The 127,322-nt window shown below is 44.7% G+C and overlaps 3 protein-coding genes across 7 annotated transcripts in view; all 3 read right to left on the reverse strand.

The window, feature by feature from the left end:
• Positions 1-24,246, reverse strand: part of LOC127070382 (LIM domain only protein 3-like) — a 68,036-nt gene extending 43,790 nt beyond the window's left edge. Inside the window, exon 1 of one of the 3 annotated variants that reach the window (XM_051008249.1) lies at positions 23,847-24,246. Coding sequence is in view for 2 of the 3 variants with exons in the window: in XM_051008250.1 (XP_050864207.1) it covers positions 3,506-3,528 (23 nt within the window). In the remaining variant the exon portion in view is untranslated. Of the gene's footprint in view, positions 1-3,505; positions 3,638-23,846 lie in introns of those variants that run through there. The other 2 variants (XM_051008250.1, XM_051008248.1) reach the window with 2 other exon arrangements.
• Positions 24,247-53,215: 28,969 nt separating this feature from the next.
• LOC127070384 (uncharacterized) lies at positions 53,216-58,742 on the reverse strand. Its single transcript, XM_051008252.1, has 6 exons — positions 55,664-58,742; positions 55,400-55,586; positions 55,198-55,272; positions 54,952-55,118; positions 54,774-54,857; positions 53,216-54,705 (listed from the first exon to the last, which is right to left on the reverse strand). Exons 1-6 carry the CDS (start codon positions 55,759-55,761, stop codon positions 54,564-54,566), a joined length of 753 nt encoding a protein of 250 aa, XP_050864209.1. The 5' UTR covers positions 55,762-58,742; the 3' UTR covers positions 53,216-54,563.
• Positions 58,743-59,620: 878 nt separating this feature from the next.
• Positions 59,621-121,577, reverse strand: LOC127070381 (rhombotin-1-like). Of its 3 annotated transcripts, XM_051008245.1 has the most exons (6): positions 121,132-121,577; positions 101,581-101,642; positions 67,824-67,935; positions 66,380-66,643; positions 61,379-61,613; positions 59,621-61,178 (listed from the first exon to the last, which is right to left on the reverse strand). In XM_051008245.1, exons 3-6 carry the CDS (start codon positions 67,910-67,912, stop codon positions 61,017-61,019), a joined length of 750 nt encoding a protein of 249 aa, XP_050864202.1. In that variant the 5' UTR covers positions 67,913-67,935; positions 101,581-101,642; positions 121,132-121,577; the 3' UTR covers positions 59,621-61,016. The 3 variants fall into 3 exon arrangements, with proteins under 3 accessions (XP_050864202.1, XP_050864204.1, XP_050864203.1); XM_051008247.1 differs by lacking the exon at positions 101,581-101,642; XM_051008246.1 differs by lacking the exons at positions 101,581-101,642; positions 121,132-121,577 and adding an exon at positions 80,686-81,099.
• Positions 121,578-127,322: the final 5,745 nt, after the last annotated feature.

The raw sequence follows: 127,322 nt of genomic DNA on the forward strand, positions 1-127,322 counted from the left end.
TCGGTTTCACGCAGACGGCGACGATCGTGAACGTAAATCAGTTTTTAAAGTATACCTACACCCTTACACTCGACGAAGCTTTTCTTAATTATATCCAACGCGATAATGGTAAGGATAATTCGATATTATCTCGAGGTAGAAAGAAAGAGAGTCATTCGATTAGGTTAAAGCGTCGTAAAGGGCAGTCAAGCGTAACCTGCGAAAGCTATGTATATATCTTCTTCGAAGGTTGACAAGGAGTTCGACACGAAAAATTTCGTGTCGTTTGAAACGCGATAGATTGGTATCGGTCGTTAAGAACTTAACGACAATTCGTTATATCGTTCGAGACACCGTTCTTGTTTGACTACGATAATCATCTCTTTGTCTTTCTTTTTCCTCCTTTCTTTTTCCAAGAGAAAGAACAAAATTATCTTTCAACGTATTGTTTCATTATATATCACGGAAGAAAGTAATCTCTCTTAAAAATCACGCTAAGCGATACGTGACAGAGAACGAAAGCTATGGGAGTCTCGTGCGAGCGCTCGTAAACGATCCTATTGCACGATGGCTAAGTAAATGTAGGCGCGGTAAGTTAATTCCCGTGGTATTACTCGCTCGAAGTGGGCCGTTAACAGTAAATAATACTGCAACTATTACCGCCAAATGGCGCCCTTACCGAAGAAATATGGCACTCGTACAAATCGCACTTAAGAATCCACCCCTTCCTCGTGCAATCGTGTGCGAGCAGCTAAGAACAGGAACAAGAAGAAGAAGAAGAAGGAGGAGGAGGAGGAGGAGGAGGGTTTCTCTGCGTGGCAGTTACGTCGACACCCCCATCTCCTTCTCTACCGCTGCTTACCCTTGTGCTCTCTCTACTTCGGCGAATGTGTCGTTCGCAGACGATCGGTATCGACTACTGCTCGTTTATCTCACGACAAAATTGCACCGTCCAAGTGTTCCGAGAAATAAATAACGTAATCTTTACATACGATGCGCGTGATCAATGGAATATTATTGTCGCTCCACGAGCAATGTCCAGACGAGAAGAAACGTTCGATCAAGTAACTTTGCTTTCGAAAATCGACGCGTTGAAAACTATCGTGATATAATTTGAGATCGTAACTTTGAACTCGTAACGTAGCAGTTATAAAACGCTTCGTGTAATATTTAACATAGGTAATAGCCGGACATGAGGTTTAGGATTCCATTAATTATTAAACTCTCTTGCTCGTTAGGTCGGTTTAAACGAAGATTTAGGCTACGTCCGGAGCATTACCGGATAGGAGTTCGTAATCTATAGTCCCAACCAGTCGTATTAAATTTTACAAAAAGCGAAAAGACGATTCTCTCGACCACTGCACCGTTCGGTCGTTCCGATTCCTGCCGAAAGATCAGTGAAATCGGAGACGATCTATTTCATCCTTGGATTTTTCAATTATTAACGCGTATGATAAATTTTATTTGGAATTGGATACCTACTTATTTATATCCTTCGATCGTTGATTATTCAAGAAGGATTACGTTGACGGGGATACGTAGCTATTCGAGTAGGAGCTCGAAATAACGAAATTAATTCGTAGAATTAGAAATCAACGGAGAAGTCGTCGAGAAAGGGGTCGCTTTTAGAGACTTTAACGCTCGTCCTCGTGGTCCGAGCTTTGAATAATAGACGAAGAGACACTCAAAAAATAAGCTTCGGAGAGAGAGAGAGAGAGAGAGAGAGAACACCGGATCGGAGACTCGTCTTTTCGTTTATTCTTTTCCCGGAACTCGAGCCGGAAACGAGAACGGAGACGCTAACTCATTTGCGATTCGGTAGGGACTTCCGTCGCGTCGAGTACACAGCTTTGTTAAAATATTCACGCGACTTCCTTCTTCTTCTTCTTCTTCTTTTTTTTCTTCTTTTTTCTTATTTTCCTTCATCTTCTCTTCACCTTTCTTTTTGTCGTAAAATATATCTCGCGTTTCAATAAGTCGGAAGAAAATTCTTCCACGGTATAATTTCGATCGAGATCCTACGAACGACGATAATTATATCATTTTCCGACAGTAGAGATTCAAAGTATAATTTATCTATGATAATTTGCCGCCTAAACGGCGTAAAGTAAACAAGGCCGATCACACAAACGCCTACCCGTGCTTGCTTCCTTTGATGTTTTCTAATGTGCGTTGCTCATTTAACGCACGGATGCCTCGGTAAGCAAAATCATCCGTTATTTGCAGAGCCCGGAAGAGAGAGAGAGAACGAGAGAGAGAGAAAGAGAGAGAGAGAGAAAGAGAGAGAACGAGAGCTTCCACAAAGATTTTCCACGGCGGAGTGAATTTGCTCGTTACGCTATTGGTCGTGCGTGAAGATATTTTTGTGGTCTATTCGCGTGCGAGCCTTCAGACCGATAGGAAAGTTTAAAAGCGAATGGCAGGATTATGTTCGGAAAATATTTCCAATGTCACCGCAAGGATTGTTTTTCGTAAGAGTGGGGGGACAGACGTATATTTAGAATAAATACATGTATGTTTACGACGCGATCGACTCGAATCTCACGGAGATCTGAAAAAATTCTTTTTGTTTTTGTTTCTTGTTTTCAATATTATTAATATACTTTCGCACAAGTAGGTGTTATAATAAATAACAAGTGATTAAAATTAAATGTTACGCCTATAAAGATGTACGACCACGAGGTAGTGTTGTCGTTTAACGAAATGACATCGACGATTTCTCTCTCTCTCTCTCTCTCTCTCTCTCTCTCTCTCTCTCTCTGTCGGGGAAACGATTCAGCGGAGATTTAATCGAATTCTCTCGATTAAAAATCGCGAGTTGAAGATAGCCAGGGGTGTCTCACGAGGGCGAGCGAATCGTTGGCTATAAACGAGTTTCTCGTCGAGGAGAACCCTCCGCCTCGGTTGACCAAATTTCTCGAGCAGATAATTGCTTGGGGCTGATCGTACTCGAAAATCGAGTAAGAACTTCCGGGATGTTCCGGTAGAAGATGGATTTGGAGGAGGCCAAGTTGACCGTTCTTTAAAATTCCATCGGATTCGATTAAAATTCGCGTAAACCCACAAGTTGTATATATACCCTGCAGCTACTTAAGAAGGAAGGATATAACAAAGTTGGAGATAAACGCGATCGTAAGGTCGAAAACCGGCGTCTCTACAGGTAAGAACCACTGACGTCGGTTAGCATAAAATGTAAAGTAAGCGCCGGCCAGAGCATAAATCGTATTCCCATTAGGAGAGTACCGCTTGGCGGTGGATACGCTGCTACTACCAGCACCGTGGTTGCCTGAATTTGAATACAGCCGGATTAAAAATTAAATATTACTTGGGAAGGTGGAAGGAGAGAGATAGCTAAGTACGTATATAAGGTCCGGCGATTAGAGTCGAGCTATAACCAAGGAATGAAAAATAGTATGGATATTGATACGAAGGAGATAAAGAGGTTCAACGTTATACTTTGATAATCCCTTCGAGGTTGTTCCTTGAAAGGGGAGGAATAATACGAAGATATATGATAATTAAATACCGATCTTCCCCGTCGATACACATTTGTCGGCACTTTCTTCGAACGCACTCACTCACTCCCAACGAGAATATCGAACGGCTCCGATAGTCCGCTCGGACTAAACCTCTGTATAAGGGAGAAGGATCGTGGTGGTTTGATTTGCGAGCCGGAGAAGGATCGTCGCGCAGCCACTCGCACGCACGTTGCGTCCCATAACCATCCCTCGTGATATATTCAAGTTCATCGAGGCAACTCCTCTACCCAGTAGGCGATACGCGCGAGTATCGCGGCCGTTCTCGCGGCAACACGAGTCTAAAGTCGCGGAATCGCGTTACGTAGGAACGCTTAACCACGACATCCGTCATAATAATACGCGAGACAAGCGAGGCATAAAAGATCCCTCGTAACTTCTCGTTTGCGAACCTTTTGTTTCTGATATCGCCCTAGACCTTGCCACGTTCCTTCCTTTCTCGACCGCTCCTCCGCCTACTCGAATCCCAAGATCGTTTCGCGCAAACTGCCTTTATGTGTCTCGACGGAGATTCGTACATCAAAGTTTATGGTCTAGAGAAGGATGATTTCGCGGAGGACGCACGAGAACGACCGACGTTATTTTGCTTCGCAGAGCGTTCCGACCGTCCTTAACGTAGGTACGCTCGTACGCGTTACCTTTAATTTTCCAATTGGAAAGCGAGAAGTGTAACGTACGTGTAATGGAACGCGTCTAATTTCCAGGGACTGCTACGACCGTGTATTTACACCGAGAGCGTAAGACAGACAAATGCGTTCTGGTCAGTCTAGGGAGGCCTGGATCAAGAGAGAGAGAGAGAGAGAGAGAAAGAGAGAGATTTACAAGTTTAGTTAGCAGCGATCACACCCCCGGGACGTTGCTCGATGGGGGTGGACCGGACTTCGACACGAAGCTCGCGAGAGGGCACTCTCGTAGCTACGTTCGTTCTCGTCGAAATTTTCTGCGATCGTAGTAGTACCCTTCTTCTTCCATATCCGTTCGTCTCCCGAAGAAATTTCGCGATCCTCCGAATTATCGGAAATACTGATTAATGGGAGATAATTTATAGACATGCGACGGTAGTTGGTTCACGTACCTCGATAGAACGTTATCATCCTCGCGTCGTAGAAAATCCCTCTCCCGTCGTCGTTACGTACGACGCCAACAAATCTCTCCCACTTCCTAACCGTTACGAATAGCGAGCCGTTAGAGTGTCATTTTTTCCCTCGTTTATGAATGACCAGCCAACGGATAAGCCCAGCCCAGGATATATCGCGGCAGCTCGAACCTACCTCCTGCCTCTCCTCGTTCACGGCATTTGTTTGAATTATTTTATATCCCACGATTTTTTATTATCAGTATCTCCTTCGGCCAAGGCACGTGTACGAATCAAGAATCGCGAGTAGTTTCGCCTCGTATTAAAAAATAAATGTTACGGAGGAATTGATTCTGAATACATTCTGACGCTTTATTATTAAATAGTAATCCGTAGAATAAAACTCAAACGAGATAACTGAGGGAAAGAGAGAGAGAGAGAGAGAGAGAGAGATATGCACAAATCACCTAGATCGACCGCATCCGCCACAGTCGATGATTTTCAAAAGCTTTAAGCTCACCCTCTACGTCCGCCTCTCTCTCTCTCTCTCTCTATATCTATCTCGGAGCCCATCGACGCCGACGTCGACGTCGGTTTCGTCGTAGAAACGATGCCCCGTTTCGAGGCTCGGGATCGCCCCGTTTGGCGGTCCAAAACCGCGTCGCATAATGGGAAAATTTGCGTAAACGGCGGGGTCATTAAGCGCTCCCTCTTGCGTGCGAATGTGCGTGTGGCGGTCGCCGATGTGGAGACGGGGCTATAACTCGCGGTAATACCAACCTAACCGTGTACCCATGATTATAACGCTACCAATTAGTCAAGCCGGCTTAGGATGGCAGCTCTGCCCCAGGACAACCGTTTCTACCTACGTGCGTGGCGCTCTATACGCGTATCTATGCGTGAGTACGTGCGCACGAGCGCAATCTCTCCCGAACCTTCGAATCGTCCTTCCGTCCTTCTCTCCCTCTCTAACGCGAGACCTTGCTATTCCGACCTTGCTGATACTTCGATCGAATTGCTTCGAGTCTTGCTCGTATCTTCGGAACGATTATAATAATCGTGTATCGTCGTATACTTTATACTACGACTCGGATCGATTTTTTCGATCGATTTAATCGAAACCGTTAGAAGAGCAACGATCGAAGGAACGTGCTCCTCTTTAGATCTTAAATCTCCGATAAAAGCGAACGATCGTCGAAGAATTCTCTGGCGAGTTCCAACCTAGAGCTGTTAATCGTCCTTTGGCAATGCGTCGTCGGCCGCGAGTAGCAAGTTTAGTAATTATTTAGCTAAATTGCGAGACGGTTGTACGCCACGCCGTTCCTGCAACATGTGTTTGAAACTGGCGAAAAATTTTGGAATTAATGCCCCGCGCCATTAATTACGTTTATGAGTCGAAATTGTTCTCGGGCTGTCGTGAATTTATGTAAATGGAGATCTACGGATCTAGGCGACGAGGAGTAACGTCGTTCGGGGAAGGGAAAGAGCTCGTAGAAACAGCGAAGAACGCGAATCGAGGAGTCGAGCGATTTTTCTGACGAACGTAACGTCGAACCTTAACGCGATAATATCCTCGAGGCTTTATAGATACGTAAAAATCTCAGATCGATAGGGGCAAAGAGAGAGGGAGAACGAATTATTCCATCATTTTGAAAAGCACTCGTAGCGCATACACTCGTGCTTTATTTTCCTCGTTAGCTCGCAGCGTTTCGATATCGTCGTTGTATTAGAAACGTTTCGCGAGCTTTAAAGCGGCCCGCGTAAATTGAAAATCTCTGGTTTTCGTATCGCGAACGCGTGTCAGGATGGTAGCTTCGAAGCGGTTCCCGCGTTTGTTTTTCCGCTCTCTACCCTGGTCGCCTTCGCCTCGCGTTGCTAGCCTCGGGCAAGACGTACGTACGTACGTACATACGTATCTACGTTCGTACAACACGTTCGCGAACGTTTCAACGTATGCGTACGTACGTCCATACGTATAACGCCATACGTATACGTAGGTATCAGCTGTTTAATTAATTCTACGTCTCGCACAAATGAAACGGAGAAATATAATACGCGATCTGACAGGTGCGCACGAGAACGGAAGGCCCTCCTCTGCTTTTTAAAAAGCATCGCGAAAAGCCCTTCGAGCGTCGACAACGCGCCAGTTACGTTGCGAATCCGATGTTTTCCTTTTACTTCCACGTTCCACTTCCTCTCTCTTTCTCTCTTCCTTTCTCTCTCTCGCTCTCTCGCTCGCTCGCTTCTTTTTCCCGTCGACCATCCGTCCGAGCCGTCCACGTCGATCCCTTTTTACCCTCTTTTTCCCTGTCTTGCAAACTATTTTGCTTTTCGGAACTTTGTTCGAGCTTTCAACTCGAGAGGGAGAAAGAGAGAGAGAGAGAGAGAGAGGCAGACGAAATATTCTTCATCGTTTCCTCTTTATACAGATATCGCGCGTACATCTGTACGATTTAAAAAATAATCTATATTTAACGTTCGAACGAGTCGAGCGGAGAGACGCATAATTTTCTAGAAGCGAATCGCCCGATAAGAAGAAGAGGAACGGACAAGGTTAATTTATGCGATCGCTGTCCGACCAAGAGAGAAAGAGAGAGAGAGAGAGAGACGGAGAGAGGAATTAAATTTAGTATGCCGTTTCGCTCGGAACGTGGACGTTCGTTCCTTCCTCTTTTTTTCTCGCAGCTTTCCTCTCCCTCTCCATCTCTATTTCTCTTTCTCTCGCACGAGCCAGAGTTTAGCTTTCGATCCTTCCAATCGTGCTTTCCCTTCGGCCACCAATTTCCTTTTATCTCCGTTTACCTCGGACCAACACGTACTACGGATTGCATTTTTAATTCAGATCGCCGGTTTGCCTGCTACGAGACCGCAGACCGATCGCTGTTTCTTTTTTCTTCCACCTCTCTCTCTCTTCTTTTCTTTTTTTTTTCTTTTTTACGTCTCTCCTTTTTCTTCTCTCCTTTTACGATCCGTTCTCGTCTCCCGTTTGAAACGGTAAGGTTGCATCCTGATCGCTATTGCTAGCTTGTATCGCTTTCCGAGAGACTAATCTATCCGTTTACCCTTTGAATTAATAGCCTTCTCGCGACTACTCGTCTTGCGTTCGCTCGAATATCTCCATCTAACTGCTCTCGGTATTTCGAACGATCGTATAAAGCCCAAAGGATTACGATTCGCCTTTCTTTATCCTGCGTCAACGCGATGTCTTGATTAATTCTATTTTAAGATAGCATACCGACTAAGACCGATAATGTGAGATCAAACGGGAATCGTTCGACGTATTTATTTTTCTTCTATTTGATTCTTTTTCCACCGACAACGATATAATACCTACTTGGAAAGTATGAAATTTGGCCTAAACGATTCGTCCAACTCGCGAAACGACCTGCAGTTTGCATAGCTCTCGTTTTCTCGTTCGTTCGTTCGTTCGTTCGTTCGGTCGTTCGTTCGTTCGTAGAATATCCGCGGGCTATGCGAGCGAATATATCGCGATACACACCGGCTTTATTAGTGCGCGGCTATAAATCAGCGAACGGATCTATTTTGAACCGTTCCATGATTTTCGTGCCAGCTAAAGCGGATATAAATTTGCGGTCGGGACTGTGATATCGCGAACGATCCGATTTGGCAGGGAGCTTCGCGCGAGATAAAAGGCTCTCGCGTTTGAAGTGCCAACGAGACGAGAATATTGTTACGTTTTCTCAAAGAAATTTTACGCTAATCGAATATCGACGAATTCGCTTTTATCTCTTTATTTTATTATCATCCTTTTTTTCCCTTTTCATTTAATCGAATAAATCGATTCAAATTCTAACGAGCGATACGATCGCCAAAGAAAGTATCTCTAGGATTAAACGGTAACGAGAATTATCGATAACTATCGCAAAACGATAAGACGAAATTCGTCGAAATGAACGAAGAAAAAAAAAAGAGAGAGAACAGAGGTATTTTAACGTTATCCAAATATCTCGTTATCGTCCGAAATATCGTCCGATAGGGAGTAGAAAAATTACAGGCGTACGTAAAAGGAAGAAATGTGATAAAAAAAAAAAAAAAAAAACAAAAAAGTCAGAAAATAGACAAAGGTTTCTATTCATTGACGTTTTTCGATGGGGTAGTACGACACGTCCGGCACAGAAATTAGCGTTACCAGTCCGACGTTGGTTAACGATGGAGGGGCTCGCGTTCGCGAGGGTGACCAAGCGGATGGCTTCCATATACGTATATCGACGGGTTCGCATCGATTATATGCTCGATTAATTCGCGAGCGACCCTCTGCGTCGACCGCTCGCTCCGTTCGCTCGTTCGCATGGATTTGGCACACACGATCGATTCGATGTCTTCTAACGGGCTGTCCTACCGTTTACTTACACCTTAAATGCCGTCATAAACTTCCTCGTACTCTCATATATCGACGCGTCTAATAGGTACATTCGATACATTCGATATATTCGATAGATCACGATCTTCCACTCGGAAATCGTATCGATCGATTCTACCTTTCGAAAAATCGAATATATTTTTGTCTGTCGCTATCTATTTTTTTTTTTTTTATCATCACTCGAGACATTCAACCTATTTTCTATATTTTAAAAATACATACGAATGGAAGTAAAAGTAGGCCGCGAGACGCCAAGACGTCGGAAGGCAGAATTCGGTCGTTTTGAATTATTGAGAAAGCGGATTGCAAATATAAATAACTCGATCAACGCGTCGCGTCTTATCCAGCTAATTTTTGCTCTACGATCGATCTTCGTTTCCTTTCCTTCGGTAATAACGCAAAATCTCCACGGAAGAGTTCAAAAGTTTGTTCGACGTTTACGATTTATTCCAACGAATACGTTAGATATCGATAACTTTAATAATCGTTGGTTGTTATTAGGAGGAATAAAAGACGAACAGAGTATAATAGATATCGTAAAGCGAATCGGTAGATGGTCGACGATGGATCGATCAATCGTGATCAATGAGAAGCGTTTCGATTGGTGGTAGTAGGCATCTACTCTAAGTACGAGTTAGAGAGAGAGAGAGGAGCGAGGGAGCAGGAGAAATCTGATGTTCCTACCGATGGTCGATGTATGCCGGCTATTCCGAAGGGCCGAAGCAGTTCCGGGTGCCGTGCGTTACACGAAGGGATGGATTTGGATTTGAAGGGTGGCTGCCAGGTCGGCGAAGGACGCCGGGTGGCGAGGTGCCGTAGTGGGGTGGTTAAGGGGGGAGAGTGGAGAAGGCCAGGAGAGCCAGAGGATCGGAGGTTGGTTGAGCAATTAGCGAGCCGTCAGTGGCACAGTGGCTGACAGGGGCCATACAACCTACCTACCTCCGCAGTTATCCTCTCCCTCTGTTTCTCCCTCTCCCTCTCTCTCTCTCTCTCTCTCTCTGTTTCTCTCTCTCTCTTTCTCTTGCGTTCCAGAAACGCACGCCTTGCTCCGCACGGTCTGACTCGACTGGCTCGAAGGATCGCTTCGCGTTACCCATAATTAGAATGTTCACCGGCCACGGTTATGCCATTACTACTCGTTATTATCGGCTCTTCAAAAGCGCTTTGCCGTCAATCCAAAGCTCACCAGGTAGCCGATTGAAGCACCGTTCGTCGGCCCTTCGTGCGACCACCGTTACCAGTTCGAACGCATACGTAAAGCGTGCCTTTGCCTGATTTCTCTTCCCCCCATCTCTCTCTCTCTCTCTCTCTCTCTCTCTCTCTCGTTCTCTTTCCGTTCAATCGAACGGCTGACCAGTTAACAGGACTTCTACTTACACTTGCTCCTGTCGAGTCTTTAAATGGCCGAGTCGATCTTTTCGGTTTTATTAATACACGAAGGAATAAAGTCGAATGGCTTCAAAGAAGAGGAAAAATTCATTAAACCTATCGATATCGTTTTCGATGATCGACCTTGCGTTTAATTTAGCTTTGTTTTAGACAGAAACTCGAATGACAGGTATCGGTATCGCGTTATTTTAAAAAGTCCAGTGTCCCGTGACACCGGAAATTCGATTCGGCAGTAAACTTTGTAGACGAGGACGACGCGTTTAGATTTCACGACATTGTCTTGTCGTAAGTGTCACCGATCGCCGACACTCAATTTTTCGAACGGTTTTGTCGTATCGGATGCATTAAGTTTTTCTTTCGCTTCGTTTTCCCATCAAAGAGAGATCGCCTCTCGAACGGTTAAACACGGCATAAATATATATCTGGGTAACGAAACCGTAGAAACAAATCCACGAATATATCTCTCCTCTCTTTATTAAAACGATTCGTACGAGCGTGCGGGGATTCGCTAGGGAACGTATCGATCGGCGTTCGATAGTATTTTCGACGCGAGGTAATTTAGGGTGAGCCGAGCTTTCTACGTTTAGAGGAGGCTCGACGTAGTAGCTCGCTTCCGTAGGTAGGAGAGCTAGTATCGTTCGGTAGATGGTCAAGGGGTAGCAAATGCAATTATAATTTTAATTTCGAAGGTATTTAATAAAGGGATGGAGTCATGCATGCCGGCTGCAGAACCCTCCAGCTCTTCTCTTCGGCCTGCCATACGGCTCTTCGCGGAAGACTAATTAGAGCAGTTATCGTGCGTTGTCCCGTTCGCGTCGATCCACGGATATCCCCTCGGGACTAGACTCGAAAAGTTTACAAGACGAAATAAAAACGACGCGTCGAACGTTCGTACGATCGACGATTAAATAATGATACCGCGAAATTAACGAATTACGACGAGCGGTCGGTCGTGGGTCCATCGGTCGTCCTTGGTCAAAGTATATAGAGATCAGTCGATAACGGAGCGTATCGAACGAAACCAACGAAAACGTTGAAATGGTCGATGGTTCTGCGTTAGAAAGGTGGCAATGGTGGTAGTGCCATCGGTCTCTACAACCAGAGGGAATAATTAAGTTATCGTTTTATCTCCGTATCGGGGTCCACATACAGACCGAAAGCCGCATACAGGCCGTTCTAGCGACGATTCCCTCTGTCTCTCGTCCTCTCTCTCTCTCTCTCTCTCTCTGTGTCTGTCTCTCTCTTTTAAACCCCGCTCACCTCGCCATCATCTCGTTCTCTTTTTGCCATCGCGATCGGTCGACGTCACGGCGAGCCGCGCGTTTCGGTCAATTTGCGGCCGAGTTGGACGGACACTCGCGATTCAATTATATCGACAACGAAGTTTGCTCGGATGAAATGCCGAAAGGCTGAAAATCAATCCGGGGGTGCGATCGTTTTAATGGGGACACGCACCACGTGCCGTGGCCATTACATACACCCCTCCCGCCCCTCTCTATCTCTCTTTCTCTTCCTCTCTCTTCGGTCCCGTTTTCCACCCTCGAAGCGATCTCGCAGCCGTTGCCACGCGGTACTTATATGTACAGACCGTTCAAAAAGTAGCTGCGAGGTACGTCCCACGTCGTCCCGATTTAGTTTAATTCCGAAGGACGAACTCTACGCGGTGTGCTCGTGGAAGGATATAAATCGAAGGCGCGAGATCAAATAAAGGAAAACGAAAATGAGAGAATAGAGAACGGAGAGAGCGCTATTGCTTGTATTTTGTGGCGGAGCGATCACGGAGTCGCGGGTTGGCGGCTAGCCATGCAACGACCCTAATTGATCGCGGTGCCGGGCACACAACGTCAAAGAGGTGCCCCGTTTGAATCCGCTTTTACGGGCGACCATGTTAGCGCGGCCGTTGCGGCTTCCTGCCTGGGCAGTAACGGCTTCATATTTCCACGCTGGAAACAAGAACGGGCCGATCGAAAAGCCGAGAGCGCGGCAGGCAACCGAAAGAGAGAAAGAGCCAGAGAGAATGGCGTGGAAGAGAGGTGTGGTAGAGGGAAGGGGGGCGAGGGGGTAGGGGGCAGGGGGAAGGGGCGACGGGGGGACGGGGGTGCGAGCTAACATTTAACTCGATCTCTTCTCTTCTCCGGGAAATATACGCGCTTCCGAGAGTCGATCGATCGATAGTGGTCGAACGCGAGAGTGCCGTTGTGCGAGGCGTGCTGCGCTACGATCGGATTATCCATCATCAATCGGCACGTAATCGAGCTCTTTTAGCCCCTTTTCCGGATGTTTAATAACACGGGCCAGCTGGTTCGCACGTGGTGACGCCAACGCCGACGCCGACGACGGCGACGACTTCGACTTCGACTTCGACTTCGACCTCGACGACTTCGACGACGCCGCGAACGTGATCGTGATCGTGATCGTGAAAGCGAACGAGTCAGAGAATGTTGGTGGTGGTGGTGGTGATGGTGTATATAACGGGGTGAAGGGGTTCAACGAAGGGAGCAGGGAGGGGAAGTTGCATATGAGCGATTGCCACGCACACACACGGCTTGTAACGCCGGCCGTGGCGGCGGCATTTACGTTAATTAAATTTCCCCAGCCCGTAGGACCGATCCTCCACCTCTTCCTCCTCCTCCTCACTTTCAGTCCTCCCATATAGCCGCTACACTGGCCCCAGCATCAATCATTGCGCGCACCAGCCTCACTAGCCTGTGGACCCTCATACTCCCACTGTCTTCCTCTCTCTCTCTCTCTCTCTCTCTTTCTCTTTCTCTCTTCGGCATAGAGGAGTACGCTACGGAGGATCGAGTCACGAGGGACTGTTTAAAATTGCCATACCCCAGCAATCAGCCGCGAGACGAGCCACGACCGATTCGCCAACCAACACCTTCCACGCGTCTGTTCGTGACGTGTGTCGCTCAAAAGCAACCCCCATACCATCGTCATCCCGTTTCTTTCATTTTTATTTTTTCTGCCCCGTCTTCCTCTCTCTCTCCCTCTCTTTCTTTCTCTCTTTTTCTCTCCATCTTCTTCTCTTTTTTCGACCAACGAATTTCGGGTTAACTGCAGCCGTCTAACTTGCCAGCCACGCACCACCGGATATTACAGACTCTCGTTTGCTGCGGGATGCCTTGATTTCGATCCACGCTACTCTCAGATAAAAGGATCGCGACCGATTGAGAAAGAGCGTGATTGGATCGAACGAGGAGTGCTCCGTCCGAACTTTTCAACGTAATAGCACGGTACGCTCGCTAATTGCCGCGCGAACGAATTTAAAGCTTCGTCGCGTTTCCGCGCGAGAAGAAACGTTTACCCGTTCTCTCTCTCTCTCTCCCCTTTCGTCCTTTTTTTCTTTTTTCTTTACCCCTTCCCCAGAGCGATTTTATCGAAGCGACGTTTCCGAACAGGACGAACCGAGATGGATAGATTTCTTTCTTTATTTCTTTCTCGATGGGCCCGCGAGAGTTCGCTCTCGCAATCTCGTAATCGACTTTGCGAAACAATTCTATAATCCCTTAAACCTAATTAGGAGAGAGCGAGCCCACCCACCTTCTTCCCTTCCCTTGCCCTTCTCTTCTCCTCTCTCGAACTCGACTTAACTCCGAGCTACAAACAAGAACAATATCTTCCTTCGTGGAACGGCCAACTTCGTTACCCTGGCGTCTTCTCCTTTTCGACAGAGAAAGAGAGAGAGAGAGAGGGGGGGGGGGGGTGAAAGGAGAAGAGAGCCAGAACAGACTGTGCTCTCGTTATCGAAGACAGCCGTGGGAGGATAGGAAAACAAGATCTTTCCTCTTCCTTTTCCTTCTCCTTCTTCCTCTTCCTCTTCTTTTTCTTCTTATTTTTCTTCGAGAGAATCGCCAGAGGCTGCCCAATGTAATCGCTTGTAAAAATGTAATAAAGGATCAAAGCTCTACGAAAGAGAAACGGATATCGCGACGATTCTATCGAGATAAACGATTCGACGTCGTTACAGAGTCTTCTCCGTTTTGACTCAACGTTTCGTTTCATTTTTATTTCGTGTTTTCTTTCTTTCTTTCCTTTCCCTTCTTCTCTGTCCTTAAAGTCGTACATACGTTTTATATTACACCGCGACATTGGAAACGCTCTCTCTCTCTCTCTCTCTCTCTCTCTCTCGTCCGGCATTCGTAGCTCTCGAAGGAGAACTTTCGTTCTTTCGATCCCAAGAACGAGAGGGAGAGAGAGAGAGAGAGGGAGAGAGAGAATGAGATGGAAAGAGGGACAACGCACGGGGTTACGTGTCCAAAGGAAAGTATGAACTCAGGTATGCCGGGTATATGCACATATCTTCTCTCTCCCAACGACAAGCCGAGAAGTTGAAGACGCTCGAAGGCACTCTCGACCCTGAAGCAGCGTGTCCCCCGAAAGGGTGCTCGTCCGACCGGAATATTTCATATTTGCCTATCAAAGGTAGCGCTTTGTGTGCAGTTTATATTAAATCACATGGCATGACCATGGTACACGTCGATGAGACGGACAGATGTCTTTCTCCTCTTTTACCGTCGCCTCTTGAAACGAGTAAAAATCGTGCTTATTAAATTCGTCGAACCCGATCTTTCTCGACTCGCTTCGATTTTTCATATTTACTGGTATTCGTTTATTACTCGCGAATGTAAATTCGTGTATAAGTCGTTTGTACGGTGCACTCCGCACGACCGATTCGTTGGAAAATAATTACACCTACTACTTTCGTTTAGACGATTTCGTAGAGACGATTTAATCGGCGGGTCAATTTATTTTTAATTCGATTTAATCGTTCGTACCTCTATGAGACGGCAATAGTTTCTAAATCACAAACATTGCATATGTGATCGTTGGTGACGATAGTTTCTAGAGGTGGTCCGATGCAGAAGTGGAGTGCAATCAGGGCCGATTTATCGTATCACTTTATCACCGATTCGGTATTCCGAACGAAATGCTGTAACGCCGAGCGAAATAATCGCGTTACGATGTTAATGGCCCGATAATTGGAATTTATAAACTCACTTTTTCGCCTATCCACCGGTTCCCTCGCCGGCCCTCATTTTCTAATTTCGATGATATTACCGATAATTTCATTTATCGGCCAAACGGCCGCGAGAACTTCCGCCGATGTTATATTCGCGTCATTACCTACGTTATAACGTTAATTCGACGCGTTATAGTTTTAGAGATTCGTAAAGAGATTTTCGTTCGGCGCTTCTACGACGACTTTCTCTTTCCCCTTTCTTTCTTTTTCTTTTTCTCTTCTTCTTCTTCTTCTTCCTCTTTATCTTTTTTGTTCCCGCAGCATCTCGCAACAATATCCCTCTTTGGTATTCTCAGTTAAATTCAACAGCGGTCCTTCTCGATATACATATTACTCTAGCGAACAGTCGTGCGAGAGAAAATATAACGGAAATCAACTCGGACGAAGTCGCTTGGAATTAATGAATGAAATCAAATCAGTCCCGTTTGTTGATTCGCCATTGATGGCTCGACGGTGGTTCGAGAGGAAAGAGCGGCTGATGGCTGCTGAGAGAGAGAGAGAGAGAAGTAGAAAGAGAAAGAGATAGACAGATAGAAAAGGGAGAAGGGGGTGGTGGTGGTGGCGGCGGCGGCGGCGGCGGTGGTGATGGTGATGGTGGTGGTGGTGAAGGGTTGGAAACGAAGAGGGATCCGTCCGTTGGAAATTCCGGTCGATATGATGCACACACCCGGATCCCGACAGCGTTATTACGTCGAGTGCTATTAAGACTTCCAATTAGTTCGATGTACCGGCGTGCAAGCTCTCGGTACGTTTCGTTCGGGAAAATCGCCGGAAAATCGACCGATCATTTGTAATTTCACGAGGGAAAATTTGTATGGCCGGCATCGATGAGAATCCGTCACTCTTTTTGACTCTTTTTTCTCTATCCCTCTCTCACTTTCCACACGACCCTATTTTTTTCCAATATTTATTCAATTAGAGAAATCAAATAAGGCTCGTCAAAGTGGCCACTTTCATCTTCCTAGGTTAAAACGTATTCTGACGAAATTTTCAAGAGCGTTAAACCGCGATATGCGCGTTTGGATCTACGTATCATCGAATCGGTTGAAATTTATTCGAGCAGAATTTTTCCCAACGATTTTCGTTTCGCGATTAATAACGATAGAAAGAGGAAATACGTACGTAGATATTGTTCGATCGCTATTCCGTCGTTTTCTTATATCTCCCTTTCACCGCAGAAAGGAGGACAAGAAGGACTTATCTCGGGATCTTGAGGAAAACAAAGATCGTATCATGGAGGGGCGTCGTCGTCGTCTTCGTCGTCGTCGTCGTCGTCGTCGTCGTCGTCGTCGTCGTCGTCGCATCGAGCGAAGGCATCGAAGCGTGATGGCGTCGCGTCAGAAAGCAACACATCGATAATGCCCTTTACTCCCGTAGGAATCTATTCGAGAAGCTTATCTCATTTATTACCTGCCTTCCCCCTCTCCTCTTACATCTCCGACCATTTTGCTCTCGTTCGACGCTTATTTTATAACCCAATGACACGGCTCGAGACCAGATAAAGGACGGAGTAACGTCTTTGTTTTCGTTGCTACGTCTTATATACAAACTTTCCCTTCTCTTTTTCTTCTCTTTCTCTCTCTCTTCTCTTCTCTCCTCTTTTCCTCTTTCCGATTCTTTCGACGACCGCCGCGAAACGATGGCCAAGGGAATGGCTAAAGATAAGCGTCGTACTTTCCGATTCTCCTCGTATCGATCAACGTTTCAGATTTCATAGAGTTTAATAATAATTCAGATTTCTTTGTTATTTAAGATTGAATTTATAGAAGACGTTTCGCTTATCGATTATCTCGAGCAAGATAAATCGACCACTGTAAAATACGATAAGAAGAATATTTTCAATGAACGAACGTATCGATAATAGCGAGACAAAGATGAACCGATCTCGCGTCGTAGATAGATGAAAGTTCAAGGTCGTTTTGTATCCGAGAAAGGAGCTTGTGCCTTGGGAGAGAATAGGTAGTTGTTACCGAGCACGAAGCGCCGTCGGAGACTGCTGGCTAGATAAGGCGTGGGCATAAACGTCCGCAGATAACAGGGTAGTTTGCACCCCCGTTGTGGACAGTTAGCCTTAAACGAGAGACCGAGAAGAGAGGAGAGACGTTTCGGGCGAAAGCTGGGCGGGGAAGGATTGGAAGGAAGCAGGAATGTGTTAAGGGCCTTTTGTCGTGGCCCTCCCTTCTCTCTCCTCTCGTCTTCTTCCAACGATTCTCCCTTGGAAAATCAGTTTCACTTGGTAGCTCCTTTCGAGATATTTCTCAACCACGAATCTCCTTCCTCTTCCTCGTTTTCTTATTTATCCTATCTCGTTTCGAGTTATTACTCTTTTTTTTTTATTTTCCTTTCTCGTTCTTCTTCCCGAGAGAGATCATCTCGCAAAAAGTGATTCTTGACTACTTCGTGCGAATATCACGAGCTAAAAGAAAAAAAAGGAAAGGTAGAAAAGGGGAAATCGTAAAAATGGTCAACCGGCGAAAGTCGAAAGCATCGCAAAGCAATTTTTCAGAGGGCGTAGCGCGAAGCAGAAAAATTCCGTCGTGCCGTTCTAAATTCCGCTTATCTAACGGGTTTCGACAGTAATGTGCCGGCGTATTATGTAGAACCGAGCTGGCATAGCCATCCCTTTTACGTGGGAGGCCACGAGCAAGAGCGCTGCCGTTTAGCGTCAGATAGCGGAAACGTATGAGGGACGGGGCGAAGCCGTCCTTATCTTAAGGGTAGCTACTCAATAGCTAGGCACAAACGAAACTTCCCTCTCCTTCTATATTTTCCTACTATTCCCTTCCCCCGTTTTACTCGTTCTCATCATTTACTTCTCTATAAATCTATATACGATGTCGCGCGAAAGAAAATAACGAGCTAGCTCGCAAACGTTCCGATCGAATTTACTCGAGACGGAATACGAGTGTATTTATCGAAGTCGAATCGATCTATTTCTTTCTCTTTTTTTTCTTCATAGTCCCAAGACCGAGAGAGTAGATACAGCGATGTCGTTAATCGACGATAACCAGGATCGTTCGATACAAACCATTTTCATAATTAGTATCATCGTTGAAATCTTTCCAAGCGTACGTCGAGAAATTACGATCGAGTATGGGATATTTCGAAACACCTTGCGTATCGAGGAACACGCGCATAATTTAATACATAAGTCTGCTGCGGTATAGGAGAACACGGCAGGCAGAGAGAGAGAGAGAGAGAGAGAGAGAGAAAGGTCTATGGGGCGTTCAGGGTTACTTATACTTCAGCGAGAAGAGAAGGGGGATGTGTGTGTAATGTGCAGGAGTGCCTCGGGGTAGGTGCTTGCGGTAAATCTAATAACGTTGTAATGCTGTTACCGCCCCGACGACTCCTCTCCCTCTCACCACCCTTTCTCTGTCTCTCTGCCTCTCAAAGTTGTCCCGTAAGTTTCTGCCGTGTGCCTGTTGGCTCCGACTACCGTGCCAGGAATTCCTAACGTTTGTGTACTATTTCAGTTGGCGCACGATGCTACGTGGGACCGGTGGGAGTAAGAGAGTGTGCGTTCGCCAAGAAAAAATAAAACGTCGTTCGATGCGTCCTTCGAAAAAAATTTTCCATCGTCGTCGTTCGATCGTCTTTCCATCGTTATCGTTCTCGAGCGAGATAAAATATTACGACGAATACGATGCAAATCGAAATGACTCGCCGATGTTTAATCGCCATCGCCTGGAAAACTCATCGATGATAACTCATCTGATAATTAAAAATATCCGGTTGGAAATCGCGAAATCTTTCGACGAATCCTCGATATCCTCGATAGAGCGGGAAAAAGAGACGAGTACATCTCGACGAAAGTTTCGATGAAAAAGGAGAAAGAATCGATAGAATTTATAAATTTATCGTTATTACGGAATAAGCGTTTGTTTTCTCGCGATGAAACGTCTTGCCGATGGGTGGGCAACAGGTAGCAGCGGAGACCTAGCAGATCGATCGCCGCGATAAAAGAACGCGGCTCGAAATTTGGCTCCTCTTTCGTGCCGAACCATCGTCCCGCGCTTCCCTCTCTCGCTCTCCACAAATTTGACGCGATCCAAACTCTCCCCCTCTGTCTCTTTTACTCCTGCGTCGTTCCGGCACGTCGCACGTTGTTAGAGCCACGTAGATATATGTCACGAGCCAAGGTAAGCTCTCACAGTCACCCGAGGGTGTTCCGCAAACTATGCTCGCGAAAAGTTCAACACAACTTCATAACATCGGTTGTTCCGAGGGTGAATCGAGGGGAGGGAGAGAGAAGAGCGGAGACGGTTCGGTCGAAGGAGGAGAGGAGAAGGGGCAAATTTGTTCTAGCGTGAGCTTACATGGGTTTCGTTAAGTACATAGGTGTTTGGGGGTAGTTAGCTCTATCTACTCGGCTCGTGAAACGTTCCCTACGTACAGTATAACTAGAGACGTCCTATCGTACCCCCGCTTAAGGGTAGCATAAGAACTCGCTTCTCGGCTTAGCACGGCGATCGATTTTTACGTATTATCGTTAAAAACCGAATTTTACTCTTTCCTGATATTCGCTCGGAGGACGAAAATTACTTTCCCCCGCCCCCGCCTCCCCCTTTTCGTATTTATCGGCCCTCGATATATTTTTCCCGTCCGCGAAATCCATTCGACCCAAATGGGATAAAAATCCCATCCCTCGTCCCTCGTTCTCGCACTCTTCTCCCTATTCCTCTATTTTCCAAAGCCACCCATTCTCCTTTTTCCCTCCTCTCATCTATCTCGTTATTCTCGCGGTCGGTAGCGACTCGCGGAGATAAAAATCAGTAATTAGCCGGGACCATTATGGCGGACTGTTTGAAAAATTAGCGAGTACCGGGGTAACCGCCCCTCTGGGCATAATCCCGCATTGGTAGTGGCGCGTAGCCGGGGCTCGTTCAAACGCGTCTACCAACCTGTCTCTGATTTATACGGGTTTGCTATTAATTACCATCCGACTGTCCTATCGCGCTACCACAGAAACCAGGAACGCATAGCTTTATTTTCTCTCTTTACTCGGAACTCGGATTCCTTCCTCGAATTCGTCGCGGTTCCTTTCTCCGCGGAGTCATTTTTACGCGTCGTCCTCTCGAAACGACGAGATCTTTCCTTAGGTCTTTTAAGACGAGTGATAGTCCAGAGGTCGCTAAATCGGATTTTTGACAAAAGCAAAGATGGGAAGGAACGCGAGTCTCGGTTGAAAATTTGACGCAACTCGCTCGTTCGCGTGCCCCGTTTTATTTTACACGTAGCAAAAGAATTCGAGCCACTGCGCCCGAGTCGAAAATTCCGGACGGATTTTCCGTCGGTCGGTTCTGTTGTTTCGGTCTCCGGCTAACCCAGCCTCAGCGGACTGCAACGCAATTAAATTAAATGCTTCGGATTAATTGTTCGAAAGCAGTTAAATTAGTTGCGTTTGTTTTGCCCGATTTTTGCGCAATCTCGCTGCGGAATGTGCGAGACGCGCGCACCGAGGGAATTTCGTTACCCGTTGCACACCTCCCCTGCTCCTCTCTCTCTCTCTCTCTCTCTCTCGCGCGCGCTCTTCCACGCTTTTCCACGTCTCGCGGTATTACCGAATGCGTATAAAAGCGTTCGCGTTGTTTCCGCGCGATGAAAATACATTTGCGATCGCAAACCGTCTTTCTTTCAAATTGCGCGATGAAAATCCTTCGTTTCGTGGTAACGATTTATATTTCGAACTCGAGAGAAACCCATCTTGACGACGAAACGAAATTAGAAATACCTGTCGATAGTAGGATTTCAATATCTCTACAAAAATTAAAGCAATCCCTTTGAACCGTTGGTCGCGTCTGATCTAATATCAAAGAAAGAGAATCTAGCATTCGATATTGACGAGACATTCGTTCGCGTTGCCGCTAAACGTAGTAGTCGACGTTATTAGGACAACGTATCTCTCTAACGAAGAATACGCCTAGAATCCAAGACGTCGTCCAATCTCGAGGACGCGCATCCACGAGCCAATAGGAGGGAAGGGTAATCCGAGAGGCAATGCTCTAGGTGGGCGCATCCTGGAGCATCCTCCTGCATATTCGGCGCCGACGCCGAGCCACGACTCTTGAGTCGCATTGCTCGGATTCTATCCGGATGCTGGATGCATCTATGAGGAAACCTCGGCTGGCTGGCCTAGCTCTATCCGGGATACTACTAGACTACCTCGAGATTGCACGAGTAAACGTGCACGCTAGACATGGTTAGACTGGCATCCGGCCGCAACCTCTCGACCTCATCGCGAAGCACGCATTGCGAGCCACGGCTTTCCAACTCCTCCTACCATCCTCTCGTCGTCTCCGCCTCTCTCTCTCTCCTTCATTTCGCGAGACATTCGAGACATAACAGACTGAGAGATATGCATCATTAGCTTACTTGGATACCTCGATCAGAGATCGTTCTACCCTCGCACTCCGCGATCCCTATATGGATTGATCTTAACAAATCGATTCCCGTTGTATTGTTAAGGCATGGGGAAGTGCAAACACTTTTATGATACGGGAAACGATTTTTTTTTTGATCGTTATTATTACTACCGTTGCGCGAAGAACGAATATACGAGAGAGTAAGAATACTAAGGACTAAATTTGCATATATACGTATACATATATATATATATATATTTCTTCTGCGACGTAAGATAACCAAAAAGAACTCGGTACGAGCCTCTTTAAATTCACGACGAAAGAGAGATATGCCTGTTACTACTGTTGGAACGGTGCGTGTAAGATATATACATATATAGAGAGAGAGAGGGAGGGAGAGAAAGGAAAAGTGGAAGGGAAAAAAGAGAAAAGACTCGAGTAAGAGGTGGACGTCGCGAATAGGACGATATGCGTTCGTGCGGTCGTTCGTTCGGCCGCATTCCCGGCGCCGAAATTGCATACCTTCGCGTACGAGTATTCAAGCTATACGTATACGTAGAACACGTAGGTGGAAACAAACGAATAGGGTTGTCGAGTATCGTAGAGAGGATACGTAGGATGAGAGAGAGAAAGAGAGAGAGAGAGAGAGAGGAATCCTAGCCGGGTGTGTACGGAAAGAGGAAAAGAGAGAGAGAGAGAGAGAGAGAAGAGGGAGGTTCGAGGGTGGATGTAGTGGATCGCTCGGACGTCCGACGCCGAGGGTTTGGGAAGCGTAATCGCTTTGGCCCCTCCACCAACCCCCTCTCGCCCATACCCCAGCTCGCTCGCTATTTATTGCCCGCACTCGGCCGGTTCACAACATAAATATGTTACACCTATGGCCACACCTATGCCCGCTAGCCACCCGAAATTCTTCCTCTCTGTGCGAAACAAACGGACCGTGCAAAGATTCGCCCGATCGTGGAAGGGTTTAAACGGGCTCTCTCTCTCTCTCTCTCTCTCTCTCTCTTTCTTTCTTTCTCTCTCTCTCTCTCCTACGGTTTCTCCCCGGATATATTTCTTTTGGTATTTTTTTTTCCTTTTCTTTTTCCCTTTTTTTATTTATTTTTTCTTCCCTTTTATTTTCTTCTTCTTTCGTCCCTTTCCTTCCTCCCGTATTTTTTACCCTCACCCCCCTTCATCCAACATTCTCATTCTTAGAACATATCGAACGTTTCCTTAGCAGGAAAATGTATGATCTTTACCGTAGCAAAGTGTTACGACTATTGCAATGCAAATTAGATCGTATCATTTACGTTTCACCGGTAGGGAATGAAGTTATCGCGAGTTCTTGATTCGAGAAAGTTTTACTTTGCAACTCGACAAAGACACATCCTAGGAGTTTTCAGATTTCATCTCAAATAAGACGATTTATATTCCGAGAGAGAGAAAGAGAGAGAGACAGAGAGTGAGAGAGAAAATGTCTCGAGCGTTCGACTAGGTTATCTCTAAATGATATCGAGGTAGAGAGAAAATTGTACGTTCTTTAGATACATCTAATAATCGTATTATTATAATTAGAACAATTTAAGAAAGAATATTTATATATATATATATGTCGTATTATAAAACTACAAGAACAAGACATTACGAGATTGTTATAGAATCGACGTAATCGCGTAGGAACTTTTCACGCGGACGTAAACGATCGTAATAAAAAGGCAACGGTTCGTTCGAGGAAGCTTTTAAAGATCCATGACTGCGCGTTCGAGTTTAGCGAGATAAAAGAAGGACCAACTGTTGAATATCGTTCTCCCCCATGATGAGCGGAGCGACACGAGCGGAGGAAACACTTCGTATCGATCGTCGAATCCGCGTCTCTCTCTCTCTCTCTCTCTCTCTTTCTCTCTCTCCTCCATACGCGAGTGAAGTTTCGACAGTCGTCGTTGTCGTCGTCGTTCTCGTCGTATCACGGATATTATTTAAAACGGAGTTTTATTTTAAGCGATGACTAAATCGACGATTATTAAACACGTTGATCTATCGAGTATGAGGTAGTACGTCGCGACGAGTGCAAAAAAAGAAAGAGAGAGAAAGAGAGTGAAAAAAAACTCACGTCTCATTTGTCGATCTGGAGAAACGCCACCAACAGGTCGGTCAAGCTCTATCTTGTTCTCTCTCTAGTTTCGTTTTTCCAGGTAATCAGGATGATCCTCTCTTCTGACTGGAAGGATTAACTGTCGATCTTGTTGGTAACTGTTTTTGAAAAGAAAAATAAAAGTAAAGAAATAACGAACGAACGAACGTACGACGATAAAAAGGTAGAAATCTCGGGAGAGAACTCTCGGGTGCTTTGAAAAAGATCGATCAAACGCGCGCGAAATTTTCGTTAAATCGCGTTCCCCGAACGGGCTTTAAAGCTCGGCGTAGCCCCGCGACGTGCACGTGCAACTCGGACGCGTGGCACGTGGTGTTTGCCGGAGTGGCTCGACTCGAAAACCGCTGAGCAGAGCTTGCAAGCTCTCGTGCTTTCATTGGCCGATGGGAGGAAACTGCGCATGGTTGCGGGTGTGGCCAGAGCTTAAGGGGCGGAATAAGCTCCTGGTGGCGATAGGATACCCCCGAAGAGGGCACGTCTTGGGGGTGGTTACGATTCGACGCTCTACCCCACCGAACTGACTGACTCTCTCTCTCTCTCTTTCTCTCTCTCTCTCTCTCTCCTCTCTTTCTGCCAGAGCTTTTTCCTTAAGCTTCGAACGAGCGCGAGAACGGCTTTTGCTCTTTAGCCACGGCTTTGGAACTTGTGCGGCTCCGACTTCGAAGTTCTCTTCTAAGATAGATAGAGAGAGAGAGAGAGAGAGAGAGGACTTATATCTCCATTTCTACACGAACGATTTCCTGTAATTAGATAAAAACTGCAAATCCAAAGGGGTGGGAGAACATTTGCGAAAGTTTTTTTCTTTTTTTTTATAGCTTATCGTTTCCTCCAAGTACGATTCATTTCGTTTATTTCGTTGATCGTTTATCTCGTTAATCGACTTATTTACAATCCTCGTCGAAAAAATATATATCGTCCGAAGTAGGAGTAAAAATTTCGCGTTAACGAAAACACATCGTTTCCCGAATGGAAAATGGTCCGCGAGTATTTGCCATTTGTGATCTAATGATCGTGAAAGAAAAAAGAAACAAAAAAAAAAACTGTGCCAAGACGTTCTCGTAATGAACAAGGTGCGTTGAAATCGAAGAGTGACCTTACTCGGTGGAACTTGACGATCTCGGAGAAATCGGCATACGAATCGGCGTCATAATTACCATTCCATTTTTGTAGCAACAGGTGGGGAGCGGTGCGATAGCTCGATGTAGCAACTAAAAAAAAGAGAGAGAGAGAGAGAGAGAGAGAGAAGAGAAGAGGAGGCGTACGAAGGTAACAGGCCGCTAGCAAAATTCCACTGGAAATCGCGAGTTTTGGTATTTCGTTGGAGGTCCTGAAAACATTGAGAGAGACAGAGAGACAGAGACAGAGACAGAGAGAGAGAAGTGCGAGGGGTGAAGGGGGTAGGTTTGGGGACGGGTGGTACGTGGTATACGCACGGCCGTTTAACAAATCGGGCCAGCTCGTCAATGTTTGACGAGGTCGCATGTCGATGGTAAAACGAAAGTCTAATCACGGCTGGTCGATAAATAAATCGTACTAGCTAAACAGCCAAAGTCAGTTAGAACGAGATGGTTTGACCGAAACGCGAGTGGGCGAGCGTAGGGGTGGTAGTGGCTGGAGAATCGATGGGGTTGAAGGGGGTTAGAGGGTGACGAGGGAGAGAGAGAAAGGGGAACTTTCCATCACGTATTTACACGGTATGCCTACTGATTGGCGCACTCGCGTACGCCCGTTTTAATGATTTACCCTTGGAGAATGGCATTTGCGCTATAACGGCGTGACGTAATTTATTATCGATTATCGTTCGCGCCGAATAAACATCGCTTTAATTATTCACGGCGTCGAGTGCGCGGACCGCTTTCGTTCGCTTTCGGACGACGACGAGTTTTCCGATTATTTTTGAAGAAAGAAAACCAATCGACGATCGGACGTCATTGAAGAGAAGAATTGGGATTGGTCCGAGCTCGAAAATACTTTCCTCGAACGATAGGAGGGTTGAAACAAAAGAGACGATATATCGATTGCGAGATCGTTGAAACAAAAAGAAAAGAAAAGAAAAGAGGAAAAAGGAACAAGAAATATCGCAAAATATTTATAACCGATTTGAAATTCTTTCGCTGGTGATGTATTAACAAGTAGTAGATACCTATAATTATCTTGTAATAATTTGTCTATCTCCGTTCTCTTATCTTTTCCAAGGTAATGCAATTCTTTGATAATACGGATAAGGAAACTGGAATACTTTACGTAATAAGAAGATTTGCGAAATAGCAAGAGATCTAATTTGGTCTCGAAAGGAAAGCGACCGAGGAACGATCGGAGCCAAGATCGAAGAAAAGATTGATATCGCGAAGAAGGGGTGCATACCCTCGTCCTAATCGAATGATCGAGACGACGATCTCTATTTCCATAGCGACTATACGTCTTTTTGCTAGACGAGGAAAGCTTAATATTTAAGTGGTCTTCGTCTCGGCGGTCGCCAGTTATATGACGTTCATTATTGATTAATTGCAATTATGAGTTCCGTGCGCGGAAGAGAGATATAAATAGAAAGAGAGAACGCGCGAGAGAGAGAGAGATGAAGATAGAGTGGAAGGTTCGAAATGGATTTAACGATCGTCGTTTCATAAATTCGCAATGACGGACGAATCCGCCTCGCGAGTTCGCGCGAGCCGCCATGAGCGACGTGTCATTTATCGTATAACGGCTGAACATTTATGCGCGCGCTCGTGTCGCATAATTGCAATTAGAATGGAATTCATTTACATCGACCGACATTCGATTTGTTCCGGGGAGGAAAGCTTCGATTTACATGCGCTCGCATTCGACTACTATCGGTCCGGACGGCCGTCTGGATTTATTTCGATGAACGTCAATCCCGTGGCCGTAGCGCGATGTAAATGAGATTAGATTAGCCTCTGTCATATAACAAACCCCCTGGATGCTTCCGTTTAGTCGTTGCGGTTGAAGGATAACACCCTATTGAACTTTACGCCGTTTTAAATACGTTGCTTTCAGCTTTTTCATCGATTCTTCTATTCTCGTCGATCGATCGTTTCTTCCAATAAAAAACGCAGCCGATCGTTTCTATTCCAAAAGATTCGCTTTCCTCTCTTTTTTCTTTTTATTATTTTACTCCTTACCTTACAAGCGTGATTCATCCGTTCGCTTTAACTGATCAATCGTCTTCGTCGATAATTACGGAGCAACAAACGATAGTTTCTCTCTATCTTCGAACTGCGTTCGAACTCGCAGGAATAGTTGGACGAGAGAATGGAGCAGAGGGACGTTATTCGAGCCACGAAACAGAAATTTATTTTATTTCCTCTTACGCATACACGCGCGTATGGTAGCAAGCGAGCGCGTAAACGGAATCACGTTCCCTCGAATTCGACGTTATCCGAGACGATCCTCCGCGGCTCGAGTTCGAAGCGAAATTTCATTTTGATTTTTCGGGGACGGCTTGCGCGGGCTCGTGCTCGCGATAGCACCAACAGTGCGATGCGCTGGGATTAAAAGCTAATACGAGCGATCCAATTTAATTGAGCGATTAACAGCTAAATAGCCCGCCTGGTCGCTTTCTCTCGCGCTCTCTCTCTCTCTCTCTCTCTCTCTCTCTCGCGCGCGCTCTCTTTCTCTCTCTCTTTCATAAACGTATATATACATTTACATATATATATATGTATAAACACACGCGCGCACACACACATTCCTCTCCCCAATTTCACCGTTTCCCCAAACATGCTCGCGCACTACCTAGAGCAAATCGTCCGTGGTGCCGTCCAACTCGTTGGAAAATATAATTCAAAGATATTTATGGCTGGATTACCGCCGGAATTGGGTATCTAATATACATGACCGCTCCTGCGGTTTGGCTGGACACGAAATGTCCATCGGCCATATTCACGTTCCTACGAGAACAACCTATTTTTGACTGCTTAACCTAAGGCCCGAACGGGAAGGGACGATCTTAGATACTCTTAAAATAACAATGCGATTCTCGAATCGCATTTTATACTTACGAAGATCGAGGAGATGTCGTAGGATCGTTAGGAAAATGCGGAGACAACAGTTTCTCCGCTATCTCCACGAAGGATTAGCCGCAATTGATAGCCACGTTGGTAGAGGGACGTACGCAAAGCCGGCTTTACACGCGGAGAAAAGTTGTCTCGAAGTATCCGACTGCGTTCGTTTAAATCGTCATCTGGAATGGGAAGGTCGAAAAATACATACATACGTGCGCGTATTTATACGTACGATAAATACGAACTCGGAATAGGAAGGACGTATACAACGAGTAACCTTTCTTAGAATTTTGTATACAATATATACGATATATACAAACTATACAACGAGTAACCTTTCTCGGAATTTTCTATACAATATATACAACATATACAATGAGTAATCTTTCTTGGAATTCGTCTGACGCACGATTATTCGTAGTTTTGTAGCAGAGTAGTATCGTGTCGAATCTAGAGGTCGATGGATCGGGTGATACGTGTCAAAGGTAGAATTAATTGGAAGCAGCCGGTGTGCGGGCTCTCTCTCTCCTCTCTCTCTCTCTCTCTCTCTCTCTCGCTCTCTCTCGTAGGCTCTCGTACCTCCGGCAAGGGTAATTTTGATTCGGAGTTAGCGTTATAGGAGGGTAGTGTCCAGTGTCCTGCAGTGTCGTCCGGTGGTTAGTGCCGAGCCAGATGTCGCCGTGAGCGTGACGTCACTGGTTAACTACCCCCCCACCGTCGACTCCAACAGCATTGGCACGGTCCAGCAGTATCGTCGTCAGCACCACCACCATGACCGTCGTCACCACTACCACTGTCACTACCACTACCACTACCACTACCACCACTACCACCACCACCACCTCCACCACCACCACCACCACCACCACCACCACCATCAGCACCATCAGCGTCACCGTCACCGTCACCGCCATCGCAGTCTCCCACTACGGCAACGGATACGATATACGAGGATGATTCTGATTAATTACCGATAGTTACGCAAGCTGACGCCACTCCGTCGACAACCCTCGTTCGCTCACTCGGTCGCTAGCCAGTTTTGCCAGAGACTCTCGGAAACTTTACATCGGTGGTTTTTAAATCGTAAATAATTGCCCGTTACGCTTCGACCGGTTTTTTAATCGACGCTTCGTCACACTCACCCGGCGAGATATGTCTCTTTTTATTCTCTTTCTCTCTTCTCTCTTTTTTCTTTTTTTTTTGTTTTTTCATTTTTTTTACTTTTTATTTTTTTTTCATCCTAGAAAAAGGTAGGAAAAGGAAAGAACGAAAATTGATTTATAACGATCAGAATCCGTTCGCCAGGAGTAATTGGAAAGAAAAAAAAGAGGAAAAAGAAGGGAGAGAAAAAAGCACTTTATTATTCCTCGCGAATATGGAAAAATATTGAGATATTAATGGTTAAAATTAATGATCTGTTTGGAATGTAAGATAAAGGCGAGGGGATGGGAGAGGGAGTATCATCGATCTGGGATAATAATCGAAAGAACTATCGAGTCCCATTGTTCCTCGGGATCGCTTCTCGCACGGGCGCTTATCGATTCAACGTATGAGAGGGATGGGTCCGGGTTGAGAGTTTGGGGTTGGAGGTGGAGGTGAGGGTGGGGGTTGGGGTGGGATGGGGTGGGGGTGGTGGTGGTGAGCTTAATTCGTCGGAGGATTCGGTAGTGTGAGTGCGTGGAGCTCGCGTGGCTCGCCGTAGGGAAGGGCGAGGGAAGGGTGGAAGAGTGCAAGGGAAGGATTGTTATTTGAGAAGGGATGAAAAGCGCGTGCGAGCAAGCAAGAGCAGCAACAGCAACGGCAGTGGTGGACCCGTAGCATTCGCGAGGTGCATCGGGTCGCGGCCGATCGGACCGCCAATATTTGGCAATTACGAAATATGAGTTTACATTTAATAATTGCGGTAAACACCGGCGAACGTACGCGTACGCGCCTGGTGTCCACAGAGAAGCAGAGAGAGAGAGAGAGAGAGAGAGAGAGACTCGTGCTTGTCGAGGGTGAGAGGAGAACAACGAGATACGGTCGAGGGATGATTTTCGATTTACCCTCCACTATGCGCATTATTCCACGATGCGGCTCGCGATAAGCTTCACGTTCGATCCTCTCACCCCCTCGGACCGTATCGTTTTCTCGCTGTTTTCCTCTCTCTCTCTCTCTCTCTCCCCCTCCCTTTATCTTTGTTTTTTTTAACGAGCTAGTTGGACAGACGTATTTCCTAGCATCATTCATTCCCTATTACTTTGATTTATAATACTTTTTCGGTATTTCATACTGTTCCATTAAAAATATTCAACCATTTTTGTTTTGAAATCTCTTTACTTTCTCGCTTATATCTGTAATTTTTCTCCTTTTTTTTTCTCCCCACGATTCGAAAAAAATCGTAATCGACGAGTTTCGAGGAACGTATATGTCCGTGTCCGTGTACGCATTGTACAATGGACTTTTGTAAATTCGTTGAGCGTTAATTGAAATTTAAAATTACACATGTTTCTTCTTAATGAGTTACGTTTGATCCACGTCAGCGCGTAATAATTACGTATTGATTAAATATTCCTATTTCCTTCTTTATTTCTCCTCTTCCCTTTTTTATTATTTTCGGGAATAGTATACGCGCCGATATAATACGAATAATCGAAAAAGAAAGGAAGAGAGAAAGAACGAAAGAGAAAGAAAGAAATTTGCTCGAGTCACGATTAAGGGATGACGCGTTATAAACGATAGGGCTCTTGTCAACGGCACGCTTTCGAGATGCGCATCGGATGCTTCCCTTTCTGATGTTCGTAGATGAGCCGTGCCACCCTGTCCCCTCCAGTCATCGTTTCTCCGTACACCCACGTACTCGCTCGCTCACGCACGCACCCAAACAGAAACGATAGAACGCGCACGTCGATCCCCTCCCTACTAGTTTCTACTCCTACCCTTCCCGCGCTCGCCTCTCGTCTCGTGTCTACTCTCACAAAGCACCGGCCACAATTCGCCTAACCACTCGAAACAGACGTGTAGAAGAAGGGAGAGCGCGCAGGAACACGCGGGCGCAATTACCCGACATAATCGAGTCCCTATCGTTCCCCCTTAACCCCCATCCACCTTTCTCATCTCATCTCCCGTTTCTCTTTTTCTCTCTCTCTCTCTCTCTCTCTCTCTCTCTATCTCTCTGTCTCTCTCTTTCTCTCGTACGCATGGTCATACACACGTACGTACGTACATAGAGAAATGTTTCGATTTTTATTTAAATTCAATTTTTAGTTGAACGATCGCTTTGATGCTTACGTTCAAGATTTCAATGTTGGAAAAATGTAGAGAATATTTGTCCGATTTAGCGAGAAAACGAGAAAACTTGTCGACGCGTTATTAAAAATTTACGCCGCGTTTAAAACGCTCGTTTCATAGGGTGTACGAACGAAAAAGGGTGCGCGGCCAATTGATTCGCGGGTATAAACCGATCGATCAGAAAAATATTGAGAGAGAAAGAGATGAAGTTATTCGCGCGGGCACGCGTGTCGGAATAAAGTTTGGGTCAACATTTCGTTTTGAATTTAATTCCATTGTTTTCTCGCGCAAATCGTGCCTTCTATTATTACGCCGCCGGCGGGCTTGTACTTTGATTTAAATAAGTAATCGGAGAAGCTATTTCGATTAAATCGGCTCGACAAATACCGATAATAATACATTGAATTATCGAAAATCGCGATACCGTGCATAATGAACATCTACATATATACGCTACGCATACACATACGTTCGTATAGACGTACGAATCGTATGCAGAAAATGTCGATTGAAATAATAAAAATTCGAGATATGTATATATATATATATATATATATATATATATATATATATATATAAAAAGAGAAGGAGAGAGAGCGAGTTTACGAACTCGTCGTGTATTTTTGTTTCGTTCTGTTTTAATTCTATGTCGTTTTTCTTCTTTTTTCTTTTTTTCTCTTCGTGAGACGTTATTAAAAGACGTCGAATAAATGTAATAATTTTTCGCGGAATATTCGTTCGGAATAGGAAAAGTATGAGGTAAAGGAGGGAGAGAGGGAGAGAGAGAGAGAGACAGAGAGAGAGAGGCACATACTATTAATGACGATGTGATCGATATTAGCAAATATTTCCCGCGGGATGTTTACCGAGGTCGCCAGAATCGATAGCGTACTTGCGAGCGAAGCGTGTTATCGTCGCTGACATTTATTCAAATGTAATATCTTGTCTGCCGGCGAAGATTACCTGTTCGGGAAATGCGTCCCACCGGTACGCGACTTTCTTTTCCACTCTTTCCCACTTGTACTCGCTATACTCTACTCGTATATATAGATTTGGATCGCGGACGGGCCCTTTCCCTCCCTTCCCTCTCTTCGAGCGTTACGCATAGTATTTTTCGATTAATATCAACTTTCTCCGTGTTCAATCTCGAGCTCCGAGAACGCACACATCGATTTCTCTTCCTATCTCTCTCTCTTCGATATCATTTTTTTCTCAGTTTTTGACAAGCAAACGAGAGGGATTTAATTCGTCGAAAACCGTTCGCGCAAAGTATTACAAAACATTTAACGATAATATCAACTATATTTTCAATGGAAAATGAAAAAAATATATATCATTCACGCGTGATATTAATTAGAAAATAGAAAAAGCGAAAGGAGTCGAATCGTGTTAATGTTTGTGAAATATTTGACATCGATGTGATATTATCGATAAGGTAGGAGAAGAGGTGATGTGTTATTAAAAAACTGTTTAAGGTAGAAAGTCGAAGGGAGGGTCGGAAGAAAAAGAATCGGGAGAAGTAGGGAGTGAGAGAGGGGGAGGGAGAGGGAGAGGGAGAGGCTCTGCCAATGTACCAACGTAGTTGGAAAACTTTTCGAAGCACTCTCGGCGCAAGCTGTTTCTCCTCTAGGATTTCGCGCCTTTTTCCAATTTCTTAAAGAGCCGCGACAATTTATGTGAGGCGTGTTCATAAAGTACTGCACTCACCCTTCTCCACGTTTTACCTTTTCTTTTGCCAGCGAAACCTTCCCCTCCTCTCTCTCTTTCTCTCTCTCTCGCACGCACCATACTAGATATAGACTTTTTAAAAGTAACTTCGGTACGTCGTATTTCTCGATACTTATTAGCTTTTCGCGACACGACTTCGCGTACGTGCCCTTCCTATGTATGTATCTCGAAAGACGTGATAAACTTTTCTAATATACAGTTGCGTTCTCGAATGCCGCCTCTCCTCTTTTCCAAACGATTTTCACGATCGAGAGTAATCGTAAATTAATCCTCGAACGACAGGGATATAGGTGGCTTCGTTTCCTCTTTCTCTTTCCTTTCCTTCTTCTTTTTTTTTAATTTTCTTTCTTCTTTCCTTTTCCTCTTTCTTTTTCCTATTGCCTTTTTTCAATTCTTCCTTTTTTGGCTTCTTCCTTTCGTTTTTATTTCGTTTTGTTTTGCTTTGTTTCTTTTTTTTTTTCCTTTTTTCGTTTTTTCTTTTCATTTCATTTTAAAAGGCAAAGCACGAGCCTTCCTCGCTCTACTTATTTTCAATCGGGGGATAGGACAGCCTGGAGTAGGAGTAGGACGAAAAGTGTACATCGGAATAACCAAGAGCAACGACGTGATCGTATGTGGATACTTTAGGAAATTGATCAGGGGGGTAGTAAGGGGGTGGCTAGATGGTTAATGCTTTCTCCGCGACGTGGCAGCACCCGTGCCTCGTAAGGACGGAATTCGTTTGGCGACTCCTCGTCTCGTTTTCTTCTTCGTCGCGTTTTTTCGATACTTGGAATAAGCTTGGCGTTACAAAAAAAAAAAGAAAGAAAGAAAGAAAAGAAAAGAAAAGAACCTACGATTCGTGATTAAAAAAAAATTAGAAGGTAGTAATGTAAGGGGATTTGCAACGAAAACATCCGGAGTACGATGTGCGATATATTCGGTGAAGATTATATTTTAGTCGACAAAGCGATAGTAAAATACGTTTGTCAAGATTTTCGCGCTGCGATCATTTACATAATTACGAAGATACGAACGAACGTATGTTTCATATGTAATTCATAGTTGCAACTATAATAATGAATAGAGTTCTCGAACGCAGCTATATTCCTATCTGTGCTCGGAAAACGATGAAGTGGATCGAAAGGATGGTCGTGATACGAGCAATGCAGGATCACTGGCCAAGCTTCGTCCTTCTCCCTTTCACACGCACGCACACACGCATATACGTACGTGCAGACACACACGCGCGCGCAAACACACTTGGACTACCATATAACACGGTAAATCTCCGAAATGCGGCGAGCAACGTTAAACGGCGATGGTGATTCGTAACAGGACTCGGCTCTCGCGAAATTCCTGAATTAACAAATTCGATTCAAGCGGAGAACGGGCTTTTCGCGAGTCCTCGACGGACGGAAAATATCCTCGAGGTAATTACGTGGTGAATCGGAAGAGAGAGAGAGATAGAGAGAGAGAGAGAGAGAAAGTTACCCGCGACTCGGCTTCGCTAGCGGCGTTAATGAATCTCCATAGATTAATCCAATTAAAGGGAAGGATGGTCCGCTTATTGCGAAACTCAGTAGCGTCGATTCGAATAAGAGCTTTTATGCATACATTTAGTACGTGTATATATATATATATATATTTACATACATACATACGTACCTAACGCCTCGATAAACGCCATGTACCGCGTATATATATATATATATATATATATATATATATATATATATGTCTTCAAAGTACGCGTGAAAGTAAGAAGAGAAAGGAAAGAAGGAAGAAAGGAAAGTCGAAGAAACGAGATTGAAGTGGGCAGCGAGCTCGCGGTAGAACGCCCTTACCCTTCCAATAATCGCTTGGAATAGGGAATACGGCGATTTGCGTAAAAGATTCAGCAGATTACAATTAATTCGAGAAGCTAACGAGCCTAGAGCAAACCGAACTCCTCCTACCGCGTGTTGCGGATTTCGTTAAAAATTTATGAGAGCCCTATCGATCGATTTTTTCCCTTTATTAGTTACCAGAAATTTCTCTCTCTTTCTCTCTCTCTTTCTTTCTCTCTCTCCTCTCTTCCTCTATATGTTTTTCGAATAATACGTGCAGTATAGTTCGTCGATATGACACAGTCGATAGCTACCTACACGCTACGTACGACGAAAAAAAAAAAGAAAAGATAAAAAGAAAGAAAAAAAGAAGGAAAGAAAAAAGGAATAGATGGAGGTATAGAAAGGGCAGAAGCATATCTACGAGAGCGAGCGTGAGTATAGCTAGCGAGCTAGCGGCACTTATACTTACGGTCGAAACGAACAAGGCCGACTTGCAAGAAGGGTCTCTCTACTACTTTCTTCCTTTCCAATTAAAATTCAACGCCCGTCGGACGGCCCGTGTAATTGGCCGAGATCTCTTTAAGCGAGAAAATTAACCAGAAGGGGTTGTCGAGGTTGGCGAAGGTTTAACCGGCTGCCGTGGAGGAGGAAGGAGAAGAGTAAAAGGGGGGTGTCGGGAGAGGGGAGGGGGTTGAACGGGGTGGAAGCAGAAAGACGAAGAAAGCAGAGTCCATTCTACCCCTATTTTCCTTCCACTCGGTCCTTCCACCCCCTCCTCCTCCTCCTCCTCCTCCTCCTCTTCTACCACCTCTCAGTCCCATCACCGCGAGCTGCCGCGTAACGTCAGCCCCCTCCCCCCCTTTCTCTCTCTCTCTCTCTCTCTCTCTCTCTCTCTCTCTTTCCTCGAGGGCAAAAATCCTGCCAATAAATAAATTTAAATACATGAATATCTAAAGCCAGGCCCCTTCCGACGAATCTGATCGTGGCTTTGCGCTACTCGACGGATAGCGATGGTTCTATATATATATATGTATGTGTGTGTGTGTGTGTGTGTGCGTGCATATGTGTATGTATATCAACCAACCAACGCAGTCTCGTTTTCGTTCTCTCTTTTTCGGTCGCGCGTTAAGCCGATAATGTTTTTGAAAATGTCGAGAGACTGTTCGTCCGACGATGCTTTGACAGGATCCAGATATCCTAAAGCTTTTATGCTTTTCCCTTTCTACCGAGGATGTTAGAACGTGGCCTATCGTTTATACGCTTGTTCCGTTACGTCGTTTCGATCTTGGGAGATATATTCGGTGTTAAAGTTCTCCGAGGAATACGAAGGTTAACTCTACGAGTGGAGGACGTCGGTGTGTGATCGGACGAGGACGAGTTCGAACCTCATAATCGTCGAATTAAAAACGAATGATCCCTTTCTTCCTTTTTTCTTTTTTTTTCCATTTACAATTAAACGTTTTAAGAAGTGGATATAGATATATAGATCGCTACTTATCGTACTGTTCCCTCCGAACGCAAAGGTAGAAAAGATTCTATTGCCCACCCCTCGCTCCTCTACCATCCCTCACCCAGAAATTGAAAAAAAAAATGAAAGAGAAGCTCTCGTTTCGATCAGGACGAATCGTCGCAACGTCGGCGATAGAAATTTTTCAGAGTCTAATTAAACGTTTTTTGCGGCTTGGAAAAGAAAACGGATGGATGTAGCTTTCTATTTTTCTTTTTTTCTTTCGTGATCGCAGGGAAGTGAGGTTTCGCACAAGTAAGGGAACGTCGAAATTAGACGAGATAGGTAAGTAGGTAGATAGGTAGGTAGACAGGCAGGCAGGCAAGCAAGCAAGCAAGCAAGCAGGCAGGTATGTACATAGATAGAAGTAACTGTAGAAGGATGATAGCGACGTCGAAGGCAACGCGAGCGCACGACCCTATATCATCGAGCTGGAGAGTGAATCGTCGAGCTGAGCGCCCGTCAATGACGTCACGAGATTCTCATTGCGCTTCCATGCCGATCCGAGTCCTCTCTCGCTCCCCTCCGGAGGGCGGACGACATAAAACCATGTAATTAGCTATACAGCCCTTGTCCGTATTGCCCTGTCAGTGGTGCGGAGCACTTTAACGTTAGCGGTACGCGCGCGAGAGAGAGAGCGAGAGAGGATGAGGGTGAGGGTGAGAGTGAGGGTGAGTGGAGAAAGCAGGACGAAAGCATACCGACTGTGGTGGGGTGCCGCGTTTTCCTCTGGATAGTAGCCGTCACGCGGGGAAGAGGGTTAGAGCTTCGGCGAGGAGGAGGTATAGGTGGGGCTTCTGCTACTACTGCTGGAGGACGAGGAGGAGAGGAGGGAGGGGGCGGTGGAGGAGGAAGAAGAAGAGGAGAAGGGAGCTCTATGAAGTACCCGCTAATTAATACCCCTAATTGCACCGACCCCAGCCTATAGCGAGCTACGCCAGGGCCGTACGAAGCTACCGCTGCAGCTACTACTACACTAAACTACTACTACTACTACTACTGCTACTACTACTACTACTACTACTACTACTACTAGTATTACTATTACCGCATATTATACATACACCGTCGTGTCGTGCGGATTCATTTCGGTTTCCCTCGATCTTCTTTTCTCTTCTCGTCGGTGATCCCTTTGATCTCGTTCTTAAAACTATAAAACAAGTTCGCCCTCCTACCGATTTTATTTGCCAGGATAATCCATGTTTTGTCATGCTCTGTATTAATATTGTCGTTGGAAGCGTAAAACGACGCCGAAAGATTTATCGTAATCGATTAATCGATATCGTTTCGAGATCATCGTTATAACGAGTTTTCGATACGAAAGAACTTTTAAGGCGATCGGATCCACACGACCTTGAAATCTGAAAGGAAAGACGTCGAGAGATATTACCTATATATCCTTTCTTTTTTCCATCTAAGATTTTTACGAGCGAGCTACCATTCGCGCTACAAGTGCCGTAGTCGTGAGGCTTGTACCGTAAAGTCGGCACAAGCCTTCGAGTTTAAATCGTCGTAAGTACGGCTTGTAAAAGCTATGCGAAGAGCCAAACCCTCTCTCTCTCTCTCTGTCTCTGTCTCTGTCTCTCGGTTTCCATTTCTCCTCTCTTTTTCTTTCATATCGACACGAGCGTTAAGTTATGGCGCTATCCTCGCAACATGTCGCCGGGTCTTGTTCGACAAACTTTTCAATGCCGATATATATTTTCCTCGGGCCACCCTTTTATGAGCTGTTGAGCCAGTCCTTCGCGAGCGACTCAGCCGGCTCTGTAAGCCGATTCGATCGTATCGATTTTTTTGCCACTCGCCTCGCCTTCTGCCTCCACGCGTCCCTTTCTCCCTCTTTATTTTCCCTTCTCCGTCCTTGTCCGCCTCTCTCACTCCTCGTAAATCCTTGGAGAGATGGAAATACGAAAGGCAGCGGCAGATACGTCCGTTTGAAAAGAAATTATCCGCATTCGAAACTGAATAGCCGTTTAACCGGAAGAATAAAGATAAAATCTACGACCCGACGATGATCATCCGAAACGTCTAAAGCAAAAACTCGAACGAAGTGTAATGGAACGTCGTCCTCGATCGTAGATCGAGGAAGGAGAAAGGAAAAAAACAAGAAAAGATGGGAGATTGTTGTGCATTTGTTGTGTAGGCTCTCGAACGATAGATATATCATTATCATAAATTTTCGAATAAAGATAGAACGACTCGTGCGAACGAAGAGAGCGTAAATCGAGCGACGACGCAAAGATTTCGTGGAAAAGAAACAAAACGACAACGAAACATCGTTGTCGTAGGTGTAACTGCAAAAGTCACGAGTATGCTGGCATCGGCGCGCGCAAATTGCCGCGAGGTAACGCATTATGGGACGGTTAACGAGTGCGGTTAACCAGCTCGCCGGAAAACTGTGGTGTCGCTCTCTAATATATACGTCCCCATTTTCCGTGTTCTCCTTCTGTGTCTGAGCATATGTTGCCCAAATACCAACTAACCCGTACTCTCCGTAAACTCTTTGACGTCTATTCGTCTTACCAATCGTCTTCTCTTTCCTCTTCTCTTCCATCCTCGTCTCTTACAATTTTACTTCACGCGTTAGACGTCAACGATATTCGAAACATAAATATCTGCGTAGATGCATATCGAGCTGAGAAAGGGCATTGAACGAAACTTGATAATTTCTTTTTTCTTTTTGCTTTTTTTTTTATTTTTTTTATTTTTTATTTTTTTTATATACAGACAAAATGATTCTGGCACGTAGCTACGGAACGCGTACAAAATAATCAAACAAATGCGGTTAACAACGCGTTCGTTAGTTATCGTTTGCCAAATAACGAGGAGTATCGTATGAGCGATTGTACATGCCGCTTTAATTGAACTCGGATTCATTTTCAAGTGTTCCGATAATAGAATTCGATTCTCCTGCGATAAATGGTTCATGTTAACCGTGGCTTTGTAATAAAAATATCACGAAAAAAAGAAGAAAAAAAAAAAAAAGAAACGAAAGATTATAAAACGTCATATTTTATTCGGCTTTGTTTCTTTGTTACTTTGTTTCTTTTTTCCTTTTCTTCCTTTCTTTCTTTCTTTCTTTTTTTTTCTTCCTTTTCTTTTTTTTTATTCAGGATTCTTGCCTGTAATCAAACTTTTATCCGGGGAAAAGTATATAAAAGGGAATCATTTTAGAACGATCGCGAGGTATCGAGAAAACGTTTGTACCGTTTGATTGAAAGCCTGAGGTTTCTCCATAAAACAGAGATTCGTTTGAAAAAAAAAGGAAGAAAAAAAAAAGAAAAGAGCAGAAAAAAAAGGAAAATGAAAAAAGCGTGTTCCATTGTTTTTCGATAAAGTTAATACGTTTCGCAAGATCACCCTGTATATGAATAGAGCGTTAGAACGTATATAGGTACTTACGTATACCCGGGATCCATATATGCATAAATCATTCTCTCTGTGTATAATATTACAGTCACATGAATACATATTATATACCGGTATATAAGTGCATACACATATAGGTTGTCAGACATGCGAGTGTGGATGTATTTCATTGTACAAAGTCGCGTGAGCGGCGCAAGTTAATTAAGAGCCTCTAATGAACCAGCCGCACCGCAAACGACGGCAGCCCGACGCTGGCGTCTCGATCGATTAATTAAAAATCTTGCACGGCGGCGCCGCGACGCTTCGCCTCCGCTCGCTTTGCCTCCGCGAACTTTACCTCCTCGTTTCGCGTGAGACAAACGAGATGGGCTCTCTCTCTCTCTCTCTTTCTCTATCTCTCTTTCTCTATCTCTCTCTCTCTCTCTCTCTCTCTCTCTCTCTCTCTTTCGCTCGTACGCACGCTCAACTCTCCTATACTATCTCTCCCGATTTCACGATTACAAAGAAATCTTTTCATCGGCGATTAATCGTACTAGCATTCTATATTACTCATAGAATTATTCGTTCGAACGAACAATTTCCTTCCGTCTCGTTGTCGTCGTCGTCCTCGTCCTCATCGTCGTTGTCGTCGTCGTCGTCAAAGCTCTTAAGTGTTGGTTAGAATATTTAAAAAAGAAAATCGATATTGTCGGACATTAATAACATTCTCTTCGTCGTCGAAGAATTCATATTAATTATCTATTTTCCTCGAACGAGAGAACTGCAGCAACGTGGCTCGAGGCTGTATACTCTTACGAGATAATGAAAAAGCAAAAAACAAACAAAAAAGAGAAAGCAAAAGAAAAAATTAAAAAAAAAGAAAGATACAAAGAAAAAAAAGAAAGAAAGAAAAAGAAGAAAAAAAGATACAACGAAACGCGACGTATTCCTTACCATCGATCGTAACTTTTATTTCATTATTTTCATTATCCTTCCGCGAGCGTTTTCCTCGATTCCCTCGTTTTCACAGTTAGCTAGTTAGATAGCTACTGCCGCTACTGGTTGCTACTACTGCCGGTACTGCTGCTGCTACTACTGCTGGGTGCTGCTGCTGCTGCTGCTGCTGCTGCCGCTGCCGCTGCTACTATTACCACTACTGCCGCTGCTTCTTCTTTCCCCGGACGGGGAAGAGCCAATTTTACGAGATTAACTTTTATTACGATAGGTGTAATTAATTTCGAAACGGACCAACCTCCTCCTCCTCCTCCTTCTTCTCCTCCTCCTCGCGGATCCCCTTTTCAAACGATAGCCAATTGTATTATTCCAAGTTATATTCCTATCGGCGAGGGTGTTCTCCTTTTCGACTTTACCGATTCGTTAGATACATACCTACTTGTCCTCTTTCCTTTTTCCGTAAAGGCGAATTAAAAAAAAATATGGAGTAATTGAAAACGCTCGCGCGACGACCAACGATCTTTAACTTTCGAGTAATACCTTTAGTTATTAGTATATTTTTCTCGGTTTACGTGTGCATTTTTTTCTTCTTTTTTTTTTCTTTTCCTTTTTTTTTCTTTTATTCTCCTCGCCAAAACGGAACGAGCGAGCTAAGCAAGTAAATCGTAAAGAGAATCTCTACGGTTAGTCGTAGTAGTTGTAGTGGTAATACCAGTACGGAACCGACGCGAAAGTTTGTCGTGGGAAGTTTTATTAGCCGATCGTCGGTAGTTAAGTCTGTAAACTATTACGTTTTTACGTTCGCTTTTATCGTGGCAATCCGCGAAGCCTTACTCGCATAACTCTCAAATATCCTCCCAAATGCCGAGATTACGCGAGAATATACGTACGTAGACGTTAAATGTACATACATACCTATTACACGTACATCGACGTACGCGTAGACGTATCCGAGTATGTGTGCGTTCCCGATTACACGATATCGATCTTTAAATCATATCGTGGAATTACAAACGACTTACGTTCTCACGCGATTTCTCGATCGATCGTAAATCGAAGATTCTCATAAGAGCTTTAGAAATTCATTCGAGAAAACGCGAAGATGAAAAGTAATCGTCGATTGGACGAGCGTGCGACACTCGATGAAGTTCTTATCGACGCGACGAAAAAAGAAAAAGGAAAAGGAAGAAACAAAAAAAATGAGAGAGAGAGAGAGAGAGAGAGAGAGAAAGAGAACAAGAAAAAGAAAAGATGAAACGTTGGGATATAAAATAAAATAAAAATTAGACTAGAAGAAATAAGAGAAAATAGATTGGCGGGTATGGCAAATAATAAGGGAAAAAAGAACGTTTTAGAAGATAGACGTAAGGCAAATGAAACGAGGTAAATAGTCCGAATACCGTCTCTACTAATTAGTTATATAAAAGCTGCCTACAGGCTCGTGGCTCGAAAGGCTTATACCGTTAATTAACATACCGAGCAAGGGTGCCAGCGTTGGTAGTGCCAGGGTTGAGAGCCGGGGTTGTTCTTAGGCAGCTATGGGAAAGGAAGGAAACGGGTGGAACATTATCGGGACAACTTTGTCGTCGTTGTTACGACTCGTTTTCGCGAGGATCGAGAATAAGAATCTGGAACGAGGGTCTTCCCTTCTTCTTCCTCTTCCTTCTTCTTCTCTCCGGCTCTTCTTCCTCTTGTATGTTTCTTCTTTCAACGTCGAATAATCACCATTAAAGATGGAAGACCGACGATAGTAACGAAACGTATCGAATCGCGATAGATGTTTCACGTCTCTACGTTTGAAAATAATTTCAATGAAATTCTCTACCGTCGTATCTGATTAAAGAAAAGGGAGAGAGAGAGAGAGAGAGAGAGAGAGAGAGTCACGATTAACGCAAAAAACGTAAACTTTTGCGGTCGTCGCCGGTAAACGTTCCGGTGCCTTTACGGCGGTCCGTCCGCAAATTGTAACTCCCTCGAAAAGTCGGAACAATGCGAATAATACGTATTTCGCGGTAGTAGTCCCGAAGAAGAAGAAGAAGGCGCATCGTGGCCAGTTAAAGCGAGTTCTCGAGCTTCCGTGACTCGTGGAAGCTTTGAGACAATGGAAGCGAAGGAAGCGAGAGGGGTATTCAAGGGTTTATTAGTCGTCAAACTAGCTCTCCCTTTCCTCTCTCTCTCTCTCTCTCTCTCTCTCTCTCTCTTGTGTGTGCTCTGTCTTTCTCAACTAACGTCGCCGGTTCAGACGATCCTATCTCGAAGTCACGAGTCGAGTCATCTTTAAGTCGTTCCTCGAGCGGCTCACCCACGGATCCGCGTTATGCGTCGTAAAGACGATTTCGAATGCGGTCGTTAGAAATTCGATTCTCTCTCCTCCCGTTTTCTCTCTTAGCAGGACAGAGAGAAGGAGAGAGACAGATAGCTAGAGAAATCACGATCACTGTGCATTCGCAAAATAGACAATTGTGTCGTTTGGAAGCTACCCTCTTATACATTGAAATCCAATGGATCTTCCTCCCTTTCTAAAAATCCTATTTAGATATTTTTTACATATCTTTTTTTCTTTTAAACTCGTCGACCGCAGCCGAACCTCCCGAAAACTTTTAATCGCTCGCGAGTAACAAACGCGCAAGCCCTCGGTATTTGGTAAAGTCGTTCTCGTCTCCTCTCATCTGCTTCCGCGGCAAATCCGTTTAAAGCCGTTCGTAGCCGTCTTTATCCGAAAAATAAGGCTGTAAATTGTGATATTTCGCGTGTTTGAGAAAGGGATTTTTTTTGTATTTTCTTTCTTTTTTTTTCCTGCTTTTTCTCCTACCACCGTCCTCCTCCTCCTCCTCCTCGCTCGTGCGTCATGCCAGGGATATCCTGCGAGAAACGGCCGACGATATTTACGAGCCGGGCTATCAGAAGTTCGCCCGTTGGCTTCTAGGCATCGTTTCGTTTATTTTACTTCGTGGACGTTCTACGAACAAAACGAAAAAAAAAGAGAAGGAAAGCGAGAAAAGAAAAAAAAGAAGTACCATAGATATGTTTCGGTAAAAACACGACAACGAGAGAAAGTGAGGAGTAACACCGTAGTAACGAGCGTTATCGCTGCTGAAAGGATCATTGCACCCCTGCGAGCCTCTTCGGTGCAGTAAACGGTACTTCCAAGGGGGTTCTAGCCCTTCCTTGTTCCGTTCTCGCGCTACACTCTTGCACAGTGGTTCCGGCATAACGAAGGAGAGGACACGGTATTCTACGAGAACACGATCGAAGTCTCGTAACTCGTATACACGCGCGCGCACACGTACGGTCTCTCTCTTTTTCTCTCTCTCGCTCGCTCTTTAGTTGTCCTAGCAGGATAGGAGGTTTGTCTCTCATTGTTATCCAACAACCCCTGCGAGAGACACCGTCTCGTCTACTTCTGTGTCTGACGTTTATGGCACTGTCGCGAGTTAAGATCTCGTTAAGCAGCCTCGGAACTTCCGAAAGCGTGGCTCCAAGTATGTAAAAAGGATCTCTTCCCCCTTTTTATGACCCGAAGTAGCAGTAACGTTAGCGGTTCTTCCATTCCAACAGTTTTACTTTCCTTTCGTTGACTCGTTTCGTCTTCTTCTCTTTTTTTCTTCTTAAATTCTCTCCCTCTCTTCCTTTTTTTTCTCGTTCTATCTCTCTCCTGCTCTTGGTCATTCAGTCCTTCGCGAAACATATTAACATCGATATCATCGACGTCGCCGTTACCCATATGATACAAGCACTGCTAAGTTATTACTCGAGCCGTTACGCTAATGTTACACACGTTATGGCAAGAGGAGTCCCGCGTAATTCCGGGACGCGGCAACGTTCCGGCTGCCAATGCTGTTTGCCGCACCTGAACCTCGTCGGTGAAATTGACGACATAATCCGCCATAATTCAGGATTACCGTGTAAGCTTGGATACGCGTAGGCACGCTTCGAGACGATGGCTATATGACCTCCGACCTATCGCTCCTCTTCCCACAACGCGTCTTTCGCTTTTGTCAACATTACGAAACTTCTTCTACAAAAAGTCAACACTCCGAGTCTTTGTTCTTTGAAAATAGAAACGAGAGTTCGCGAGGAGCGTCACGAATCGTCTCATTCGGTTTCAGGACCTCTGCGTAAGAGTAGAATCGTCGAGAAAAAAAATAAAATGAAATGCAAAAAAAATACGAAATGTAAAAAAAGAAAGGATAAAAAAATAGCAGGCTTTCGGAGGGGGAGGGACGAGAAGAGAGGGGGTAGGTAGAGGAGGGAAATGATGTGTGTCCGGTGGACGTTTCCGTCCAGGTATCTCGGGGAATCACGCTTTCCCAGCAATGCCGCCAACGTTGAAAATATAAATCCGCTAAAATATCGAGAGATTAGCGTTTGGACACGTCGGCCGATAGCCTGTCGAGGCTCAGACCCCAAAGCCATGCTTTCTCTCTCTCTCTCTCTTTCTGCCTACCCTCGTCTCCTCACTTTCAACCACCCTCGATACTAGTCACCCCTCTAACACACCCGAACCTCCATATACGCGAACGTATATGGTGCGTGCAACCCTTTCGTTTGAAGAGAGAGAGAGAGAGTGTGTCGTTCTAGCACCATTTTTTCTCGTAACAATAATTTGTCGTTATCAAATAACGACGGTACTCTCTCGTATACGTAGTTACCGTGCGTCGCGAAGCCCAGGCGCGGCTTTGCCGGCGAGCCAATAAATGCTAGCGAAATAAAATTTTACTGCCGAATAATATCTGCAAAAAAGAAAGAACGAGAAGGAGAGAGAGAGAGAGAAAGATATCGGTGCTATTGAATTTCGTAGACCGTTTCGTATCTATATACTAGTTTTTTCTGTTTTTTTTTTCTTTATATATATATATGTGTGTGTGTTATAGTTAAAACACCAACTATCCAAAGTTCGAATAACTCCTCCTATTAAATGAATACACGATTCGATTTAGATATTGTTTAGACGTATTACGTGTTAAATAACGTATTCTTATCGTGTCGCAAAATCAATCCGTTATCTTGAACATATCGAATGCAAATCAAAGCAGACTTTCATCCTACGCTTTAAATAATTAAGAATATTTCCGTGGACCGTGCTAATCAAACATGATCTATCGTTACGAGCTACTATTGAACATTTCGATAGAATAAGGTTAAGAATTAACGCTATAAGAGAGAAAGAGAGATAGAGAGGAACACTCGTGGGTGAGTCCTCCTTCACGCTCGATAGTTCGGCGCGAGGATCAAGATCCTTTGCGTGGAAGAAGAGATTGAGAGAATGGTAGGGGAATGAAACGGGGAGTAAGTGGAGGGAGAGAGAGGGAGGGGAAAGAAGGGAGATTGTTGCCGTTGTAAGTTACCCCGTATAAGGGAGAAAGCTCTCTTACTCTCCCTCTCGTTATGTACGGCGGTGGGCCAAGTCTACCGCAGAGAATAATGTTAATGAAATACAGATAGCATCTCTATACAAGAACCCTTCGAGTAGAGAGAAAGAGAGAGAGAGAGAGGAAAAGAGAAAGAGAAATAGAGACCACGAGGACGAAGTATTGTCCGACTTCGTTGAGAGCTTCTGCGCTTTGAACTTTGGCGCGAGCCAGGATCATCCCACCCTCTTTCACTTTCCCTCTCTCTCTCTCTCTCTCTCTCTCTCTTTCTCTTTTTCTTTTTCTTTCTCTTTTACTCGCGAAGACAACGACGCTCGCGTAAACTTTCAAAGTATCGGTAAAAGATGAACGGAAAATAAAGAAAAGAAAAAAAGAAAGAGTTACGGAATAGAAAAGGTTCAGACACGCGGACAATAACTACGCCAGGCAAGGATTTCCGCGTACCGAAAAAGAAAGAGAGAGAGAGAGAGACAACATGGGAGGGAAAAGAACGCGTTAAATAACCTGTAAACCGTATACGACGCTCGATACTACGAGGAGAGCAGCACCGTTTGGATGATAAGGAGCACGAGCGAGTAAACTCGAATTTCGAAGCGCGGAAATTTAATGGCGTGTGACCAAGCTTCCTTCGCGTTTTCCACTTGAAATCTGAAGATAGAACACAGCGATGAAATATATAAAAAAAGAGAGAGAGAAAGAGAAAGGGAAAGAGAAACAGACATTGTCCTTTCATCGATCTTTACGATTTACATTTTACGATTTTTTCGGATAGAAGAGTGACATAATCGCGATAGATTTCTATCGAATAGAGTCTAAGAAGAATGGGAAGGAAAAAATGCACGCGATCGACGTCAGAGAGAGAAAGAGAGAGTCAGAGAGAGAGTGGGAGGAAAGGAAGAAGAGAGGGAGAGGGAAATCAAGCTCGTCTTTGCCGAGTGTTTTTAGGAGAGAAGAGAGGGCATGTTACAGAGGCGAGCTGACTCACTGACTGATTTTTTCAAAAGCAGACTAATTAAGGAGCGCCTGACAAAACGTTAATTAAAGCACTCGAAAACCGAGTGCCATTAAAAGAGGAAGGAAGGAAGGAAGGAAGGAAGGGGGTGGGAGGGGAGGGAGGACGGGTGTGGTGATGGAGGAGGAGAGGAATTACAAGCGCAGTTGCTGCGGTGGCGATGCCGTGGGGAGGAAGAGGCTGTCTCCTCTCTCTTTCTCCTTCTCTCTCTCTCTTTCTCCTTCTCTCTCTCTCTCTCTCTCTCTCTCTCTCTATGAGGCACAGAGGGGGTGGAGGGCTTAAAAGTTGGAGCGCGTTCGTGCCAGTGGGGTATGGCTTACTCTACCGGGCGAAAGCAGCCAGCAGGCAATTCCTAACGGCTGGAAAGATATGCAAATGCGCGAAAGGGAGAGCGCTGCTAATGCCTACCTACCTGAGCCGTGCCGGCACGCAATAATCATTAAAAAGTAAAACGTATACTCTCTCTTGATGTCTCTCTCTCTCTCTCTCTCTCTTTCTCATTCTGTCTCTCTCTATCTGTCTATCTATCTCTTTCTTTCTTCGTCCGACTTCGATATCGTCGGAAGAGTCCTCGAGAAGTAATCGCGATATCTTTCTAATTTGGTTTAGAAGAATTTTCGTTAGGATCGTTCGAACGTATATCTACGTATACGACATATATATATATATATATATATATATATATATATACACATATGTATATTCGACCGAATATAATCAATGTTCGATATTTTTCATCGAAGAGGATCGTTCTATAATAATCGCGCGTTATCCTGTATATTTTCTCTTCGACCACTATCCGAAGAAATTCGCTGAGAGAGCATACACGTATGATAAGAGTATAAATAAGGGGGTAGATAGGTCGCGAGGAGAGAGGGGGAGATCGTGCGGAGCACGCAGAGGAGAGAGATCATTAGCGAGAGACGAACGGATTTTCAAGGTTCGCGGAACAGGCGAACGCGACGCCCGGGCATTAAAGCGGCCGACTCCCGGGGAACTTCATTTAAGAGTCCTTGTTTATAAACTGAAACAGGACGCGGCAGAATATAATTCCGCTTCTAATTACCCGGAGTGCTTTGCTTCTTCTACGGAAAACGAGGAGCAGAGCTAACCGCCAGCGAAAATTTCGTCCTTCGACGTTCGCGGCCGTGCTCGATCGAATCATCGGCCAGCTTGGACGATTGTTCCACGGTCTGGTCCATAAGTAAAAACCTAATAAATAGCCGGAAGAGCGACGAAGAGGGGAGTGGGGAGTGGTAGCTAGGGAGGAGAGGGGAAGAGGGGACAGGAGAGGAGTCGCGAGAGGCCGCGAGCTCGCGCGAACGAGCCAGCGAACGGGACCGAGACTTCCCTGATAATTAAGTCCGTTCGAAAGAAAAGGAGCGAGCGATCGTTCTGTCTCTGTCTCTCTCTCTCTCTCTCTCTCTCTCTCTCTCTTCTTCTACGTCGGTACATCCTTGCATCCTCGAGATGGCTAATTAATTTAATTACCGCCTTCGCCAGATTTTCCCCTCTCCTTCCCCACTCCTTTCTTTTTCTCCCCAGCTCCCACCTTCTCTCCCCACTTTTCATCCACTTCGCTTCTTTCTCCTTCTATCGCACCCTCGTCGAAGACGAATCTGATTCGGCGATCACGGCGATGGTGCGCGTAGGATTTATTTATTTCCACTTCTCCTCGTTAAGCGAACGCGCCAGAGAGACGGCGATATCCGACGTGGCCAATGAATCGAGGTTGAAAGCGCATCTACGAGGACTTTTCTTGGAGTTCTCTTTAAACGTAATTATTTCTCTCTCCCTCTCTCCCTCTCTCTCTCTCTCTCTCTCTATACAACCACAGAGATACGATCTTCGAGCTCTTCGATAATTTACGAAATAATTTAATCGTCGATCGTGAATTCCGTTATCGTTTATCCCACGATAACTTGGCGCAACAACAACGACGAGCTTTCGCAGTAGCCGCTAAAAGAGCGATGGCGATCGCGCGACGTCGCGGCGAATACGAGCGAGCAGGTTCGAACCAACGAACGAACCAATGAACGAACGAACGAACGAACGAACGAACGAACGAACGTTCGCTAACGACCCGTTACGGGCACTGCCAGGACCGGCCCGTTAAATTTAACGTTTATCGCCGATAGCGAGCATAAAATTTAATTAATCTAAAAGTGATTATGAGCAAAAGCATGGCTGCCCAGGCAGAACGCTGATTCTATCAGCGACGATCGGGACCATAAGCCTCTGGATGGCCGGCTATAACCCTTCGAGTCCATTTTACTTCACTCCGCGGACCTGACATAGCAGCCAGTCAGCCAGCCAGCCAGCCAGCCAGCCAGCCAACCAGTCGCAGTAGTAACACTTTCATCGGTCTCCCTCGTCGTCACCCTCGAGGCCTATACCCGAGAACAAACGCAAACTCTTTCATCGAGATCGAAAATCTTTCTTTTTTTTCTTTCTTTTCTCTCTCTCTCTCTCTCTCTTCACTTCCATCGGACTTATTATTACTATATATATATATGTATATGTATGCATTATTTGATTGTTTTTATGTTGGTATCAAAGGAATCTCGATAATACGCAGCATTACCTATTCCAGTATCAAGCCGTAAAAGCTTCTTTAAGTTAACCGATTATAGGCATCGAGATCGTGAAAGTTTGGTAAATCGCGAGGGACGAAAGGTATATTCCGTGCTTAGCTCGCTTCCCTCATATTAATTCGGCGACTCTCTCTCTCTCAAGCTATAGGCTCATCGAGTAGCAGAAAAGCGGCGCCGTGTTATGTGTCTCTCTATCGCGTCGTCCCAAGGGTGGCGTCAAGGCATTCCCTTTAACGACGACCAATCGAGTCGTAAGATAGGCGATCATCTTGCCGATTACACCAAGGACAACGAGCGATTACGCGTTCGCGACTCGATTTTCTGTTGGTCTCTTCGTCTGATCGATGTCTTTCTCTCTCTCTCTCTCTCTCTCTCTCTCTCTTTGTTTGCGAGTAGAAAAATTCGAAGAAGAAAGAAGGTAAAGAAAAGGAAAAAAAGAAGAAAAGGAAAAAACGCGGAAAAGAGAACTCGAGTTTCTTCGGTTTCCAATGAACGTGAATTTAACGCTCGACTTTAGTACAGGGACCGAGGACGAGAACAAAAAATAAAAAAAAAAAAAGAAAGGGAAAGAAAGGGAAAAAAGTTGAAAAAAAATCGGTGGCACGTAGCGAGCGTTAAAATTAACGGCGTAGTAAGAAAGTATCGTAAGGAGTCGAGAGAAAACTGCGTGCGCAGGTAATTCCACGTATGTACGGTCAGCGTCAGTCGGTACCGATTCGACGTTAAGACGCGTTATACCTCTTCTTACGAGCTAGGTCGTAATCAAATACTTAAAACTCCTACTCCTGACGGTAGAACGGGCGAGAAGAGTGGGGGTTAAGGGCTAAAGAGTAGAAGGAGTAACTTCTTTCTACACGACCGTGAAAAATCGTGCCCTTTTCGTGCTCCCTTCGGACGATCGTAAAATTCTCTTTCTTCTCTCTCTCTCTCTTTCTTTCTCTGTCCTTTCTATCTCGTCTTCCCGCTCTTAAATAGTCGCCTGCGAAATCTTTTCGCAGTCTCGTTCTTTATACTCTACCTCTCTTTGAGCCTGTAGCAAAACGATGGAAAAAATAAATTATATTCCGACTCGTGTCCCCGTGATTTTTTTTCAGCGAGGATTTCGTTTGGTCGCTATTAATCGAATCGCGAGCACGTAAGAAACGTCCTGGAACACATTGCTACTCTACTGTGAAAAGGGGGAATGAAAAGAAGAAGAAGAGGAAGAAGAGGAAGAAGAAGAAGAAGAAGTGGGGGATGTTAGGAAAAAGTTGGAGCGACCGTTAAGATCGTAATACGGCAGTAATGCCCCCGTACTTAGCGGAGTATAAATAAGCGTTAAATCCGTGCTTAGGAGCTTTAATCTGTATTTTTCTCGAGATGCTCGCCGGAATACATTATCACCGAAGATAGAGAGAGAGAGAGAGAGAACAGTGGGAGACTTTATCGCGGTTGGCGATAATGCCCAGCCGAAAGGTCTAATATACTCGAACGAACCTTTTCTTCGAAGGGGTGTCGCCGCATTCCCGACCTTACCCTTACCCTTACCCTAAAATTCTATGAAATCTCGTTGAATCGAGTAGAGCGTATCAATAATTACGTAGACGTTGCTAACCGAAGGATAAACCACAAATTGGAGGGCCGATTCGATCCGATCTTTCGCTCTAACGTCGTACAAATGAATGTTACGACTTTTATTAGCCATCGACTGCTCGTTTCGTGGTAGCTTCTCTTATCCATTTTGGTTTTCCACCCTCTTCCTACGTGGAGAGAAGTAATTGGGTGTTAGAAGAGACGATTGGATTTCTAACAATAAGACACGGACTGTATTCTAGTTTTCGAGAGTACTTTTGTAAGGGGAGGGACGCTTCGCTTTTCGTCGATTTTAACTTTTGTATTCGGATACAAGAGGGAATGGTTAGGGGTGGAAAGAGGGATGGAAAAGGTGGAGGCGAAGGAGGGAGGTCGCTAACGACCGTCGTCGGAGCAGGATTGTTAACTGCTGCTGGATCTCTCGGTAGATGTTGCGACTTTGGTCCTTCCATGTGGGTAGCGAAGAGAATCTAGGAAGATGGTTGAGAGGGTAGAAAAGGCCGACGTCGAGGGAGAATGGTTAAGCTATTCGGAACAATGTCTTGTTAGGTGGTTTGCTTTGAGGTAATCGTCGAGAAGACCCAGCCAGTCGTTAGACTTACCCTGTCAGACCTGTTTGTTTCGCGAATAATTCTATTCGATACTCCGTTCCGAGTTTCTTCTTTGAAACGTATTATTCTTTATTGTCGAACGTCCAAATACCTTTTTTTTCTCTTTTATTGATCGGACGGTCAATCTCCTTATCTTAAAAGCCGAGCAAGAACACAGAGTTTTTTTCTCTCCTTTGATCCGTTCTTCGATTCCACTAATACGTATCGCTGCCACGTTAGCATGTATTCCCTAAGGTAATATTCTTAGTTCTCTCTGTCTCTCTGTCTCTCTCGAGCCATTTCCACTAGTCCGTGCGACTCGAAAGTTCCTCAGAGGGTGCTGGGATGGAAGGGAGTGATACGGAGAAGGTAGAAGAAAAGGTCGAAGGAGGGAAGAAGAGGAGAAGGTTGTAAGGTAGTACTATCCGTGGAATAGTTACGCCGACAAACTAAAGGAGCACCGTACCGACTATTATATGGGAGTTGCTGTTACTTCGTAGAAGCAACTAACTTGGCCCTAATGCCCTGCTTATGCGCGATTATTGTCCTCCTCGAGTTCAGAGCCAGGACCATTACGATCCTGTGCTAAACCGCACGGTATCTTCGTTAACGCGAAAATTACTACGGATCTCTGACCGGGTGTAATAAATCAAGAGAAAAAGAAAGAAAGGAATATATAATATCCCTGTTACCAATGTCGTAATATATACGCGCGATTTGTAAACGTTAGCAGTTATTGAAAGAGATGAGATAGAATAGCACGGAGGTGTAATAACGTCTCGACGTTTACGGAAAGAACCCGACAGAAAGGAGACCCCAACTGCGGATAGGAGACGGATCGTAAGTAATCTCTCTTCTTAACCTTCTTTCTTCCTAACGTACGTATAAAATCTCCGACAATGTAAAGAAAATCAAATCAAACGACGGCCGTTCGTGGTAAGCCTTTTCACGAGCCTCGAGATGTATTATCGTTGCAATACGTTTCGTCGTTTTCCGATCGAACGAACCATTGTTGTGGACGTTACCACCGATTTCTTCGGTTAGCAAAAGAAATATCGTGTATATATATATATATACATATCCTTTCGAGTATCAATAATTATTATCGACTGTTGTTTAGTCCGGGCTTTGGATATTTCGAAGGGTCGACGAAATCGATCATCTATCGAATACGAACGAGTAATTTTGGAAGCGGACGTTGGAGACGTGATTCCTAGCCGAACGTGAAAGCAAATTTGCTAAATAATTGAAGAACTCGTTGCGAATTCGTTTTCCAAGCGACACGCAAAACGTTTATGACACGGATAACGCTGAGAGTTAAAATAGGAAAAGATAGAAGAGACAAGGCGAACTGATAAAAGGCGAAAGGGTATCATCGGAGCTGGTAAAAGGAGAGAGGTAAAAAGAGGAACGTTGGATGGCCATTAATAGAACGCGAACTCCGGCGGTCATGCGCCAATCAGTTGTAGTGACAGTCGCCAGGAAACAAGTATTTCCCATCAGTGCATTCGGCATGCAAGAACCGATAGTCGGATCTGAGCCGAAGATGAACTTACCGCTGGCTTTCTTTTCTGCTTTCTCTCTCTCTATCTCTCTCTGTCTCTCTTGAATTATCAGTATAATATCCTCGATGCATCCTTCGTCATTCCATACTGGATGTTAGACGTCCTACCTACCTATCCACCGTTTCTTTAAATTTTTATCGATTTTTCATTCTATACGATATACATATATATGTATATGGCTGACCAAGTATATCCATACTCTTGCTACTCGAATAGAAAAGACCAATAAATAAAAGAATTCTAGGGGAAGTGTAAAAAGTTATAGCGTTTTATACAAATAGTTCGATGTAACGACGCTGTCCATAAACTTTCTCCTCCCTTTCGGTCCTATCATTTTCTATCCTCGTATTCGAGAGGTCCCCTCTCTCGCGCGTATACGCACGCGCGCACGAGACTATAACACGCGCGAAATACCATCGGTGACATGAAAAGAAAGAGAGAGAGAGAGAGAGAGAGAGAGAGAGAGAGAGAAGAGAGTGAGAAAGAGAGGGAGGAGGAAAGAGAGAGGAAGGTAGATTTTTCCGCGCCTCGATATGATTAATACTCTCGCGATATCAAGGGCGCTGGTAAAGAGGAAAAGCGTGGAGCGACAAAGAGCGGAAGGGGTGCAAAAAGAGACAGAGAGATATAGATAGGCCGAAACACGGGAAAGAGAAAGTCTGTTACTCGAAAACGGGAGTCCGTCGTAGTCGTGTGTGTCGCGTTTCGTCGGTAGAGGAAAGTACGGAGGGTGCCAAGAGAAAGAGAGAAGAAAAGAGGAGAACGAACGGGGAGAAGAAGAGGGTTGGGTAAGGAGGAGCAAGGAGGGAACGGTTATAGCGCGACGTTGCTGGTATTAGTGGTGGTCGCTCGCGTCCTACAGCAAATCCCCGTCAACCGCATTCAATTACGATGTTATCGCGAATACAGATGACGGTTATTTCCTTCGGTACACCCTATACATAACGGCGCTCGCGGAGAGCTCCTGCGTGAGCAAAGTTAAGGCCGTATAATGGCGTGCCGGCCGGCCGTGTGATTGTTTTAGGATGTACGCCGCCGATGCTTTGGGATAAAGCGGATCCGATTTCGACGAACCAGTCTATCCTATTCGTTCGTTCGTTCGTTCGTTCGTTCGTTCGTCCGTTCGTTCGTTCGTTCGTTCGTCCGTTCGTTCGTTCGTTTGGTGGATAAGAAGATTCGAAAAAATGATTGAAATCGACATTTTTTTACCTATCTTTATTCTTCCCCGTTTGTTCGTTCGTTCGTTTATTTTTGCTTGGTTTTTTTCTATTTTCTTTCTTCTCTCTTTCTCTCTCTCTCTCTCCTCTCTATCTTTCTTTTTTGTTAACGATTACTTGGCAGTAGTTTCAATGACCTCACCCGTCACAGCGATATAACAAAAAGCACCTTCCTCCGTAGTCGGTTGCTGAATGATAAAGGAATCTGCTTCCTGAGAAAAGGGTGACGTCAAGGGATGCTTCTTCGCGGCTTGCCTATAAATTTCTTTCTTTACTCCGAATCCTATTATCGCCGAATTAACATCGAACCATGGTTAATTTACCTTGCTGCTTCTGGTAACGATTCAAGATATTTCACAGGCGGGTAATCTTCGAACGGCCCGGCTATTCGCAAATCCCTTACGTATCTTTGAAAATTAAGATCGAGAAAAATTCGTAAGTACACACCACGTGTCCTCCATCCCATCGAACGTCTCTTATTCGATCGATAATAGAAATTACCCGTAAAGGGCGTAAGCGTAATCGTTTCGAAGTCCTTTCATCTTACTACACTTGTTACAACTCAATCTACAAAGCGTTTGAATCCAAGCGGTGACAATGGTTCTGGCGTTGGGAGATGGGATCAGCGCGGCGTACGGTCTGATTTGATAAAGCAAGAACCAAAATTCCTACGATGGATACTACGTTGTTATTATCGAGTAGTAAAGATCGATAGAGGATCGGCCTTTGAAAATAATACCATCTTACGTTATCCATTTGTTCGTCCATCTCGAACGAGTCCTGTTCGCAGATCGAAGTCTCGTCGTGAAAGCTACACAATATCTAGAATGATTTTTATTCTTATTATTTTGTTGTTTGAATATAAAGCAAGAGAAAAAAGAAACGGAGAAAAAGAGAGAGAGAGACAGAGAGAAAGGAAAAAAAAGAACAGACGACGACGACGACGAACTTCTTCGTAATGATCCGGCAAGGATGCAACGAATTCGCTCCAGGTTGTGTCCAATTCCCATTCCGCTGGTGGAGCTTTGATTATCGGCTGACAAGACAAATCTTTGAGCGAACCACTCGGTGGATCCTCGGCGAATACGCCTCGCAACTCGTCGTTCAGCATGTTCATGGTTAAAGATGACAAATACCTTGATAAAAAAAAAAAAAAAGAAATAAAGGAAAGGAAAGCGTAAAATCGGAAGGATTAATAACCATCGAGGATTACCTGTTACGTTTGTCACGTAAAATTTCTACGTGATATTCCGGGGCAAAGAGTTTATTCGCCCAAGGGATTATCCTACCTTTGTCCTCGACGGACGACATCGCCGGTGCCAAATTTCTAATAGCCGCACTGTGTTTTAACGATACATCCAATTAAATACAAAAAGTAACATCGCGATCAGGGGTCAAAAGGATTTTTTCTTTTTTTCTTTTTTTTTACCCGTAATATTGAAATTCCGTTGCGAGTGCATCGAATTTTGATTTTGTGTTTGGATTGGATTTGCTCGAATCCTCGTCGTTTTGTCTTTTTGTATCCGTCAACGACATAATTCTCCTGCGTTAGCCAACAAGAAATTTAATTGAAGGTTAAACTGTGACGTGCGATTCGAGAAAGACGTCGTTTAAAAAATAGGAAAAAAAAAAAGAAAAACAGAGAAAAGGGAAACATTGATAAGTTCAAATAGATGAACGCTCTTTCGTTTCGCTCGTAGCCTCGTTGCAAACTCGACGACGTTCTAGAAGTCGGAGTCGGAGGTAGGAAAACAGTTCTTCTCGATACTTTCGAGCGATAAAACATGAAATATGAAGGTTGCCAAGGTTCCGTTCGGTGTAGCCAGTCCGAGTAGAAGAGGATGTGCAGATCATAACGCGGCCGGGTTTTATACACCCCTGCTGTCTGCTTGAGTTACTTCGCTTGGCTATTTCAAAGGAAATTCTTTCTTTCTTTCTTTCTTTGTACACTCTATACGTCTCTATCAAAGACCCTATGAGAAAGTGCGTTTCCTTCTCCACTAGAACGTTGCTATACCAGCTCCTCTCTTCGCTTCGTGGCGTTTCCTTCTTAAGAAGAAGAAGAAGTAGAAGAAGAAAAAGAAAAGATAAAAAAAAAAGAAAGAATTCAGGGAAAAGGAAACGATTTGTAATTCTTCTTCGAGAAGACAATAATTCCGAAAAACGAAGTACCGTATTTCCTTCCTGTATATCGTTCAGGAAAATATCTCTCGATCATTGATCGACGATCTCTTACGATATCGTTTTCGGAAAAAATAAACGATTACGATAAGCAACGGTTAAGGTATGTCGTGCGTTAAACGAAAGAGAGGAAACAGGGAGAGAAACGAAGGTGGGGAGAGAGAAAGAAAGAGAGAGAAAGAGAGAGAGAGGGGATAAGGAACAAGTACGGCGATATTTTTTTTCCTGGGAAAAAGTAGGGAAAGATTAATTGGAAGCTTCCTGGAGGATGAGAGAGAGAGAGAGAAAGAGAGAGAAGAGAGGCTGAACAGTAGGAGCAGAGCCGGGGGCGAGCTTTTTGCCGAACACATAATGCATAGCAAAGCATGACACCCTTATCTCGGGATCTTTAATTCCGAGAGCTGCCGCGAGGGGGTTGGACCAACGTCATTTGTCGGTTGCATCGCGTCGGGCCACAGGCGGTCAGAGTGCCTGGATAACGCGCCACGGCATCCTCGTATAGGGGCTGGAAATTGCCTTGGCTGATTTCATTTCGGGACCAGATTATTTTAAGGGGACCTCATCCTCTTTCTCTCTCTCTCTCTCTCTATCTATCTATCTATCTATCCATCTCTAACTCTGTCTTTCCCTTGTTAGCTCTTTCTCTCTCTTTCATCCTCTTCTATATCTATATTGCGTGATTAATGCGATACGCACCGAGTTAGGGAGGAACGTCTTCGAAGGTCGACCGCGGAAAATCCGATTAATTTACAAGCTCGCGTACGAGAAGAGTTTAAACGATCGAAAACGTCCTTCGCGTATAATTGTGTTTCGGATATATAAGAAGAGTTCTTTCCTTTCGTACTCTTTTTTTCTTTCTAATTATTTTTGAAGGATTTTATAAAAGATCTACGAAAGATATCGTAAGATTTGTCGCTTCTTCTTGGTCGTTCGCAATTTTTAAAGATAATTCGATCGCACGGATATGTCGTAAAAATCTTTACGTAAAAATTGTTGATCGATGTTACGTCGATAGATGTATGTAGAAAATTGCGATAAGAAGAGCGTAGAAAATGTGAAAGTAGAAAGATATATTAGAATACCCACCTTTCTTCTCGTATCAGCAAATCATTATCCCCGAAGTACGAAGGTGTTTATATTAAAAGCCATTAAACTACGTAGCCGTAACGCGCACGCTACGTATTCGCGTACGTATGCGTGTTTCAGCGACGCACGAATATATGTAAATCCCTGAAGAATCTATCGTTTGCGTAAAATCTCATCAAAATTCCGCCTCCCTGATTAAGGCTTAATTTCCGGCTTTGGAACTGAACGTACGTACGTACGAACGAACGAACGAATGTATGTACGTGCGTACGTACGTACGAAGGAGGGAACGAGAACAGAAGGTGGGATCGTAACGATATCGTGTAGAAACCGGTCGATAAAGAGATACCGAATTAATACTAAACTCATCGAGAGATACGAGAGACATATACACGTTTTCTCATACACATAGGTACGCGATACTTTTCAAAAGAAAGGGGGGTATATATATCGTCAAAAAACCACGAAATTTAATAAATCGAATATCCCTTCGACGTCGTTCGATGAAGCAAAGTCTTTCACAAAAATGTTCGTTATCTTTTTATGAGAAGAAGAAAAAAAAGAAGCAAAAGAAAAAAAAGAGAAATAATCTAGAGAAAGAGGGAGAGAAAGAGAAAGGTACAAGCAACGTGCACCACGTAGTTTTAAGAAGTTTTTCAACGTGTCCCCATTATAAAGTCTTCACCGAGCATAATAACGTTTGACTCCGTGGGTCTTGGAAAGCATTAGGGAAATCGCATTTGTTCTCTCTCTCTCTCTCTCCCCCAATCTTATCCCCTTTCTTTCTTTTCTCTCTCTTTCTCTCTCTCTCTCTCTCTCTCTCTCTCTCTCTCCTTCTCCTCCTCGTTCCACGAGTCGTAACTCAGCGACGACCAATACGGTCCCGTACGGAAGGTAAACCGAACTCGAATACCGCACGCGGTATTTTCCCTTCGTTTCGCGATTTCGATGGTAGTTCGATTGCGAGGAGGGCCGCTCTGGCCTCTCGCGTTCTTCGAAAGACCATAAATAGCCCGAACGGAATAGTAGGAGGGCTGGTAGATGGGGGAAGAATAGGTAGTATACGTGGTCTGGGCGGAACGAAATTCGCTTTGGTGATAGCTCTTTCTCTTTCTCTCCTCTACGTAGCTCTCTAATGTTCTGGAAGTGAAATAAAAATGCTCCTCGAATGTATCAGATTGTATTTATAAGAATGTTATATTTCCTCGGTAGTAATGGGAGCCCCTACAGAGCCGATCGTAAATATATCGGTAATGCGCTAGTAAACGATATTATATACAGATGAATAACAAAAACGTTCTTGCGCTTGCTGGTGAGAGACGTTGGCGAGTGTGGGAAGGAAAGGACGAAAAATTGGGACGTGGAAGGGTTTCGAAGGACAGCGATTTGTGTTTTTTGTTAGAAAGATTCTCGAAATAGGCTGGGGATTGGGGGAGGAGGGAGGGTAAAGTTCTTTTTTTTTTCTTCGAGTGTTCATTGTTATTTTCTCGTGTTGTTGTTTTTGTTGTTCTTGTTGTTGTTGTTGTTGCTTTTTTTGTTTTGTTTTTGTTTTTTTTTTTATTTGTTGCTTCTAATCTACGAGTACGACGACGGTAAGAAGTGCGCGTTGCGTTTATTTCGCGGTGCTTACTCTGTGAGAACATATTCTCTCGTATCTTTCTTTTGTACTTCATCGATACGCGGCCTCTCTCTCTTTCTCTCTCTCCCTCTCTCTCTCTCTCTCTCTCGAGCAGCAGCAGCAGTTGTTTCTCTTTTTATTTTTTTTTTGTTTTTTAATGTTTTTTATTTGTTAGCTCTCTTTTTCGATAATGTCGATCGACGGATTTGCGATTTGCTCGATCTTCATCTTTCGATATCGTCGTTCGAGATGACGATTTATTTCATTCTGCTTTTTTTCTTTTCCTTTTCTTTTCATTTTTTTTTTTTCTTAAATAAGAACAAAAAAGAAATAATATTGTCGCACTTTGCTTCTTCAATTATACGTAGTATATTTACAGGTACGAGCGCGTCGGTCCTCCTCGATCGTCACTGTTAAAGCGGATCACCTTTTTGATCCTTTGGCGTGGATGCGTACTGCTCTCTCATCTCCTTCGTCTTCGTTTCTTTTTCCGTCTTTGGTTTGAAAATTTAAAGCTCCGACCGGAGGTTAACAAAAAAAAAAAGGGGAAAGAAAAGAAAGAAAAAAAAAAGAAAATACACGGGAACATTCGAAAATCGTGCGACTCGTTTCCGCTTCCTTTTTTTTTCCTTTTGTTTTCCTTTCCATAATTAATCATACGTCGTTAATCTTTGGTATCGGCTGTATGGAACTCGAGTTCGCGAACTCCCTTTAAAGGCATTATCAATTATAATACTCTTCCTGCGTTCTCTGTCTGGGGAGGAAAAAAAAGAAAAGAAAAGAAAAAAAAAAAGAATAAAAAATAAAAAACGTCGAGAACGTGAGAAAGTCCTCGCGTACTAAAATGGCAAGATTCCCTAAATTTATTCAACGAGACGTAAAGACGAAGAAGAAGAAGAAGAAGAAGAAGAAGAAGAAGGAAATGTGAGAGGACGAAAAAGAACACAGGAATCGTTTGACTTTATCTACTTCTGTACTCTTCCTACTTTTTCTTCTTCTTCTTCTCGTTCTTCTTCTTTCTCTCCCTCTTCTTTATTATCATCCCTCTACCTCAATGTCGCCGTCTCTTTCTCGCTCGAACAATCGGCTAATTGGAAGGATAAAAAACAACGAGAGCGAATTACGTTAACCGGTTTAACGAAGTAATAATAATCATAGAAAGACCTTAATCGTTAGACGTATACTCGTATAACCTCAGGCGTCCACTCGTGGAGTCGATATATTAGTGAGGATATTTACAGGTCGACTCCACCATTCTCTCTCTCTCTCTCTCTCTCTCTCTCTTTCTTTCGCACATATCACTCATTCCTTCTTCTTTTTTCTTTACTTATCATTAGAAACATATCTTACACAGACTGTCCGTTTATGGTGTACCACGAGCACCGTTAATTTACAATATGATTCCCAAGAATCATCTTTGTCATCGTCATTGTCACACTTCGATTTTCTCCCTCTCTCTTTCTCCCTCTCTCTCTCTCTCTCTCTCTCGTAATTTTTGTCGTCGAGTTCCTTTACGTGACAAAAGAAAAATCATCCCTCCGTCCGGTTTAGATATTTTTCCCCGTTTCAATTGACGGAAGTTTTAGCCAACGAAGTTTAGCCGCGCAACACTCGACACGATTTCGGCCGATTAATAACCGCTGAGACATCTGAGCTTCTTCAGGGGTGGCAAGGCCTCGTCTCAGCTCGTCGGTGCCTGCATCGTCATCGGCAATGGTTTCACCGAGCCCAAACCGCCTGGCCCAGAGAGGCCGTTGTTATTCATGTCACCGGGTGCACGAGGCCCACCTACGCCTATGGCAGTTCCGTTCACCGTAGGACCTCCTCCACCTGACATCTGACCCTGAAGTCAGAAAACGTAATCGTTCGCTGAACACTCTCCAATAAACTAATGCATTTGCTTCTTTCGTGGTATTCAATTCTTATATAAATCTGTTCTTATATAATCTTCAAAATGAACGTCCTTTAGGCGAATCAAACTTTTCCGATTAATCGAACACCTTCCTTCGTCGGAAATTTCAACTCGTCGTTGATAAGACTTACGTTCGTCGCGTGATTATGAGGGCCCACCATCTGTCCTATTCCCTGGTGTCCCTGTAGAGGATTGTGACCAGGATGAACGTTCTGTCCAGGTGGCGTCGCCGTTGGTGGTAGTTGCCTTTTTATATAAGCGAGGGATGCTGGCGACTGCGGCGCCATATTGGCGAACCTCGCTTCGTAATCGTACTCGCAAAGGATTTTATTCTCGCACAGGTAAAACCGATCGCCGACGCAAAACCTGCAATCATAAATGAAACAACCCTTGTCCATCTCGTTATAACAAAATGAATGATAAATCAAGTTACACGTACATCGTTTACCGCTACGAAAGATCTTTTATGATTAATCGATCAAATGATTATTAGAAATTTATGGAAATGTATTTATAAGAAAAAATTCCTATAAAAAAGAAGGAATCATAAAGAGTAAATATGCTAACAAGGAAACACCTGTTGATGTTCTGGCTTTAGTCAAGGTAGTGGGGTATGCGAAGGAAGCTGGAAGAATAAAGAAAGAAAGAGAAAAAGAAAGAGAAAGAGAGAAAGAAAGAGAGAGAGAGAGTCTATCAAAAGATGAACGGATACGTGTTAGAATTTATGGAAAGTATCTACCGAACGCAATTTCCGAGGAAACGTAATTGACCCCGGTCATAGTAGGAGGGGAAGGAATATTTTTATCCTGTTCTTTTTTTCCTTTTTTTTCGACTTTTTTTTCCTTTCCTTTTTTCCTTCTTTTTTTTTTTAATCCGAAAATGGTCGAACGTCAAAACGCGAAGAGTTTGATGGACGCTTGGAAATTTGTACCGATTGACAGTCGCAGAATTATCTCGCGCGATGTATCTGTCTCTCGTATTTCCATCTTCGTTCATATTTTTTTTTTGGAGAGAGATAGAGTGGGGGGAGAAAGAGAAATATAAATCGATAGTAGGAAGAGGGGAGGGAAGGGGGGAAAGGAGAAGTAGTAGTAATAGTACTAGTAGTAGTAATATTAGTAGTAGAGTAGTAGTAATAATAGCAGTAGTAATAGTAATAGTAGTAGTGTAGTAGTAGGAAGAGGAGAACGAGGAAGAGGAGGAGGAGGAGGAAGAGTAGGGAAAAAGGACGACGTTGGTCGATAACGAGCGCATCGCGACGTGCCGGACAAATAATTATTATCGGCCTTCTCTGTCCGCGAGCGGTGTCGTATCCGCTTTGATCCCGGCAGGAAATACGAGAGCGAAATACGAGAGCGCGCCGAGTCTGGCTCGTGGTAGATACTCTCGTAATCGCACAGCAAATAGAATTAGCGCCCATCGTGCACGCGGCCTCGCTGCTCTACCATAGCTTATACGAGCTTTCCCTCGTTTTCAAGCTGGCCCATAGCTCCTCCTCTTCCTCCTCCTCTTCCCATACTCCCACCACCTTTTCTCTCTCTCTCTCTCTCTCTCTCTTTCTCTTTTTTTCTCTTTCCTTTTCTCTTTTTTCCTCTCTCGCACATCATACGACTGACACGTCTGTGTTAAATGACGCCGCCGAGTAGTAGTCGACACTGTCGCAATCCGAACTTTTTGTTTTCTTGAAAAAAGAAACGGAAAGATACTTGGGTATTGTTATAGGTATCGGTCTTACTCGAAACGAAGTTAACTTTTCACTTCGTTAGCGCGTGCTACGACGGAACTCGATTGAAACAGTTTTTTTAAAGATTTCTTTATTTAACATATAAAGAAAAAAAGAAACTGTAAGAATACGCTGTATTCCTGATAAACAATAAAAGGTTAATGTACGTTAATACGCTACGACGATGACGAATGCATCGGTTTCTCTAGAGATTGCTTTGACGACGAATGCGTTAAAAGTATTTTGCGTCTAGCTGCGACGATACAACTACTAACTACGCTCGAACGCGGAAGTGTTTTCAAAGCCTTTTCGGTATGCCCGTCTGGACTAGAGATAGAGATATTATCATAACTGCGCAGTCATTGGAATTATCGCAGAGCAGTACGAGCACACTCATTGCGTTGGATTTTCCATTATTATGCTCTCTCGCGAATAATGCCACCGCGCGAAAGGCTATCCTTTAATTCTCGCGGAAACGTTTCCCGTGCACGTTCACGATGATACCAAATGCGAGTTTACCTCTCTCTCTCTCTCTCTTTCTCTCTCTGTCAGTGTCTCTCGTGTGACTAACACGATTTTCATTCGAGCGAACGAACTAATTAGATAGACGTTTTCAAGCTTGGTACGATTTTTCTAATAGGCCAGTCGTTTAATCGCGTTACCGCCCGAAAGAATTCCTTTATCAAAGGCCGGGGGCTTCGAAAGGTATCCCTCGCAGGAAAATCTTATTAACAAAAATGTTGGGCCGGTAGAAGATCGTAGAAACCGTTTTCTCAAATCGAAACGTAAATCTTTCCATTTCTAAAGCTTCCTAAAAAAGTAGGAAGTTGGGATGGACGCACGTGTACGGTAACGCGAGTGCAAGAGAGTTTGAAATATTAATCGGCCGCTAGCACGAGCGAGAGCTGCTTCCTAAAGGATGTAAGAGTACAGTGTGCTAAGAGAGAGAAGGAGAGAGAATAAGGGAGAAGTTAAAATCACAAGAGAGAAAAAAGAGAATGGAGGTAGAGTGGGGGGAGAGAGAGAGAGAGAGAGAGAAGGCGCGTCGTCGTCTCGCCCTCGAGTTTGCATGGAAAATTTCAATCTGGGTGTACTCGGATAACTTGGCTGAATCTTTAACGAGGGTCACCGGGCTTTGCGAAACACCAACCGAGAGTCGTCCATAGAACGGCTGACTACGTAGGAAAGGGAAATAGAGACGCTACTATCGAGACGTAGAAAGAAAAGAGAACTGCGTATAAGTGGAAAAGGAAAAAAAAAAAGAAAGAAAGAGAGAGAGAGACAGAGAGTGTACTGCAGTTTGAATAAATAAATGTGATAGTCGGTGCCAATGTGTGACCCCATTAGGACCGCTTTACTGCCGACCCCAGTGGTGCCAGCATGCCCATAGCCCTCCAAGAGTAATACCTATGGTGCTTCGACGAATGCGAAATACCTAAAATGTAGCTGGTGTTTCTCGAACGTCTCTGAAATAGTTTCTGCTGAATCGAGAAAGTCCACGACGATTTTCTTGGTAAGCTTAACGGTTGGAAAAATATCCGTTCGATCGAGAGGAGTCAAGGATTTGTTTCTATCGTTTGTATACGATTCGACAGCGATAAAAAGAATACAAAAGTAAGAACATAAAAAACGGAATACTAATCGATATCAATTTTGTCATTCGCATCGATCATCCGTAGCCGGCAGGTGCGACGGAACAAGAATGCGAATGGTTGAGTACTGGTAAACGAGTGCGCGAGAAAGAGAGACAACGACGAAGAGAGAGAGAGAAAGAGGGAGAGAGAGAGAGAGAGAGAGATGTAGCTAATTGGATCGGTAAATCATCCCTCTGTCTAGGAGGGTGGCAACATAGTCACTGCCACCGGCAACCCTTTATTCCGTGTTATTACAGTCTAAAGTTACCCCGCGCGTAATTGTTGCTGTTTAATTGCAAGCTCTAAGTCGTCGTGTTACGCGACACAGCCATTGCTGCTCCCGCCATTGCCGCCTTCGTGCGCATATAATTGCCTTCTTCTAGTTTGCCGCGACGGAAGCTCTCTGACATTGCGCTAGAAAAATAATTGGACGTCGTTTTCTGCCACGGAATATGTTTACGATCTTCTTCGAAGGGTAATCCTAAAGAATATGAAACAGGGACAAAATCGTGAATATATATATATATATTTTTTTTCAGACATCGCAAAGAGGGAATCCGTATAGATATTCTTCGTTGCATAGAATATAGCGTAGTAGGAATCCTTGGAAGGTATTAAGGAGAAAAAAGTCGGACGTGCCAGTGAGTTGTTTCTGGCGGGTGCCCGTCGAAGACGGTTAAGTTATCATCGCGTCGCATCGTCGAAAAGAGGCCTGGAAGCCGACAGAGAATAGCCCTGCCGACGAGGGTATTGTCAAAGATAGACAATGCCCGACGATAAAAACGTAAAATTGATGCTCTTTTGTTCGCATTGTTTGAGAAGCTGTACAACGTTTGTCGCACGCCTGGCCGAGCCATTACTATTGGCTTGAAACTACAACCCTTCCTCCTCCGTTCTGTCTCTTTCTCTCCGTTCACTTCTCTCCTCCTCTTTCTCCTCCTCCACCTCCTCCTCCTCCTCCTCCTCCTCCACCTCTACCTCCCTTCTTCGAAACAGCACCGACAGCACGCTCCGCTCGCTCCTGACCAATGGCAATCCTCTCTCGCTCCTACCCTCCTCCTCCCCCTCACTTTCCCCGCCGTATCTCGCTTCCTCAATTCCAACGAGCCGTCAATAAGCCAGCTCACATTGTTGCGCGTTCCCGAGCTTTGTAGTTTCGCTATTTTACGTTCGTCCCCGCAACGCGATTCTTCTCTTGCTACGGTACACCACGGAAACCACGAGAGCAAGTTTTCCTACCTAGCAGAACGAAAATTCACCGTGGCTTTATGCCCGGCGAAACGTAAGCTTCAATAATCTCCAAACAAAATTTCTATTGCGTCGTGACGAAAAAAAGCGTGAATCTTTTTGTTCCCCATTGACTTTTAGAGAGTGAAGAAGAATATGAAAGGGGGGAAAAGAGTTAAGAGAGAAAGAGAGAGACGACCGAATAAAATGAAAAGTGGAATACGAATATAGCAAGGTACGACGATACAGTCGAGGGCGGAGGAGAGAGGGAGGAGGGTCAGAGCAAAGGGTGATTTCCCAGCTGGCCTGTAAAGCAATCCCCCGAGTCGACTTCTGTCTCGTTCAACTCATTCCCCGTCTTCTCTGGCTTTCCTCGAGTAGAGCTAGTACCTTACTTCGGGTATTGTAATTATCTTTGAAACTTGCATCGCGCATTCCTAATTCAAAATGCAAGATATGTGTGTGTGTGTGTGTGTGCGTGTGTGTGTACACATTATATGTGTATATATATATATATATATCGTTGAAACGCCTAGAATATTACTTACCGGTGCGTACACTGTTGACAGGCGAAACAATCAAGATGATAGACGTTCGTCCTGGCTCGCATGACCATTTCGAAGGCCGGTATAGACTTGTTGCAGGCCGCGCAATATCCTGTATTCCCGAAGAGCCTGAGGTAGTCCCTCTTGCAGAGGATAAGGTTGGCCTTCGTATAGAGCGTAGAACCGACCTCGCCTAACCTACAGTCGCAGCATGCGCACTTGAGACAGTCCTCGTGCCAGTAAAGGTCCAGGGCTTTCAGAAGATACCTGTAAAACCGACCGTAGTTTCTCTTCTTACCGACCGTTCGCTTTAAGATACACATCGGTTAGCCATTGCCCTTCTTATTTCAACTCCGCCGATGGTTGGAAAATATATTCGGCGGAATAATTCGGTAAATTAAATTCGAAATTCTAAAAGCAATGCCCCGTTGTTCTCGACCGTTACTCTAAACGCGTTTCCTTGACACGATCGATCGATCGATAGATCGATGAATCGATGGATCGATCGATGGATCGATGGACCACCGACCACCAGACCAATCGACTGCGGCCGATCGATCGATCGACCGTTCGTCGCTCGCGTAAAAAATTCAAAAGACGAACGATTCGGAATTAATTAACGCTACCCATTAATTCTATGCAATTAAATCGCGAAATGAAGAGAGAGTGAATGAAAGAGAGAAAGAGAGAGAGAGAGAGAGAGAGAGAGAGAAAACGAATCGTTAGTAGTCGATATGTGTTGATTTTTAAAAGGGTCGGGATACTAATGAAGCGACTACGCGGCGGGGGTTGCGCGAATAAAACGACTACTGCGAGGTAGAAACACAACTGAGATGATCGTTTATTGATCTACGTTTCGCATCAAAGAGCTAAATACATGCGGATTCGAATTCATATTCGTTTCGCTCGCTATCTCGGCGCTGCACGAACAATTTCACTCCCGACCGCTACCAATGGGTTAATAAGGATGTGTATTGTGTACTCGTTATCCACGTGTGCAAAAAAATTGCTCGGATACATAGGTATACTTTTTCCTTCCATCTGCCTTTTTTTCCTTTCTTTTTTTTTTTTTTTTTTAATCTACACACAGATAGATAGATATATACATAAAATTCCCAGCACGTATATCCGACAGTTTAGAACAATTCGAAATTTTCCCGTCGGTCAGTTAAATCGAAACAAACGCGATGGCTCTGATTGGAGGCTTTCAGAGCGGATACTGGATAACCGATCGAAATAAAAAAGTCGAGCGCTAGGAGCGATGTGCCTCGAATGCTTCTCGTTAAAAACGCTAATAGCCACGATCGAAAGTGGAGAGCACGAAATAATGGATACGGCTGCAGCTGATGGGGAGACGGAGGGGAGGGAGGAGAAGGTGGAGGGGAGGGGGTGGGGAAACGATCGAAAAATCGTGTTTTCAAGTCGAAACTCCATTTGCCTGACCCACCTTTCCGTGATGGTTTTCCCACAACCGGCGCATTCCTGCTGCGTCGAACCGTTTTTATTCGTTTCCGACTTACTCACGTCCATAGTCATCCTGATCCCAGCTATAACGCCTCCTGCAACATGAACCAGGGAGGATCCTTAAAATAGATGTTTCATTTTTCTCTCTCTTTCCGCGTAATCGTAAAGACTCGAGAACTCGAGACGACGAACGTCTCTCGTTCCATTTCCTTTACCACGAATGAGTTTGAACGAGCGCATGGATCAAAATCGATACGTCGTTTCGATATACATACATGCATACATATAATTTTTCGATATAACGCGCGTACACTAATTTTCTATTTCGTCTGTCCTAACCGGTAGTAAAGCGTTAGATTTGGAGAAGTGCGATTCGAGTGCGATTCGAACGAACACATTTGTTGAAGCGTGAGCACACGTCTGTACCGCCGAAGCGATTCGGCGGGTGGAGAGCGCGAGAGGGTGGTTTGGCGGGTGGTGGACCGTTGAGAGGTGCGCGCGCGGCGAACCTCGGGAGGAGTGAAGGAGATTCGAGCGAAGGGGAGAAGAGGAGGGTAGGGTGGGGGACGAGGGGTGGCGGTGGGGGTAGAGGGAACAGCGCGCGCGACGCCAGAGGAAGGATTCCCGAGAGTGGAATGGGGAAAGGGTACACGGCGAGGCGCGGGGCTTAATTAATTAGCCGGATACTTTGAGTAACAATCCATTATTACATACAAACATCCTCGGCCCCGGGGCCAAGCTGCAGCTTTATGCTGCTAATTGGCCTTCTCAAAGCTGGGAGACCCGGGCACGAGTTATAAACGCTACTCCTCTCGCTCTCTCTCTCACTCTCTCTCTCTCTCTCTCTCTCTCTCTCTCTCTCTCTCTCTCTCTCTCTCTCTCTCTCTCTCTCTCGTTCTCGTTCTCTATCTTCCTCGCTCACGTTGCCGTCGTATATACGTATGTATACCTTCGTTCTATCCTTCTCTCTTTCTCTTTTGCATATACACATACATGAAGACACGCGTACAAGTAAAGTACATACAATTGCATAGAGATCTATGGAAAGAGTGGAAGAGAGAGAGAGAGAGATAGAGAGCAGCATGCGCGCGCCTACACATGCGCGCCAAACGAAGAAGAAAGAAGGAGAAAGAACGAGGAGAGACGGAGAGAGAGCGATCGTGGCTCGAAGAGAGAGAGGGAAAGAGAGAGAGAGAGAGAGAGAGAACGGATAGCGCTAATAACGCGCTCGTGGCGCAAAAAAAGGAAGAAGTATAATTGCCAGCCCTCGTGGCAGGTATTTTTCAAATAGGACCCCGTCCGTTAATTGGAGGGCAAATTAAAGAGGAGCCGCGGAGGAAAAAACATCGTTCCTCCATCGTGCACCCCCGCGTGCTCTCTCTCTTTCTCTCTCTCTCTCTCTCTCTCTCTCTCTCTCTCTGATCACCCCTCCTCCCACCCACTTCCTCTCTTCTCATAGCTTCACCACCGAGGCTCCGGCTCGACGAGATATCTGCTAGGCGCCTCGCGACTCGTCAAAACGAAGCGCGTCGCTTTTCCTCCACCCGTCTTTTGCATTTTCCTTTTATTTTTATTTTATCTTTTTTATCGTGCCTTTTCTTTGCCCAACCGATCGCCACAATCGGTTGGATCTACTTCCAACGACTATGAAACTACTTTGTAAACTCCGATAAAGTTGCTCTATGTACGATTATAATATATGTATACATATATATATGTGTATATATCTACCTAAGTAAATTCGTCGATCGTTAAAAGAAAAAGCAAACAAAAATCGAGGGAAATATAGAAGCGTCGTGGATGCCAGACTCGAGGCGATTAAATCGCACAAATTGGATACGCGAACCGGTCTGTAATTTAATCTTTCAGCGCGTCACGGACCAGTATAAACTTGAGAGCTCGCGAGACACAAATAACAGACGGTGCAACGCATAGGTACATGTATCTATGATCCTCGCGTACATCTCCGCGAATACACGAAATCCACAAAAGACGTTCTTGCGATCGGATTGCGTTGGGAGGAAGATGAGAGAGCGAGAGAGAGAGAAAGAGAAAGAGAGAGATAGTCGGCTCGAATGATAAATACGGTCGAGACCGCAATATCCTGATCCGTGGTAAGCGTACACCTACGTGGCCGTGGCCGTTCAACAACTCGATATTGTAGCATTGCCGCGTATCGACTGCATTCCTGTTACGTCCGACCGTTCTCGTCCTCCTCCTCCTCCTCCTTTCCTCCCTTCCTCTTATCCATCTTCTCCCTCTTCTCCTCGTCTCCTCGGCTTCGCGCACGTTTCATTACGCGTCACTAGCATTGAATTTTTCCTCCCCCTTTCCTCTTTCGATTCCTATCGGCCCTTTGAATCCCTTTTTCCCCGAATGGCTAATCAACTTTAGCTACAACAATATCGTATCGCTTACCATCGTTGTTTTTACCATCGGTGTAGAGCAAGTATTAATTGCAACGAAAGCTGTAACACCGAGGATCGATAGATAAAGTTCTATGTAACTAAAATCGTTCAAAGTAATAAAAAGAAACGAGAGGAAATTCGAAACAATACACCATGAAAGTCCTGGATAGTGGGAAAAGTACGATATCCGATCGGCAACGTATAGGACTTTTTATTCGGTCAATATAAGAGAGGAGAGGCACCCTTCTGAGATTACGAAACTGCCCTAACAGCAATATGGGAGCACCTATAGCCACCCCGTCTTCTTTCCCTCCTCCTCCTCCTCCTCCTCGACCACCCTTACCTTCCCATTCGCCACTCGGCCAAAACTCCGGACTATCCGTCGCGAGATATCCTGTCCAGCCGGACAGGGCTGGCGGGTGGTTTAATAAAAATGTCAAATATAAAGTAGCCGGCGGGGTCGGACATTTAGGAAATAAATAAATGTAAAAGAAGAGAGTGGGAGGGGCGACGAAGGAGGGAGGAAGGAAGAAGAAGAAGAAGACCGAGATGGAGTGGAATCCGAAGTAATACGCGACTGCAGAGAGGAAGGAGAGAGAAAGAAAAAGACAAAAAGAGGGTTTGACGGAATCTCTCTCTCTCTCTCTCTCTCTCTCTCTCTCTCTCTCTCTCACTCCTTATAAGTCTCGTGCAAGTGGACGAGGTCCCACGTATAATATTTCTATCGAGGGAAAGAGAAGACAAAGGGAAAGAGAGAGAGAGAGAGAGAAGTTAGTATATCCCACCCTCCAACACGCGTATACTGAAATGCACTCTACGGTTTTCAATTTCATGGACATTTTTTCGAGCGTTCTCGCGGGCGTTACCTTTTCCACTCGGAAATCGAGGGTGGACCGGACGAGGGGATGAAACGAAGAAGGGTTCGCAGTCTGATGTCTAGGATACCAGTAGTGTGGGTCCAAGTACCCGTAGAGATTTGAAAAAAAGAATGAATACGTATCTATAAAAAGGGAAAGGAATATAATATATTTCTTTTTTTCGAGTAACAAAAAGGTAATAGAAAATAAAAAAGATTTAATTCGACGATCGAAATCTTTCGCTGGCAAGACGACGAAATAATCGAGAAAGAGAGAGAGAGAGAGAGAGAGAGATAGGTGCTGGGACAGCGAGCACCATTGCAATTTCGGGGTTTAATAATGATCCCAGCCGACGACTCGAGACTGCCTCCCGTGTCATTATACTATGAAGTGGAGAGGTTGCTAATTAGTCATTAGCGGAGGAAAAAGACAGCAAGCAACGGGTGCTGTAGGACGGGCAGCAACCCCATCCAACGCGGCCGCATCGTCGTCGTCGTCGTCGTCGTCGTCGTCGTCGTCGTCGTCGTCGACGGAGCACAGGTACGGGCAAACTCGAGCAAACAGGGTGTAGCTTCTAGCCTACGTCTAATTGGACCCCGGCGACGTAAGTTCTACTAATTGAGACCAGGCCTGTAACTATCAGCGGCCACGAGAGGGTCCTTTGGAATTTCTCATCCGGAAATCAACGATTTATTCTTTTCGGTTAATGATTCCTATTTTTTATTCCTCTTTATATGTATTTATTTATGATCGTTATTTAATTACGTACTCGTTACGTTATCGAATCGATATTTATCGAAATATGAAATCTATAGATATATCGTCTAACATCGGTCCCGTTTCAATCGAAATGAGAATGCACGCGATAAAGCTTTACGTCGCAGAGCCAAGAAAGCTCCAGTTATAAAGCTCCCCGCCGACGTTACTTACAAATGTATGCAGTTTCTATGGTCGGTAGAGGGGGATGGAAAGGGGGATATCAGCGTGTATACCTTGCGGTCGAAAAGTTATTAGTTTCACTCGAGTAAGCGTGGAGCAGTTTACAAGCTATGACTAATTGGACCTCGGTAACGTACCTGCAAGTTCCGCTAATTGAGGCGGCCAGTTCGCTAACTACCAGAAGGGCTTTCGAAAATATAGGTATTCACGAGAAGAATACGGATTCAGAAATCAATAGGTACGGTACGATCCGTCGATTATAATTCACGAAATTCCTGAAATCCGATAAACTTCGTCGGCATTAATTAGACCCTGCTCTATTCATTAATGTCGCGTGTAAGACGTTTCGTTCGCGAAATTATTCTTTTTTTTTCGCAAAAAAAAAGAAGAGAAAAAGAAATCGGTGAGATCGTCAGGAAACGCGAAACCTGTCCCGCAATTAACTCTCCTCGATAACGAAATTGCTACAGTCCTATATCTCTGCATGTATGTATGTACGTATGTACGGTATCTATGTATCTATGTAGGTACGTGTGTAAGAACCTTTAGTTGGAAGAAACATACAAGTTTGAACGGACGCATAACGAGCCCACCAGGGAACGACGAAGAAGAGAGTAAAGAGGAGAGCAAAGAGGAAGGATGGAGGAAGATAGGGTATAAGATGAGAAGAAAAGGGAGAAGGAAAGAGATAGACATACATACATACATATATATATATATATATATATATATATATATAGAAAGAGAGGGAGAGAGAGAGAGAGAGGATAGGCAGCGCCAAATTTTAATTTCACCCCTAACAAGGCAAGGCACGGAGGAGGGTGCTCCTCGGCCCCTTCAGGACCACGGGATTCCATCCTTCAGGATCATTATATCGCCAATTAGAAGATAGCGGAGCTCGCCGGCGCCTAACAAGCTTCCTGGGGAGACAGACCTTCTCCCGATTCGAGGCAAGTGCTATATACGCGCACGACGTATACATCTTTGTGAGCCGGTAACACCGCCTTCAGCCAGTGCAAAATGTAACAGCTGGAACTCCTTGACTTTTCGAAGTCATTCGTTCGCTTCTCTGCCAAACGAAAGGGACGAAAAGAGAGAAGAGAGAAGAGAAATAGAGAGAAAGAAGGAGAAAACGCTTGACGCAGTTCAGACTGCACGAAATATTTTAGCGATAATTAAAAATATATAAGAGCTAAGATTTTTCGACTTTCTATTTTCTCGACACGAGCGAGATTATTACGTCGGTCGTTAGACGTTCAGAGAATCGGATCCGAGTTCCTCTTCTTCCGTTGGTGCCGCAAAGCGAGAACATGCGCGCGAGAGAGAGAGAGAGACAGAGAAAGAGAGAGAGAGAGGGCTCCTTCATCTGGGATCCAATTAACGATAGGCGAACCAAACTCCGAGCGAGCAGCCAGTTAAAAATTAGCTCCGCGCTCCTACCGCCATCTTGGTGATCTCTCTCTCTCTCTCTTTCTCTCTGTTGCCTTCCTTCTCCTCTCCTTCATCCCCTTTTACTTCAAGAAGGGTGAACGGGCATGTTATGTCCAGCACGCGGATATTACAACCACCCACACCAACCCTTATCCACTAGGCAACTCTCCACCTCCTCGCACTATTACCTACTAATACTACTACTACTACTACTACTATTACTACCACTATCAACGTCCAGATACTTATGGGTGCATAGCAAAGGATATACGATGGGTTTCAATTTAAACTTATTTTTGTAGCTCGCGTGTTGTAGCTCCCGATCGGAATCCTTTGGAAAATAACGACACCTATCTTCGTCACTGGGTTAAGGAGAAAAGGACGATCGCTGATAGACCAAGAAAACTTACTTTCTAATTAATGACTTATCGTATCGATAATAGATCGAGGATTACGACGAGATCGAAAAAAAAAATGGAAAAGCATATAATGCCTATATATGCACAAAGGAAAAAAAGTGGGGCTGACGGAATTCAATTTAAACTTATTTTTGTTCTTACAATATCTGAAATGGTGAATCTAAATACGAGAATAAAATATAAAATTGCTTCTGCCAAGCGAGAAGACCCGGACTACACTTCCCTCCTATCTTTTCCCAATTTTTATATATGCTGAAGAAGGAAAGAGAGAGAAAGAGAGCGTATCCGTATACGTGTGTCTGCGTGTATATAGGGATCGAGTATTGCTTACACGAAATAAAGAAGGGGAACGCGTGCGCGCGTGACCCGTGCTACATATCCTCTACAGGGTGGTCATTGAAAATTGGAAAATGCTCTTGGTCATAAATTAAGTCTGACGGTTTGGCGATACTCGCACATATCCGTACAGAGAGCTCTCCCTCTTTGTCCATTTCGTTTGTACTTTTTCAAGCTTGTTCTTTTCTCCGGACAAACGACGTATTACTATCCGTGAAAGATTAGTCTTCCCACATTGTGATAGTATTTGAACATAAAATTGTATGGGCGGTAGAGCTTTCTCAATAGGAAGAAGAAGAAGAAGAAAAAAAGAAAGAAAAAAAAAACAAGAAAAAAGATCCGAAACATTTCTATTAGAAACCACAAGTATATTTATCGTAGAGCAAAGAGAAGAAAAATAAGGGGGGAAAGAAAGAGAGAGAGAGAGAGAGAGTGTGTCTGTGTGTGTGAGAGAGAGAGAGAGAAGTAGAAAAGGGAATTCTTTGTTCGAGGAAGAAAAAAAAATTATTCCTACATCGGTTAGTACGTGGCCTCGAAAATTCGTGGGTTCGGCGGGGGTGGGAAGGGTAGAAGAGTCGACGGTGCGCATTAATGGAAGGAAAACGGAAAACAATTTTAGTCGGTGTAATATACTTCCTTGTGCAAACAAGACTCGGTAAATCGAGCAAATAAGGCTGTAAACCGTGGTCATTATAGCTTTATGCAGGCGCCCGTTGCAAAAACACGAAAAATTAACGAGACCAGTTCTCCCTTTCCCTCTCTCTCTCTTTCTCTCTTTCTCTCTCTCTTTTTCTTTCGTCGTTTTCTCTGTCACGAAGTAGTGGCGTTGTAGACGTAGTTAGCGGAAGGAAAGGGCTGATGTTACCTTAGGCGAAGCGTCTTATGGGTCGTCGCCGATCATAGCAAAGAAAGAAACGCGAAAGGAGAAATAGAGGAATAGAGAAGTGAAGAAGAAAAGCAAGAAAAAAAAGAAAGAGAAAAAAAAGAAAAGACTTCAAAAGAAATTTTTGCGCTTTTCCGTTCCGACGTCGTCGTCATCGTCGTCGTCGTCGTCGTCGTCGTCGAGTAGAATCGACGCAACCGGCCGCGATACACTTTTCCTGCTAGGCAATATTCATAAATCACCCTCCAGCAGCCTCGACCCCTCGCGCCTCGTGTCTAACCTCCCCTTTTCCTCTTTCTCCCCACCTCTCTCTTTATATAGGTATATATATATATACACACGCTTAGAATAAGCATCCCTCCTCTTCCCGCAGGAGGGATGCAGCGACGAGGTCAACTTCCTTCTTCCTTCCTTTTCTTTTTCTTCTCCCTCCCCCGAGGAGAAGGAAAGAGAGGGGAAGAATGAAGGAGGAGGAGGAGGAGGAAGAGGAAGGGAAAACGAAGGCCAAGGAGGAGGCAAAGCCGAAGAGAATCCGTGGTATGGGGTAGCAAACGGGGGTGGTGGTCTCAGATTCTATTAAGATCTCAGTAAGTCTTGTTACACGGAGAGGCCATGCCGCAAATCTCGCAATAAAACAGCCACCGGTATAACACAGATTCGACCATCCACCAACTACCACCACAGGCGTCCTCCTCTTATATTCCTCTTTTCCCTCTCTCTCTCTCTCGCTCATACAACTCCAGTAGTACTGAAAAGACATCCACGTCGACGCGACTTTTCGCTTTTCCGAATTCTCTCCCCTCCCGGTATTCTTATTTTTCCATAGCGATTTACAAGCTTTCGTTGCCCTTCCAAAAGGAATAATCCGGTTTCCCGAATAAATTTATGGAATAACAAGAAGGAGGGTTTCTTTTTTCGTTTCGTTTTAACGAAGCACGGGATGAGCGTAAAGGACTAATGATTATCGTGAATGGTGTACTAAACATTAAGGTACATCGGGTAATATCGATATCGCGTATCGTGCAGATTTTAAAGTGTCTGAGTGGAACGACGACGAAGACGACGATATCGGCGCGTCATAAAACGAGTCGTAAGCGTCTCGAACCAACAGACACCTGACGCAGCAACGTGCGTAAGTGATAAAAGGGTAAATCTAATATCCCCGATTCTCGATGTCTCTATTTCTCTTCTTAGAAGCCGAAAAGGAATTAGAATTCGAAGGATCTTTTATTTCATCTTACTCCTAAAGAAAAGAGAGACGATCTACCATCTTAAAAGGTTCGACTATCTAGGCGACGTGGCATACAACTTTGAACAAAATAAAGAAAGGAAAAGGAATGATAGAAGTAGTAGAGGGATGAGGGTGAAAGCGAGATATAGAGGAGAAGGAAACGGACGAGATGGGGTAGGTCGACGTAAGAACGATCTCGCAATCGAGGGGCCAAAATCAATCAAAACATTAATTGAAAGAGCCCGGGAGACAATGGAGCCCAGCCAGCTAAGGCGGTAGGTAGGTATGGATGGTCTGATAATCGAAAGATATCTCAGTGGCCAATAGCCGATGCCTCTGGTACCTACCTAGCTACCTAGCTACCTAGCTACCTACCTACGCTGCGAGAAACGACTAAGCGGAAAAAGGAACTTTTCACTGAAAGAAAGATGGCGTCGTCCTGGTTGCGAGATCGCTTCAAATCGGGCGAATCAACCTGAGCGTGAACGAAACACGTTCGAAAACTATTCGAAACGTTTTTCTTCTTTCAACGTGGATATAAAGGAAGTAACATTGCGGTCTCCGTTTCTCGATAGACGATACCACCCTCTGATCATTTTAAAAGATCGAAGATATATCGACTCGAGTCGATGCTATTCTTTCCTATGCGCATACCACGACGAATACTAAATTACTCGTTCGAAAGACCCTACGCAATTATGAATGATTACTCGGTATTAAAACGGCTTATTAAAACGAGCCGGAACAATTTGATTTCACTTTATTCGAGAATTTCCAGAGTTTCTTAAATTATTTCATCGGCAATAATTCGATTATAGCAGCAAAGTGACATGCTTGAAATATAATATCATATAATATAATATAATATAATATGATATGACATTATAATATAATATAATACAATACAATATAATATAATATTTGAAGAACGCCGGAAAGCGAGGACAATCGAAGAAACTTCAACGCTACATTCTAATTATTCCTTCAAGATAAATAATGAAATTATAAATTCCGAGGGGGAAAATTCTAAGGGGGAAGGGTTATGCCGGTAGGGGCACAACGGTGAAAATGATTTCTGGGGCCGACGCCCAGAAAGCTGTACACTGCCACCTGGCGGAATGCCCAAGAACTTTGGGGGGGATGATCGAGGGACTATATCATCGTCGTAAAAGCAATGCCCGAAAGAGAAGAGAAGGTGACCGAACGAAAGTTTTAGACCCTCCTACTACCTTATACATGGATACGTACGTACATACATGCACGTGCTTTCGAACAGACGACTTTTCGCAGGGATATCGGCGGCTATATGGTGACTCCGTGGAGGGTGACTTAGGGAGAGGGGTGGGGATGGAGGAGAAGGTGGAAGAAAATGGTGGGAAGGGTCAATTCGTAAGGCACGCATTCTGCAGCTACGATCAACGTAAGAGGATTATATTTGACGTTTTTCGATCAGGCAAAGTGCCTCTTTTATTGAAGCGTTCGCCATGGAATTACGAGTAATACTCGCTCTGTCTGGGTGTACGGTCTTATTAAATCGTTTGCCGTGGAAGTAGTAAGAGGCAACCGGTGCTCGTTGAAAGACGACGAAGAGAAGGACTGTGAAAGCCTTCGAGATATCAACTCTCGATAGTATCGTTACTGAATCGATTTCGAAGAAAGAAGAACGAGAATATAGAATAGTTCAGCGAGAGTAATTAATCCGATCGGTAAGATACTCCTTTTTTTTCTTCCTTTTTTTTTTATCGATTGCATTGGGAACGAACAAGAAAAAAAAGAAACACACCGACGAACGAAGAGAGGAGTTGGAATCGGTAATTTTTTTCTTCCTCCTATTTTTCCCTCTTTTTCTTTTTTTTTTATATTGCGAACGTACGTCTTTCTTTTTCCCGTCTTTTGTCTCTCTCCGGACGACAGAGATTTCCATTCCTTTGATTTCGTCGAATCGCGGAACTTACGATAAAGACTGAGAGAGCGCGCGCACGCTCCCACCAAGAGTCACGGTCATACTTCCGCTTTTAACCGGGAGTTAATTAACCGCACCGAATTGTGTCGGTATAAAATAAACGTTTGGCTCGCTAGCGAGCCTGCTCTCTCTCTCTCTCTCTCTCTCTCTCTCTCTCTCTCTCTCTGGGTCGCCCTCGCTCTCGCGCGCATAGTCAATTTATTTGAGAGCTTCGGTAGGACAGTGATAGCCGTGCTATATACATGTACTTCCTGCGTATCTTAAAGCCATCCCCTCTCCCACCCCTCGTCTCTCTCTCTCTCTCTCTCTCTCTCTCTCTCTCTCTCTCCCCTTTCTCCTATACCCCCGGCCCTCTTTCTCTCCGAAGCCGACGACGGGCCGCCTCTCTCCGACTTCAAACGAAATAATTAAGCCATTCTCTTTAGGCGAACGGCTAACGAGCCCGCCAGTGCTGAAGCTAGTGCCAATTATCGAAATCCAAACGGACGGATACACTCGCATCCATTCTGCAGGGACGCTCGAACCCCTCGAAATAGGGATCTCTTCCTGCTGGCTCGCTCCTCTTCCACCTTCTCCTCCTGTTTTCTCTCTTTCTCTTACTCCCGTCTCCACCCACTCTGATCGGCCTGCTGATTGGGACAGTCGAGGGAAGAAAAAGATGCCCGTTGAAGTCTCGATATTCCGCGTCGTAGATATATTGCACGATCGCGTTTATCGTCGTATCGTTACGTATATACAAAAAAAAATAATAATAATAATTAAGAAAAAAAAGGACGAGAGTCTCGTCCGATTAATAAAAAGGCGTACCTTTTTTTCTTGGAATTATTCAGATCTGTCCGTCCGAATTTCGACGCCCGTAGTTTATCTCGAATATATTCGTTCCCATTCGAATATATTCGTTTGGTTACGTCGACGTAACCGAAGAACGCTTATCGTCGCGCGAAACAACGAAGAAACGACGATATACGAAGGAGAAATAAAAATTTATCGGAAGTCGAGAATAGGCGCGAGGTAGAAAAGCGAAACTCGACAGCATTACGTGTAAGAAAATGCGAGTCTGGCAAGCTGATACGTGGCATTCTACGGGGTGCGGGATTAACGTCGCTTCTAAGGAATCCGTATCTGTAACGGCAACCGTACGAACGCGAACGTCTTAAGTGGAAGCTGTAATTGGAGCGAGCGCTGACTGAGTCGCGCTGGAGGAGACGTCGAGTGAGAGAAAGACACAGCTAGCGAAGAGAGAGAGAGAAAGAGAGAGAAAACGAGAGGATGGGAGGGATGAAGGTAGGAAGAGAGAGGGAGAAAGAGAGAGAGAGAGAGAGAGAGAGAGGACTTCCACAATCACGAAATCGCTGTAAAAGGCGAAGCACGTCGAAGACTCGTAGTTGGTTAAACTCAACTTGACGTTTCGATGGTCGATGAAGTCACGAAAGGCTCGTTCCTCCTAGTCTTCGTCGTAGTTCCTGGTCCACCCTCCCTCCCACCCTCTCATCCACCCTCTCGCTCTCTCGCTATCTCGCTATCTCGCTATTTCTCTCTCTCTCTCTCTCTCTCTCTCTCTCTCTGTCTCTTTCTCTTCGTTGCCGGTTCTACCGGCCCTCGACATATCCTCGTAAACAGTCGTTTCTCCGGTTACCGGCATGCGCGCGTCGCTAATGAAATTACTCCGCGCGATACATTACCCGTGGACGCTTAATTACTTTCAGAGAAATCCAGTCGACGAAGGGAGAACGAAGTAACGCAACTTTCGTCGTTACGGCTCCTCTCTCCCACCCCTCTTTTCGTTTCCTAGTCCCCTTCTCTTCTTTAACCTCTCTCAGCCCACAGATTCTCCTACCTACCTACCTACCTACCTACCTACCTACCTAGCTACCTACCTATCTACCTATCTACCTCTTATTCCTCATCCTTATCCTCCTCCTCTTCCTCCTCCTCGGCACCGCCGATACGATCGCGCGACATAATTGCTTTTCTTTCTTCGTTATTCGATTAAAGTCCTTCCTTATACCCCTCCCTCCGTCCCAACCCTCGATTAAACGATAATTAAATATACAAACGACAGCAATTAAATTCACCGCCATTGAAAGAGAGACAGAGAGAGAGAGAGATAACTCGCCACAGGATTCTAAGGGTTCTCGACCTCGAGAGATATAACGTCGCGGACGGCACGCCGTGGTCTTATCGCAAAAAAATATGCAAACGAGAGGATATGACCGGAAGGAACCGATACGATCGGCAAGTAAGTACTTAAGTACTTACAATCGACTTCGTAGAAAGAAATTCTATATGTTCAAAACGATCTACCGAACGTCGATCTTCCGAAATATATTCCCTTTATTCAGACAAACGGATAGATGATACAAAACAGGCAACGTTACCTTGCAACGATCGCACGAAAGTTAAGCGGACGTTAACGACGAGAATCCTCTGGATCTCTCGTCTTTATTCTCCTTCCGCCACGTGCCACTGCATCTTGAGAAGGACGAGTTGTTCTCTTTAAAGCACCACCCCCGGGAAATTTTGCGAGTGTCGTTGAAAGAAAGGAGGAGAAAAGAGAAAATGTCTCTAATTGAAAAGACGATTATTTTATATGCGTCGAGCAACGGAACTCGAGATTTCACACAAAAGCGAGATTCGATGTGCGACTAACGATATAGAATCTTTTTTTTTTATAGAAACTCGCGCTCGAGATCAAATGACTCGTGTGCCAGCAACGAGACGTCGTTCGAGATTGAACCAAGCCGAAAAAGCGCGAACCTCCTACCAGTAGGATGGTCGGTTGTAAACTGCCGGAGTACCGCGTGCGGCCACGGCACGCCACCGACGGTGATAAATCCCCACCACTCTGAACTATCTCTCTCTCTCTCTCTCTCTCTTTCTCTTTCTCCCTCTCTCGGCTTCCTCCACCGATTCGGAAGACAACCCCTCCACCATCGACGATTCTACGTCGTTATCCCTCCGTTACTCCGACAAAAACGAGCCGTACTTGCCCCCACTCTACAAGATTTTCACCCACCACATCTATTTCGCTCCCTCCACGTGCTCGCTTTGTCCCTCCATTCACCCCACTATATTCTCTATCGTTTCTCTCTCTCTTTGTCTTTTTGACTACCTCTCGCTCTTTCTCTCTCTCTCTCTCTCTCTCTTCTTTCTCTTTCCCGTCCACTATCTTTGCCGCACGATTTACCTCCCGTTCGAGCGAACGAGTTTTCGTGATACGGGATAACGTCGGTACTCTTACCGATTAACAGCGACGCGCCTTTCAAGTGTTCCTTCCTGTCTCTCTCTCTCTCTCTCTCTCTCTCTGTCTCTTTTTTCTAAATAGAATGTATAAGAAAATATTTATATCGATGATACGTACCATCTCACGAACGTTTTCCGACTTAATAGAGAAATATCGATTAAATTTCGATAGGATCGAGTACGCTATTTTAATTGAGATCACCTTGATCGTGATAGAGATAAGTAGAGATCCATTTGTACATCGATCATAGGAGAATGTTTCGCGAGAGTCAGAGTCGCGCGTCGTGCTACGGAAAGATCAAGTTCGCGACTAACGTCGAGCTATGCGAGTAAAAGGCTACCCTATCGCACGCGTGCAGGAACGGAGGTAGGGAGAGTATCGTGCTCGAAAGGGGTGGTTATCCCCACTTTCATCGAAAGCTTCCCACCTAGCTACTATACTCCCCATCGGCTTTCCCGCAAGGCCACACCTCCCATTACAAAAATTACACTGCTCGCTGATTTAGTGTTGTGCGACGTTCCGTCGAGAGGGGAGGAACGCGGAGGGTTGTACTGTTCGAGTGAGAGAGAGAGGGAGAGAGAGAGATAGATAGATAGATAGAGGGTGGCGTGGCGGTCCGGCGCAAGGATAGGAACCTAAGTAATGAAAGGGTTGCTCTCTCTACCGGCTTCGAGAATCACGGAATCATTCGCCAGATTAAATTAGAAAGGCTACGATCTTTTCTCTCTCTCTCTCTCTCTCTCTTTCTCTCTCTCTCTCTTTCTTTTACCTTTAACGCGGCCGAATTCGTTCGAGAAAATGGATTAGACCGCGTTTATACTTAACGGCACCTACCACTACGTTCCCGATATGCTTTCTTTTAATTACTCAGTGATTTACGGCAATGAGCTGATTAAATCGAGAACTCAAAAGGTGGATCATCATGTGCGAAATAACGGGGCTCGAAGGAACAAGCCCCTCTACTATCTTTCTATCTATCTGTCTATCTATCTATCTATCTATCTATCTATCTATCTATCTATCTATGTATCTATCTATCTTTCTCCCACCCCTTACGCTCAAACTCTCCCTCTCTCTCTCTCTCTCTCTTCAGCCTCCACGGCCTTCTTATTGGATTGCCTTGTCACATTTTTATTTCATAGCCGCTCGCTTTCCGCATCGCGTTCTCGACGTTAATATCGACGAAACTTTCATTTCGCGGAAGTGCAACGTTATAAATTTCGAATGCGCTTTAATGTAAGTGGACTGCTCCAACGGTGGCGGTGGCGCTGGCGGTGGAGGTGGAAAAGGAAGAGAAGGAGGAGGACGAGGAGGTGGAGGAGGAGGTGGAGGAGGATGAGGAGGTAGGGTAGGTTGCGAAATAGAGAGCGTCGCGTTTGCCGCTAGTCGAGTGAATAGAAGCAAGTACCAAGGGGCGTCTCGCCGACGCGGCCAACTTTTTAAACGCACCAACTTCGACTCTGTTTCACGAATTCGTTCGACCGTCGAGACTTTGCCCTGGATATAACGTTAATGCGATCGCGTCCTGCCGGGCCGAACTTTGCCGATTATACTCGATCCCTTTCCTCCGGTCTCTTTGAAAAAGTATTATCGACGTCGGATCGACGTCAAAACTCGACAAAAAATGAACCGTTAGCGTTCGAGAGAGAGGTTGAGGAGGTGCGGGCATGTATGGGTGATAACGTATAGAAAGCATCGAGAGAAGAGAAGGGGAAAAAATGAAGAGGCACTGATAAAACGATTCGATCGACAAAGTAGATAAATAATCAGCTAGAGATGGGTAAACACTGAAGTGAGATGGACGAAAATAAAGAGAAATAATGGAAAGGGATGGGAGGGAGAGAGAATGAGCGAGGGATGTGTAAGAGAGAGAGAGAGAGAGTGGGAGGGAGAAAGAAAGCGTGGGGACTGAAAGAGTAGAAAGTAAAGCGAGCGAAAGAGGGGAAGAGAGGACTAATCACTTCTAGGGACTTTAATGGAGGTTTTCTGTACGCCGTCTACTTTGTCCACGACTTATACTACTATGGACCGCTCGGAAGGAGATTGTGCCGTGGAAAAAGCAGGCAAAGAGAGTAGCGTTACGTGCATTAAACTAAACGGCACTTCGGCTCCTTTCTCTCTCTCTCTCTCTCTCTCTCTCTCTCTCTCTCTCTCTTTCTCCCTCTCCCTCTCTATTCTTCTCCTTTATCCACTAGCAAGAAGTTCCTGAGCTACTACTCGATCGATACCGATCGAAACGGATATCGAAATAAATTCTAGGCATCCTCGGACGACTGTCCTCCGTCGTTCGTTGCCGATTTTACGACAGCCGGATGCCGTTCTTCCTTCTTTTTCGCGAACTCTCGCGCTTTGACGTCCCATCGATTTTGATTTCTTTTTTCTCTCTTTCTCTTTTTGTTCAGCGATTAAACGAATAACGAAATAATCTCAGCGATAACGTACGAGTCGATCCTCCAAATCTATCCTGATTCGATCTCATCTAACAAATATATTTCGATATAGAAAAATATTTGCAATGTGTGCGTTTCGCGTGTTTTTTCCGTCGCAAAAGACGAAGGGAAAAGAAAAGAAAAGAAAAAAGAATGAAAAGGAAGAAGATAACGTTGCTAAATGTTGCCAGGGAAACGCGGATTTATTATTCACCGAGTTGATGTATCGGACAACATCGACTAGGAGAACAGGTAGCAGTAAAGTTTGGCGATGCCCGAGGCATCTTTCGAGGCTGTTGCTTGTCCCGGAGTAAGGTAGCTCGATCTTACTTTTTCTCTTTCTGGATAATACTGGACCAGGAAAAGATGACTATGAAGGATAAGAGAAAGATGGCTCGTCGTATATATGTGTATATACATGCACTATATCTATATGGGGTATATACACGTGTATACGCATCAAATATATATATCGTGTGTGTATGTGTATATATATATATATATATATATATATATATAGTCACTCACTGTGGCCGTCCTACCCTACTCCGGCAAGCACCCCTATTTCTCTCCTCCCGGTGCTAAACATCCACCGTTTTCCTATAGCGAGCTACGTTTCAACCGCATTCAACCCCACACCCCACCCACCCTCCTCCCTTCTCCATGAGTCCATTCCTGCCTGCCTGCCAAGCTGCCTGCCTGTCTGTCTGCCTGCCTGTCTTTCTGTATGTCCGTCTGTCTGCTTGCTTGCTTGCTTGCTTGCTTGCTTACCTACTTGCCTCTCTCTCTCTCTCTTCTTTTCTCTTTAGAACGCACATATAAAAAGATGAAGGTACGATATAGTCAAGTATATTCTTCCATCTCCTGATCTTCGAAGTGTTACATTTTATATTATACAAGGGATGATTTAGAAGTCGCAAACTCTTTTTATCTCCTTTTTTCTTCCTTCTCATTTTTCTTTTGTATATCCTTTCAATAAATAATAATATAAATGACTAGAGAGAGGGAGAGAGAGAGAGAGAGAGAGAGATCGTTGGAGGATTTATCAGATGTCCTTCCACAGAGAAAAGATGCAAAGAGGAGAGAGTAATGGAGTCTTCGAGCTTTTCTCGATAGGTAGGTATACAGAAAAGACAGCTAGTGAAACGCTAAGAGATTCGTATGAAAGGAGTCTCGTTGGTCTCGTTCGATGGTAGTTTCCGAATCGAAGTAAGTATCGTTCTTGTATCTTCTTCTGCATGCACGCGAGCGCGCACAGCATCGACGAAGAAGTACCGCCATGACATTTTGTGGATTTTGAAAGGACGCGGCACGATGCTATCGATATTAGCAGCATGGCACAGATACTAAGAGCTTTTCTGGTAGAGCTGGGATCCATTAGCCGACTCGACTGTCTTCCGAGTCCATTACAAGATGAGCCGCCATCCTCCTCAGTGACCTACCCTCCTTTCCCAACTTACCCAACGATACATTACGATCTATCTATGTACGTAGTAGAACGAACACACACCTACGGTACTTCCATACACGCGCGTTTACTGCACGATTTTCCCTCTCTCTCTCTCTCTCTTTCTCTCTTTCTCTCCCTCTATCTATCTCTCTATCTCTCTATCTATCTATCTTTCTCTCTCCCTCCCTCTCCTTTCACATTTCTTGCTCGATACGTGTTACCACGTTTTAAAGGCTCCTTCGCGAAAATTACCTCCAGAAATAACGAGCACGTCCGATCCGATCAGTGTCACAAATTATGAGACGATATCGTCGTTAAAAGACGAACAAATCATAAAAGAACGATGTCTTCCAACGAAACGTATCTCTCCTACCTTATCCGCTACGTAATGCAATTACGAAGCACTCGCAATTTCTTTTGGGTTAGCGGAAAACAAGTGACCGATCCGATCTCTTGAAAGTTACGAGAAATCATAGACACATTTCGTCTACTCTTTGTGTATGTGTGTGTGTGTGTGTGTGTCTATATATATATATAGAGAGAGAGAGAGAAAGAGAGAGAGAGAGAGAGAGAGAGAGAGAGAAAGGGACAAAGAAAAGAGAATAGTAAAAACGTCAGAGACTTTAGATCGGATAAGATGGTCGAAAACGATTGTAAGAAATTGTGAAAATAGTTCTCTCTCTTTCTTTCTTTCTTTTTTGTTTTTTGTTTTTTGTTCTTCTCTCTTTTCGTTCAAACTCGACTTCGGTAGATCGATCGATGCAAAGACTACCGGAGCCTAGCCGATGGAGAGTGCTGCTGTAAGGAAAATCTCATTGAATGTTCGAGCACGCGTGCTAAGAATTTTTGTCGCGAGACGTCCTCCGGTTGCGAAAAAAAAGAAAAGGAAAAAGAAGAATAAAAGGGAAAAAACGCTAGCGAAGTGTCACAGAGAGAGAGAGAGAGAGAGGGGGGGTAACTGAAACGAAAGATGAAAAAAGGAAGGAAGGAAGGAAGGAAGGAAGGAAGGAAGGAAAAAGTCCAGGACAGGAAGGAGCTACATTCGAATACTTAAACTAAGAGCACGGCTAGTGCGACGTTCCTTGATTTATTCACTTCGTGAATCTTTTACCTTCTTGCCTCCTTCGTTCGAGCTGCGTCCTTCGAAACCAATGTATAGATACTTTCTCTCTCTCTTCTCTCTCTCCCTTTCCAAAGCTATCTTTTCATTCGACACACCCTCGTATTTTCCCATTCGATCTTCCGACTCCGTTTCTTACGTGCGATCGAGATACAGTAACAAAGTGATCAAAATTGCAAGAAACGATCGCCGGTAGAGTCGATTGCTCTAACGAAAAGAAAAGTAGGAAGGAAAAATTTTCGTGGAGTTCGATCAATGAAGGTGGCCGCCGATAAGGTATGATAATGAATAAATTGCTCGCGCGAGAAAGACGGAACGATATAGTTGGAGATAGAGAAAGAGACAAAGAGAGAGAGAGAGAGAGAGAGAGAGAGAGAGAGGGAGGGAGAGAGAAAGAGAGATTGTACGCAGAGAACGATAACTCGGAGGAGAGGAGTAAGCAGGAACGTGGGGTGGATGGATATTGCTCGACGACGAAGCTCCGAGAAACCCCTCCGTTCCTATATTATTGTCCCCAAACCCTTTGGATCTCGACTAGCGAGTGCCTCGAGTGACTCGCGAACCCTCGACCGATGAAAAGAGGGAAAATCGGTTCGCAGAACTGACTACTACTAACGCTACTACCGTTACTACTACTTTTTTTCGTTTATACTTTTATATTATTGCAATTGTCGATCAAATACGATACTTTGCGATTTTTCTTTTTCTCGCTACCTCTTTTATCTCTTCTTTCTTTTTTCTTTCATTCATGTTTCTTTTTTTTTTCTTGTTTATCGTAGTATATTGTGATACATCGCCGTAACGATTTAAAAGAATAACTTTTGTTAGAGCGCGAACAACTCGTTATGGGATCGTTTGTCTTCTTCCTATCGTTAATAGGAAACTCGCTCGTTGAAAGGTATTTCGGTTTGTTCGGTAGAGCTTTCGTGAGTTCATAGCCATCGTCTCATTCGAAGACCACTCGGAAAGGATATGAGCGAAATGCCTACCCGCGCCATTCGTTGCCGATAATTGCCTTATTGACATTAATAAAACGAGCCGGATACCGAGGGGTTTGTCATCCGCTACGCGGTCTATGCCGTTTCTCTCTCTCTTTCTCTCTCTCTCTCTAATACAAGCTGCTTTATAATTCTCCAACGATCCCAATATGGTTCAGTTAAATTAAATTATGAAAATACGAATTCGCTTTAGCGATCGAACAGCCTTCCTCGTTCATGTTTCAATCATTTAAGAAACGTAAAAGCACGCAAAAAGTTTTCTAAAAAAAAGAATAGAAAAAAAAAACTCGTGGTTTTAGAATCGTTTTATTACAGAATGAAACGAGATATGGATTCGAAATACCATGAAAAATTCAATGGGACGGTGTTGTCGTTAATCTAAAAATTTAACGAATAATAAAAATAAGAGAATTTTTTTGGAAATGGAACGGTTAAAGTTGTTTACTCATTTTGCTTGGAACGACACAACTGTAAAAGGATTCGAGGATCAATGAACGAGCGGGAGGACGTAAGGTCCTGGTCAATGATATATATCTACTACCTATCCCGGGCGTGACTATTTTGCGCCTGAACAAACTTTCACGAAATCGGTGTATGGATAACGACGTCGTTTAACGGATGTGACGTAACGAGACTGGCCCTGCTAGAGGCATCGGGTACGGACAGATAAATCATTGGCTTATCATCGATACGTATCCGTTGTTTATACGAGACTGCTTATCCGAAATAACACGTTTTTCGAATCAACAAGAAATTTTTACTTCTCTGTTTGCTGCTGCGACAATCGTCGATCAAATCTCATACGCTTTTTATACGTAACCTATCGTTTTACAAATCTATCGAAATGTATTTGAACGAGAAAAAATGAAAAATAATTTTCTTTTCCTTTCGAAAAAAGGAAAAGAAAAGAAAAAAAAACGGGGATCAAAATCGTGTACATAAAAAAAAAAAAAAAAGCAGACGTTTTAAACGATGATAGCAATCATTTCGAGATACGCGATCGGAATCACGTGTATGAAAGTTAGCCTTGGAATATTACGTATCTACTGAAAGAGAGAGAGAAGGGTCGTATCTCTCTACACGGAGGCATATACACACATACATATAACTACATGTTTCTATGGTATATTTGCTTCCAGATGGTTGGGCTCGTTGAGCAAGGTGGATAATAAAGATTCCTTGCGAGGGCTAGAAGAGAAGAGCTAGCAACGATTTCATCGGTAATGAAATTCGAGGGAGGTCCCTCGAACGTATCCGAAATTGAGTTAAAACGAATAAACCTGTATCTGATAGATCGATTTAATATACAATTTTGTATGATGTTTGAGAGGTTGCAAAAAATCTCTAAACAATCGTAAATTATCGTCGGGGCGTTCTGTACGCGTAAACACACCTGTCGCTTTTACGAGTACAGGAACGAAAAAGAATCAGCGCAGGAAGAAGAAAACTAAATGAAATAAAATGAAAGGTGGAGCGTGGGTGGGAAGGAAAGAGAAGAGGAGAAAGGAAAAAAGAGAAAAAGAAAGAAGGAAAGAAAGAATAGGAGAGAAGAATAGAGAAGAGAAGCTATAAAATCATAGGGATAGTCTTCCAAAAAGGACACATAGAAGGTACGTGTATGTATGTAGTCGAATAAGGGTGAGTTTTCTCGTAACGTATCGCGAGGCACGATCTCGATCGCGCTTGAAAGGATCTCCCTGGTGATCGGTTTGCTGGCCCGCTTCCTTCCCTTACAACGAAAACGATCTCCCGAGCGTTTCGCATTACTCCTCGATCGCGCGCTCGCTTCCAGACGGTTTCCCCGCGTCGAATAAGGCAGATAATAAAGGTCCCTCGCAAGCAAGCAAGCAAGCAGGCAGGCAAGCGAGCGAGCGAGCGAGCGAGCGAGCGAACGAACGAACGAGCAGACAGGCAGGCAGGCAGGCAGGCAAGCAAGCAAGGAAGCAAGGAGAAGCAAGGGCTAGGATGGAAGGCGCGGAAGGGAAGCGTAGTTCGAGGATGGAAAAGCGTAGAAAGCGAGAACGAGAGATAAAGAGAGAGAGAGCGAGAAAGAGATAGAGAGATAGATAGATGGAGAGAGAGAGAGAGAGATGGCGAAGTGGAAAGAGAAACGAAGCCGGAGGAGAAGGAAAAGAGGAGTGGGAAGCTTTCGAGGAAGAGGGAGTAGCGATATTTCACGGGTTTCGCGTGCGGGCGAACTTTAATAATATTCGTTCCATCGGGTATGGCCGAGCCTCATATTAAGTCGGTCCGTCGTAGAAGAGGAGAGAGAAAGAGGGAGTAGGACGCGCGGTCCGGATGTGACGAGAGAGTGAGAGAGAAGGAGAGGAAAAGCGTAACCGGGGAAAGCAGAATGAGACGTGTAATAAAGTGAGTTTTTAATTTCCACCGGTGCCGGCGGTTGGCCCCGAAGGGGTAGAAGGCTCGGCCCCGTGGCCGTCGCTCCCTCCCCCTCCCGCCGAGAGCTCGTGGCCTGTCGGCTAGTATTACTAGATAAATCACCCAACAGGCAATAACCTCCCTCCCCTCCTCCTCCACCACCTCCTGCTTCTACTCCTTCTCCTCTTCCTCCTCCTCCTCCTCCTCCTCCGCCTCTTCTCTTCGCCCAACGCTCGTTCGCAGCCTCGTCCAACTCTCTTCCACCTTTGCTCTCGACGTTCTGCCTGGCCATCCTCGGATCCCACCCCTCCCTCTCGTCTCCGCGTTCGCGGTAAAAAGTTTGCGTCCAGCTTGGGAAAGGCGGTGCGGGGGCGAGCTCTAGGAGCGAGTGGGACGGCCGGGATGGCTCGACTCTACCGTAAACTCGTGAACGCTCGAGATTGAATTCGAGTAGGATATAAGAAAAAACCCTCCGGGTGGATACTTTGGCTAGGCTCCCGCTCCTCTCCTCTTCCTCCCCGCTCTCACGTATCCATATACATATTTTAATATTGTCCCGATGATTTTTTTATATCCTACCTTATGGATCGCGCTACGTACGGATCAGGCTGCGTAACGTAACGCGAAGAACGTATAGATATAGAACGCACATATCTAACGGGCTCGAGCGCTGCCGGTACCATTGGAGAGAGCCTAAAAGGAAGAGACTCCGTGGGTCCATTCACGTCGGCCGAGGCGAAGCCGTTCGTTTAAGCCAAGCTCAATGAACGACTACAACGCCAAAATCTACGAGCCAATATTTGTACGCTACGGGCGAACACGTGTTTCTCGTGCCCGGAGGCTCTTTAAGAGACGGGGAAAGGGGAGCGAGAAAAGAGCTGGTGGAGGAGGAACAAGAACGAAGAGAACTGGTCGTGGTCGTCCTGGTCGACGGGTCTTCGGGATACGTCGGCATACGGGATACCGTGTACCGTAAAATTTCGACCAGGATATCCGAGAAAACCCGGCTCTACCCCCCTCTAGCCTCTCCCCTTTCCCCTTTCCCCCTTCCCCCTTCTCCTGAAGGGAAATCCCTCGAGGATAACCTAAGAAAATACAAGGATCCCTTTCGAGAGAACGAGTCTCGCAAGTACGAACGTTGGTACCACCGAATTAATGTCCTCGGATTACGGAACCGAACCACTGGGAAAAATTTCGGTGTCGGGCCTGGGCCCCTCCCCCTCTCCCTTTACCCATATCCCTTTTCTCGATGTTTATAACGGAAAAGAGAATCAACATTTCCTTTTTTCTTTTTCTTTTTCTTCTTCGTTCGAAGGACCTTCTTTCTCTATCCCCGTTTTCACTCTCCCCTGCTCCGCCTCGCTGACTTTCGAGTCGGATTACCGTAGAGCTGTGCAAACACAAACGACGAGACGTCAAAGAGCGTAACGTTTGCTTTAACGTAGAGTCTTAATCGTCAAACGTGGAACCGTCCATTTCCAATTCCTCGGAGCTCTGCGAGATGTAATAAATCGTAGCCGATTTTTCTGAAAGAAGGGGCAAAGGTGGACAGGGTGTGTAAGATAAGTACGCGCGTTAGATGTTCCGGTATTTACCGGATTACTGCACGAGCTCTCGGGGTAAGAAAACGTTTGGACCGGGCGAAACCGGCGTTACGGTTGGGACGAGGAAGGAAGAGAACGCCGAAAGGAACGAACAAGAAAAAGGGAGAGAGAGAAGAGATCGAAAAACGGTCCAATTTTTAGGATATTTTCATTCGCACAATCGCTCATTAACACATTTTTTTCGCGAACACCGGGTTAAATTGCATTGACTGCGACGAGCATTCAGCGAGGGGGTGCATTTAAATAAAAAGACGCAGTGGCCTGTTCGAGGGGTGATATATCTGGCGCGCGGTGTCGGCAAGAGACGTACTACTACTACCCGATGTGACGGGAGAAAAGTGTGCGAGCGAGCGAGAGAGAGAGAGAGAGAGAGAGAAGAGAGGAGAGGAGAGGGTTGGCTGCGGGCTAGGCGAAAGCGATGGGGAGGGGCTCGAGGGGGAATCGAGGGGTCAAATGGCGGGCAGAATGCGCGGTGATTGCTGGAGGGCCGCATAATTGCACCCTTTGTGGTGCAATCAGCGCCGCAACTTGGCTGGCGCCTAGTTCTAGCGCAACCCCTCCACTACCTCCCTTCGTCGCGGCATCACGTACCTGCCACCCTCTCTTTCTCTCTCTCTCTCTCTCTCTCTCTCTCTCTCTCTCTCTCTCCGTCTCTCTCCCTTCCTTCCTATCTCTTCCACGTTCTTCTACGCTCGACAACGTCGACGACGACGTGGCACCCTTCGACATTGTCCCCCTTAAATATCTCCACCTCCAGGTCGAATCCTTCGATCCTAAGGACTTACGGTTTCTAAAATTTTCAAACGCCCGTGGCTATGACATTTTACGTCGTTGGTCCTCTCTGGACTTCGATGCTTTTAGGAAATAGGTTTCACACGTGCTTGTCTTTCAATCTTCTTGTTTGCGTTACACCGGCAGGAAGTATTCCACATTGTTTTCTCAGGTTATTCCTTTCGAAACGCTTGTCACTCAAAAACGAAGCTATCGTTTCGTTAGTTCCCCGAATATTTCCAGATAAAACGACGAGATAGAGGACAATGTCTATCTTCGTTTGGAAAAATTATCGCCGAACGGGTGAGATCGATTTGAGAAACACTGCCGAAACGCACACCACATCCCGTGAAATTGACGCTTCTTCTGGACCGCCTAGCGCGTTGACAATAGCGTACGATCGAGACCGTGTTTCTACGTCGTTGTCGAGTCATTAAACTCAGACATTCGCAATTAAGTGCTCTCGCGATATCATCAAGAACGTACGGCGCACGCCGTGTACTCTTTATACAACACGTTGGTTGGTAACTCGGTATGAAAGATCCAATTCGATAAAGTTACGTGGCTAACGAGTGTGGCTTTAGCAAAAATAAAAATGTGTCTCGATCTTCGCTCTCTCTCTCTCTCCCTCCATCTCTATCTATCTTTATCTCTTTATCTCTTTATCTCTCTCGATCCATCCTGTAGTTAGCCCTCGAGTAATATTAATTAGAAATTTATCTCCGATCTCGATATAATTGATTCGTAATTTCCGTTTATCGCGAATTAAATCGAGACACGATGCAGGCCATGCCTACTTTATTTCTCGACACTTTATCGAATCCGCGTTTGCGAAGAGGCTCGCGAACTCGTAAAACGAGAGAGACGTTTCTCGAGTTTACGAGGACGATCGCAAAAATAACAATCGCGTTGACGAGAATGAGATAAGGAACACGAGAGAGAGAGAGAGAGAGAGAGAGAGAGAGAGAGAGAGACGGTCATCGAAAATATCTCGTTGCCTACTGTCGATGAGAAAAGAGAAAATAAAAAAGAGATGATACAACGGATAGGCTCGGACGATTGAGAATCACTGAAGCTTGCAGCTTGCGACACGACGATGCCATTACCGTGTCGACCTTTCTCTTTCCCTCATTCCCCTCTCACAGCTCGCACACAATCACGCACGAGTATCTCTCTCTCTCTCTCTCTCTCGCTTCATTCTGAATGCCCTTCCTTTCCCTCCCACGTTCTGTCTGCGCGCCTTAAGTCTTGAATTATACAGACAGCGCCACTTAAAATAATACACCCGGTATAAACTGTGCATCAACGCTAAAAGCTGTCATTTTCTGTAAGCCGGAATTATGGAGATTCCACGGCCCGTCGATGTACCTCCTGCGGCGCGTTCTTATCGTTAGCGCGTGAAAGGGTGTAAGAGAGAAAAGAGAGAGAGAGAGAGAAGGTAAAAAAGAAAAAAAACCGCTCAAGGAGCGAAAGAAGAAGCGAGGAGGTGAAGGAGGAGGAGGAGGAGGAGGAGGAGGAGGAGGAGCAGGCTGAGCGGGAAAGAGAACGCAAGAGTGTGGGTAGAGGAGAAGATAACGAAAGGATGTCATTACCTCGACGCGTTGGAAAAAAAAAGAAAGAAAAAAAAAGAAAACGTGACCGGCCGATTAAAAGGAAGGAAGGAAGGAAGGAAGGAAACAATGTTTTCAAAGATTACCTATCGACGTTGACAACTAATCTGGCACATTTTATAAACAAAAGGAACATTGACCTGCGTTCCGTACGATTTATTCGATCAAGTTTCAAGGAGATAATATACGAGTACGTATGTACGTAATTGTAATGCAGCAAAAAAGACGTATAGTTCGATCATATTCAAAGCCTCTTATTATCCCGTATCCGTGTCCTTCTTATAAAGGAAAAAGAAAGACAAGGAAAAAAAATAAAAAGGAGAATAATAAAAAATTAGAATAGAAAAGGAAGAAGAAGAAGAAAAAGAAGAAGAAGAAGAAGGACAGACCGAGTCCATTATTCGGCGGCAGTCTCGTTACTTTTGAATAAACTGTTGTCTGCAGATAAAAAAATAATCCATCGCGGTCCAGCTGTCGGAGACATATTCCAGAAGTCGCGTTTTAATGGGGGCTCATTATAACCGTTGCTCTTAACGTAACTAACAGCCGGGGCCGCATCGTTGGTAGAACATGTTTTGCGACTGTGTGTCGGAGCTGATGCATACGTGCGCGAACGTGTGCGCGTGGTCGAGCCGAGGAGACATGTAGGGAGCTAGAAGGGGATAGAGAGAGAGAAAGAGAGAAAGAGAGAGAGGTATAGGAGGGGCGAGAGAGAGAGAGAGAGAAAGAGGATTTAGAGGGACGGAAGGAAAGAGACGAAGACGGCAAAGGAGAGAGAGAGAGAGAGAGAAAAGAGGCGAGGTGGGGATTAAATTCATTACTCAACCTGTTTGCTCGGTTCGCTCTTTCGCTCGACGCGTCCGCCTAATGCCACGAGTGCGAATGCGTGAGAGAGTGTATGGACGAGTTTTTAACTCTTACGTGTATAACGTGTATAACGCGAGCCTGCAGCATTAACGTCTTTGCTACGTAATGAAAGTGCTACGGTCATTACTTTTTCCCTCCCGCTCTAACTCTAACTATTTCTCTCTCTCTCTCTCTTTCTTTCGCTCTCTCGCTCTTTTTCCTCGCCTTGTTTCTCGTCTCTCATATTAAAGAACGTTACCACTAGCCTCTTCGATAGCCTAAGCCCGATTATGCGTCGAGCAAAGGTCGAGAAGACCGATCGATGATCCCTCCTTCCTATACACGGATTCTCCGATTCAGAGCTTTATTTCTTTTGTTTGCAAAGAAACGCAACGAGTGGGATAATTAAAGGATTTTAAAAGAGTCTTTGCTTCTCCAAAAACAAAACTCCGCGTACACGACTGTCTAAGAATATTCAACGATATAAACACGCACACGCGCACATGCACGGACGGACGGACGGACGGACATACGCATGCGTTTAGAGATTATTCGTTTACGTGCTTAAAGGATTTAATATTAAATATTCAGAGGGTTTTTCATCCGTCGCGAATTTATTCAGCTGTCATTGAGAATCGCTTGCGACCATCTGGCCCTAGTTAAACGTACCCCTAGATCTAATTAAGGAATTGAGAGACTCGTAAACGAAACGAGACGAAGGTGGTAGAGGAAGATAATAAGGCTGGTTTTGGCAGTCATCGATATCTCCTCGCGAAGAACAGAAAGACGAGCGAAATGTAGAGAGAATCGGAACGGAAGGAGGAGGAGGAAGAGGAGGGGGAGGAGGACGGAGGACGGAGGACGGGGGTTGATAGCGTTCGAGGTAGATGGATTAAGTACGTTCGCCCCGTGTAACCTCGGCAGCATCCCTCGAATATATAGCAGACGGTGGCGCGCGCATGGATACCGGATACGTGCCCTCGTCGATTAATTGTACTCATCTAATTGGGATCTCACCCTTCTCCCTTCTTCAGCCACTCCTCTCGTCCCTATTACTCGACCTATCTCCAACGTCTCGCCACTGGCTGAGAAGTGGCGTTCGATCTAAAGCGTCTAATAATGAGAGGGAGAAAGAGAGAGAGAGAGAGAGAGAGAGAGAGAGAGAATCTTCGACGAAATGAATAAAAATGAAGAAAAAGTTGAAGGACTATGAACGATCGAACGATCGTCGAAATTAGCCGCTCGTGACTCGCCGTGTTCGTCGGCTGGTATGAAAATCGAGAAAGGTAGTAGCGTAAGGTTGAACAGCAAGGGTGGCGATGGTGATGGTGGTAGTGGTGGTGGTGGTGGTGGTGGTGGTGGTGGTGGTGGTGGTGGTGGTGGTGGTGGTGGTAGTAGTAGTGGTGTTCGAGGATGGTAACGGAGGAAAAGGAGGTGGTGGGATAAGGAGAAGGAGAAGGTGGAGGTTGAGAAGGGGTGGCGGGAAGAAGGTTGACGGTGGAAGGCTCGCTTAATTAGAATCTTCGTTAAGGGAGCGTACAGGCTGAGCGCCGCTTCCGAGAGCGTCGCGTAAAAACGTAAGAACTATTTTCATTAAACTCACGTTGCCTCGAAAGTCTTCCACTTTTGTGCGCGCGCGAGAACGCGACGAACGACCAGCCAAGCAGCAACCAACCAACCAACCAACCAACCAACCAACCAGGCTGGCTGGCTGGCTGGCTGGCTGGCTGGCTGGCTGGATAGCTAGCCTTGCCTAGCTAGCTAGCTAATTCGCGTTCTCTGTCCAAAGCAAGAAGAAAAGAGAAAACGACTCGGTTGTCGTTATGAAATAGGAGCTCTGGGATTTTTTACGACGACCATTTCATTCGCGAACGTTTAACGAGCCACGATGATTAATCGCCGCGAACGAAACTAGCTAAAGAATCCTCGAGAGTTTCTCGATTCGATGAAAAAAATCGATCGAGTTTCCGCGATCCCTGGTTGCACGTATACCTATGTATCTACCTACCTAACACCACGTGTTACGATCCCCTTAACCAGCAACGCGTTTCACGCGGGAACACGAGGCATCGTTTGTCGCTCGCGTACTTTTTACCGAGCACAAGCTTCGGCACTTCGGTTAATCCGAATGCCAGATTATACCGGGTGTTCCTAGAGTCCTTTCGTTTCGCGACATTTCGTTTCGTCGATATAAACTACGAACTGAAATGTAGCAGGAGCTCGTTGAAATAAATTACGTGATTCCAAGCGAAATTGTCAAAAATGTCTCTGAATGTCGCGTATAATCGGGTAAGACATATCGAAGATTTTCGAGATGGGACACCCGGTATAGTCGTGGTAACGATAGCTGCGACACTCGAAACACGCGGCCTATTCCCTGCTCGAGCGAGGGAAATACGCGTACAACGGGGGTTTATCAGGGTGAGGATAGAAGTGGCTCCCTCTGTGGAAGTCTCGGAGGTTTCCAGGAGGAAAAGGGAGGAGAGACATAGGAGAGAGGTGTAGTACCTACACGACGACAGTGCCTACGCATGCACGAGAGTTATAAGCAAGTGCCAAGGAATGGGTGGAGGGTGTGTACGGAGAAGAGAAGAAAGAGGGAAGAGGGAAGAGGAAAGAGGGGAGGAGAGAAGGTGCTTGGAAACAGTGTGCGCTTGAGAAAAGGAAGTAAGGGTAGGGATCGCGAAGGGAAGATATAAGCGTAATAGAAAACAGAGAAACGCGGCAATGCCATTAGTAAAATTACCGCTTACAATATTACCGATGCGAGCTGGCAGTAGGTATTTACGAAGCCAGTGGCCCTTCCGCACCCCTTTGCGATTCCCCGAGATGGCGCCAAAGGCGCACCGTGCCCGTTAAAACCACCCCTGCGATCATCGAGGAAGCTTTAAAACCTAAACCACGGGAATACCTCTTAATAATACCTTCCTATCATTCTTTCACGGATTCTTCCGTACCAGTAAAGGTTAATAATTAATGTTTTCTTTCGATAATTTTCCGATCATCGATCCATCGATCGATCGATCGATCGATAGAGGCAAAAGAGGATCCGTTCTTTGTTTCTCTTTTTCTTTTCTTCTGAAAACCTACTGTTCACTTTTGCCTCGTCCAAGTTAGTTGAAAAAAGTGGAGAAGGGGAAAGAAAAAAATCATGCGAGCGATCGTTTAAAAGACGTGGAAATTTTTTGCACTGATAATTAAACGCGTACTCAATACGGTAAATAATTAACGAGGTAAAGAGAGAGAGAGAAAGAGAGAGTTCGACTTTCGTCACGCCAAAAACTGTCTCTCTTCCTCTCGTTTTTATTATTTTTTTTTTCTTCTATACGTTTCACTGAACGACGAAGAGTCGATCGATTTTTCGTGCGCACTGCGACCAAGTTATTCGAACGAATCGCGTCGGAGAAGTAACGGATGGATAGGCACATAACGGAGGATCGGCGGGAGAGCGCGGTCACTGATTTAACGCGGCACAATTGAATCCAATTACAACTGCCGCACGGCGCACCACCGACCGATGGTTCTCAGTTAACGCGCTTCGTTTTATACATACGTACATACGTACATACGTACATATGTACCTTGAGATTTACCGTGAAAAAAAAAAAAAAAGGAAAAAAATATCCTCATTTTCTGCCTTACTTGAAAGCACGTAACTCTATCTATGTATATAATTAATGCAAGTAAAGGAAAAAAAAAAGAAAAGGGAAAAAATGGAAGGAAAAAATAATAAAAACAGGAAAAAAATCGATCGAACGATAAATAATTAAGTACGACACGCTTATTATTTCTAATTTGTACTTACTGCGTGCAACAAACCAACCGATTCCCCGTTCGAGTTTCTCTTACGGTATACGCTAAAACGAGCTCGCTGAATGATGAAAAGCCAGTGGGTCTCGAATTATTGATGTGTCTCAACAAGCACCGTAGCGATCATTAATTAAATGAAAGCAGCGTACGGTTAGGTATGTGTACGTTTCATTCATTAGCAATTTCGATCCTTTTCTTTCTCGTAACTAAAGTCACGCAGAGGAGACCGATAGATTCGTAAAACGTGCTGCGCCACTACGGAGAATATGTATCGTTAATAAATTTACTTCGAAGAGAGAGAAAGAGAAAGAGAGAAGAAGAAGTTCGAACGAGGAAAAAGAAAAAAAATAGAAGCAAAAGAGAGAGAGAGAGAGAAGGCCGAGGTAAAATAGCTAATAAAGAAGTCATTTAATTTTCCATCCTTTTCTTCCCATTCGATCGAGCAAAGTTCCGTCGTTATCTTAATTAAGTTTCAAGCCGACGAGCACACGTGATCGCCGCATAATCGCTTCGAAGTCCATTAAATGGAAGGAGAAGAAGAAAGTAAGAGAGATAGAGAGAGAGAGAGAGAGAGAGAGAGAGAGAGAGAGAGAGAGAAGAAGAAAGAAAAGGAAAGGGAAAAGAAAGAAAAGAAAAAATCCAAAGAAACGCTGAACGGACATCGAAAGAACACGTTTATCCGAGAGAGCTGCCCTATCGTCGAACTTTTCAAATTATCATATCGAATTCGATGAGAAAATCTCTATCTCTAGGAATTCATCGTTTCCGCATCGATGAAAGTGTCCTTGATAAGATCGCTGGTGTTAACGTACGGCGAAGGATCCGAAGAGGTGAGAGATCGAGAGAGAGTGAGAGAAGGATAAAACAAAAAAGGAAAGGAAACAGAGGAGAAAGGACAGAAGATCAAAGAAAAAAGAACAACAATGAAGAAGAAGAAGAAGAAAATAAAGAAAAGCTACGGTTGTCCAAGTATGCATCGTCTTTGATCGATTTCTGCTCGGTCTGCGGTCCTCTTAAGCGGCTCGCCGGAACGGTTGCCGAGCCGAAGCAACGTAATCCGTCTGTCTCGTACTAGATGGCGTGCTCCAGTAGCTGGTCTGCCAGGCGCCCCTGGCTGTTCATTAGGGGCCGCATTGTCCGCTAACTAAGTACGCCCGACCCGACCCTTCTTCCTCGCCACCCCTCTCTTACCTACTATTACTACTACTACTACTACTACTACTACTACTACTACTACTACTACTACTACTACTACTACTACTACTACTACTACTACTACTACTACTACTACTACTACTATTACTACTGCTACTACTACTACTACTATTACTACACTACTGCTACTACTACTGTTACTACTACTACTACTACTATTACTACTACTACTACTACTACTCTTCCTCCCACCCCCAGCCTGTTACGCAGCTCTTCGTTTTCCTACCCTCTCTCTACTCTCTCTCTCTCCTTCTCTTCTCTCTCTATCTCTGACGTCTCCTCTCGTTTGGCCGATACCCAACGACAGCCAGGATTCACTGGCCATCAGCCCTCTTCGCGATTCCTCCCTAGTCTCCTGCCCTACACATGCCCTGACACTTGACGATTTTACCTATTAAAGGGGTTCCAACTAACGCTGATTAGAACCTAACTATCAAGTGTACTTCGTGTTTCATCGGCATTCGCATGACTATTGGAAAAAATCCAATTACTAATAACGTAGTCTGATATATCAATGGTTCAACGGTTACTGGTTATTTACGTCTTTTCTTAATGATATTGTTTGTAAGATCGTTCAAGATTTGCGCTGCTACTTCTACTTCTCTTTTTCCTCTCTCTCTCTCTCTCTCTCTCTCTCTCGTCTCCTATCCAATGCGCTCTCAAGTCAGGTCGCGCAATGTATAGTCCATTGTGTCCACGATAGAATCCAATCAAGGGGCTGGCAAGCCACTTTAAAGCATCGACGTCACGGCCAATCAAACGTCTTCCTTGCACATGCAAATACATGTCGACATGTGTATACATATATATAAAATATATACAATATATACATATACGGCAGTGGTATTTGCGTCTACGTTCTCTTATTTAGTTCGACGCCTTCATTGTTTTAACCTTTAACCCATTGTGTTCCCTGACAATTAAGAGAATAGGGCAATCCGAATAAGAAATAGCTTCTTATAACGAGTCCGACAAAGTTTAACGATCAAATAATAATATTGATTAGTTGGAACGAACGCGTTAGAAATAAGTTTAAATACAACGAATATAAGTTTCACCGTATAAAGTATAAATATAATAAAAAATATAAGTTAGCGGAGAGTAGTCGTGCGTTAATTCCATTCGTTCTCGTTGCCGACTAACGAATGTGCATTACAATTACCGAGCTATGGAAATTCAGTTACGCCTACCACCCGTACAGTGGAGCGCGTGGTTTGAGTTATATACCAAGAGAGAAGGAGGAGGAGAAGGGGAAGAGAGAGAGAGAGAGAGAGACAGAGGAGAATGAAAGAGATGGAAAGAGAGGGAGAAAGCGGGCACGAACGAACGGATAGACGTGCGGACGGACAGACGGACGTATGGCTAACTTGGCCGCCCCTCGATGAACCAACCGAGGTCGCCGGGTCCGTATTATTCGCTCGGTATAACTAACCGTATAAATACGAGCCACCGGAAATTAGTCTTTGCCGACTGGATCGCGAGCCGCGCCATCGCGTCGCACCATGATTCCCATCTCCCGACTCCGTCATTACACTCCTCATCATCGTTCTTAGTTAGGCTTAGCACTGGCTTTTACTGCTAAGCCTCTCGATGCGCTTTATCAGTCTCCTCTATCCTGATCTAACTCGAGACGGATAAATTTCTTGCTCGAGGAAACGAAGATTTTTTTTTTATTTTTTCTATTTTTTTTTCCTGTTCCTTTTTTTTTATTCTCGCGAAAGATATATGGAATAGAAGAAAGAAGAAAAAAGGAAAGAGTAAATAAGAAGAAAAAATTCGTCCATTTCTTCCACTCACCTCTCGCTGGCCCTTCGGAACGACCTTGGAACGACGTCAGCGGGGAAACGATTTAACATAACCTGCGACAGAGAATTAAAGGGGGAAAAAATTAGAATGGCTGAGTCTCGCGATACCAATTGGAACGGAGGAGGAGGGAAGGGGATCGGTAGTTAACGAGGCCGAGGAAGTTCCTTATCGAGAGCCTGCATAAAAGCGCTCGGACACGCGCATCGACGTACGCGGTACATAGTAGTAGGTGCCACTTAAGGGACCCGCATAAAAGAAAAAAAAGAAAGAAAGAAAAAAAAAAAGGAAAAAGTTCCTTCTCGCTTCGATAAGCTCGGTCGAAAGAGGAAAGATAGTAGTCGGGATGTGAAAAGGTGCTTTCGAAATGAGGAGTCAAGCCTCTCGCGGTGTCTTTTAAACTTCTTCCCTCTCCCTCTCTCTCTCTCTCGTTCTAACGAGCCGCTTTTAATTCGACTCGATCGTAATGACGATTCGTTAGCTACCATTCCATCTCGGAATATATCGAGTTAATATCGTTTTTTAAAGCGAGTAAAGCGAGCATCGGGATCGGGTACTACGATCGTCTCCTATCACGACGTGTTTGATCCCGTAGGAAAGAGATATGAAATATTTCGTTCTGTATGAAAGGAAAACAAACGGCAAAACAACCGCGAGAGCTGACTTTTCCCGCGCAATTTGATCGATGCCATTTTCCGCAGTGACCGATCGGTATAGACGACGAGTATAGAGAGAACCCCGGCAACAGAAGAGCGAACGGAGATAGATAGTGAGCGAGCGAGCGAAAGATAGAAAGAGAGACGAAGAGGGCCGACCGTCTCGCAATCTCCTTTCGATCCAATATCCGAGTTTTTTGACAGCAATTTCGGTCACGTCCGATAATATATCTGGATCATTAATATAAAGCTCGGCCCACACACCGCGCGTCCCTCACGGGGAAATTGCTTTTCAATCCCCTGCAGCGGCCTCCGCTCCGCCAGATCTACCACCACCACTGACACAACCTCTGTGCCTCTACTACACCTCCCCAAACACCCAACCTCCTTCTCCTCCACCCCACTCTTTTTTTCTCCTTCCTTCTCGCACGACTTCATCCGTCTCTCTCTCTCTCTCTCTCTCTCTATTCGTCTTTGTTTCTCTCGCATCTTCGTCCTTCTTTACACGAATAGACGCGCGCGACCGACTTATTTGGAGGGTGAGGAAAAAAGAACAGGAAAAGGGGAAAGAAACTAAATCGAAACGGTAGCTAGTAGTCGGAATGACGCTAGGCAAATTTTCCGATTAAAAAAAGAAATAAGAAAAATAAAGAGTAGAAAAAACGATCGATGTGGTATCATCGAATGCCTGTCTATCGTTCTCTCACGTTTAACCATCGTTTTCTCTTTCTCTTTTAAGAATAGGACGAAACAACAGATCGTTCGGATAGCTCGCCTTTTTATTATTTAACTCGCTCTCTATCGGCTCTAACGAGCCGTACAACGAACACAACGGATGCGGGTGCGCAACGCGTTTAAAACGTACGTTCTCTCGCGTCGAAGAGCACTGTTTGCTTTTAAGCACGGACGTGCTAATCGATCGTGCATATTTGATTGCCATTTACCAAATGCAACCCAGCGTTCCTATATGCGGGTCGTAGCTTTCGAGTTAAGGCGAGTGTTTAAGGCACGTTTTTTTTTCTTCTTTTCTTTCTTTCTTTCTTTCCTTTTCCTCGTTGAAAAAGAGAGAGAGAGAGAGAGAGAGAAAGAAAAAATATTCGTCGACGTCAGCAATGACGACAAGGATACGACGTTATTCGTTAACATAAACATAACGAAGCGTTCGGTAGATGCACGGTTGCTGGATTTGTTCGGTGAAATAAAGGGAATACCGTCGGGAAAGACGAACGAGTACTTCCAAGCTGAAAGAGCTTTATAAATTGGCAGCCGATCGCATTGAATGCATTTTAATATCCTTTACCCGCACGATCTCCAATATGGCCATTTTCTAGATTCCCGTGGAATCAATAAAAGTCCTGCATCATGCACGACGCGATACTCGTACGTTATTCCACGAGAAACTGAGGAATAAAAATCTAATAACAACCGAGTTTACATCCTCTCCTCTAAACTTGTTACAGTTAGGTGCATTAAGGATTCAGTATATTCCATCAAAATTAAATGAATTCCGTCTCGATGCATGAAGAATAAGCCTGGCATATATTTGCAAAGATATATCGACTTATTATAACTTCGAATTAAGTTTCCTCGATGAAGAAAAAAAAAAAAAAAAAAAAAGAAAAAGAAAAAAAGAAGAAAAAAGAAAAAGAAAGAGCAGACGAAAAAAAAGGAAAAAATAAGAATCTCTATTCTCACAGAACGCGCAAAAAAAAATATATATTCCCCGTCGTCCCCGTTCTATCTCCTAACATTTTATTATATGCAATAAAAATGTGACAATAATAAATTATTAAAAACCACGATATCTTTTTGCACCAAGCAACGGCACCCCCTTTGCGGCAATGGTGTCACGAGTATCGGCCGATGCGGAAAACGCAGGGAAAGAAAAAAGGCGCGTTTTCTCTCTCTCTCTCTCTCTCTCTCTCTCGAAATACAGGCACGCGCGTTTCCCTACCGCTTCTCTTCTCCCCCATCTAACGACAAAATCGACGACGATGGCCGAAAGTGAAAAAGAGAGAAAGAAAGGGAGACAACGTTCACGTATATATACACGGCTCCGCGAGAGCTCCAACTCAAAGCTGTGTGTACGGAACACCCTCCATAAAGGAGATCCCCTCAATCAGATAAAAAATGTATTATAGCCGCCATGATACAGGACTCAATACTTCGACGGGGCTTCGAAGGGAAAGGACGGCGTATCCTCCTGTAGGATCCACCCCCTCCTACCCTATCCCTTCTCTCTCTCTTTCTCTCTCTCTCTCGATACTTATCCCCTCTCTTCTTCCTTCTCTCTCTCTCTTTTTCTCTTTCTTCTACATTTACGTACGTGATACACGCGTTTACATTCACCTATATCGGTCCATCTCTTCTCTTTCTCTTTTTCTATCTCTTTCTCTTTCTCTTTCTTTATCTGTCTGTCTCCCTCCCCCCTCTCTCTCTTTCTTTCTTTCTTTTCCCCTCTCTCTCTCTTTCTTTCTCGTGCACACGTCGAGTCTCGTACTCTCCTTTCCTGGAAATTGCTATCGAGCGATTCAACCTCGAATGCAGATCGCTGCACTCTCCGACTCTCCGGGATGACATTCGACGAAATTAGATTCCAAGGAAAGGAGAGGAGACGACACGCGCGCGCGCGCGCGCCCTCCCGCACACGCTCGAGATGTTGCTATCCTTTCCGATTTTCCTTCTACATTCTACCAATGCTCATTCTCCTCCTCCTCCTCCTCCTCCTCCTCGTCGATCGGTTTGTCTTCCGGACCGACACAACCCTCTTTCGACGACGTTCGAAATACTCTTCTTGTTTTGATGATCCTTTATTTATCAACGTACTTAATATTCCCCTGTCTAACTTATAAACGATAAGAAAACTAAGAGGAAAAGTATGGAACGAGTTTCGTGATTCATTGGAATCATACGGTAGTTTAACGCGCATCGCATTGTAAGAATTGCTAAGATGTTGGGAAGAACAATAATAATAAAAGACATCAAAGTTTGGATGTTTTTAAAAGATGTTGTGGAAAACGACGCGAGTTGAGAACCACCGTTGGCAAACGTAGCGACCAACGGACGCATCTAAGTTATTTACTCGAGAAGGATAGAGAGAGAGAGAGAGAGAGAGAGAGAGAGAGATAGAGAGAGAGGGAGGGGGAAGGAAGAGACGAGTGGAACGAACGGCCAGATATCCAGGGAGTCTGCCGGTGGAGGCATCGAGGGGTAATTTTATCCGCACTTAGCAGATGGATTCACCCTCGTGCCATCACACGATACCCTTCTTCTTTCCTTCCTCTCTTTCTTCCTCGTCTTCGTCTTCGTCTTCGTCTTGTTCATTCGTCGAATCGCTCGATAAAATTCCGTATTCGTATTCGACGTTTTACATAAATTACCGAATAACATCGGATAATAACCTTGATCGCGATTAAAACTCGAAAAGAATCCTTAGAATTTAAGCAGGCTTTCTCGCACCGATCTGATCTCGAAACGTTCTCATAACTCAAACGCAGTAAGCCAACGACGAGTCCGATGTGTGTGCATCACGAGATAATGAGTCTCATCCGGGACTGGCTGGCAAAAAGTTGCCACGAAATTGGCGACACGTGTGTTGCACCGAGCTAACAACCAAAGACGAATGGGAGTAAAGGAAATAATAATAATAATGATGATGATGATGATGATGATGATGATGATGATGATACTTGAAAGACAAGGGAGATCGTTTCTCAAAGAGAAAATTCACGAAACTTGCTCAACCTATTAAAAAAAAAAAAAAAGATAAATAAAATAAAATAAATCGTAAACCGATTCGAAATGAATTATTTTAATGTATTCCACCCGCTGGAAAGTTATATCCATTACAGTAATTGAATATATATCGGGCTGATCGATCTAGCCAAATGTATTCGAAATAATTCTCTAATACCTCTAATATGTCTTTATAACGTATACGTTAATAATAATTTGGAATACGTCGAGTTAGAAATTTTTCATTAGACCACCGACGAGATTACGGGAAATATCAGAAGGAAACAATGGTAATTTGTATTGGATCACTCGACGTGGAAGGACCCTCGAAGAAAAATGAGAAGGGATGGAAGGGAGTCGTGGAAAACGAAGTGGTACGCCTCGAGCATTATCGCGCCGCGCGCATTTTTCACGGAAGGAGGATATAAAACGTTGTAAAGGGAACGTTGTGCGGATGGTTGCGTTATAACCGCACCGCAGGAGCTGCGTGTCGCAGGGTTTATTTCGTCGTCCCGTAGCGTAGAGGTGGTTGAAACTACAAGGGAACGAGTGCACCGCAAACACGACGCGTCGTTCGTCGGGTTAAAGTTTTCTGCGTACGAAGAGAGAACGATGAAAGAGAGAAAAAGAAATAAGTAGTATTACGGAGTTTTGTACGGTCGACAAAGTCGATGCGGAATAAATGCGACGTATGGCTAGGCTCGTGCTAAAATGACGAACGCGGTAAAAACGCGGTAAAAGCCGGAGTTAGCTAGCTACCGTTCTCCGATTCTCTCTAGACAACCCCTTCTCGTACGGCCACAGCGTTAATAACATCAGCGCGAGTAATGTAATCGAGTACGAGCTGGCCACGAACTCACCAAAGTGCACGACGAGTATACTTTCTCCACCTCCTGCTCGCAGTTACTCTCGATCTCTTTCCCATTATTTCTCTCAAAATTCTAGTATCGTTCGAGACTACGGATATGTCTCCGCGATAGTCTTATACCAAAGTAATTAGAATCGCGTCGCTATCTCTCGGTAACCTTTTAAAACTACGATCGTATGTTATTTTCTCTTGGAGTATCTTAATACGTCTGATACGTATGCAAGAGGTATTATCAAAATTTTTGCGTGGCACGTAGTACTGGGGATAGTAGGACTTTTTACTCGATCCTCTTTTTCTTAGACAGTTACCAACAGGGATCAAAGGAGCCGAACAAGAGCAAGAGAACGGATGTCGCCGCGCCTTAAAGGCTTCCTTAAACGAGAGAGAGAGAGAGAGAGAGAGAGAGAGAGAGAGAGAGAAAGAAAACGCGAAAAAAAGGAAAAGGACGAGGGAAAGAGAAACGGAAGACAGCTTTAAAGTCCGAGCTACCAATGAAACGCGATCGTTTTAACGCGCGATAAACTTTTAAAAGGAGCCGCGCGAAAAGAACGGAAACGAGCGGAGACCACCCGCGATGTCTGCAGCCTTCCTTAAGAAGTGCAGAAGGAAGAGGAGGAGGAGAGGAGGAGAGGAGGATCTCACGATCCTCCACGGCTAAAACGATTCGAACGAAAACTGAATTTTACATTCGCTCTGGATACTCGTCGATACATACATACATACATACATACATATATATGTATATATATATATATATCGGCGTTCCTTGGGAAAATAGAAACTACTAAGACGTCCTTTACAATGAACTCTCGTTACGTCTTGCATCTTGTGTGTAGATTTCACCTCTGGGAACCCCAAAAGGATTTCATTTTTTAAATACCAGCGATTGACGAAAGGTACTTTCATTTATTAAAAGAAACAAAGACTCGCTTTTCCCTCTAATAAATAAAAAGAGAAAGACGAACGAAGGAACAAGAGAAAAAGAGGTAGGGAGTAGAGGTAGAGGAAGAGGGTAAAGGGTAGAAGAGGTAGAAGAGGGAGGCAATTTAAATTCAGTCCAAGCTTCAAACGGACCTGACGCACGTAAAACGATAGGACGCGTGCGTCGTCGAGAGGACGGAGGGCTCGCGGCCCAGTGACGTGTTTATTTTAACGGAGCCCTCACCCTCTCCCCCCCCTCTTTCTCTCTCTCTCTCTCAACCCCTCTCTCTCTTTCTTCACTTCTCTGCGTCACTCCTAACCGGCACGGCTGGCAATATAAAGTTAATGACATTTGATCCCATAACGTCGAAAGTTAATTCCTTTCGGTATTAATACGGAGAGTGCATCCCCGGTAATGAGATTGCATTGAGCGCGAGGGGGATGATATAAGGGGTCGCTTATAAAGCTTACCCCGTAATAACGTATTGTCCGAACATAGGTGCGCTCGCGCGCACGCATCAACGACGTACCTATGCCGGAGCAAGCAGGAGCCTATCTATCCGTGAACTCGAGGTCCAAGCAAGCGTGATATTCGGTTGCACCGAGTAAAAAGTTACGGGGATGTGACGCGTCACCTGCGTGCGAGCGACCGAGCTCGCCACCACCACCACCATCACCACCACCACCACCATCACCACCACCACTGCCACTACCACCGCCACCTCTGTGTCGACGATCGATGCTTTTGCCTTCGTATCGGCGCCGCTTTAAGCTTGAGGGGTGCCGTTGCTTCCGCGGTATCCACCCGCCACTGACACTTTGCGCTTCGATCCTACTAGTAACGCCCGAATCAATGTGGATCTTTCTCTCTTTCTCTCCTCCGTCGCTCTATCTTTCCTTTCGTTATATTTTTTAACTAACTCGTTAACGTTCAAGTTTTTGTCTTTCTTCCATCCGTCTTTCCATCCGCTTTGCATTTTTTGTTCATATTTTGCTTCGCCCTCCTCCAACCCCCCTCCGAGATCGTTCGATCAGGATAAACGAATAGTAAATGAATTTATTCGTCCTTTTGTCTCTTTCTCACCAAACGAAATCAAATTTTCACGAGTCTCGTTCGGTCTCTCCCCGTGATTACAAGTAATCGCTCTCGGTATACGTTTTGAGCGACGAGATGGAAATACCTTTTTATCGTTTGTGCTACGCCAGTAGGAGTGGGTGGTAGGAAGAGAGGAGGGTTGAATTAAAAGGGAGGAAAAGGAGATGACGGGGTGTCGTTCGATTTCGAATAAAGTTAATTGGAAAACATTGTTCGGCGAGACGAGACACGAGGTGGCGACAGGCCGAAAGAGGGGGAGGGGGAGGAGGAGGAGAAGGAGGAAGAGAAGGGGGTCGACAGGGGCGGGGGCGGGGGGTTTCGTGGACTGGGGGTTGACGGGGGAGGGGAAATAGAAAGAGAGAGTGAAGCGGAGAAACGGATGCCGCTGGGAATCGAGGGATCGGGTGAGTTAGCGAAAATTAATATTCCATATCGCTCCATCGAATCGTACAACGGCGAGGGCAACCGATCGAAGCCGCGTCGACAGGCAGTCGTCGATAAAACAGATTCCGTAGTGACCGATCTTTTCCCTATTTTTTCATGTCTTTTTTCTTTCCCTTTTTCTTTCTTTTTTTTTTTCATTTAAATTATTTAACATCGTCAGAATCTATTATTTTATTACATGAAATTTTCTCGGAATCTCGAAGAAAAATGGCGAAACGTTGCGAAACGCGTCGAATCGTCGTCGTCGTCGTCGTCGTCGTCGTCGTCGTCGTCGTCGTCAAGGAGCATAACACTAGGAAAAGGAGACTACGGCGAATCCTATAAGCCTGAGAGATTCCAGGATCGTCGTTGGCTCTTCGTCGCCTCCTGATACGAAAACGCCAACATGTGTTGGCACGAGCCAGGCACGTGGGATCACAACCCTGACAGTTTTCTAATAGAACCCGTAAATACTAGGGGGTCCAAAGTGAGTTATGTTTTTTTCGAATGGAACCGTGAAACTTGCCATCAGAAGTCGTATGACAACTCATGAATATATTTCGCCAAGACCATACATCGTTGTCGCGTCAAACGAGATCGAAGTAATGAACCATTAACATGGGACGAAACTAATGACTCTCTCTCTCTCTCTCTCTCTCTCTCTCTCTCTCTCTCTCTCTCTCTCTCTCTCTCTAATCCGTCGTTGCATCTTTAATAAATCCCGATTACATTTGCTATCGAGTTGGTATTATCAGTCGCATAAATAATCGCAATTCTATATATTATATCACACGCGTATACGCGTTTTATCCTCGCTTTGGAATAATTCACGAATATCGAAACGTCCTCTCGGCTACCTCCGGACTACTAGCATACGTTTGACGTAAAACGGGACCGCGAAATATGACGGGAATGAAATCGAACGAGCGAACGAACGAGAGCGGGCTAGCGAGCGAGCTAGCAACGATTTTCGTTCGAGGAACGATTATTATCGCGTGCGAGCAAACGAGTGAACGAGCATAGAGAGAGAGAGAGAGAGATGGGTGGCTAATACCTAAATAATTGGCGGTCGTTTCGCGCCAGATTTACGAGGCAATAATTGGAAAGAACGTTGTTTTCCGCGCGCGCGCCGCTGCTTAGTCGCGAACGCATGAAAACGCGGCTTACGTACCGCAACACGCTCGGAGGTTTTTCGATCGGCCGCTCGAAACTCGCACGTTTGCGGTGAGCAAACGTACTCCACCACCCCCGTGCTGATGTTGCCCTGCCACCAACGTGTTCTACCGTAATACACCGTAACGGCATTGCATATTAGCCAGGCGCGGGTATTAATTCGTTGCCTGCGAGCACCTGACCGACGACGAACGATCTATAATTATAATAATAACAATGAGCGTCGCGTTAAGAGAGAGAGAGAGAGAGAGAGAGAGAGAGAGAGAGAGAGAGAGAGAGCTCTAATTGCCCGTTTAATATTTAGTCTTCTCATGGGAATTCGCTTCCGGTCTACCAATGAAAATCTATCGCATGGTAATTATCTAACTACTTGTAAAATATTTACCTTTTCTTCTCTTTGCGCATAAACGAATCAAGTTTAACCGATTAACGACCTTTCAACTCGTCGTTTGTGTCGGTATACTGTTAAGAAACGCTTTTGATTGAAAAATCTGCCAATTGAAAGGGATAATCGATAAAGAAATTTCGTTAACGATTCATCAACAAACACGTCCATCCACGTATCTACGTACGCTGGCACGTCTCTTACCTGACATCGATTACTATTAACCTTAAACGAACGACATCATTACAAACCTCTTAATGAATCTATGCTGATACAATATTTTCATTATTGTTCAAACATCGTGCGATCGTTAATGTTCGATATGATGGAGTCCACGTTATAAGATTCGTATCGGCCATCGTGCTACTGTCCGTTTTTAAAGATTAAATATAACAGTTGAAAATATTTCTCGTATCTATCGTCTGAAAGAAGAAAGAAATAAAGAATGGGTGAATTGTTCGAATAAACACGATAAACGTTCTCTTCTCTCGATGTTTCGCGTTATTCTCCAAAAGCGACGATGGGACAGAATCGACGCCATAATGACAACGTAATGCGATTATTATAGGGGAAGTAATCGGCTTATTAATCGCCCGGTGAGATTGAAAAAGCGGTGCATTTGATTATGGAAAAAGAAACGCTCGGTAAAATTAGATACGAGGGGAAAGAGAGAGAGAGAGAGAGAGAGAGAACTCCCTCCCGCAAAATCGAATCGACGAGGCGCGAAAAAAAAGTATTACGTGCGTGTCTTGTGTTACGACGTATTGTATAGTAGGTATTATATAAAACTCACTTAGGCTATTCGCGAAGAAAGAGAAAGATAGAGAATATGAGTGTGCGTTGGTTGCGTGCATGCGTCCTTGCGTGTGTTTGCGTGCGTATTTCTCTCTGTGTGTGTGTGTGTGTGTATGAGTGACTGCGTGCATGCGCGTTCGTATTACTAGCTTTGTCGCCATTTGGAAGGCCAGATAAGACGCGGTATAAATTTGTAAACGCCCTCATAAGAGCCTTCGGATCGAAATCGTACAACGTGTACGCGTATAGAGAGAGAAAGAGAAAGAGAAAGAGAAAGAGAAAGAGAGAGAGAGAAAAAGCAAGAGTAAGAGAGAGAACACGTTTACGAGGTGTAAGATTTATGGCCGAGCTGTAACCGCACCTGCAGCCACCTGGCTTCTTTTCTCCATCAGACACGGCGGCCCTGGTTCTCGCTAGATTGAGATTACAAAATCCACACACACCCGCCGACGCCGACGCCGACGCCGACGCCCTGTGCCGTATAAATGACGCATATTGCTTCCTAGCGAAATTAAAGTATAGATGTGTCCGACGGTAAATTCACTGTTGTTCTTCCTGGATAACGTAAACATCCAAACACAACGGAGTTAAGTTTTACGAGATAAAAGAGTACGAGAAAGAGGATTGATTTCATTTCTTTTTCTTTTACCTTTTCTTTCTTTCTTTCTTTCTTTCTTTCTTTCTTTGTCCTGTTCGGTTCTTTTTTAATGGTAATAAAATAAAGAAGAAGAAGAAGAAGAAGAAGAAACGAATTATCTCGTTTAACAACGTATTCGAGCGAACGCCGAAGAGCTTTTACAGCGACAAGAGGTATTAAAGACGATCGTCTCGGAATATTATATTTGATTCTAATCTACCAAATAGGATGGCGGTATACTTATTCACGCATGCCTCGCTCGCTTACTAGCTCCCATGTAGTAGACGGTAGAAATTTTGTCACGTCGAACGCGCCGGAAAAACGTCGCGGAAAATGACGCGAATGGGATCGTATTTGGTATCTAAAGGATGAGATCGGTAATCGAAAAGAGAGAGAAAGAGAGAGAGAGAGAGAGAGAGAGAGAGAGAGAGGGAGAGTGCCGCTCGTAACGCGTTATAAATTTTTCTCGTGATTATAACGATACGTAGTTATAGAGAAAAAAAAAATAAATAAATAAAAACAAAATAAAAGAGAAAGAACAGAACGAGAGAGAAAGAGAGAGAGATCGATAGAAAAAAAATAAAAGTAATAAAATCACGGTGAGCTATCGTTTGTCAGGTCCGATGTTGGAAGCACGAGAGAAAGCAATTTTATGATTTCAAGCGAGAAAAGGATAGCGTGCTCGGCTTCTTTTTCGCTCGATCGAGCCGATCGAGCACCCTCGAAAAATTATATTTGATTCTAATCTAGCAAATGGAATGGCAGTGCAGCCTATTTATTTGCACTTGTGCTTCGAAACCGGTCGCTGCACTGTTATTGTCAGTGACGTATAACCATCAACCCTGGTGTTGTACCTACGTACGTACCTAAGTACGTACTATATATCTCTATGTACGTACATCGTTTTTCTTCCGGTTATTTGTTTCGAGTACGCGTCTGCGCCTTACCCGAATCGAAGAACACCATGTACCCGAAGTTAAAAACCCCCGTACATTTTGCTTTTCAGACTAGTCGAGAGACTTTTATTTCTCTCTCTTTTTTCCTCTCTCTCTCTCTCTCTCTCTCTTTCTCTTTTCTTTCCGAACGATATCAAATTCCGATACGTTTGTTCCAAACTTTTCTAATAGAGAAAAAAAGGAAGCAGTAGTGCCAGGCCAAACATATTTTATCGCGTGTCGTTTTTTTTCGATTTAACAACAACGTATCGCCAATTGAAAATCGAAAGAAAAATAAAAAAAGAATAAAGAAGTCTGCATCTCTCTCTCCCTCTCTCTCTACGATGGAAGAAATACATGGAGAGAAATCAGTGTCACGTATTTATTTACAGAACGACGCTATAAGGTCGAAAGCAAAAAAAAAAGAGAGAGAGAAAGAGAGAACGGAACACGATCGGCCGATCTTGATTTTCAGGGCCGATCGTAACGCGTGTGTGCCAATGGTCAATACATTTGCCGTGGGTGTAGGGCAAGTGATCGTGGCACTTATAGACACGGCGTGCCTGGACAAAGTAGCTATTTTCCAGCGAGTGCTCACCGATTAAAAAAGTAATCCTCTACCATGGCAAAGAAGAGTGGGGATAAAACCAAGTCGAATTCTTCTCTAGGATCGTGCCAGATGTTGAAAACACACGCGAGGGGAGCACGAAAATTTATTTTTTTTCCTCCTTTCTCTCTCTCTCTCTCTTATCCTTCCTTTTTTTCTCGTTTTTTTCTATCTACTCTTCCCATTCGATTCGAACGAAGTTACAATTAGAAACGTCAACGCTAATATCCATTACGCGAGTACTAGTAGTCCGTTCGTTAAAGCTTGGAGAATGGAAAAGAGACGTCAATTCGATTACTAATGGGAGGCGTGTCCATACGCACAAAGTCCTATTCGTCGGACAAGGCGAGTGCCACTGTTACTCACTCACTGTCCGATCAATTACAGTACGCGTTAATCTCGGTAATGTGATATTATCGCGGTCAGCAACGATGTCGTGACAGCGACGCCTGCCTGCCTGCCTGCCTGCTTGCCTGGCTGGCTGGCTCGGTTGCTTGGTTGCTTGGTTGCTTGCTACTCCTCTAAAGCGTTTTGTCGAGACGTCGAACTACTATCTCTCTCTCTCTCTACATATATATATATATATATGTATATGTATGTATATATATATATACACACATCACCAAGAATATTTATGCTCCTCTCGAGGTAGATTCGAGCACGCGACGAATTTTGCACCAACGAATTCGTTCGATAACATGACGATCATCGAAAAAGGGTCGACGACGCGAAGGGTTGCTAGGTATATGAAATAAATCGAGCCTCGCCCGGGCGAAGCCAATTCCGAGTATTTCGTATGTAGGTCAGCTATGTGTCCGTGTATCGAGTTTAATTTGGAATAAAAAATAAAATGGAGTAAAAAAGAGAGAGAGAGAGAAGGGAAAAAAAGAGAAGGAAGAAAGGATACACTGCGAATTACATAAAAACGACGATCGATCTTTATAAAACGATTTTCCGTTAGGCGAATCCTAACATAAGACGTTATGGGGATGTTGTATAGTCTTGAAAATCGATTCGCTTAACCGCAACGTAATCGATTATCACCGCAGAATTAATAACCGTTGTCGATAACCACAGCATTCGAACCTTACGTTCGATTAATACGAGCTGGGTTTCGTTCGTATAATTAATACGATCCTAACGAGATTCGCGTATCGAGGGAGCGCGAGAACACCGAACGAGTCAACACACACAATTCTACCAGGCCACTCTATATCGTTCGCCAGAGCTCTCGCACGCCATACGATTATATATTATTCGAGTTTGCGGAAAGACCGCCGTAGTATCTACGCCTCTCATCGAATTAACAATGTTCTATGATGAATCGAAAAAGAAGCAATATCGAGGTAGATAACAAATGCGATACGCGCGTTTTCAAGGATGATATAATAGAGAACGGATGGGAGAAAGAAAGGGAGATGTTGTCGAACGAGGGAAAGAGAGAAGAGGAGAATGAAAGAATGAAATAAAAAAAAAAGAAAAGCAAAAAAAAAGAGGGAAAAAAAACAAGAAAAAAAAGGAGGAAAAAAGGAGACGGGGGTTGGCGAACGGGACGGCGGCGGACAGTCGTGAAGTAAATAGGACTCCTACTCGTTCTCCCGTAAAATTGTATGTGAAATTGTGCGATGTGTCTTACGAATTGAATCGCCGGAAACGACATTGATTTTATTGCTTGTTTCCAGTGATACGGTACACCTCCAATCCGAACCACGTGATCTACCACCCACCACCCACCACCCACCACCCCGAGCTCTCGTCTTTCTCTTTCTCTCTTCTCGCTTTATCCCTCTTTGCTCTTCCATTTCCGTCGGCGAGTACTTCCTCTTGCAGATAACGTCGAGTACGTAGACACGTACGGATTATTCGACACGCTACGACGTCGTCGATGTTGACGAGCGCTAATGTAAACTATGGGAATAGTAATTCCGTTCGAATCGAATCGGATTGGAGAAAGTCGAAATTGCGATCTCGTTGTACCCCCGGATCTCTCTCTCTCCCTCCTTGGATATTCTAAAAGGATTCTCGGTTAGCCGGATCGATCGATAATTAATTTTTCTCGATAGCGCGAAATAAGGTAGATAGCTAGAGGTATCTACTTGCCCGAAGAGATTCAGAATCGTAATCGCCGTATAAACCCATTACCGTCCTCCCTCCTCTTCCTCCTTCTCTCTCCCTCTCTCTCTCTCTCTCCCTTTCCCTTCCTTCTCCTTCTCCTCTTCCCTCTTGGATCTCCTAGAACGAGAGGGTAAAACTTTTGTCCTCGGATATAGCCATAAAACGCGTCTTAACAGTCAGCCAGATTCCATTCTTCTCGACTCGATTCAGACTCCAAAGTCGCGTTACTTTTCAAGATTCGGATTTTGAATAAGGTGATGAGTAAGATGTAGTTCTATCGCCTTTTCGCTTAGCGAGTGGTTACGAAGTTTATAATAGAACGCATCTGGAGTTTACTCGACGTTCAACTTTGCACTCGTTAATATTCGAAGGAGTAGGAAAGAGACCCAGAGAGATAGAGATAGATAGAGAGAGAGAGAGGGAGAGAGAGAGAGAGAGAGAAGTCGATATCTAGTCGCGAGATTCAATGTCTAAAGCGTTAACCTTCGCCGGTAAAAAGAAAATGTGACCGCAACGAGAAAAGATCTGGCTCAAAAGAAACGTTTTACGTGTCGCTCCCGTTCAAGTTTTTCTCTGATCGCTCATGCACGATGAATCCTCCTGACCCAGAAAGCGGGGGTTTTGAATTCGTTGACGTTGTGTGTTACACGTTCTAAAAGTCTACGGAAAATGAAGCGGACGTAGAAAATGAATTGCCGCGAGGAGGAGAAACGATATGACGCAGGAATGATTTCGAATCGGCTATCGAATTTTAACTAAGATCTTGCGGAACTTGGCCAAGCGGGTATGGCCAATCGTGTCCGATGACTTTCGAATCGATTAACATTTAATCTCTATTCTGTTAAATATATAGTTAGGTAGATATAAATATACACACACACACACACACACACATATGTATGTATATATGTACGTACTTGTAGCCGTATATATATAAAGCGCGAGGACAGAGACTTTTAGACGGTGCAAGCGGGGTGTGCCGCCTTGGAAATTTTCATAACTGCGAAAACGGACGCTGCGTTCACGGGCTCCGCCCATAATTTGCTTTCAATGACTTACCACGGGCTAATTGCAGAATGCAGCGCGCGCGGTAATATCGCTTTGCAGGGCTACGTCCGGGAGCCGGCTATACTTTAGTTCGCAATTTAAACTTTACTTCCTCCCGGAATTGATTAGCTTTTAGTAATTAAGCAAGCAACGCCTTGGTCCTCCTTCTCTTCCACCTCCTCCTATTTTCCTACTCTGCTTCTCTCCTCCTCATTTCGTTCCTCCTCCTTCTCGTCTATCCCTCTGCCCCTTCTTCCTCCTCGCGCTTGCGTTCGATTTGCGCGCTCGAGCACGCGTCCAACCACACGCACCTTAAACTCCGTATATACGAACCTATTTCTCTCTCGCTCCCACTTCCGTCTCACCCTCCATCAAAGCGCTCCTTCTCTCTCTCTCTCTCTCTCTCTCTCTCTCTCTCCTTCTCCTCTCCTCCTCCTCACGGATCGCTCCCTCTCTCGTTATCTCTTCTCTCCTTCCACGTTCGTCGAGTGGTTTTAATCAACGCTCCACAAATGTGAAACCAACAGAGGCGAAAGAAGACAAGGACGGCCAACGAGGGAGATAAAAAGAGAGGCGTACAGTCGGACGGATAGATAGCCGGATGAGTAACCGGATAGGTAAATAGATGCCTCCCAGATTGGCGAATATTTCATGGGGCTTACCAATATCTCCCTCTCTCTCTCTCTCTCTCTTGGCGTCCTATTCTCTAAGGGTGAAATTAATGTCGACGATCTTTAAAATATCGATTTCAGAGGAATCAACGAGACTTGTTATGACGTACATATGCGACCGTCTTAAGCAACGTCAAAGTAACATTGAGAATTCGATGAAGTCGAACGTTCTTCCGAGGATACATTTATTTATTTCTTTTCTTTTTTTTTTCTTTCCTTCTTTTTCTTTCGTTTCCAGGACACGAAAGGCTAACCTCAATCCTAGTGGTACCTTGTATATCCCGTCGGATCGCAGCGCGAAGTAATTTTGGCATGGAATGCGTTTCCCTCGATAGCCGCTCGTATACGGGTAGAAGAGCTTGCCCAGCCGGGACAGGGCCGACCAATTTCAACTTCCATTATACACCCTTACTCGATTCGGCCGTAGTATTTCCAAAGTATGCGGCCCAGAACGTATCCGGTTTGCTAGCTGGCTCTTTCTACCCTTCCTTCCACTTTCACATCCGTTAACCTCTTTCTCCTTTCGTTTTCCCAATCCTCTGTCTCCTTTCTTCGCCTCATTCTGTCCTCATCTTATTCTCGGTGTTATCTCGTAGGTAAGAACATCGAATCGACGGCAAGCGATCGTGCGAAATAAATAGCGTTTCTCCTTTTCCCCATCCCTTCCCTTCTCCAACCATTTCCTGCCGTCACCCTTCACTCCACGCCACCCTCTCCCCATCCACGATATCTTTTTCTTTTCATTCTTGCGGATTTGTGTCTTAAAGATAATCTTTTCTTTTTTTATCTACGATTTCCAATCGATTTCCAACGATATCGTCTAATTTAGAAGCTCGAGATCGGGAATAGAAAATTCGCGTTCGATTTTGGAACGTTCGACAGGTTTCGGAAATACTCGCGGACGCCACGGCACGAGGCTCTCAGCCCTCGACGAATTTAAAAACGCAATTTACGAACGATAGAACGTCGCCCGTAGTCCGCAGGAACGAAGAAAGAGAAGTGAAAGGGAAAGGGAGGTAGATATCGAAGTGTAAGTAACCCCTTACCCGTTACTTATCTCTCTCTCTCTCCCTCCCTCTCTCTCTCTCTTTTCAGACAAGAGTGTACCTAAGCTTTGCTCGTAAAAATGTTGTTTTTTAATTTAGGAGACGCCGTGAGGTTAATATATGGTTTTAATTTCAGGATTTCATTTAGGGGTTGGCGGCACACTCTTTCTCTCTTTCTCTCTCTCGCGCGCGCGCGCGCGTTCTTTGTCCAGAGGGAGAGGACGAACGCGAACCAGTAGAATCACGAGAAGATGGAGGAGGAGAAGGTTAAGGAAGAGGAGGAAGAGAATGAGGAGAAGACGAGCAACTCCCGTAGGAAAAGATAGCGTCGACTTGCGTTAGAAACGGCACCAACGAAAGAAGCTGCTTCTTCGTAAGAAAAGAGAAAGAGAAAGAGAAAGAAAGACAGAAAGAAAGAAAGAAAGAGAGAGAGAGAGATGGTAGCTCCGGTAGGATGGCGACCACTTCCGGCCGCGAAGATTGACTTCCGACTCCCACCTTGACTGAGTCTAGTCGGTACACCGAAGCGAAAAACCAATCGGAAGACGCGCCCCTTCGAGCGCACGAATTCGACCCGCCAACCCTCTTCTCTCTCTCTCTCTCTCTCTTTCTCCCTCTCTTTCTCTCTCTCGCTTGCGTCCCTCGAGACGATCTCTCAAGGAGACACCTACACGCATAAACTTGTATGTAGGTATATCGTGTGAGATAATGTCGAGACTACGTGAAAACTCGAACGTTGAAAATTCTCGTACTTCTTTACGAAGAAAAGAGCGAAAGAGAAAAAGCGAAAGAGAGAGAGAGAGAGAGAGAGAGAGGGAGAGAGATTGAAAGAAGCAAATACCTCTGGTACTCGAAAGATTTTTATCGGAAAAGAAGAAATCGCTTCGAAAACGATTTCGAGTTCATTATATAGATATACGAAATCGTCGAATACGATAAATCATCAGAGGGGAAGTTTCACAGAGAGACGATTCTCGGCTGACGCAAACGTTCTCTCTCTCTCTCTCTCTCTCTCTCTCTTTCTCCGCCCACCTCGAGAAAGGCGAGCGGCAATCGGCGCAATTAACGTTTCGACGATAAATTAAAGCGCGTTAATTACGGAATGACCTTGGATTCCATTAGAAGAACCCGCAAAATACGAGCCCCGTTCCAGCGCAAATACATACATGGATACATACGTACGTACCGTACATACAAGCATACATACATATATATATATATACACGTTTATACATAGGATCTACGTAGATACATTCGTACGTACGTCTACGTGGAAACGTACGTGTATATACGCATGTATATGTATGTACGGGGAGAGATGCTGGCTGAGTGCTCGCGCGCGCACCTTCTGCCATCGCTCGGCACCTTAGTCCAGGCAATTACAACGGTCATCGCATGCGCCCAGGCAATTAAGGCGCTCCCCAATTAATGCCTCGCCAGCTCTCGCCGCGGTGAACATTAAGGCGAGCGATCCTTGCACAAACAACGCCTTACCATCGCAAAGACCGGTCGACGAGACTCTCTTCGTGGATTCTTCGAGTTAACGAAATATACTAAGGAGAACCTTTTCGAGAATAGCGGATCGAGAAATCGATGGTGGAAGCGGTTATCGTTTTACTTAAGAGGTTAAGCAAAAGCGTATAGAGTAGGTATTATTATACTCCATTCACTTTGCAAGAAATACTACAAGCTGCTCGATTAATTGACCGTTGATTGCATCTTTTTGCTTTTTTTTTTCTTTCTTTCTTTCTTTCTTTCTTTCTTTCTTTACGAAGGATATTACATACATGAAAGTTCGTTTCGTTCTAGAACGTATGCCTTCGCTAAAGACGTAATTGCCACTCGAAAATAAATTACACGGGACTGGAGTGCATATTATCGAGAATGCAATATATCTTCTCTCTCTCTCTCTCTCTTCGTGCTTTCGTTAAATCAAGCGTAATTGCGCGCGTGCAAGTCTCCTCCAAGATCCTCGATGCGATCTATATACGGTTACGATACTCCCTGATGATCTTGACCTGTAATTTCATAGGTCGATACTTCCTTAAGGCGCTCTCGATCGACGAGCCGATCGTCTTTTTTAACAACAAAGAAATTCATACGGAATCTTTCGGACAAAGGTTAGATAAAAACGTTTTGAAAAAGTGCCGCTACTACCGCCATCTGCATTAATGCTCATTAAAAAATAACGCCGAATAAATAAAGAAATACTGCGACATAATTAATGTTTACAACGTAAACATACCAGATACCTGAGAAATAAGTCGTATTACTAGTAGAAACAAAAAAAAAACAAACAAACAAACGATTTGTTTTCGCCGAAAGATTCGTATCCTGATGTCGACGTTAGAAACAACATCGGTATCGCTAAACTTAGAAGGTCATGTAACGATAAAGAATAAAATGCGATATATATAATAAAATGTAAAACTTACACATCAGTGGCAGGCAAGGAGAGAGTATCCACAAAAGCGAAAATCCTCAATGAGTCCACCTGTGGCGGTTGATGAAAACGATTCCAGGAATTCAGCAAGGACACTTATCCGACACTCGAGATAAGCCGGTAACTATGCTCTTTCAAGGGAAACACAAGCGATAGAAAGAGAAGGGGAGAGAAAGAGACAGAGAAATTTTCGTGATATCGTGTGCCGACACTGGTTAGACGACTTTAACGTTGAACGACTTCGATCGATTTCCACGAGAGTTATTTCCAAATATCGAGTACGATAACGAGCTAGTAACTAAAAGCTTTCTTTCCCCTCGGTTTATCGTATTCGAGTCGTGTTCTTGTCCGCGCTCTCGTCGCACAATGTCAACGATGGCGTTATCGTCGCGACGCCGATGAACGCGGCTCAAAAAGAACGTCCTTCCGCGACGAAGGTCGAGACCGGAATAAGAAGGAAGGACACGAGCGCGGCACGAGACCCGCCGAGCGCCCGGTCGACGAGCTGCGCGCGCAACTCGTCCTCCCTCGGCTGTTTCCGTCAATATTCGACTCTGTTCGTCGCGACTCGAATGGATGCCGCGCGCGGCTCGACGCGTTCGAAAGTGTATCACCGAAATGACGCGTCTTTTTTAATCGGAATCGATCGGTCGGTTCGATCGATTCGAACAAACGTACCGATTTATATTCATACCTACGGATAGATAGGTAAATACTCTCTTTAATCTCGGATCTGGAATATTAGAGGAGAGACAGATGGAGAAAGATAGATCGACGAGTAAATTTTTATGCCGGAGGAAGGAAAATTTCCGTGTGGCAGTATTAGGTTTCAATCGAAACGATTGAAAGCTTTTTCAATCGTTCGTATAAAAGATGCCCGTCACAATAATCGGCGTACGCAAAAAAACTCTTTCCCGTCTAGCCATTGGAAATTCGTGCCACGGCATGCGCCGCTCGGTCTTGCATCCATAGAGACAGCGATAATTACGGTTAATGTAAACGTTCGTTAATGGATGTCATTAAATACGGCACTGCAGGCCAACGGTGGGGTAGCTGGAACGACGAAGGCTCGTGCGCATGCGACCGCCAGTCGTTCCAATTATATTAATTAAATGAACAATATAATTAGCTAATTAAATCGAAAACGGTCCGTAGCCCGTGGCCTTACTAGTGAAAACCGGGCGAGTTAAAATTCGTTTAACGCGATCCGCTTGAGTTCGGCTATCGCTGCCGAGCGTGTGTGTGTGCGCGCGTTCGAGAGAGAGAGAGAGACTTAAACGGAATGCTTTCGCCGCGTACCGAAATATATAGCTGCTTTTTAATTTCGCACCCAACGACCGAGGGAGTTGAAAAAACGTTGGTAAAATTTGATCCAACTTTTCTGAGGCTTGCGCTCCGCGCTCGCGCGCGTCTGTTTACCTATACATTCTGTATATGTAACGGGTAGGTACGTACACGACATACGCTTGTCTATATAACGTACAGCAGGTAGCTCAACGAATCATTTTACTTTGTTCCTAGTTGTATTAACTACACGATCAAATGATTTTTTTTCCCCCACAGTTAATACCACTGACCAAAGGACGATCGAAAACTAAACATTGAATTGAAAATTGAAATCGAAGTAGCAATCGGTTTACATAGCAGGCAATCAGCGATATTCAATAGTACTTGCGATCGGTCCGATGTATCAGAAACATCGCTACGCCCGTATCGAGACTCTGTTGAAATGTATCGTTTTGCTGTCGATATATCGAATTTCAAACGTCAACGTGTGTATCGCCAGCAACCCTATAGATGCGCGATACCATATTTAATAGAAATAGAGGACAGCAATATTTCGAGCTTCTAATTAATCGAATACCTTCAACGGTCGAATCGAAGTTAACCGGTGCATTTTCATCGGCGTGTCGCCTATTTATTCACCGTTATACCTCACAGCAATACACAGCAATACCATTCTTTCGCTCTCGAGTTTCCTGATCGCAATAAATCACGTTTAGATGAAACGGCGAAAGTTATTAACGATGGAACTATGCGCTAATTGCTGTAATAATTAAATCCCCCGGCAATTCCTAATTGCTAAAACAATGTTGATTAATGGTTGATGAGTAATTACGCTAACGTCCGGTTTAATAACGCGGCATCGAGTTGCATACTCGTACCTACGTGTTCTCTCGCGAATCGTAGAAAATGTTTGGCCACAATTAAAAATTCTTTCTTTGGCCGACTACGTCAACAATTTCCGAAACCGCGTACGCTACCGAAAATGCTTGCAGACGTAGACGGCGCACTTAGGTATACTCGACGACGTTATCCCATGCATACATACATATGTATATGTATATGTACCTCGCTTCAGAAGCTTTTGCAGGCCGGGCGGTTACAGTGGCCCTTGAAAAGCACCTCGTGTCATTAGTATGTTAATTGGTAACAGCCGCACCCTGGCTGCCACGGCGCGTTTCGTACACACATACCAGCCGCGAGCTCGACGTGTTTATACGTTAAGATGTTTAATCGCTTCTGTGTAATTAAACTGTCCCTCAAAGGGTTAATTGTCCCATAAACCCATGAATACGTTAACGAGCTCGCCTTGCGCAGCCTGGCGGACTTGAGAAAAGAACAAGAATGGACGGAGGAAGCAGCGACGGAAAATGAAGGAAGCGTGGAAGGAAGGAAGGAAGGAAGGAAGGACGGAAGGAAGGAAGGAAGGAAGGAAGGAAGGAATGAGAAAACGACAAGAAGGAAGGGAGGAAGATATCGATTCGGCACTCTGATCTTTCACCCTGTCAATCCGCACTATATACGCCTTCCTATATAATAGATTCCAGTTCACGCGCGCGTATAATAATGATGTAATTATAAATGTAATTGCGCGGACATGTGAAATACATTATGCATTAGTTTCGCAAACGTGCACGACGTTTCGTTCGAAATATTTCAACGTTCGTTAAATGCATGTTAAAGCGAACGATAACGTTTGATAAGTCAAAGAGAATCGCAATTTCGAAAGATCGAATAAAAAAACAAGGATGGCTGATCGTCGATACCGAGCTCGCCATTACGTCCTCCGTTACGATTAGATAAGATTAGGAAACGTTTGAAGAACTGTATCGAGAAACGACTGAGAAGATTTAGAGCCCGTTGCTGGAGCGAGAGAGAGAGAGAGAGAGAGAGAGAGAGAGGGAGAGAGAGAGAAAGAGAGAAAAACGTGCTTGGCTGAAAATTAATTCATTACTGTAATGCGTTATGCGAGATAATGGCTGAGTCGCTGAAGTGTCGAGAGGCAAGCATTTCGGCAAAGATGGATGCCTCGTTTTCATTTGGAAAATTAACGCTCTCCATTATCCACCGTTCTCGCGATAATTTTCTTTCCATTCTTCTCTCTTTCTTTCTCTCTCTCTCTTGTCTCGCCAGCTCTTCGGCATTCCTCCTCTTGTATCATCTCAACTCCTAATGTTCCTCTTCGACGAACCACCATGGACTTCCTTCTTGTCTCCCTTTGCTAACGATCGCTCCTCTTGAAATTCCAGCGACTCCTTCACTCGTATGATCGATCGATGATCAGTTCTCTTGAGACTCGGACGAAAAAAGAAGCTTCCTGGGTAGACTAATTTCGTGCAAAGACAGAGAACAAGCACGATGACACAGAACTATGTATTCCCTAAGAGGGAAGTCTCTCATCCAACAGAGGAGGAAACGTCGTCCTCGAATCGAATATCGAGTGGTGATCCTGGAAACGGCAATATCAGTTCGGCAAACCCCGAATGAACGTCGAAGAGCGACGAGCCGGTTTGCCACCACTCGGTGGTGGTATGGCCTATCGAGTAGCCGTCACCGAGCATGTAACTAGATTTAACCCCCGCTACGTGGAACAGACGCACCTTCTCGCTCAACTCTCTAGCGTTCTACAGCATTCTACCCTATTCGATTCCACTTCACACTCCACTCCACTCCATTCCACTTCTGTACGAGTTCCTTTACTTCCACCCTCTCTCTCTCTCTCTCGCTTTCTCTTTAGCATTCGTCTTTGCTTGAACCGTACGGTATTGTAACGTAGAGTTAGGCATCAATTACAGCCATTGCGTTTTAACGTTGATACGTAACTACCGTTAATAATAGTAATAGTAGTAGTAGTAGTAATCGTTAGGAATCAGTCTGAGCCTGGCTTAAGAATCAAATGACATCCAGCACTCGATGAACGTGCCGCTGACGATCGACAATGCACCGATTCGAAGATAGAAGCATCCGTTACTCGGAAGATGTAATGTCTTGGAAGTCGATGTGATTCTCCTTCAACAGAAACAACCACAAAGTACTCGTTGCATCTTCTTACTCTTCTGAAGTGTTTCTTAAGCGACTCGCTCTCCTTCACTCATCCTCTCCATCCTCTTCTTTTTATTCTCCTAAAGCATTCTTACTTCTATCTGAAGTGTCGGAAAGACGAAAGACGTCGTTTGATCTTGCTCGATTGGACGGAGCATGCGTAGTACTAGCAAACGATTAGTCGATCTCTTGCAAGATTTTATTTCAAGGAGAAAAAGAAAGAGAAAAAGAAGGAGAGAGGAAGAGAGAGAGAGAGAGAGGCAAAGTAAAAAAGAGAACAAAGCAAGTCCTTTAGAAAATCCGTACACGAAGTCGTAGTTCCTCGCGTACCTCTAAAGCGATTCTAAAACTAGCTTTTGCGCGGCCCCGATGTAATTTTCTGAATGACTGCGTAATTAAAACTCTAATTTCCTGGGCTTAATTGACCGAAGTCTCGATTCCCTCCTTCGGCTGAATTCCCCTCTCAGCCCGCGCCTTCGTCTACCCCCTTAAAACCTCTTACACTCGTAAGGAGGGTTGGATGCGCTAGAAAGGGTGAACCCCACTATCGGCCTCTTTGTACTTGCCCGTACTTGCGAGCTTGAGAAACCGTGCATCGATACGATCGTTCGTTTGCCATTGCCCAACGCTTTACTGCGTCCATTCGGGAATCCGGATTTTCTTCTTCCCCTTCTTCTTCTTTTTATTCTTAACTAGCAAAGGAAAAGCTGAATAGTCTAAAGAAAAAAGATATTTCGATCCTATACACGATCCTTCGAATTATCGACGAGTATAGACTGACGCAAACAATACAATGCTGTTACGTTGAATCCGGCTACATCAAAAACACATTAAGTTCATAGAAATCTGGCATAATGGACTTGGTGTGTTATCCATTGATGTGGACACCTTGATAAAGTGATATATTTCTCTTGGATTTATCACACATGGCCTGTACCTTTTCGAGTTTTCAAGTTCTATCTATCTATCATGGAGCTCAGCCGATCTTAGGAAAAAGTACTCATCTAGACGTTTGCCTCCATAAAGTTTTCATACGAACTTTTTAAGAAAGGTCCTCTTCCAGCTCGCCATTAAAAAGAACAAAGCCTATTTATTTCCCCGACAGAATCCCTCGGGAGAAACGCGCGCTCTTCTTCCTCCTCCTCCTCCTCCTCCTCCTCCTCCTCCTCTCCTTCTCCTCCTCGTTCTCCGTGTCCTCTACGTCCCGCAGCTCGCGTAGGCGTGTGCGCGGCTACCACAGCTTTTTGGATAATTACAGCCGTCGGAGACGACCGGAGGCAATTATAATTGCCGGCTCCTTTCGCAATTATAAGTTTCTGCAAGACTTGGCGTTCGGCGGGAAGGGAGTTGGTGCTGGTTACTGGTACTCGTAATGGTGCTGCCTGGCGATAGTGGTTGTGTTGGTGGTGCTAGTGAGACCTGCCGCGTTACGTGGCGCGAGCCAGTATAACGGACGTGACCGGAGTGCGAGGGAGACAACGCGAGCTTGTCGAGGAAGAGCAAGGGAGTAAAGAGGTGTACGCGCGTCCTATAGGTACGTGGAAACGTTAATTGGGGCGACCTGCTCGAAAACTAGTTACCGCCAAGGGTTGCCGAGAATTCTCGGCATCAAATCATCGGCCAAGCTATCCTTTAGATCGAGAAGACAGCGATAATAAAGAGTTCCGTTTTCCGTCGATCGACTTTAATGTCATCGAAACGTTGCTTCTACGAGTTAGATACTATCGGATTACTTTAAAAGATACGTGTTACGTTTTAGCGATGACTCATCACCGAGTAGAATTTAAGGCACTTAACGAAAAGCACGCTAGAGCTTTCTCTAGGGAGCGGATTTCAGTATGTACGTAGTACATCGGT

This window comes from Vespula vulgaris, chromosome 18, assembly GCF_905475345.1.
Source record: "Vespula vulgaris chromosome 18, iyVesVulg1.1, whole genome shotgun sequence".
Lineage (NCBI taxonomy): Eukaryota > Metazoa > Arthropoda > Insecta > Hymenoptera > Vespidae > Vespula > Vespula vulgaris.

Coding starts and splice junctions, on each gene's coding strand:
- LOC127070381 (XM_051008247.1), bottom strand. CDS start 67,912: ATGACTATGGACGTGAGTAAGTCGGAAACGAATAAAAACGGTTCGACG. Junction 66,644..67,823: donor GGGAAAACCATCACGGAAAG/GTGGGTCAGGCA, acceptor TCGGTTTTACAG/GTATCTTCTGAAAGCCCTGG. Junction 61,614..66,379: donor TGTCAACAGTGTACGCACCG/GTAAGTAATATT, acceptor TTATGATTGCAG/GTTTTGCGTCGGCGATCGGT.
- LOC127070384 (XM_051008252.1), bottom strand. CDS start 55,761: ATGTCGTCCGTCGAGGACAAAGGTAGGATAATCCCTTGGGCGAATAAA. Junction 55,273..55,399: donor TGCCGGATCATTACGAAGAA/GTTCGTCGTCGT, acceptor AAATCATTCTAG/ATATTGTGTAGCTTTCACGA. Junction 54,858..54,951: donor TACGCTTACGCCCTTTACGG/GTAATTTCTATT, acceptor TAATTTTCAAAG/ATACGTAAGGGATTTGCGAA.